The 143875-nt window shown below is 44.7% G+C and overlaps 2 protein-coding genes and 1 non-coding gene across 4 annotated transcripts; all 3 read left to right on the top strand.

The window, feature by feature from the left end:
* The first annotated feature begins 30663 nt into the window (after positions 1 to 30663).
* On the top strand, positions 30664 to 105061 carry Scube2 (signal peptide, CUB domain and EGF like domain containing 2). Of its 2 annotated transcripts, XM_029479122.2 has the most exons (23): positions 30664 to 30812; positions 32077 to 32199; positions 38781 to 38906; positions 43909 to 44043; positions 49617 to 49742; positions 51852 to 51968; positions 52578 to 52667; positions 57893 to 58009; positions 58962 to 59084; positions 63022 to 63138; positions 64383 to 64505; positions 64928 to 65044; positions 65292 to 65375; positions 67000 to 67104; positions 71284 to 71439; positions 71788 to 71994; positions 91535 to 91705; positions 93057 to 93224; positions 93733 to 93894; positions 95795 to 95992; positions 97277 to 97429; positions 101382 to 101461; positions 102598 to 105061. In XM_029479122.2, the coding sequence occupies exons 1-23, from the start codon at positions 30692 to 30694 to the stop codon at positions 102748 to 102750; spliced, it is 3072 nt and encodes a 1023-aa protein (XP_029334982.1). In that variant the 5' UTR covers positions 30664 to 30691; the 3' UTR covers positions 102751 to 105061. The 2 variants fall into 2 exon arrangements, with proteins under 2 accessions (XP_029334982.1, XP_021023298.1); XM_021167639.2 differs by lacking the exon at positions 91535 to 91705.
* Positions 105062 to 120179: 15118 nt separating this feature from the next.
* Nrip3 (nuclear receptor interacting protein 3) lies at positions 120180 to 143532 on the top strand. Its single transcript, XM_021168789.3, has 7 exons — positions 120180 to 120434; positions 136095 to 136256; positions 137532 to 137614; positions 139437 to 139576; positions 141188 to 141240; positions 141337 to 141431; positions 141930 to 143532. The coding sequence occupies exons 1-7, from the start codon at positions 120261 to 120263 to the stop codon at positions 141943 to 141945; spliced, it is 723 nt and encodes a 240-aa protein (XP_021024448.1). The 5' UTR covers positions 120180 to 120260; the 3' UTR covers positions 141946 to 143532.
* LOC115031687 (U6 spliceosomal RNA) lies at positions 126367 to 126473 on the top strand. The gene has a single exon (XR_003837346.1). It is a non-coding gene; the product is annotated as a U6 spliceosomal RNA (small nuclear RNA).
* Positions 143533 to 143875: the final 343 nt, after the last annotated feature.

The raw sequence follows: 143875 nt of genomic DNA on the forward strand, positions 1-143875 counted from the left end.
GAGCTTGAAGTAATTCACATCCACGGTAATGAGAATGAATGGATGAATGAATGAATGAATGAGTGAGTGAATTAGTGCATGCCAGTAGTGAGCTCACTCCTTTTCATTCAGTATAGGATCCAGCCCATGAGATGGAGCCATCTATATTCTGGGTGAGTCTTTAACCTCAACTCAAATAAGAAAACCCTTCACAGGTCAACCTCATTATATATCCCCTCACAGACTGTCTTCCCAGGTGATGCTAGGTTGTGTCAAGTTCACAGTTAAGACTAACCATCACAGTTCTGAGGAGCTAATAACCTGAGCCAGCTCTCGTCCTGTCTGTGGGATGACTGTGGGACAGGCTTAACTTCAGACAGCTGGCCACCGCTGTGGTTCTGCAAGACCAGATGTACAGCAGCCAGATGTCAGCTGTGCATTTTAGCGAGGGAGCTTGGGTCAGCCCCGACAGCGAGTGTTCCCGAGAAGGTGAGTGTGGACATGTTTCTTAAATTAGGGCTTTTCTGCTGCGAGTGTCCCTTTCTGTTGTGTTTTTAATCATCGTTGGAATGAGGAATGAAGTAAGAGAGCAGCCACATCCAGGAGCTCAAGATCTCAAGGACCCTGGAGTCAGCTGTGTCCTGCATGGGGCTCGCTCAGGCCTCCGTAGCAGCTCTGAGCAAGCTGGATCCTATTTTCCCAGCACACCATCCTGCCTGCCTTAGCATCTGCACCTGCTCTCATCCCATGCTTCCGACACCAAGATTTCTGGATAAGCAAGCAAGCAAGCAAGCAGATGAACTCAGTGAAGCACTAGAACGTGGGCACCTTGTAGTTAACACTCAGATCGAGACCTTTGCCAGCCCCAAGCACATGCTCCCTTCCCACTGCAGTCCAGTGGCCTCCCTGCCAACAGCTGCTGGATTTACTTTTTTTTCTTTTTTTTTTCAATTTAAAAATAATTAGGACTGGAGAGATGGCTTAGCAGTTAAAAGCACTTGTTCTGACAATGGACCCAGGTTCAGTTTTCAGCACCCACAGGGTGGTTTACAACCAATTCCATGGGGTCCTATGCCCTCTTCTGACCTCCATGGGCACCAGGCATGTACATGGTGCACATAATATAAATGCAGGTGAAATTCTCACTATAGGAAATAATTCTTAAAAAGTAATTTTGTTTATGTGTGAGGGCATGCATGCCACTTGTGTATGTGGAAGTCAGATGGTGGCAGCAGAGGCCTTTGGTATGCGGGACTCTGTACCGTTGGCCCCCCTCTTCCATCAGCAGTGGCATTCGTGTGCTCAGTGCATTTGCCCACAATGGCCAATCTACTCTGTTTTTTGGTTTTCCTTTGTGACAGTGCTTTCTGGTATGAAACAAAGGCCTTCATGTTCTGTGTACTCTAAGGTGTCCACCACTACCACACACCCCTTGTGCCTCTACCAGATCTTCTTGTCTAAAACCAGCCAAACCTTTTCTAGGTTCTGGAAGGTGATAGTCCTAGTTCAAAAGTCCTGGTCTAGGAGTGTGAAATAGTCTCCTGTGTGCCCCTCGCTCTGAGCAGGTGCATACCTGCAGCTCTGTACCTTGGGGAGAGGCTCTGGTCTTTCGAGATGACCCTTAAATTGTCTGTCATGTAGCCACTGTCCCATTTTAGTCCCTCTACCTGGTTCATCAGCAGACAAGCTGGGGTAACATTTCTACCTTGGCAGGTCATAACAGTTCTGGTGTCGGGTCACTTGATGATCAAGAATGTAATCAAAAGGAGGACCTAGTCATGTGACAGGAGTTATTTCTCAAAAGTCTCTGCTACAGATGGCCCAGCTTCACTCTAGAGCCCAGGGGCCTTGCCTATTGGCTCTCTGGTGTTTATAGAGAGAGGTCCATGCTGTATTTCTCACATTTGCTGGTAGTTCCAGCACATAGGGCTTACATCTTAAGAGCCCAGTGCCAGGCCATTACCCAGCCCTATCTGTGCTGCCTGGAGAGACCTTTTCCATTTGAGACTTCACTACAAGCTGGTGGCTTTCGATGTTACCAGAGAGAGCTCCTAGGATTGCAATGTGTCCTCCAGAATCCAAGGAGGGCTGCTTCCTTTCTAGAAGCAATTTGCTTCCTTTTTTTTTTTTTTTCTTCATTTATTTTGGTGCTGAGGATTGAACCCAGGGTCTAGAGCATGCTTAGTGCATGCTCTTCCACAGTTTCTCCTGTTGCTATGGCTTTTACTTTGAAGGAGATGTCCTGGCAGAGGGTGACCACTGGATGCCTAAAACTCTTTATGTTCTCATCTATTCCAATGAAAGAAGAGGTTTGGACACAGTTGGTTTAGCATTAGAGCTGTGCTGACTCTTCTTGGCCTCAGCTGTCATCCAGAGAGGTTCTGGCCATTTGGCCACATCATATTGACTACAATGATGTGATTGGGCAGGAAAGGCAAGCAGTAGCCACTACCCAGTTTTTCATAGCTGCAATCAAGATGTGTACTTAAGCACACACCTTTAGTCCCAGCACTTGGGAGGCAGAGGCAGGCAGATTTCTGAGTTCGAGGCCAGCCTGGTCTACAGAGTGAGTTCCAGGATAGCCAGGGCTACACAGAGAAACCCTGTCTCAAAAAACAAAACAAGAATGAGGACAGTAAACCCTGTGAAGATGGCGGGAGCCTGAGAAGTCACAGAGGGCTTCCTGGAGAAGAGTGATATGCTCAGGTTCACATTTCAAGGAAGGAAGCATCCTGAGTAGAGGTCAAAGTAGTCAAAGAGGATGTGCAGATGTCTTGGATGAGCTGGGTGGTGGGGTAGTGTAGGGAGAATGGCTTGGTTGGATTGGATGTAGAGTGAGCAAACGAGCCCCCTGCTGGTATATCATCCAGCTGTTTGGAAAGTTGGTTCTCATACTATCTATCAAGCAGATGGTTTGGGGCTGGCTGACTTTGGAGAAGTCCCAAGAACTGAGGTCATGTTCTTTCCTTTCACTGACCCTAAAAGTGAAGCTGGCAATTTCTGAAATTTCCTTCCGGTGGAGTAAGCAGGCCTTGAAAACTTCTCCCTGGTCCTCTGTGGTCCTGAAGATCTCAGCTTCCTGAAGGTTTATTATAGGGTCTGACCTTTAATTCAAGCCACACAGGCTGACAATTGCAGCAGCCTCGGAACTCCAGTATTAATTCCCCTGAGCCTGGCACAAAGCTCAAGCCAGATCCCTAGCTCCTGCTCCAGCAGTACAACCTGTCCCTTGACCAAACTTTCCACCTTGCTTCAGGCTTTTCTTCCTGATCCATCCTCTGTCCTCAGGAAGTGGTGCTATCTTCCCTACCCTTCAGGCCCCTCTGGCCAGGCAGCTTTTTGTACTTAGTGAGGATATCAAGTAGAACCTAAGCCCCAGGGACAGGCTTTCTAGTAAGCAGTTAGAGACTGGGGAAATGGCCTTTGGGTAAAGTGTTTGCTAACCAAGCATGAGGACCTGAGTTCAGATCACCAGCACCCACTTAAACTGGATGTGGTGATGTGCTTGTCTGTAATCCAGACGTCCCAATGCAGAGCCCCTAATGAGATGTAGGGTGGAAACAAGTGACTCCCTGGAAGTTTGTGGGCCAGCTAGCCTGGCATAGGCTGCGCTGAACAAGAGACGCTCTCAAACTGGTGGTTTGAATGAGAATGGTCTCCATAGGCTCCTAAGTTTAAATGCATGGCCCTGGGGGAAACTGTCTGGGAAAAATTAGGAAGTGCGGCCTATTATCAATGGAGGTGGGCTTTGAGGCTTCAGATGTAAGCTCTCAGCTACTGCTGCAGCACCATGCCTGCCTGCCTGCTGCCATGTTTTCCACCGTGGTGACTAGGAACTAACCCTCTAAAACTAAAGTAAGCCCCCAATAAAATGCTTCATTTTATAAGTTTTCTTGTACATGGTGTCTTTTCACAGCAATGGAACAGTAACTAAGCCACAAACCAAACAGAAGGTAGAGACCTACACTGGAGCTTGCCCTCTGGCCCCTGTACATACATACACTTGCTTGCACTCACATATGAATACATGCACATTAAAACAAACAAGAAAATGATTAAAAAAAAAAAAAGATCCAGATCCCTTGCAAGACTGAAAACCCCTCTTCTCTGGCCACACATGTGTGCCTCTTCATTGCATTTGAGAGTTTGGGGTCCCTCCCTCTGGTGAAACAGGATTGGGTGACCTGAGCTGCGGTTGAGACTCTGGTTACGCACCTTGCAAAGCTCAGCCTTAAAACATCCCAAAACTGTATGGGTTTCTACCACTTCACTAGCAAAGAGGCACCAGAAGGTTAAATGAAAACCTTGTTCCCAGACGACTGTCCTGGTTTGCTGTAAGTCTATCTTTGTGGTGTTTCTTATTGACTGATGTTGATGAACCCCAACATTAATCTGAGCCACTGAAGCCTTGGTCTTAGCCTATTGTGGAGCCTTCACCGCCAGCCTGGCCAGTCTCCATTTCCTTTTATGTTTGAAATAAGCACTTCAGGCCAAAGACAAAAGGAACTAGCCATTAAACGGTCATCACTTAGGGTCTCTATTGCTATGAGGAGTCATCGTGACCAAAGCGACTTGAGGAGGAAAGGGCTTGTTTTACTCCGACTTGAGGAGGAAAGGGCTTGTTTTACTCCGAGTTCCATATCACAGTTCATCACCAAAACAGTGAGGACAGGAACTGAAGCAGGGCAGGTACCAGGAGGCAGGAGCTGATGCAGAGGCCATGGGGGGAGGCTGCTTACTGGTTTGCTCCTCCTGGCTTGCTCAGCCTGCGTTCTTATAGCACCCAGGATAACCAACTGAGGGGTGGTCTCATCCACGCTGCCTGCCCACACTCACATCAATCACTAAGAAAATGCCCTGCAGGCTTGCCTGCAGCCAGATCTGATGGAGGCATTTTCTTGAGGTTTCCTCATCTCAGATGACTTCAGCTTATGTCAAGTTGACATAAAACTAGCTGTTGCCATTTCCAAATATAAGCATTGCATATATAAATTAGGAAAGAACATTAAATAAGGGACTGGAGCGATGACCCGAGTCGGTAGTGGAAAACTTGCCATTCTTCCAGAGGAGCCAGGTTGAATTCTTAACACTATGTGGCAATTCACAACCATCGGAAACTCCAGTTCTAGCTTCTTTTTCTGGCCTCTGCAGACACCAAGCACATACATGGGTCACAGATACAGACACAGACAAAAAAAAATATATATATTTGCATAAAGTTTTTTTTAAAAAGCCTTTCAAATTTAAGGAAGAGAAAAAAGGCACCTAAACAGGAAAGAATTAAGCATATCTATTTGCAGATCGTGTGATTTATTGTTGGTAGTTTTGGTTTTCTGAGATAGGATCCCATGGAACTTGGTCTGGACTCAAATGAACTGGGAATTCAGATGTGCACCACCAGCACAGCTGAAGAAACAGCTTAAAGGTTAAGAGCACTTAACTGCATTTCCAGAGGACCCTGGTTTGGTTCCCAGCACCCACACTGAACAGCTCAGAACCACTGGTAACTCTAGTTCTAAGAAATCAGACAGCCTCTTCCGGCCTCTGTGGGCACTGCATGCACATGGTATATGTGAACACATGGAAACACACAGGCGTAATAGCTCCAAACATGTGCATCGGTGCAGCCAGCTTTATGATGTGATCTTCTATGCAGAAAATTCCAAATGATCTTCTAAAATCATTAGAAATTAGTCTATTATTAGGACTAATAGAGCTAAGTAAAGCTTTAACATTAGTATACAAAACAAGTTATATTTTTCCACATATAGCAATAACACACTGTATATTAAGTTTCATTTACAACAACAGCAAAAAGAATAAAATGCTTAGGGAGTCTAGCAAAAACAAGTACATAATGTATACTCTGAAAAACCACAAAAGATCACGGAAACATAGAAGACCCTGGTAAATAGATAGCCCACATTCATGGATCAGAAGACAGTGTTGGTAAGATGGCAGTATTACCCAGTTATAGAGTCAAGGAAGTCTCTATTACAATCCCAGCTATGGGCCAGCAGATGGCTTAGTAGGTAAATGTATTATGACATGTGCAAGCCTGATGAGCTGAGTCTGATCTCCAAAACCCACATTAAAAACTGGATGTAGGGGGCTGGAGAGATGGCTCAGTGATTAAGAGCACTGACTGCTCTTCTGAAGGTTCTGAAGGTTCTGAGTTCAAATCCCAGCAAAAACATGGTGGCTCACAACCATCTGTAATGAGATCAGATACCCTCTATTGGTGTGTCTGAAAACAGTTGCAGTGTACTTACATATAATAAATAAATAAATAAATCTTTAAAAAATGGATGTGGAGGTGTGTGTCTGTAATCCCAGCACTCCTACAGTGAGATAGGAAGTGGAGAGAGGAGACTTACCCAGTGAGGCTGGAATATACAGCACAGTAGCAACAAGGTGGGAAGTCCTGAAAGGTGGCCTTTGATATTGAGATGCATGTCATGGCACCAGTGTAGGCAGCTCTCTCTCAAATACAATCCAATCTGACTTATTTGTACATAGAACAAGCCAATCTAGTAACTCATGTGGACATCAAGGGAATGTATGTGTCTTAGTTAGGGTTTACTGCTGTGAACAGACACCGTGACCAAGGCAACTCTTATAAGAACAACATTTAATTGGAGCTGGCTTACAGATTCCTTATCAAGGCAAGAACAAGGCAGCATCTAGACAGGCATAGTGCAGGAGGAGCTGAGAGTTCTACATCTTTATCTGAAGGCTGCTAGCAGAATACTGGCTTCCAGGCAGCTAGGACAAGGGTATTAAAGTCCATGGCCACTGTACACACCTACCCCAACAAGGCTATACCTCCTAATAGTACCACTCCCTGGGCCAAACATATACAAACCATCACAGTAGGTTAGCCAAGGCAAGCTTGTAAAAGGAGAAAGATGAGATATTCAAGTTCCTTCATTCTAAAACTTACAGTAATTAGGTTAGTCTCCTATTGGCATAAAGGTAGACACAGATCTGTGGAATAAAACTCAGTTCAATTTATTAATTGTCATATTAATGAGCAATCAATTTTTGGCAAGGTGCCAAGCATGTACAATGGAGGGAGGGGGGAGCAAAATAAGTCACTAATAATGGGTCCCAGGACAATTGATTGGCTATCAACATGCAAAAGAGTAAAGTTGGATCCTAGCTCACAGCACATATAAAAATCAACTCAAGATGGATTGAAGATCTACATGTAATAGCTAGGGCTATAAAACTCCAGAGAAAAAAGTCATAAAAATTTGTGACCTGCCGGGCGTGGTGGCGCACGCCTTTAATCCCAGCACTCGGGAGGCAGAGGCAGGCGGATTTCTGAGTTCGAGGCCAGCCTGGTCTACAGAGTGAGTTCCAGGACAGCCAAGGAAACAGAGAAACCCTGCCTCGAAAAACCAAAAAAAAAAAAAAAAAAAAAAAAAAAAAAAAATCTGTGACCTTAGATTAGGCAATAGTTTTTTTAGCTATGGTATCCAAAACACAAGCAAAAAAGAATTTTTTTTTTTTTTTTTTTTTTTTTTTTTGCCAGGCATGGTGGTGCACGCCTTTAATCCCAGCACTCGGGAGGCAGAGGCAGGCAGATTTCTGAGTTCGAGGCCAGCCTGGTCTACAAAGTGAGTTCCAGGACAGCCAGGGCTATACAGAGAAACTCTGTCTCAAAAAACAAACAAACAAACAAAAAATTATTTTCTTTTTCAAATTTTAAAGTTCATGCTTAAATGATCATTGTTAAGTAAAAGGACACTCACAAAAATATTTGTAAGTTGTATATCTGACATAGGACCAATATCCATAATATATAAAGAGCTACAACTTAGTAAGAAGACAACCCAGTTTAAAAATGGTTAAAGAAGGCCTGGAGAGATGGCTCATTGGTTAGAGTGCTTATTGCTTTTGCAGAAAACCTAGGTCCATTTCATACCTTCCACATGGCATTTCACACCCATCTGTAACTCTAATTCCAGAGGACCTGATGCCCTGTAGCCCCAACTACTGGGGAGGCTGAGGCAGGATTGCTTAGGTCTAGGAGTTTGAGGGCAGCTAATTGGGACTGTTGCTCAGTGGTAGAACAAGTACTTAGCACTCTCTCAAGGCCCTGGGTTTGATCCTTAGTGCCTCCCTCTCCCCCACCCCACCCCAAAGAAAAAGAAAACCGAAGCAACAAAGAAATAATAAGCCAGCGTTCTTTACAAAGTGTTGCATATAAGGATGCAGAGAAACAGAAGTCCTCAGTGTACATCAGCGCAGTCATCCACAGGTTACACATTAAGCATTAGTAAATGCCCAGAAATTCTATCCCCAGGTATCCATTCAGGAGAAATGAAAATGTATGTTAATGCAAAAGCTGGCTATGAAAGTTTATAGCAGATTGTTTCAAAGGTGGGAGCAGTCCACATATCTGCCGACTGAGAAACTGTTAATCGATAGCACACACAGCAGTCAGACACATCACACAGTGGATGGTACTTAGCTGTAGAAAGAGCATGTGTAGTATGACTGCATTAGTCTGAAATGTCCAAAATAGACACATCTGCAGGTTCAGAAAGTAAGAGCTCCGTAAGGCTGAGAATGAACAGAGAGTAACAATTGTGGGCACGAGTTTTCTTTGGGCGACAGTGAAAATGTTCTGAATGTTCTAAAGTCAATCTTGACAGTTGGCACAGCTCTGTAAACACACGAAGCCTGTTGAGATGTAGCCTAAGCTGGTGAATTCTACGGTGTGGAAATTGTATCTCAATAAAGCTGCTATTTATTGATTCTGTTCAAGTCAGGAGCTAGAGACACAGTTCAGGGGTGGAACACATGTTTAACACGTGTGGAGCCTGGCTCTTATCCTCAGCGCTGCAAAAATAACAAATGTCAACAGCTCCCAAACCCACTCCTACAGCCTGAGGCCCAGTTCATCCCCTTTAAGTAGGATGCCATTCTGAGAGGGGTCCTCAAGATACAGGACAGTCTGTACTGAACCCCACAAATTCTAGAACAAATTGTGATGAGCTGGATACCTTCTTCCAGGGGACATTTCTTTAGGATGGGCCCAGCATCGGCCTGACCCAAGGAAGGTGCAGGGATTGTCCTGTTCTCAGGCCTGCTCTGGGGAGACATGGAGAAGTGAAGACATTCTCCTTCTTCAGGCAGTAAAACAAGCCTGACAAGTAAAACAGAACAAGCCAGAAACAAAACCTCAGAGGGAATGTTCCATCAGGCTTCCAGTTGTCTCCACAGTTACATGGTCACACAACAATAACAACTAACGTCTCATGCAGAGAGGACTCACACTCACTAAATATATCCACGTACCTCCCCATAGATATTTTCCAGCATCCTCAAAGCTAGGCAGGGTCATGTGATAAGTCCTGGTCCTCCACAAATAGGCAGGGCTCTGCTGTGTTCTTGAAGGACCTCATTGGTCCTCCCCCTAACAGACTTCAGTGCAGCTTCCCGGCTACCAGCCCCTTTGATCGATCTGCAGGCTCCAGGACTGCCACCATGTAACAGGTGGCAGAGTGATCATGTATGGCCTGACTCTTATCCCAAAGCTCTGAGTTACTCCCAGTGGTTCTACAACCCTCTTATACTTTCATTGCCGCAGAGAGCAGCTGGAGAATTGGCTGTCCTCTGGTATAAGGTAATGTGACTCTTGCCAAGACCCAGAAGCTATGGCCTGAGAACTGCCACTCTCCAGGCTTCCAGCTATAATCGGGAGGGGATTGCCAAGGCCAGAGTAGCTGGAGGAATAAGAATCTATGTACTATCCCAGAAAAACCTGCAGGTGCCTTTCAGCCACAGCTTCTGGCAGAGTGTGAGATTCCCAGGTGGAATATATAGATATATAAATATATTTGGGTCTGAGTGCTTCCCTGTACTTTACAGGAACAAGATACTCCTCAGTGTGGTGTCTGCTGAGGGCACACTTCATGTTCAGAGATGAGTCATGTCCTTATATCATCAAGAAAGGAAGCAAGCTCTTTTGAGTCAAAAAGATGATTATCCCATGTATGAGGGTACTGTCTTCATGAATTCACTTAATATTGATGTCTTAGTTATTTTTCTATTGCTGTGAGAAGACACCAGGACCAGGCAAACTTATAGAAGAAAAAGTTTATTGGGGGCTTACAGTTTCAGAGGGCTGGAGTCCATGACCATTATAGCAGGGATCATGGCAGTAGGCGGGCAGGTAGGTAATAGGCAGGCAGGCAGGCAGGCAGGCAGGCAGGCAGGCAGGCATGGCACTGGAGCAGTAGCTGAGAGTTTACATCTTAATCTGCAACCTCAAAGACCACACCCCATGACACACCTCCTCCAACAAGGCCACACCTCCAAAGTCTTCCCAAACAGTTTCACCTACCGGGGACCAAGCATTCAAATGTATGAGCCTCTGGGGCTGTTCTCATTTAAACTACTACAGTTGGTTACTCCTAAAAGATATAATTTTGCTATTGTTATGAATCATAATGTAAATATCTGATATACAACCCTTGGGGAAGACCCACAGGTTGAGAACCACTGTCGTAGCAATGCCTGCTGAGCTTGATGACCTGAATTTAACCCCCAGACCCCACAGCAGAAGGAAAGAGCTAAGTCCCAGGTGACTGTCCTCTGTAGAGGGCCCAGGCATGCCCACATCCTCAAGACTGGCAGGTAATTCTCCTTTGTATCCACAATGGCCCAGGATCAGATGGGGGTTCCTTTATCTAGCTATCAGCTCAGAGAGACACTGAGCAAAAAAAGCCACCTCTCAGCCCCAGGGGTTCACTTGGGAGAGACTAGCTCTTATATCATTTGTGGCTCTTTAAAAATGTTTTTTTTTTTTTTTTTTTTTGTATGCTGGGGATCAAACTCAAGGTGTCCTTCATGTATACAGGCACTGGACGCTGAGGTGCACCCCAGTCCTCTCCCCTTTCCTTAATCCCCAGCCTGCCTTCTACTTCTCCTTCAGCCCGTTTACATTTCTATGAGGAGTAGGTGCAATTCTCAAAAGCTAGTTAGAAAGGACAACTGAAAGGAAGAAAACAAAAGAGTGTTGAAGAGCTGGCAGGGTATCAGGAAAGTTATGCTGTGCGCTTCCTTCCTTCCTCACCCCTCCACCCCCCTTTCAGATAGGTATTGAGCACAAGCACCTTGCTTGCAGTGTTGATAAGTGGAAATAATAATTGTGATGATGGTGATGATGATGGTGATGGTGATGATGATGATTGTGCTGGTGATTTTGTTGTTGATTTGATGCAAGCTCGGGTCATTTGGGAAAAGGGAACCTTAACTGAGGAAATGCCTCTGTCATAATGGCCTGTAAACAAGTCTATGGAACATTTTCTTAATGCCCTGGACCTGTGGTCCTGGGTTGTATAAGAAAGCAAATGGAGCTAGGCGTGAGAGCAGTCCACTAAACAGTGTTCTCCCATGGTCTCTGCTTTAGTTCATGCCTCCACGGGCCTATCTTGGCCTCCTGCTTTGACGTCCCTTTATGATAGGCAATAGCTATAACTTGAAATAAATCCTCTTCTACCCAGGTTGCTTTTGTTCATGCTCATCATAGCAAGCTAGGACAATGATGGAGCACCAAGCCATAAGCACTGATCCAAGTACTTTACACTAAGTACTCACTTGCGTCTTACAACTCCTATTTGTTTTGTAGGCAGGAAAACTAAGAGCTGGTGGGAAGTGAACAGACTCGTCACACTGCTGATGAATGACTACATTAGTGAGTGAAGGGCCTCTTAGGGAGGGAAGGCCTCCAGGGACTGTGAGTCCCAACTTCCATGACAGTGTGATGCCGCCATCCAGTGCATCCCTGAGCTTATTTCTTGGCACAGACAAAAACTGAACACCTCGGCAAGACAGAAGAAAGGACCTATTCTTTTTTTTTTGGTTTTTCGAGACAGGGTTTCTCTGTATAGCCCTGGCTGTCCTGGAACTCACTCTGTAGACCAGGCTGGCCTCGAACTCAGAAATCCTCCTGCCTCTGCCTCCCGAGTGCTGGGATTAAAGGCGTGTGCCACCACGCCCGGCTGAAAGGACCTATTCTTGTTCTGGGCCTGGTTAGTTGGGATATGGTCCTACCTTAATTGCCCTTTGGAGTTCTTTTCTTTACCTACCCAGGTTAGACACAGCAGCCTGTAGAATACTGGGCCTATGGCGGTCTGTTTACCCAGAGTGACCTCAGGGACGTTCCTCTTCCCTTGATGAAGCAGAGGCAGTTGTCAGATCCGTAGTGTTGGAGGACAGTTAAAGGGACGTATTCTAAGATTGTGGCTTCTGATTCATGGAAGACATTGTGAGGAGAGGTGGCTGGAAGGGGGAGGGGCAAGTATCTGAATAGGAACAATAGGAAAGGGGGGGGACAGGGGCCCTTATAAAGTATCCAAACAGCATCTGTTTGGTGGACCCCAAAAGGATAAAGAGGTTGGCTTCATCCTCTTTTCATGAGGCATGGTCTTTCCTATAATGTCCTGTTTTGCTTTGTTTTATCCTGGTGCTGGGAATGGAACTCAGGCCCTTTGTAAGACCAGTAGGAACTCTTTTTTGTTTGTTTTTCTTCCTTTTTTCTTTCTTTCTTTCTTTCTTTCTTTCTTTCTTTCTTTCTTTCTTTCTTTCTTTCTTTCTTTCTTTCTTTCTTTTTTTCTTTCTTTCTTTCTTTCTTTCTTTCTTTGTTCCTTCCTTCCTTCCTTCCTTCCTTCCTTCCTTCCTTCCTTCCTTCCTTCCTCTCTCTCTCTCTCTCTCTCTCTCTCTCTCTCTCTCTCTCTCTCTCTCTCTTTCTCTTCTTTTTTTTTCTCTTCTCCCCAGTGCTGAGCTTGTTGCTTAGTATCTGGAAGGAATGGACCAGTGTCTGTAAAATGTGTACCTGGCTGTCCAGGCAGGAGCAGAAAAGCCTTGGAACAGTCAGTATTGATAGACTGTTCTTTAGCCTCTGGCATTTTCAGCTAGATTTCACCACTGTTGGTAGCTTGGAGACTGTTAGCTCCCTTATTGTGAGTTCAGATCTCCTTGGCCCCTCCATGATGACTGGTGCTGCATGGTATTCCCCTTACCTTGAAAATGCTATGTGATGTTGTATGGCTGCAATTACCCTATACTCTAATGCTTTTTTTTCTTTAAAAATTAAAATATTTATTGTGCACGCGTGTGGGTGTGTAGATCAGAGGACATCTCTGTCTTTTTAACCATGTGGGTCTCAGGGTGGAACTCAGGTCTTCAGACTTGGCAATGGGCCCTTTTACTCACTGAGCCATCTCACCATCCTGTCTCCTATTTTCTTCCTCCCCTGCTCTTTGCAGGATGCTGGCTTCAACAGTCTTCCAACCTCTGCATACATGCCATTCTTTGTCTCTGTCTTGCTCTGTCTCACTTGGTGATCTCACTCACTCATGACTTCAGTTGCCTCTAAGCAGGTGACTCCCACCTCTGAAGCTCTGACCATTCTTCTGAGCCCCAGTTCTGCCTTTATTTCCATTCAGACCTTAGGAGTAGCTTGGAGAGAATAAAATCAGGCTTTATATCATGTGGTTAACTTCCTTTTTAGTTTTGCAAACCGTTGCTGCTGTTTTCCCTGGACATCTTAACATCTCCCCCAACATCCATCACCCAGAATAATCAGGGTTGACTCCACTGTTCTGCCCTTCCTGTCTCTTTGGTTTCTTCTCCTCTTCTGTATTTCAGTCATCATTCTCCTCCTAGCCTCCCACCACACTAACTAAACTTCCTAAAATTGGCCTAAGGATATAGCCCTTTATTTATTTTGTTCTAGCCTAACTTTCCAGCCCTGTTGCTACCTGATCATTTCTGGGCTCTCTTCTTCTCTTTTGTTTTATTTTGTGAGGTAGTGGTATGGCTGTCCTGGAACTCACTCTGTAGATCAGGCTGCATTCAAACTCACAGAAATCCACCTGCTTCTGCCTCCAGAGTGCTGGGATTAAAGACACGTGCCACAACTGCCTAGTGACCATTGAGAATGTTTAACTGCTGAGCCATCAAAGGTTTCTTGACAATCTTTTGGGGATTGTAAGATTTTTCCTGCTTGGAAAAGTAAATTCCAAAAGGGAGGTTAGGAAGAAAGGGAAAAACCATTTTAAAATGTGGTAGTTCAGTGGCAGGTGAAGATGCAGCAGTTGCAGGGAGGATCCTTGGGCTGAAGTCAGGGAGCTGAGAGGCAGGTTTGAAAAAGACTGTCCAGTGAGACTATTTCCAAACCAGCTGCTGCCAGGACGTGTACAGAGGTGATCCTGCTGACTCGATGCTGGCTACAGTGCTAAGCGGAGCTGTGGCCTCTCAGTAGCACCTCGGATAAGATTTTCTTTGGGGAGGGGATCAAGGAAAGGGGGCAGCATTCCATATTTGGGTTAAGTGAGGACAGAGAGAACAGCTGCAGAGAGTGGGAAGCCAGGGAGGCACAGGAAGAGGAAGGAGAAGCAATCTTGAGTGTGAACCAGGAAACTTACCGCAAGGCCGGGGGAGGGCCTTGGAATGTGCACAGTATACAGGATGAATACTTGCCAGAGAAAGGATGATCTGGAAGTCTGGGGGACGTGAGGATGCAAAGACTGCAGATAAATGAGCTGCAGGTGTGCAGGAAAGGAGACAGAAAACCCCCATGTCCATCCACCACGAAGGCAGCAACTCAAATAGCTCCAAACACTTTAGCACATATCTTCTGCATGGATTTTCCCCCTTTTCCTCGATCCACCTCATGACTTGAATTCTTGATTCTCCTGACTCCACCTCTCAAGTGCTAGGATTACAGGTGTACAGCAGTGTGCCCAGTTTATGTAGTGCTGGGATCAAACCCAGGACTGTGTGCAGGTGGGCAGCTTAGCCTCACCACATTCTCCTATGCAAACACAGACTTCCATATCTAACTTAAAATTTATTTACTACTACTACTACTACTATTATTATTATTATGGATGTGAGGGCTGAAGCATGGGGGTCAGAGTGAGTATTTTGGAAATCAGTTCTCTCTTTCCACCATGAGTTCTGGGGATGGAACACAGGTTATCAAGCTTGGGAAAAATTTTAAAAGTGTATGAGTTTATGTATGTGCACATGTGTGGGGATGCCCTTGGATGCCACAGGAAAGCATTAGATCCCCTAGAGCTGGATTTACAGTCAGTTGTGAGCTGCCTAATATATGCCGGGAACAGAACTCCTGTCCTCTGAAAGAACGTTAAGCACTTCTAACCACTGAGCCATCTTTCCAGCTCCCTGTACATTTGATTTTTGAAGTGAGATTTAACTTGAACATTTTCAGTCTGTCTCTTCTACTTTATATACTAGTCTGAGCACCTTTCCATTTCAATAAATGCTCATCTTTGGTCATATTTTCAAAGGGTGTGTAGCAAAAAAAATTGATATTTAAAAAATCAAAATGTAGCCAGGCATGGTGGCACATGCCTTTAATCCCAGCACTCGGGAGGCAGAGGCAGAAGGCAGAGGCAGAGGCAGATGGATTTCTGAGTTTGAGGTCAGCCTGGTCTACAGAGTGAGTTCCAGGACAGCCAGGGCTATATACAGAGAAACACTGTCTCTTAAAAAAAAATCAAAATGCAAGAAGACAGCTTTCCTGCCCACTGCATGGGAGGGGTGAGCAGAAGCCTGGGACTTCACAGGGTTGAGCTGTTCTTTCCAGGAGAAGGAGAATTGCTTCCCCACTCTCTCTGGGCCAAAAGTAACCGGCAACTTTAATTCAATACTACAGCCTGTGCCTGGAGCAATGATTCACCAGAGCAGTGCCTTCCCCAGATAATCCTGGTCTCTCACTGTCACTAGATCTTAGGGAACAAGTCTTAACTTTAGCTCAGCCCTGGCCCAAGATGATCTCTGGACTTTTAGTTCTCTGAATTTTTCAAGTATGCTCTTCCCATTTCTGATAACTTGGAAATTAATCTATATCTACATCTATATCTATATCTATATCTAATATATATCTATATATAGAGAGTATGTTGTGTGTATGTACACATATGTGAATGTGTGTGTACATGTGAGTGTTTATTTGCCTGTGCCTGGGTGTGAGTGCCTGAATGCACATGCTTATGTGTGAAGGTCAGAGGATAATTAATGGGAGTCTGGTGGGACTTAGGCCATCAGGTTTGCACAGCAAATGTTTTTACCTGCTGAGCTATCTCCATGGTCTGGGATTTCTTTTGTTGTGTTTTGCTTTGGTTTGTTTTTGATATAAGATCTCGCTGTGAAGCAGAAACTGGCCTGAAAATTTTCCATGTACAGGCTGGGCCTTAAACTCACAGGGATCCATCTGTTTCTGCCTCCCTCCCAAGTGCTGAGGTGTGCACTACCACACACCACTCTTTGGTTTTGTTTGTTTATTTGCTTCCTTTGACAGTCTCCTATGATATTGGAATGAACTTTTCTCTGTAGGTCCCTGGATTTCAACACCTGGTCCTGGTTGCTTGTGCTGTTTGGGGAGGTCTAAGAGGGCCAGCCTTGCTGGAGGTGGTTCATTACTGGGGATGGGTTTTGAGAAGCCTCACGCCTCCTGGACATGATCGCTCTGGACCCACATGCCCAAATGAACTTTATTTCTATAAGGTGCTGTGGCCATGTTTTTATTTTAAAGATGTATGTATGTATGTATGTATGTATGTATGTATGTATGTATTTAATGTATGTGATTACACTGTCTCTGTCTTCAGACACATCAGAAGAGGGCATCAGATCCCTTTACAGATGGTTCTAAACCTCCATGTGGTTGCTGGGAATTGAACTCAGGATCACTGAAAGAGCAGTCACTGCTCTTAACCATTGAGCCATCTCTCTAGCCCTGGCCCTGGTGTTTTATCACAGCGACAGAGCAGTAACTAATACAGTCTCACTCTGTAACCTAGGCTGGTGTTAAACTCACAGAAATCATCCTGCCCTGGACTTTTGAGCACTCCATGACAGGCTTGAGTTACCACACCTGGCTCTCCATGTGTGAGTGCTGTCTAGTGCATCTTCAGTGGTATGCAGGAGTTCAGGTATGGCCTGATCTAGTCTGATTCTATTCCCCTGAGATACTGAAGGCTTCTTCCTATAGAGACTTTGTCCTTAGGTTAGCTTCCTTCATGGTAGCAAGATGGAATCAGGGATCACATCCAACATTAGTGAGAGGGCTTTACACCAGCAGAACAGCTCATGACCCCGATGGTCCAAGGCTTCCAGGCTGTCATGGTTGGTACTCAGGTAAGTACAGGGGTGCATTTCTGCACTGCAGGGCTTGAGAAGCAAACCCAGCATCTCCAGGTTCCTTTGCACCCTGGTGTCTGGATGTGGCCTCCTCCCTCCTGGTGAAATGTGGAAGTGAAGCAAGCTTTGGCTGTTTGCCCTCAGAGCAGCGATGCTGAATGAGCTGCTAATGATGTAGAGATGGTGTTGCTGGGATGGCAGCTTTCAAAGCTTGAGCGGTTCAGGGATTTTTCTCTCTCCTTCCAATTTTTATTTTGTTTTGAGAGTCTATGTAGCCCTAGCTGACATGGAACTCTTTGTGCAGACCTGACTATCCTCTAACTTAGAGATCCACGGGCTTCTGCCTCCCTGCGCCTCTACATTTGGTCTAAAATGCCTGAGAGTACGCGGCTAGCAAGCACAAGCTGCAGCATAGCATTAGGCCGCCTAGGCTGCTGGATGAGTTCTTGTTGTTTTCCCACCAGCTGCAGATGCAGTAGTGGCTCCAATTCTGTATCTTTAGGAATTCTTCCTGAAAGGCCAGCCCAGAGCTCCTTCCTTCAGCTCTGCCCATCAGTATTCAACCCTCTCTGTCACTCCCTGTCTGCTTTAAATATCAAAAGCTTTTTTGGTTTCCTGTGCTGAAATCTCATGGTACCATAAGGGAGATGCCTTCTGGGATCTGGTCAAAGCTGGTTATCTCCCCAAGGCCAGGTTTCCTACTTACACTGTGCCTAGAGGATTAGTAAATCAGTCCTTCCCAACAAGCAGGGGCAAGTCAAGTGTCCATCGAAGATGGATGGACTGGGCTGGGCTTCTGTGGGTCCTGGTTCCACTGTAGTCAAAATTCCTCTTACTGCATGCTTTCTGTATGCCAAAGCCTGCACTCATCTCAGCCCCAACTCCCTACAACCTTGCAAAACAAGGAATCTCATCTTCAGTCTACATCTGGGGAAACTGAGTCTCAGAAAGGTTAAAGTAATCTACCCAAGATGTCCTGCCAAGATGTGCCCGATAATAAATGGCAGGATTGGGGTTAATGTCCAGGTCTGTCTGCATCCACAGCATTTGCATTTAAAATGTCTTCGCACTTTCACTATGAAGGCTATGCATATTCATTAGGGAAGTGTTGATATTAATTATAAAGGTGATGCATATTCATTAGGAGAGTGTTGATAACCCACCTTGTTGTCATGGAGGCAAGATGGAAGCAGAATTAACCGTTTTTTTTTCATTTCTCATTTGACTTTCACATGGAGTGGAGAAGGGAACCACCCATTACAGAACTGCACTAGTAAGCCAGGTGGTGGTAGCCATGCCTTTGATCACAATACTCAGGAATGTATGTGTGTGGAGGGCTGGGGGGTGGGGTGGGGGTGAGGTGGGGGGACAGACAGAGGCAGGCAGATCTCTGAGTTCAAGGCCAGCCTGATCTACAGAGAAAGTTCTAGGACAGCTACAGAGGAACTCTGTATTGGAAACCCCCCCTTCCCCACAAAAACCCCCAAACCAAACCAGAACAACAAAACAAGCAAAACTTCACTGGTCTGTGGATCTTTACAGGGAAGACATCAGTGACCACCACTGTGGAGACTGGGTCTCCTGAGATGATGGCAGGAAGCCATGAGGAACCACCCACGGAGGATTCATCTGCAGGCCTCTCACTCAGGCACCAAAGGAGCTCCTTAGGAGGGCAACACTGCGGCTCTGCAGAAGGCCTGGGATGCCACAGTCTAGGAGCTGGACAGCATTGCCATCAGAGAGACCAGTGACGTCAGTGTCCTGGTGTCAGTATCTCACGATGCTGTGCAGGACCTCTTGGCCTCACAGAAGTCTGGTACCAACTCTGCAAGTTCCTCAGTGCATAGAAACATCTCCAGCTCTTCTTCATGCCCTTCTGATAGGCCTGCTCAGAAACAGCTCTAGACACCTTGTGGTTCTTTTTCCCTCTGAAGCTGACTTTTTTTTTTTAATTTCAAAGATTAATTTACTTATTATAGGTGAGTACACTGTAGCTATCTTCAGACACTCCAGAAGAGGGAGTCAGATCTCATTACGGATGGTTGAGAGTCACATTATGGACGGTTATGAGCCACCATGTGGTTGCTGGGATTTGAACTCAGGACCTTTGAAGGAGCAGTCAGTGATGTTAACTGCTGAGCCATCTCTCCAGCCCCTGAAGCTGACTTTGTGTTTATCTACTTTCTACTCCTGCAGAAGGTCCTAGTTTCCCAGTCAGGTCTAAGTAGAGGGCTGGAGGGCTCTCCAGGCTCCTGTTTCCTATGCCTTCATTTAGTGCCTGGCTGTGTCTCAGACTTCAATCAGACGTTCTATGCCTCTATTTTGTCTCCTGGGCAGCCTCCTATTCTACAGGAACCAGCAGAATCTGGAATGTGGAAGGGATTTCTGGAAGCCCCAGAATCATGTGAAATCTACAGTATAAGGGGTCTCTCAAAATCTGTTGGTGCTGGGCAGTGGTGGTGAACACCTTTAATCCCAGTGCTTGGGAGACAGGTGGATTTCTGAGTTCGAGACCAGCCTGGTCTACAGAGTGAGTTCCAGGGCAGCCAGGGCTATACAGAAAAACCCTGTTTCGAAAAACCAAAAAAAAAAAAAAAAAAAAAAAAAGAAAAAAAAAAAAGAAAGTAATCTGTTGGCAGCATTAAAAAGATTTATTTTAAATGGTGTATGTGTGTGTGTGTGTGTGCTCGCGTGCACACTTGCACACACACATATAAGTGTGCTAGAAGGCCAGAAGGGGCTGTCTGATCACCTGGAGCTGGAGTTAAAAGTTGATTGTGAGCTTTCCAACTTGTGTGCTGGGAAGTAAACTCTGGGCTACAAAGAGCAGTAAGCATTCTCAATGAGCCCTTTAGCCACCTCTCCCACCCTTGAACCACTTAGTCTCCCACACCTTCCCACATTTTCTTTTTTCTTGGATATTTTCTTTATTTACATTTCAAATGTTATCCCCTTTCCTGGTTTCCCCTCCGGAAACCCCTATCCCATTCTCCCTCTCCCTGCTCCTAACCACCATTTTCTTTACCACCGGTTTCATATGGCTGTTGTTGAGGATGGCCCTGAACTTCCTGCCTTTGCCCCGAGTGGTGGGATGAGAGGTAAGCTCCACCACACTCCAGACCTGAAGTTCTGGGGATCAAATCCTGGGCTTCTTGCCTGCTCGACAAATACTCTCTCACCTGAACCATGTCCCCTTACATAGGGGCAACTTTCCCAACAAATGTCTGTATGTAATTGTGAAGAAGGACCCCAGCGCTCTCGCACACACGCTCGGTTTCTGAAAGAAGAAATGAGAACTCTGTTTTATCTTCCTTTGAACACTGACATAAATAATTGACAAAGGGGCTGTACATTCACCTATTAATAAATGAAGGCACTGCCAGCAACCTGTAATGAAATTGCAAAACAGACCGGCAGATAATTGCAAAGAATTGCAACTCACACCGATCCTTGTTATCTTATTAATTGGCTCCAGGCAGTAATTAAAAAAAGATTGCACCATTTCTGTTACTGGTAATCTTATGTGATGATTTTTATCACATAAAAAAATCTCACTGACCAGGAGGGAGGGAGGACAGAGGGAGAGGGAGAGGGAGAGGGAGAGAGAGGGAGAGGAGAGAGAGAGAGAGAGAGAGAGAGAGAGAGAGAGAGAGAGAGAGTTTTTAGTATTTTCCCACAGGCTGCAGGCAATATTTACAAATGTTTCCACAAGAGCTTAAAAGATATTATCCACTGGTTGTTCAGTATTAATTGGTCCAGGAGGATAATTCACCATGACTGTGTAGTGATTCTAAGGCTACAGGAGAAAGTCAGTGTGGTGCTCTGTGGCTGCTCACTGGGTAAGGCGATTGCCACCAAGCCATTTGACCTGAGTTCTCAGCAGGGGCCAGGAGCGGGGGTGTGTGGGGTGGGTGGGATGGGGGTGTGTGGGGTGGGGAGTGGGAGCTGGGGGATAGCGGGGGTGGGGAGAGGGGGAACGGGGGGGGCAGTTGACACTGTACTCCATTTGAAGTTCAGGGCTTATGGGATAAAACCCACCTCCAGTTCTGGCCACCCTGCCTACTCTTAGTCTTTATTTTATTTTACCTTTTGGTGAACCGATGAGTTTTCAGGCTTCCTTCAGGAACAGGGATATGGAGGTTACTTACAAACATATGAGTGACCCCAAAACTGCTGCATTGCCACATCACAGATAGTGACCAGTGGGACCCAGAGACTCCCGCTGTCAGTTACTTTCCCTGCTCAGGCAGATAGAGCCATATTGTCAAGAACTGAGTAGCATATGGAGATAAACATCGGGTCTCCTTCTATCCTTGACCCTCTACCCACTAGCCTCCCCACCCCCTGGTAGTTTCCTTCTTCACAGCTCACCTGTCTTCCTAGAGTCTTCATGCACGAATACAGGTCTTGGTCCACCTCCTGCTCTCTGTAAAAGGGAACAAAATGCACACAAGGTTCTGTCTTCTTTCCATGTATGGGCATGACAGCGCTCCATATCAGAACGTAGAAAGCTTCCTCTTCCTTTTGTACAGCTGTATAATGTTCTGTCTTCTTTTTTTTTTTTTTTCCCGAGACAGGGTTTCTCTGTGTAGCCCTGGCTGTCCTGGAACTCACTTTGTAGACCAGGCTGGCCTCGAACTCAGAAATCCGCCTGCCTCTGCCTCCCGAGTGCTGGGATTAAAGGCGTGCGCCACCACACCCAGCATGTTCTGTCTTCTTAATGTTTGTTATGCTTACTTATTTATTTGTTGGAGGATATATGTGTTTCAGTATATGCACAATAGTGCACATTTGGAGATCAGAGGACACCTGGGAGAGTTGGTTCTCTCTTTCCATTCTGATGTGTATCCCACGGGTGGAACTCAAGTCACCAGGCTTGGTGGCAGGTGCCCTTAGCAGCCGAGCCTTCTCACTGACCTAATGCTATATTTTATGGGGGCCATACCATTTTTATGTTCTGTTATCCAGAAAATTACTCAGTTTTTGTGGTCTAGAAAATGATGTACGGTAGCCATATTTTTTGGTTTTGGATGAGAGTTTTTTTTTTTTTTTTAAGCATATAGTAAGCCAGAGTAAAAGAATAAATAGCAAAAGATAGACAGGAAAACATAACCAAATTGGGTAATCAAAACATCCAGCAGGAATCAACTGAGGAAGTAATGATATCGCATCATCATCTGGTACTTAACATATCCAGCTAAACCCAGAGAGGTTGAGGCAGTCAGCTGGAGTCAGATTAAGATTCCCCCCCAAGGCTAAACTTACAATGGCTGGGCTTTTTTGCAGATGCCTTTATATCATGGGATAAACAACTGTAGCCTCTGCTGAAGGTGGCTCCCCTTCTCTTGCTCCCAAGGGCTGTTGACCTCTTCTCCTGCTCATCCCAAGATAAAGAGCCTTAGAGGACACTAGGACACTTCGGCTCGGGGGAGGGGAGACCCAGGAAGGGGGACAGGATGGATGGGATGACACAGGAGGACAGGGTGCCTAGGAAGAGGATAATGTCCCAGCTAGCTTCTTAGAGCTCAAACAGCTCATGACAATTACTAATGCAGTGTGCACATGGCAAGTTAAGAGCTAAAGCTAACTAGGACTGGTCAAGACCTGGTCAGTCTTTAGGATAAACAACAAATAAATACGTGAGGAATTAAGTCATGGAGGCCTGTCATCTTTGTGCTGTGGAGAAATTGTCTCTAAGAACATGTTCTATTTGGGTTGTGCTTTAGAAATCTGGTTCACACAGGTCTTGAACATTATCTGCAAGGTTTATTTCCAGGTATTGAATATTACTTCTTTCTATTATTATTATTATTACTATTAATCAATGGAGATGATTCTATAGTTTTCCCATGAAGACTACTTAGGCACATTTCTTTTTTTTTTAAATTTTTAATATTTTTATTACATATTTTCCTCAGTTACATTTCCAATGCTATCCCAAAAGTCCCCCATAGCGCCCCCCACTTCCCTACCCACCCATTCCCATTCTTTTGGCCCTGGCATTCCCCTATATTGGGGCATATAAAGATTGCAAGTCCAATGGGCCTCTCTTTCCATTGATGGCCGACTAGACCATCTTTTGATACATATGCAGCTAGAGACAAGAGCTCCGGGGTTCTGGTTAGTACATCATGTTGTTCCGACAATAGGGTTGCAGATCCCTTTAGCTCCTTGGGTACTTTCTCTAGCTTCTCCATTGGGAGCCCTGTGATACATCCAATAGCTGACTGTGAACATCCACTCCTGTGTTTGCTAGGCCCCGGCATCATCTCACAAGAGACAGCTATATTTGGGTCCTTTCAGCAAAATCTTGCTAGTGTATGCAATGGTGTCAGCGTTTAGAAGCTGCTTATGGGATGGATCCCTGGATACGGCAGTCTCTAAATGGTCCATCCTTTCATCACAGCTACGAACTTTGTCTCTGTAACTCCTTCCCTGGGTGTTTTGTTCCCAATTCTAAGAAGGGGCACAGTGTCCACACTTTGGTCTTCATTCTTCTTGAGTTTCATGCGTTTAGTAAATTGTATCTTATATCTTGGGTATCCTAAGTTTTGGGCTAATATCCACTTATCAGTGAATACATATTGTGTGAGTTCTTTTGTGATTGTGTTACTTCACTCAAGATGATGCCCTCCAGGTCTATCCATTTGGCTAGGAATTTCATAAATTCATTCTTTTTAATAGCTGAGTAGTACTCCATTGTGTAAATGTACCATAATTTCTGTATCCATTCCTCTGTTGAGGGACATCTGGGTTCTTTCCAGCTTCTGGCTATTATAAATAGGGCTGCTATGAACATAGTGGAGCATGTGTCCTTTTTACCGGTTGGGACATCTTCTGGATATATGCCCAGGAGAGGTATTGCTGGATCCTCCGGTAGTACTATGTCCAATTTTCTGAGGAACCGCCAGACTGATTTCCAGAGTGGTTGTACAAGCTTGCAATCCCACCAACAATGGAGGAGTGTTCCTCTTTCTCCACATCCTCGCCAGCATCTGCTGTCACCTGAATTTTTGATCTTAGCCATTCTGACTGGTGTGAGGTGGAATCTCAGGGTTGTTTTGATTTGCATTTCCCTGATGATTAAGGATGTTGAACATTTTTTCAGGTGCTTCTCTGCCATTCGGTATTCCTCAGGTGAGAATTCTTTGTTCAGTTCTGAGCCCCATTTTTTAATGGGGTTATTTGACTTTCTGGAGTCCACCTTCTTGAGTTCTATATATATATATATATATATATATATATATATATATTGAGTTATATATATATATATATATATTGAGTTATATATATATATATTGGATTTAGGATAGGTGAAGATCCTTTCCCAATCTGTTGGTGGTTTTTTTGTCTTATTGATGGTGTCTTTAGCCTTGCAGAAGCTTTGCAGTTTCATGAGGTCCCACTTGTCAATTCTCCATCTTACAGCACAAGCCATTACTGTTCTATTCAAGAATTTTTCCCCTGTGCCCATATCTTCAAGGCTTTTCCCCACTTTCTCCTCTATAAGTTTCAGTGTCTCTGGTTTTATGTGAAGTTCCTTGATCCACTTAGACTTGACCTTAGTACAAGGAGATAGGAATGGATCGATTCGCATTCTTCTACATGTTAACAACCAGTTGTGCCAGCACCATTTGTTGAAAATGCTGTCTTTCTTCCACTGGATGTTTTTAGCTCCCTTGTTGAAGATCAAGTGACCGTAGGTGTGTGGGTTCATTTCTGGGTCTTCAATTCTATTCCATTGGTCTATTTGTCTGTCACTATACCAGTACCATGCAGTTTTTATCACAATTGCTCTGTAGTAAAGCTTTAGGTCCGGCATGGTGATTCCACCAGAGGTTCTTTTATCCTTGAGAAGAGTTTTTGCTATCCTAGGTTTTTTGTTATTCCAGATGAATTTGCAGATTGCACTTTCTAATTCGTTGAAGAATTGAGTTGGAATTTTGATGGGGATTGCATTGAATCTGTAGATTGCTTTTGGCAAGATAGCCATTTTTACAATGTTGATCCTGCCAATCCATGAGCATGGGAGATCTTTCCATCTTCTGAGATCTTCTATAATTTCTTTCTTCAGAGACTTGAAGTTTTTATTATACAGATCTTTCACTTCCTTAGTTAGAGTCACGCCAAGATATTTTATATTATTTGTGACTATTGAGAAGGGTGTTGCTTCCCTAATTTCTAATTCTCTATGGAGATGATTCTATAGTTTTCCCATGAAGACTACTTAGGCACATTTCATAATATCAAACCATCCTTGCACTCTGAAATATACTACACTTAGTATGACATTGAATTCCGTTTTGTTTTGTTTTGTTTCTGAGACAAGGTTTCTCTGTGTGGCCTTGGCTGTCCTGGAATTCGCTCTGTAGACCAGGCTGGCCTCGAACTCACAGTAGTCTGCTTCTGCCTCCCGAATGTTGTTTTGGTTTTTGAAGCAGGATTTTATGTAGCCTAGCCTTCAAACTCATTATATAGCCAGAGAATTAGAGGCGTCCTTGAATTCCTGATTCTCCTGCCTCTTCCTACCAAGGACTGTGATTACAGGAGTATCGAAACATTTGGGTTGATGCTGGATTCTGGTTGTCTTTTCTCCCTTCCTTCCTTCCTTCCTTCCTTCCTTCCTTCCTTCCTTCCTTCCTTCCTTCCTTCCTTCCTTCCTCCCTCCCTCCCTCCCTCCCTCCCTCCCTCCCTTCCTTCCTTCCTCCCTCCCTCCCTCCTTCCCTTCCTCCCCCACTTCCCTTCCTCCCCCCTCTTCTGATAAGGTCTTACTTATTTATAGAGTTTATCTTAGAACTTGCTGTGTAGACTAGGCTGGCCTTGAATTCACAGAGATATGTCTACCTGGGATTAAAGGTAAGTGTCACCAAGCTAGTTTGCTTGCTTGCCTTCTCTTTCTTTCTTTCTTTCTTTCTTTCTTTCTTTCTTTCTTTCTTTCTTTCTTTCTTTCTTTCTTTCCTTCCTTTCTTCCTTCCTTCCTTCCTTCCTTCCTTCCTTCCTTCCTTCCTTCTTTAAAGATTTATTATTTTTATTTATGTGTGTGTATATGTAAGCTTGCAGGTGACAGAGGAAGCCAGAAGAAAGTGACAGATTCTCTAGAACTGGAGTGACAGATGGTTGTGGACTGCCTGGTGTGGGTGTTGGGAACTGAATCTGGGTTCTTTGCAAGAACATGAAGTGCTCTTAGCCACTGAGCCACCTCTCCAGCCCCTATTTGTGAATTTTTTTTATTAAGGACTTTTAACTAGTGGCCATCAGTGCCATTATTGGGATTGTGTTTTTGTGTATAGTATCACTGAATTTTGGTATACCACAGGAAGAAATTGGAGGCTCCCCCACCTCTGCTTGGATGTGCTGCCTCCCCACTGCAGCTCCAGTGGCTACCTTCCCAGTGGGTACTGGACCCATTTGAGCCTTCTTTATTTCTTCTGTATAGATCGGCTGTCATCACTCCTCTTGAGACCTCTTTTGTTATTTAGAAACCTTGGTTTTTTCTTCCTGTCTCATGATAACCTGTGGTTTTCTTCACTCCCTATTTGTATTGTATAGTATCTATGGCTTTCTTAATAAGAAGTCAATAAAAGTGCTTATATCTTACTACTTTTGGGAGGGGAACTGTATTTACTCTCTCAATAAACCTTTACTAAATGTCTGTCATGTCCCTGACCCAGCTGTGCTTGAGGAATACAGAATAAATCAGTTAACACCAGCCTTTATGGGTCTCAAAGCCAAGCTGGGAGGACAGCCAGAGGCCCTGACACTTATGCACTGTGTGCTGACTGCTGTGTGGGAGGCAGAGGTACCTAAACTAGCCAGGGAGGTGGTTTAAGGATGGCTCTAGAGTTGGGGGTGGTAGCTTATCCCTTTAAACCTCAGCACTCAGGCATTGGAAGCAAGAGGACCAGGCATTTAAGATCATTCTCCACTGCACAGGAGTTTGAGGCCAGTCTGGGCTACCTAAAGATACACACACACACATACACACACACACACACACACACACACACACACACAGTCAGGTTATAAAAGCTCCTGGGTGCTGTACTCAGGATGCACTGGTTTACGAATGCTTTCTGGGGAGTCAGACAGAAAGGTCCCACATTTGGTGTTATACCTTGTGACCATCTTGAAGCTGCTAATAATTTCGTTTTCGACAACTAAGGGTTTTGTTTTAAGTAGGGTTTCATTATGTAACCCAGGCTGGTTTCAAAACCATAATCTTCTGGCCTCATTTCCCCGAGCACTGGGATTCCAGGTGGGAACCTTGACATTTGGCTGGATGTGTGCTTTGTACGTGAGGTCTGGCGAATGATAGTGTGTGAAGCAGGCACTTGAGATACCTGGACCGCAGAGTTGTCACTTGTGGGCTCAAGAATGTTTGCCTGGTGCTTGCGCATGCCTTGATGAATGCACCCCCTTGTGGGGTTCTTGGGCCCATGCTGTCTGAGGAGGCTGTGGAAATAGCAGCTGTGCCACCGAAGAAAGAGAATCTGAATGGGGGCAGTGTGGAGCCTTCCCTGGGCTGTCTGCACCAAGATTAACTCTGGTCTGTGCACCGGAGACAGCAGCCATGGGCTCTCTGACAAGGAATGTTTCTAATAACTTATCACAAAGCAAAGCAAACTCATGGACCTTCAGGTAGAGCAAAATTCAGGGAATTAGAATTCCCTGCGAGTTTAGAATCGGTGGTGTATACAACTACCACAGCCTTGTAAAATAAACGCAAACACACTTAGAAACCAAGGATACATAAGGAGTGTTGCATTACTAACAAGTAGCTCGGAGAACTTCTTGAGGTTAGCAAGCAGAGGAAACAGGGAACGGAGTGAAGACAGCCTGTGGAGTGGAAGAAAACCTGTGCTCGCTGTACATCGGAGTGCAAAGAAAGTGAACCAAGAAATCAGATAACTCCATCAATAAACAGACAGACAGTCCTAAAGATGTGAAAGACAAGGCCCACCAAACAGCAAAGCACTACTGGAGCTGGGCAAATGAGTTCTCTAGACTATTTTGGATCAGAGGGAATTACAGGCAGTTGAGGAAGACAACAGGATGCTGCCTGCAGCTAACTTCAGCTTGGGGATTAATGTTATGGAATTAGGGAATAAGTGGACTTTCCAGAAACAGGAAGAAGATCCCAAGAAGACAGTAGGGGAGGACTTCTCAGCCAGGTGGGTGGGAGGCCAGCAGTCTGGTGTTTTGAAAGCCTGGGAGGCCTCATCCCCTCAAAGTCTGTTCTGTAGCAGGAACAGACAGACTCTGAAGCAGCCCAGTGATGCCAAGTCTAACCTAGTTATGGGACACTTATGCTGTCTCTCCAGAATGGCAAGAATCCTAGATATTGCCTGGGCCACCTGCCTCTTCAGGCCTGGTCATGGCTTACAGCCTGCAGGAGGGAAGGTGACAGGGAGAAGGCGCAGTTTAGACACAGTGCCTGTGAGGACCTCAGCTAGACAACAGAGAGCAGAAAGCAGCTAACCCCAGCCACTTCAGGCTCTGACAGTGGTGATATTTAACACCCCCTCTCCATCTTTCCTCTATGGAAATTTGAAGTAAAAAACCATATTGAGTTTAATTTCAAGTGTCAGAAAGGTTGTCCAGGAGTCTGGGAGCCGACAAACTCAAAACAGGTTTGTGTGGAAACCAGAACAAACAAAACAGGATTCACAACGATTTTTGACATCTGAACCAGTTGTGAATTTTCTCCAGGTACCATAACAACAACGACAGCAACAACAGCAGCAACAACAAAATGACCCTTTCAGGCAAAAAGCACTAGGCCTTATCAATGTGGATTTGTATTCCTGGTGATACATAAACTTGGAGTAATGGAGCAGGGGATGCAAACGACAACTGTCTTCTTTACCAGGCACGAGGGTGCTGGAAGAGGCTGCTTAGGGTTTAATGGGCAGCTTTATGTATTTATGTGCTTTGACTGGAGCCAAAGAGCGCTGTGCCACACAATGGGAAGTTTTGAGTTGGATTTTAGAAGAAATAACTTTGATCATTTCAAAAGCAATGAAGCCTGATGCGTGCAGGAGAAAAGAAGGAGGTAATTTATGGCGACCATTAAAGACACTCCGACAAAGGCTGGAGGGAACATTTCACTAAGTGAAGATTTACAAATGTGTTAAAACAAAACAAAACAAAACAAAAAAACCACCCTTCAAACTAGAAATAGCCAAGTGTCTCTCTCAGCAGCAAATACAAAAGGAGTGGGAGGGAGGAGCCAGAGACAGAGAAAGGGGTGGGACCTGACTGCCTTTACTGGAGAGGAAAGGTTAAAGGGAAAACACAGGAAAGTTCTTTTCTCAGAGTCTCCATCCACAGCAGAATACATAACACTCCCCAAAAGACAGGCTCAGCCTGGACCCTGAGCAGACACAGGCTGGGGTGGCAGACAGCTGCTCAGAGAGCTGAGGTGGGAAGCTGTAGTGGTAGCCAGACCCCCTAGAAGATGTGTGTTCTTGTACATGTGCTAGGTGGGGGTTTTGATGAGGTATTAATAACAATAATAATATCAAGGAGTTAGTGGGTGTGAATAGACACTTATATATGTGTGGTATATGTAGCCAGGAAGATGTATGTAAATATTCACAGGAGAAAATGAATAAGAACCATTCAGAGAAATCCAAATTCATATCTCTGTGTATGGCCTTCTGTTTCTTCCATCAAGGGGTCCCTAAAGCATTTGTTCCTATAATGATGCAGACTGTAGTGGCCCCAGTCACCGGAGCCTGGAAAAGATGGGAAGGCCTGGGCGTGGGGAATAGGTGCTGGCCATGGCTCTATTTGCAGCTCACCATATCTGATATTTATAAGTTCCTGTGGGTCATAGATACCCCAGGACAAAGTGTGTGTGTGTGTGTGTGAGAGGGGGGGGGGAGGGAAGGAGAGAGGGGAGTGGAGTGGAGAGAGAGAGAGAGAGAGAGAGAGAGAGAGAGAGAGAGAGAGAGAGAGAGAGAGATCGTTCTCACATCACAGCTTCAGGGTGACTTTGGAACTAAGGTATCAGCGAGGTCTGGCTAGGGCCAGGCTCAGGCAGTCAAATGTGTGATGGCCTGGGCAAAGCAGCTGGGGTCACTCAGATAGCCTTGTCCTGAGTCCTCTTGTATGTGGAACCCTAAGAAAATGTTGCTGGAAGGGTGCTGGGCCTGGGGTCCCATTGTGTGGGTACTAAGCGAGACACTCTCTGAGACATTCTCGGGGCACTTCTTCAGTTTGGAAGGACCGGGTCAAGTTGGAGGGCACTGGGCACAGGGGAGCCAAGACTCAGCGAGCGAGCGGGCGAGCGAGCGCAGGGCTCTGCCGACAGCGGCTCGGGCCACGGCGGCCGCGCCCCCTCCGCCCCGGGCCGGGGAGGGGCCAGGCGGGCGGGGCGGCACTGAAGACCGTGTGAAAATGAGGCCGGGGCTCCGGGGCGGGCGGGGCCGGGGGTGTCGCGGGCGCAGAGGCCGGGAGCCCGCACACGCCTCCCTGCGCCGCTGCCGCCGCAGGCTCTACGCGGCTCTGCGCTGCGGCTGCCATGGGGGTCGCGGGTTGCGGTCGGCCTCGGGAAGCCCGGGCGCTGTTGCTGCTGCTGCTGCCGCCGCTGCTGGCCACCGCCGTCCCTCCCGACCGGGGTCTCACCAACGGGCCGTCCGAGGGTGAGTGTGCAGCCGCGGGGCGCACCTGGCACGGCGCAGGACAGGGACTTCTGAGTCCCCTTGCCTATTCTCTCGATCCGGAGAGCCCACACCCTCTGTCCCTGCCATCGAAGGGCTGTTGACCTTTCCTGCCCTGGTACCTATGTTTTTTTGGTTTTTTTTGTTTTCTTTTCTGAAAAGGTTCTCTCAGAGTGCCTGTTGTCCAGTATCTCGCTGGCTGTTGCTGAATGGGACTGGGGCCTGGGTCCAGCTCCCCCTTGTGTGGATGGGGAAACAACTCGTGGTAATTTGGCCCCCCTTTTCCCTTTGGGGCTGATAAGTTCTGCTAGCTCCTGGATGAGCTGTGGAGACTTCTGTGGGCACGGAACTGTTACTGTGCCAAGACCAGGAGTGTCCCTAAACCTCCAAATTTGGAGCAGCTATGTAATAGAACTCTGCACAGTCTGCTTTGACTGAGCTTAAAATTCTTTCAAAACTCGTTCATTTTTATCTTCATACCCAGGAGTGATATCGAGTCTGGAGATGCTTTGGCTATGGTGGGTTTGCAGGTTGAGAGAACAGTCAGGGTTGGGGCTGGGGCCTCTGGGACACTATTCCTACCTTGCCCAGTCTGAGGGCTCAGGATGCTGTTTGCTTGAGACCAGGGAAACTTCCACCCCCACATCCCAGACTCAGAAAGCTGAGAGACAGCTGTCTTGGCGGTCTTCTGGAACTTTCTAGCCAACTCTGCTCTTTGTTCCTCTCCCTTAGCAGGCAGTCTACTATATTCTTATATGCCAGGCACGGTGCTGGCTTGGCATCAAAGAGCTAATTCAGTTGTCAGGTCACGGTCAGTTGTCAGGTCATGGTGGAGAGGCAGGTGAGGGTGGCCAGGGACAACCCTGCATACTGTGTGCTCGGAATGAGCTAAATACATGGGAGCCTGTGGTGGGAACATCTACCTGACATGAGGGGATCGTGGCTCACTTCCAAGCAGAGGTGCATCCACATCTGAACTGGGTCTTGGAGGCCAGTAAGGGCTGTCTCCTTACTTGGCTGATTCCACTTGGAAGAGTGCATCTGGAAATTGGCCTGGGCATGGTGTCCTTTATCCCAGGGTGTCGTAGCAGTATGGGGGTGGTTGGAGGAGTGGAGAGGGGTGGGCTTGTGGGAGGTGGAGAGAGAGAGAGTGAGAGAGTGAGAGAGAGAGAGAGAGAGAGAGAGAGAGAGAGAGATCACTCACAGCGTGGGTAGCATAAAAGGTGCTTGCTGTGTTCTTTTGCAGATGTGGATGAGTGTGCCCAAGGGCTGGATGACTGCCATGCTGATGCACTGTGTCAGAACACACCCACTTCCTACAAGTGCTCTTGCAAGCCTGGCTACCAAGGGGATGGCAGGCACTGTGAGGGTAAGTGACTTGGGCAGTGGGTAGGTGGGCAGCGGGGAAGCGGACACCTCCTTAGCTTTTGTAGCTCGGGTTGGCTAAATGACCCCTCCTATCTTGAATTCTGCCATCTGCTCTTTGAAATAATTTTCAGATCCTCAAAGGGCTGGGACGTTAGGTCCTTTTCCGAATGATTACAGTTTTCTCTGGCTCCAAAAGTCCTTTTGTGTGGCTCCTGGAAAAGGAAATGCAATGCTTTGCTGTCTTTTGATTCCACTCACCAGGAGAGCCAGACAGAGCTTCAAGGACCCTGCCTCCCTGGAGACTAAGGACTGGAGTTCTGCTTTCTGTTGTCTCTGGAGGATCCATCCTGTCTGTGGTTTTGGGCTGACTGATAGTGGGACCTGCTAGGCTTTAGAACTCTACCCAGGCACTGCCTTATTTGAGTGGCAGGTTGAGTCTGGAAAGATATATGCAGAGGGAGATTTTAGTTCTTCAGTGCTGCAGACCTGAGATCCTGAAGTCTGGACTCTGCCCACTAGGGATTAGTTCAGTGACTGAATTCAAGCTCAGTACTGAGTGGAAACTGCTCTCACAGGAGAAAGCAAAATGTTAGCCCTGACAGGGCTCTTCCGGGAACTTTGGGTCATTTCCATTGCTCGGTTTTATGGATGAGAACACTGAGGACAGGAGACTTGAGGCCATAAACACTTGATTAGTGTTTGGGTGAGGTCACATCCTCACCCCTGCCTGCCCCAGCTCCTGGTCCCTCATGCTCACTCAGCCTGCAGCTGCTTCTCTGGTTGCACAAGACATCCCTATAGACCTGAAGAGAGGTATTTGAGCTCAGCTCCGATGCTTCTTTCTGCCTCTGGGCCCAACCTTAGTGAGCATATTGGAGGCCTCTTTCACTCTGAGAGCTTTTAAACTCTTAAAAATTAAAGCCGGGCAGTGGTGGCGCAGGTCTTTAATCCCAGCACTTGGGAAGCAGAGGCAGGCAGATTTTTGAGTTTGAGGCCAGCCTGGTCTACAGAGTGAGTTCCAGGACAGCCAGGGCTACACAGAGAAACCCTGTCCTGAAAAAAAACCAAACCAAACCAAAACAAAATTGAGCTTATCTTCTGGTGGAAGTTGATCTGAACCTCTGCAAATACCAAACCTACAGTGTAAGGTAGGAAGTCTTGTCCAAGCCCTTGGAAAACCACACTAACTTCTGAGGCCGGAGGAAAATGTAATCCCTGTCTATTTGGGAGATGTTTGATGTCTTGATGTTTGATTCATGTCTTGATGTTTCAAATGACCCTGTCTCACCACATGGCCTCTGAGAAGTCCAGTTCTGGTGTATGTAACATCCAGAGGTACCTGGCGTGTGTGGTAGACACTCATTCTTGCATTTTGCTGTTGTTCTTGTTTTGATTTTGAATTATTTGTTTTTTGAGACAGGGTCTCATGTGGCCCAGCATGGCCTCAGACATACAAGCAAAGCTGATCCCCCTGCCTCTGTCTCCCAAGAGCTGGGCTTGTAGGTGCATACTGTGACACCCAGCTATATTTCCTTTGCATTTATTTATTTGTTTATATTTTAATTATGTGTTTGCATGTGCTTGTATGTAGATATGTGCATGTGAAGGCAGATATTCTTGAAGACCAGAGGTGTCAGCTCCCTCAGAGCTGGAGTCACCGGCAATTGTTAAACCTGTGAATGCTGGGAACTGAGTTCACATCTTTTCCAAGAGCAGTACATATTTTATCTGCTGAGCCACCTCTCTGGCCCCTATTTTTCTTTTACTTTTTAAATTTTCTTTTCTTTTTAAGGGAACTTTTTATTTAGAAATACTTTCAGGCCAGAAAGGTTGTAAAACAATGCAAAGCTCATAGCTATTTGCCACACATCTTACCCCAGTACTACCAGCTTACAAAAAAACAGTACAGTCACCCAAACCAGGAAAGTAACAATGGCACAACGCCATTTAAAAACAACTGTAAACATCGTTCGGATTTTTATCAGATTTCCCCTGTTGTTCTGTTTCTGCTTCATAGTTAATTCCAGGTCCTGACCCACATTGCCAGTACCTGTGTCTCTTGTGATTCCTCAGCCCTTAATCTGCCTTTGTCTGGAACATCAACTCATTTATTTATTTTTTTTTTTGAGACAGGGTCTGTTGTAGCTCCGGCTGGCTTCCAACTCCCTCTGTAGTTGAGGAATTGATGCCATCAAACTCCTGACCAGCCTGCCTCCACCCCTAAGTGCTACATTCCAGGCCTGTGACCCCTTATCTGCCTTAGGTGATACTGAAGACTCAACAGTGTTTCTCATGCTAGGCAGTTGTCAGCTGCCTGATGTGGTTGCAGGTTGCTGAGAACTGAACCTGAGTCCTTTGCAAGAGCAACAAGTGCGCTTAACTACCAAAGCCATCTCTTTGGTCACAGTACTGACACTTCTGATGAACACTGTGATTTCATTTGTTTCATAATAAGAGGCAAAGACTTGATAGAGCATGGTGTGGAGGCTGTGCTAGAAGGATTGCCAAGGCTAGAAGGATAACCTTGGCTATACACTGAGACTGTGTCTTCTCATGGTATGGTTTGCTGGCATTTCAATAAGACTGTCACAGAAACACCACAGTGACTTTCCCGGGAAGCCACATCAGTGATATATGATGTCACTATGTCCCATTGAGGTGATGCTAACCTTTTTTTAGCAACCAATTTAAGATGGTGTCTGTTGAACTGGGCAATGATGGCGGATGCCTTTAATCCCAGCACTCGGGAGGCAGAGGCAGGCGGATTTCTGAGTTCGAGGCCAGCTTGGTCTACAGAGTGAGTTCCAGGACAGTCAGGGCTACACAGAGAAACCCTGTCTCGAAAATAACCAAAAAAAACCACAAAAAAACCAAAAAAAACCAAAACCGACAAACAACAACAACAACAACAAAAAAACGGCTTGTGTCTGCTGGTTTCTCTACTGCCAAGTTCCGATGATTTCCTCCCCATATTGCTGTGGAAGCAGATGGGGGGGGACTGTTGACATTAAGTCTTTGCTCACTGATTTTGGTGTCCAACTATGGATCTTGCCTGCAACAGCTGTAACTCTAATATGCACCCCCCTTGAAACTCTGCACTTGTCCCCTCCCCTTATGCATCTCTATACTGTGTTTTTTTTTTTTAAAGGAAGATATGCCCCTTCTTGCTCATTCATCCGTTTCTTCATCTATTTCACTGTATACTTTTGCATATTGGTGTTATATCAGTATTTATTTTCAAATTGTTCTAGCTGCAGCAATTGGAAGCTCTTCCTCATGGTTAGCCTTTTGAAATCCTTTTTTTTTTTTTTTAAAGAATTTCCTAATACTTTATATTACAAGATCCTCCATAGCGTTCTTATGTTTTCTGCTTGCCCTGGAACCCACCACCCCTCACGATGGCTCTCGTTCCTTTGATGGAAAAGGACAAGGGTCTACAGAACCCAGGACCTGTGCGTGTGGTGTTCTCAGGGAAGCCTTGTTCCTAAGTCGCCTCAGTGCACAGAGCGGGGATGTCTTTGTGCGTGTGCTGTCTGCTCATTTTGTTTGCTTTTCTGAGACAGGGTCTCTCTTTTATGTAGCTCTGGCTATCCTGAAACTTGCTATGTAGACCAGGCTGGGCTCAATCTCAGAGATCCACCTGCCTGTCTCCCAAATTCTGGGATTACAGGTGTGCACCACCATGCCTAGCTTATTAATTCTTTGTTTTCTTCCCTCTGAATCTATATTTAAACTGTGGTCAGCACTGATAGTTTGACTTCTGTGCTAGAACCAAGTCACTCTGGCCTTGCAGGTTTTTCCTCGCACAGTAAGAGATCCAATTCTTACTGTTGTGCTGTGCTTACCTTTGTCCAGCCTTAGCAGCTACAGGACGTATTCACAGGATCACTGATGCCTGGCCCTGTGAGGACCCCAGTTCCGCTAACCACAGTATTTATTAACTAGAGTACAATACGCAGCAGTTCGTGCTTTTACAGCATCCAGTAAGTGGTCGCTTAGTTATCTAGGTTAGTGCTTTACGGATGTGTCTCGGCTATGTTTTAATTCATAATATTCTTAGTTTGTTTCTTTTTTTTTTATCTCACTTACTCATTCCCATCCCCTACACCTACTGGCTATTTGTTTGTATTATTCACATAAATAAAACCTCACTGCATTTCTTTGTACCAAGCTGGTATCCTCACACAGGTGGGGTGCTTTCCTGCCCCCCTCACCCCGCCCCATGGCTCCTCTTTCTGCCCCTTTCCCCTCATACCTGCAGTTTTCTGCTTATTCTTCCTTTATGTCTTTTATACAAATAAGCAAATAGGAGCCTGCTTTCTTTGTTAATGAATTTTCAGCTGCATCATGTAGATACCATAGATCTCACCACTTTTATATATAACAGCCCATAATTTGTAATAAATCGCCCGAGTCCTGCAGCCACACAGACAGAGTTTTCAAACATGTTACTTTCTCAGTAATATCCACCATGCACACTTCATTTCCAGCCCTTCCCCAGTCCCAGCTGCAGCTAACTAGCAATGCGTATCCTTCCTGGATGTGTCCTGTGGACAGACTCCTCTAATCCGGGTTCCTTGTATGTGGATTAATTCTCTCGGCATGCTGCTAGGGAAGTAGTGTCATGTGCAGTCTGTAGCCACACTGCCTCTTTATCAGTGAATAAGTAGTCTGTTGTACAGACATACCTCAGCCTTTGTTTGTTCTCGAGACAGTCTTGCTACATGAACCAGGTTGTCCTCAAACTCACCGTGCAGTCCAGGCTGGCTTCAAGCTTGTGACCTTCTCTCTTTTTCTCCTTTTTTTTTGAAAATGGAATTCTTTCTCACATAATCTATCCAGATTACAGTTTCCCCTCCCCCAACTCCTCTCAGTTCCTCTCTACCTCCCCTCTCATCTGGATCCTCTCCCTTTCTGTCTTTCATTAGAAAGCAAATAGGCTGCTCTTATTTTTAAACACAACTTATTTATTTTTATGTTCATTGGTGTGTTGCCTGCATGTATGTTTGTGTCAGGGTGTTTGTGTCAGGTTTATTTATTTTATAAATAAAAATAAAACAGAAAACAAAAACTAACACAAACACGAACAGGACAAAACAAACAGAAGAAAAAGAGACCAAGAGAAGCACAAGAAACAGATGTAGATGCAGAGACCCACTCGTTTACACTCAGAAATCTCATAAAACACCAAACTGGGAAGGAGGGCGGGAGGGCGGGAGGGAGGAAGAGACAGAGAGACTGAGACAGACAGAGACAGAGGGGATAAAGTTACCAAAAGGTGGGGGCGGGGAGAGGGAAGTCCTGACATGGCCTTATGAGACCAAGAACCTCCAAAGATGCTACGGAGTTTGTTCTCTGTTGGCCGTCTGCCGCCGGGCGGGCGGGCGGGTGGGCTGGGCGTGACGTCCATCCTTAAGAGTAGTAGTTTGTTTTCCAACTGAGACTCCCTTGGAGAAAAGTAAAAATTTCATTTGCAAGTGGTTATCAGTGGAAGATAGCTTTTGGGTTAAGATGTGGCTTGTGTCCACTTGCTTCAGCCCCAGAGCCCCATCTGATGCTGAGCTGTACACGCTGACCCAGTCTCTGTGAGTTCATGTGTGTGTTGGGCCTTACTCCGGTGTCCTCCAACCCTTCTGTCCCTTAACTCTCTTTACCTCCTCCTCTGCAGAGGTCCCTAATCCCTGGGGCAGGGGTTTGATAGAGATATAATGTTTAGGACTGAGTGTCCTAACCTCTCATCTTCCATGTCATCTTGGCTGTGGGTCTCTGTATTTGTTTCTGCGCTCGCTTCTGTCCCATCATCTTCTTAACCTTAGACTATTTTCTTGAATTTAAGATATTCTATGCTTTCTTTTGCATTTGGATTTTTTTCATTTAACAATATATCCTATTAATTATTCCAATTCATTTCATAGAGACTTTCTTTCTTTCTTTCTTTCTTTCTTTCTTTCTTTCTTTCTTTCTTTCTTTCTTAGAGCTGCATAGTACTCCATCAAGTGAATATATCATGTCTTACTTAGGGTTTCTATTGCTGTGATTGAACATCACGGCCAAAGCACCTTGGGGAGGAAAGGGTTTATTTCGCTCACAGGTTCATAGCACTGTTCATTATTAAAGAAAATCAGGACAGTGTACACACAAGGCAGGAACTTGGAGGAGTGCTCAATCCAGGCTCGCTCCCCATGGGTTGCTCAGCCTGCTTTCTTATAGAACCCAGAACCACCATACCAGGGACAGCACCACCCACAATAGATTGGGCCCTCCCTTGTCAATAACAAATTAAGAAAATGCCTTATGGCTGGATCATTTGGAGGCATTTTCTCAATTAAGTGTCCTGTGTTGAGATAACCCTAGTTTGTGTGTCAAGTTGACATAAGACCAGCCAGCCCATATCACATCCCTTAAACTACTCTCCTAAATGTGGACTTCTGGGTTCCTTCCTGTAATCTCAAACAATACAACAACGAAGACTGGTGCTTGCTTATTTTTCAGTTTGTGTGGATTCTAAGAAGTGGGTAAATGCATACATAGATCTCTCAAAGGAATAGCACCTGCTGAGCTTGCCTCTGCTTTTCTTCTCAGACATGGATGAATGTGACAACGCACTCAACGGAGGCTGTGTCCACGACTGTTTAAATATTCCAGGCAACTATCGCTGCACCTGTTTCGATGGCTTCATGTTGGCTCATGATGGTCATAATTGTCTTGGTAAGAAAACATTTTTCTCTCCCCACCTTCTACCAGCCTCTTTCTTTTTGAAACCTTACTCATGAAAGCAAAAATGGGGTGGAGGGACCTGGGGTCCATTTCAGTCAGTAGAGTGCTTGCCCAGCATGCACAGAGCCCCACATTCCATCCCCAGCAGGGCAAAACCACAGTGGTACATATCTGTAATCCCAGCGCCCAGGAGACAGAGGCAGGAGGATCAACAATTTAAGCTTATCCTTAGTTACAGAGCAAACTTGAGGCTAGTCTGGGCTACATGAGATCCTGTCTACATATATAAAAAATACAAAAAAGTGACCTAGGATCATGGAAATGTGGCTTTTGTCCCCTTAGACATTAGACTATGTGACAGAAAACTGGATAGATAAATTTAGTCCAAGGAGATGGGCAGACATTGCCACTACTGTTTATTGATTTCTGACACTGACTTTCTTGCCTTAGGTGTTCTGGTGAAAGGACCCTAACTGCCCTTTAAATGTTATGTCTTCATTCTTGCTTCAGATCTGTGTTGGGTCACAGCCAGGTAGATCCTACACTTTTTTTTTTTTTAAAGAAAGTCAAAAGCTTTCTGTAAGCATCCTCTAAGACTTCCACAAGGCAGACATATCAACTGGCATTGCAGTCCCTGACATGAGGAATGCAGACTCTTCCTACCAGTTCCTCATGTGAGCACTAGATCAGAACCTAGAAGCCCTCCTGCTAGATGGGGCTGAGGCTGCATAGTTTGGGAGGATGCTGCACACCGGGCAGGTGTTTTGTTTTGCTAGGCTCATGCTGTCAGCCCTACAGAAGGACAATATGTTGATGGGCCTTTCTCTGGCTGACCTCTTGGCCAACCACGGTCTGTCTCAGATTTTCCTTTAGAGTGTGGTAGGAACAGTCACCTGATCAACTGCCTTGATGTCAGCTTAAGAAGCCATACAAGTGCCAGGAAGATGGCACAATTGTTGAAGTGCCTGCTGTGCAAGTTTGAGGGCCTGCATTTGGATCCCCAGCATCCGTGGAAGAGCTGGGCATAGTGGTGCACACTTGCAACCCTGGCACTGGGGAGGTAGAGTCAGACAGATCCCTGGGGCTCATTGGCCAGATGACCTAGGGTTAACGAGAGACCTTGACTCAAAATATTAGTTGGAAAACAGCTGAGGAAGACACTTGGCATTGATCTCTGATCTCACACACAGGCAGACACCCACCTGAACACCCTCCTTCCAAGTCTAGGCTGGACTTGTATTCGAAAAGTCGTGCTCTGGAGTAGGAAAGGAGGAGGAAGGGGAGGAGGAGGAAGAGGAAGAAGAAGAAGAGGAAGAAGGAGAGGAGGAAGAAGAGGAAGAGGAGGAGGAGGAGGAAGAGGAGAATGTTCCCATTTGAGATTCAGTCCTGATAATTATATTTCAGTATTACCTATCTGGTGTGGACCTTTCCTGTCTGCGCCCCCATGAGAGAGGCCCAAGCCATGTGGGCTTCCAAGCCTGCAGCTGTCAGTCAGATGTCATGGGTGTCTAGGGGAGTATAAACTCCTCCTAAGCAGGTAGCACTTCAAAAGCATACATTTGAAGACAAGCCTGAGAGCAGAAATAAATCACAATGATTTTAAAAGTCAGACAAGACTTCAGTTTGTTGGACAGCATACATTCTAGTGTCGTGGTTATAGTTGACTTCCCTTTGGTTTGCCAAAAGCATCATTATGAGGGCTGATATCTGATGGCTGACCTGGTTCTTATTGTGGGATATGGGCTTCCTGAGAGCAGCAGGCTGGCCTAACAATGTCAGCCAAGGCCAAGTGGGACTTTCTGAACATAAGCATGACCATAAATTTCCAGGCCTAAGATGGCTCAGTAGAATGTCCTTGTCACCCACTTGAGGTTTCTTCATGGAGTCTGTCAAGCATATGCTGAGTGTGTATGCAAAGACTGAGGGCTCCTTTAAAAGAAGGCAGTAGAGAGGTAGAGATATAGTTCTGTTGGTAGAACATAGTTTTTTAAGTTTTTAAAAAATTTATGTGCAATGGTGTTTTGCCTGCATTTATGTCTGTGTAAGGGTGTCAGATCCCTGGAACTAGAGTTACAGACAGCTGTGAGCTGCCACATGGGTACAGGGAGCTGAATCCAGGTCCTCTGGAAGAGCAGCCAGTGCTCTCAACCTCTGAGCCATCTTTTCAGTCCATCAGTAGAATGTTTGGTTAGCCAGCACAAATCCCTGGTTTCAGTTTCTAGCACTCCATAAAGCAGGCATAGTGGCTTACACCTGTAATGTCAGTGTTCTGGAGGTAGAGGCAGGAGGATCAGGAGTTCAAGATTATCCCTAGAGAGTTTGAGGCCAGCCTGGGCTACATGAGACCCTGTGTTAAAGAGAAGAAGGAGGAGGAGGAGGAAGAAAGCTATGAAGGAATGCTGTTTATTTGGAAGAGTAGGACCAGCACACAGAGGGACTTCTACACCCTTTGTGATAAGACACTTTGTGGCAAGAAAGAGCTCTGAGCCTGAATTTCTCTGAAGTGGCAGTTTCCTGTATTCTCTGAGGTGACTCTTTCCCTGTGGTCAGCCCCTACTAAACACACATTAGCCACAAATACACAAGCCCGTGTGCTCTGACACTAAGTTCCCAGTCTGGGGAGCAAATACACGGAAGTGAATGCACCTCTTCCCCTCGGCCCGCCCACCTGAACTCAGTTCCCATTTATGGCGAGTTCTAGCTCAGCTGTTTGTCTTGGTAGCAGTGGCTCTTCTGAGATGTTTACCAGACACCACTGCACGAGTCTTACCCCAGTCCAGTTATATTGATGTCTCTGGAGGACGTAGCCAGGGTGTCTGGAGGTTGCCACAACGCAGAGTCTGAAGACAGCCACTAGCTCCTGACCCACACTTATCATGTGAACATACACTACATTCATTCCATCTCATTGTGTCACCCACTTTAATGATACATTGCTGATTGCTTGAAAGACGATGTAGTAAGTGATGGGTGGAATGGGGCTGTTGTGGCTTGGGAGAGCTTGCCTTCAGGCAGGCCAGGGAGAGAGAAGCCTCTCTGTTTGCAGTGAGCCCTCGCTGCAGAAGGCCAGGTGTCTCGGCCCAGGCTGGAATGCGCTTCCTTTGCCCTTTGGCATAGACAGGGCAAGTTTGTTAGGCTTCAGGGAATGGCTGGAGTCCCATCAGTTTAGGAGAACATTGCCTGGTAGTGTAGGAGGACCCTTGCCTGTAAGATCTGAAGCTTGAAACCAGATAACAGACATTTAAATGTGAGTTTTCTGGTTACAGATACACCCAGGAGTCAGTGATAGGCACATGAGATATTAAACTAGAGCCTTTTTTTTTTTTAAATCACCTTTCTTCTTATGCCTTTGTGATCTCTGAGGTTCTCTGGAAGTTTTCTCCTTGGCTCTGGTTGTCGACACTTGTTCCTTGTTGCTCATCAGTTGACCAGTTAGTGAACTGTCCAGTGCTCTGCCAACCACTATTTCATACTATTATATTATAAGACAGAAGTCTACATCTGCCAGGAGTGCGCAGTCTGATGGGGACCCACAGAGTATTGAGAAGTCAGGCCAGACAGTGGCCCAGGGCAGCTGTGCCAGGGTCTCAGGCTATTGTGGAAGGAAGGTTCCCTTAGGGGTGGGTTGCAGTAACAGGTCTGAGGAGCCTCACTTCCTGCCTTTCTGACTGTGCCTTCCCAGGTTCTGGGAGCTCCTGCTGACTTCTCTGCATCTTCCCTGCCCCGTCACGGACAGAATTCTCCCCTTGGCTTGCACCTTTCTGCTCCTGTTCTCCTCGTTCCCACATTCTTTGGCCCTCCTGTCTTCTGCAACCGGTGTTCAAAGCTGGGCTCATGCCACACCACAGTGTTCTCTATCCCTCTGCTCCCTCATGCCCGCTGGGTCCTGCTTTACACCTCAGTCTGTTAGGATATCTCTTTCTACACTGAGAGCAAAACGGAGTCTCCATTCCTGTTTCTGAGACCAGCATCAGTCTTCCTCAGGTTTCTTTCTAGAAAGCCTCCTTCCTGTCCTCTAAGGAGCCTTGGAACAGTGACATCCCTGGGGCATCTTGTCTACCCAGCAGTTTTCTATGCCTGCCTCTCCAGCTTCTCCCAAGGGTAGCCAATCTGCTTCTATCTCTGCCCACAGCTCTGGCTTGGCTGTTTTGGGTACAGACAGAGAGAAAGCCAGGTTTCAGGCTTTGCTTTTTTTTTTTTTTTTTTTTTTAATCTGCCCTACTGCTGTCTTAGATTCCTCCAAAGAAGGGGCCTTGACTTCTTCACCACAGTGAAACAGGAGCTACTTCGCTTCCTATTTAAGACCCAGAAGCACTGGGGCCTTAATCTATCTTCCTGAATGTATCTCCTGTGACTTCCCTCCACGTCTCCCAGGCTCTAGCCAAATGGGATGACTCACTGCTATCCAATACACTCCGAGTTTCCCCGCCTCTGTGCTAGGGGAGGGCTCTGGCCCTTTAGCCTGGAATCGCTCTTCTCCAGGTTTGTAACTGCAGGATCCCAAGGCCCATCTCTTATCAGCTTTCCCCATAGGGCACAGTGTTGATAGCACACAATCACATGCTACCTACCTTCTTTCTTCTGCCCCACCCTTCTCTTATCTTAGAATCCATTGTACATTGTCTTTGTCTCTCCTGAAGGCCTTCTCAGGAAGCTAAGCATTATCTCACCCATCTGGCTCTGTGCTTTAGAAATTGAAGGTGTTCATTGGCTTCTGTGTTTGTTCCCTGAGCTTGACTAGGTGAGCCCTAGACCCATGGACCTATGGGGGCTGGGTGAACCAACCACAGGCTCCTTTGGCTCTGGCTTGGAGAGTTTCTGTGATACAGGGACAAGAGGAACCTTGTCTCTGCTTAGCAGGAGCCACTGAGCCTCCTGGCTGGGTTGGGCTTTGGAAATAGTCATGAAAGACAATCTCTCTCTCTCTCTCTCTCTCTCTCTCTCTCTCTCTCTCTCTCTCTCTCTCTCTCTCTCTCTCTCTTTCTCTCTCCAGATATGGACGAATGCTTGGAGAACAATGGTGGCTGCCAGCACATCTGCACCAACGTTATGGGGAGCTATGAATGTCGCTGCAAAGAAGGTTTCTTTCTAAGTGACAATCAGCACACTTGCATTCACCGCTCAGAAGGTATCTTAGTCTGGCTGAGGGTGGTGGTGGTGGGGCGGAGTCTCATCAGAGTTCCCACCCCTTCACATATGAGAAGACTTTATCCTGGAAGCAGAGTGTCTAGAAAGTCTTAGAAGATGGAGACAAGTCCAGAATGTGCTGCTAGAGAGACTCGGCAAGCACTGTTACCTTTCATGGTTGTCACCTAGCAACGTGGCAGGCTGCAGGATCTCTGAGGTCCCTGCAAACTTTCACACCCTCTGATCCTAATCTCTAAATAGAGAACATTTCAAACCTCAGTACATGGCTCCAGAGAAATAAGGTGTGTGATTTGCCAAGTTTTTCAAAAAGATGCTGAAAACCGCAGTACCAGTGCAAGCATGCCCTTTGCCCTGGGCTGGGGATGCGGGCCGGGGAGGGAGCTGGATCCTCCCTCCCTATCGGACTAGCCTCCTTACAGTCTCAAGACACTTCTGGCCCTTCCCTGAGTTTTGCATTTCTTGGGCTCTATGCTTCTAGGGTTCTGTGGGGGTTGTGGGCAGGAGAAAACACCCTCTCTGGACTACCCCAACCCCCATGTTCTCTCCCACTTAGCCATTACCGCTCTTCTGAAGGCCTTCCTCTCATAATCTTTGCTTTGAGTTTGTCTCCTTTTTTTTGAGTTTATGTCTTTTATTTCTACTATTTTTATTTATTTATTTTGGTTTTACGAGACAGGGTTTCTCTGTATAGCCCTGGCTGTCCTGGAGCTCACTTTGTAGACCAGGCTGGCCTCGAACTCAGAAATCCGCCTGCCTCTGCCTCCCGAGTGCTGGGATTAAAGGCGTGCGCCACCACGCCCGGCTATTTCTACTATTTTTAAATCCCTACAGCTTTGTAGGAGTCTTTGGAGGGAGGGGCATCAAGCACAAGTGGCCAATCGGTTGGTTTTTTTACCGAATGTCATCTTCTTATTTCTTTGCTTTTTTTTTTTTTTTTAAAGCCAAATAGGCTTATCTTAGTGGCTGTATCTCCTTGGTGTTGCCTCCTCCTGTCTTTAGATTTAAGAGCCCAAATATTAGACAATTCACTCATCTTAGCATATGATGCGTATGATCCCCATATCTTAAGAGTGACGTCACTTTAAGTTCTTCCATTATCAATCACAGACTTATAAATTTATTATCTATTTACCATGACCTTAGTGGACATTTCAAGTGTTTCTTCTTGGAAGATGATTTGACTTTTATTTTCCAAGAATGGTGGATTCAGCTACATTTGACAGAATGCCTTGGTGTTGGGGAGCAGTGTATTTGATAGCTGCTGCTCCCATCTGTTCACTCTCAATGCTCACCGTGGGTCGGGGGAGTCACAAACACTGGTTCTGATTTCTTATCTCATGTTACGTGTGACCCTGGAATAGTAGTGGTGGCTTTTTCTTCCTGCTGGGGTCTCAAGATTCTGGTGGCATTGGATGAAGTTTCACATGATAGACCTGGAGAAGGGACTCATTAAGGAGTCAGGCAGAGAGTGACCTGACTCAGGGCTCTCTCCTGTCAGTCTGCTTCCAGGGACGTCACTCTGACTTTCTCCTCTGGTGGCTGTTGGGGGGAGGAAGGACCTACTGGTAAAGCCATTGCCTCTGCACCCCCACGTAGGCTCTGCCCACCAGCAGCAGCCTGGGCTTCTGGTCTCTTACTTAGCCTGTGTTCCAGAGCCCTGGCTCAGCTCTCCTCTCCCCTCCTACAGGTTTCTTAGAGCAGAGGTAAATACGAGTTCTTTCTGTGAGCTGTATTAGAATGCTAACTCTTCCACAATTCAGACATTCTTGGATCCCCTGATGGGTACTTAACGTGAATATAAATGTCTGGAACTAAAACCCAAATCCAAGAATTGTTATTGTGGTCTGGAAGTGCTGTGATTTTCTGTTGCATTTCAGTTTGACGACTAGGCAAATTCCTGCCAGTGTGAACCAGCAGGTTACAGCAGTTTGCAATGGCGACCCACTTCCACCATAGGACTTGAATTCTTCAACCAAATGACTTCTACATTCCTAAGGACTTCTTCCTTCATGTGTACAGTAGCCTCTTGGAGATTGTATTCAAAGACTCTAAAATCCACCATGGAAAATGTGTGTGTGTGTGGGGGGGGGAGAGCTGATGTCACAGGCTAGTATTTTCTATTGCTACTGTTTTGTTTTAATAATTATTTACTAAGTATTTTTCAACAAGGAGACCTAGCAGCTGAGTTGGATGGAACTCAAGCTACTGAATTTTTTGTTAAAAACAGTTAGAAAGCCTAGAGCTGTGATGAAAAGAATGTGTGTTTTCACCCGTGTAATGGAGGGGAAACCTCACCCTCCATCTGCCTTTGTTCCCATTCAGGGGTGTTCAGGCTGTCAGAACGAGCCTTTCTCTTTTGTCTTGTCTGCTCTGGGGTATTTAGACAGTGTACTGCTGCCCTGGCTGAGCTGCAGGCGACATCGGGTGACAAGGAGGACTGGGCTTGTAGCAGTGCTCATCTCCTGTCTTGTACAATATTTCCCATCCTTACTTTAAGTTTCCAGAGATATCCTAAAGTGGAAGCCTGGCAAGGGAGCAAAAGTGTGGGGGCATCTCCGGGGTTTCTGTGCATCTTCCTTTGGGTGAACCGTTAGCTTTGGACATGGCTACCAGACCAGGTCCTAGAGAAATTGGGCTCTAGCTGTCCTTCCTGGTCTGGACCAGACCCATCTGCCTCCTCTAGCTATGACCTTGTTTTGAATTAGGGTACTCTGAAGGGCTTTGGGGGTCACATCTTGAAAAGCCATCTGCATTTTCAGAGTCGTCTCTGTCCTCATCACCTCTTGGCAACTTCAGATCCAGTTTGCTATGAGGGGACATCAGGGGCAGCTTCTCTGATGACTTTTGGTTTTCTTATAAAATATTTCTTGTGTAAATGAACTGCTCAGGGCCAGCAAAAGTCACTTTGCAAATGCCTTAGGCACATAATCAGAAGGTGAATGGGAACTGTTTGGCAGGGGGAGGTAGACTTTTTATGAGTTCCTACACTGTATCTCAAGCACTGTAACAATTACCTGTTAGTACCATCCTGTCTCAATTACTTCAAATGCTCCACAGACCCAAAGGCAAACACAGGACTTGCTGGGTCTTTTGCAGCTCTCACCTCTTGTGCCTTTTCAGTATTGGGGTGTGAATGACATCTTCATAAAGGATCAGCCAGAGCAGAGAGAGCTTTGCGGCAACCCAGTGCAAGCTTCTTTCTGTGCTACTTGACAGCAGCCCTCGGCAGGGGCTGACGAATCCCAGCAGCACGCAGCAGATTGTATGGGGGGGCGGCACAGCTCGAAACTGTCAGATGAAAAACAAGGTGGTCTTTGACAGACCCGAGAGTTAGAGGATGTTTTAACTGCTGTACCGTCTTTTGAAATAGAACTATCTTGTGAAGTAACTGTTCCCAGGACACACAGGCATTGAGAGGAGGGTCATCTTTTCATTGAAGTCTATTAGCTGTGGCTTTAGGGGTAGAATACAGAATGGTGTTCAGCCCTAGGAAAGCTGAATAAACCCTTCCAGTACTGGAGTTTAAAATAGTCCTAATTCTAGAGTTAGAAAGTCTCATAGGCCCTCTAACCATTGAGAACCAAAGCTCCACTCTCAAGGATGTCTCAGAGTCACCTTACACAGATGCCAAGACACAATATGTGCACACCTCCTCACTAATGCATCCCTGACTGAGAAGACATCTTCAGTATATGCTTGGGTTGGATACCCAGGCTGCAAGGTTCCAACGAACTGGTTTCTTGATGAGGCAGGCTGCAAGGTTCCAACGAACTGGTTTCTTGATGAGGCAGGCTGCAAGGTTCCAACGAACTGGCTTCTTGATGAGGCAGGCTGCTGGCAGCCTACACAGGCGCTGCTTCTGCCCTTGCACTAGTGCTTAGATCCCTGCTTCTCAACTCTTGGGTCGTGACCCCTTCGACAAACCTCTATATCCAAAAATATTTACCTTGCTATTCATAACAGTAGCAACATTACGGTTATGAAGTAGCAACAAAAGTAATTTTATGGTTGAGGTCACCACACCATGAGGAATTGTACTGAAGGGTCACATGAGGAAGGTTGAGAACCATCGATTTAGATGCTTGCTTAAGCCAGCAAGTATCACAGCTACCTGATGTATCCCTCTTTCCCATCACCATTGTTAGGACTGATCGGGCCTAACAGACTCTTACGGAACAGCTAACATCATTTCACGGTAGCTACAGGAACCCACATGCAGGAAAGCTTCCCCTCTTTCCTTTTATCCTTCTTGTGTTGTTGTATGATGCTGTCCGTGAGAGGCGTGATGCCCTGAGCATGCTCAGGGCCGGTCACTTGAGAGAAGCCTCAAGGCAGGTGCCTGTGGTTCTTCATGGCTGAATGTAAATGCATGGCAGACATAAAGGCTCAGGTTCTGCTCCCTGGGGTGGAGGCACTGCTTTGTTGAGAGGGCTTCTTTATTTTTTAAAGATTATTTTATGTGTATGAGTGTTTTGCATGCATGTATGTCTGTATATCATGTGTTTGCCTGGTGCCCACAGAGGCCAGAAGATGATTCTGGATCCTCTGGAAATGAGGTTTATAGATGGTTGTGAGCCATCGTGTGGAAGCTGGAATCAAACCCAGGTCCTCTGGAAGAACAGCCAGTGCTCTTAACTGTTGAGCCACCTCTTTAGCTCCAACTCCTCTTCTTTAAAAAAATTCAAGGGATCCCATCTCTTAGGCAACAAAAGAAATCTTTTATATCTCCGTTAATTGCCCCAGCCTGGTTATTTAATATTTTATTTATTTATTAGGTTTTTCAAGACAGGGTTTCTCTGTTAGCCATGGCTATCTTGGAACTCACTCTGCAGACCAGCCTGGCCTCGAACTCAGAGATCTACCTACCTGTGCCTCCCGAGTGCTGGGATTAAAAGTATGTGTCACTACCACCCATCTTTTTATTTTTTATTTTCATTTTTTTGAGCCCCAGCCTGATTTTAATGCACATTTTTAAAATTTGTTTATTGTGCATGTACACAGAAGAGGGCAACCTAGAGGAATTGTTTCTCTCCTACCATGAAGGTTTTGGTCATAAAACTCAATTGGTGAGGCTTGGCTTCCTTTACCCCCTGTGCCATTTTACCAGCCAGATGTAGTCTTCAAAAATGTGCAGCTGAAGCAGGGTGGTGGTGGCGCATGCCTTTAATCCCAGCACTTGGGAGGCAGAGGCAGGCAGATCTCTATAAGTTCAAGGCCAGCCCAGTCTACAGAGTGAGTTCCAGTACAGCCAAGGCTACACAGACAAACCCTGACTTGAAAAGCCAAAAATGAAAAAAAAAAAATGTAGCTGGGGCCATAAGGGTGATGCATGCCTGTAATCCCAGCACACCTGTGAAGTGGAGGCAGGAGCATGACGAATTCTAGGTAAGTCTGAACTACAAAGGGAGTTGAAGGCCAGCCTGAGCTACAAAGCAAGACCCTGTCTCATAAAACAAAAATAAACTATGGGGCCAATAGAGCCTATGGCCTTCCCCACTGTCCATCCTGTAGCTTTCCCCAGTCTGTCACCTGCTACACACTACTGTCTTGCAGAAGGCCTGAGCTGTATGAACAAGGATCATGGCTGTGGTCACATCTGCAAGGAGGCCCCGAGAGGCAGCGTTGCCTGTGAATGCAGGCCTGGTTTTGAACTGTCCAAAAACCAGAAAGACTGCATCTGTAAGTATGAACTGTCAATAAGTGAGGTGGGTACAGCCTATACAGAGGTCAGAAAAACAACCACGGGGACAGCCACAGGTATAGATAGCCACAGGCACAGCTACAGGCACATGCACAGGCACAGGCAGAGTCAAAGCCACAGGCAGAGGCACAGCCACAGCCACAGGCACAGACACAACCACTGCCACAACTACAGCCACAGGCACAGTCACAGCCAGAGCCACGGTCACAGCCACAGTGATAGGCACAGCCACAGGCACAGGAACAGGCATAGGCACAGGCACAGGCACAGGCACAGGCACAGCCACAGGCACAGCCACAGCCACAGCCACAGCCACAGCCACAGCCACAGCCACAGCCACAGCCACAGCCACAGAGACAGGCACAGCCAAAGTCAGAGGCTCAGGCTCAGGCTCAGGCACAGCCACAGCCACAGCCACAGGCACAGGCATAGGCACAGACACAGACACAGACACAGACACAGGCACAGGCACAGGCACAGGCACAGGCACAGGCACAGACACAGACACAGGCACAGGCACAGGCACAGGCACAGGCACAGGCACAGGCACAGGCTCAGGCACAGCCACAGCCACAGCCACAGGCACAGGCATAGGCACAGGCACAGGCACAGACACAGACACAGGCACAGGCACAGGCATAGGCACAGGCACAGGCACAGGCACAAGAATAGACAAAGACAAAGACACAGTCACAGGCACAGCCTCAGCCACAGCCACTGGCACATCAACAACCACAGCTACAGCCACAGCCACAGCCACAGGTATAGGCACAGGCACAGACACAGACATAGCCATCGGCACAGGAACAGACACAGGCACAACCACAATCATAGGTACAGCCACAGGTACAGGCACAGATACAGCCGCAGTCACAGCCATAGCCACATTTATAGCCACAGCCACTGGCACATCTACAGCCATAGGCACAGGCAGTGGAACAGGCACAGGCACAGGCACAGGCACAGGCACAGGCACAGGCACAGGCACAGGCACAGGCACAGGCACAGGCACAGGCACAGGCACAGACACAGACAGAGGCATAGGCAGAAGCACAGGCACAGCTTAGGAACACAAGAGCAGCTTGTGGGAATCATTCTTTCCTTCTATTCTATGTGTCCCAGGGATTTAACTCAGTTATAGATGTCTTTACCCTGTTCTATCTTACCCGACCAACCAATAAACCTTTTTTTTTTTTTTTTTTTTTTGTTTCACTAAATGTTTTTTAGATGTCACTGCTTAAATGCTTTTTTGTTAGAACATTCGCATTCCTGTGATCTCAGCACTTAGGAGGCAAAGGGAGGAGGATTGGGAATTCAAGGTCATCTTTGGATACTTGTCTCTAGAGTCAGTTGGAGGCCAACCTGGGCTACATGAGACCTTATCTCCAAAGAAGCCCCCCACTCCCCCCCAAAAATCAAACCAACCAACCAACCCCTCAAATACCTAAAAGGGGGGAATGGGGAACATATCCCAGAATCACACGATCTAGCCAGTTCACCTTTTCCATATTCCTATTTTGTCATCTTACAAATTAAATAATGTCAGTTTGTTCCAAACATGAAGTGCTAGAGAATTTCTAGAGGCCCCATGTACAGCTGGGCTAAGAGGCAGACTTCACCAGAGAGAGGAAGGTACAGTCAAGAATCACTTGGTATAGTCTCCCTACATAGTGAGATGCTACTCTACCCCAGGCTTCTGAGCTCCATCTTTCTGTACCACTCCGTTCAAGTCGTGCTATGGTTCTATGTGGTTTATACTGTGACACACTATACACTGCACAAACAAAGAACATTTTAGAGGGAAGTCTTTTATCTCAAGAGTCAGGCATGCACTAGATGCTCAGATACCTGCAGAGAAAAAGAATCAGCACTCGGGGGGACGTGTGGTGATGGACACCTTTAATCTCAGCAGAGTAGAAGCAGGCAGATCCTTGTGAGTTCAAGGTCAGCTAGGACTACATAGTGAGTTACACAGGCCAGTTACATAGTGAGACCTTGTCTTTAAAAAAAAAAAATTCTTGGGAAACAAACCCAGCCCTGGTTGTGGAAACCTCAGCGCTTTAAGTATTGATTCCTTTTGACCTCAGTGACTTGTAACCATGGAAATGGTGGGTGTCAGCACTCCTGTGAAGATTCCGCAGAAGGCCCTGAGTGTAGTTGCCATCCACGGTATAGGTTGCATTCTGATGGGAGAAGCTGCCTAGGTAAGTAATTTCTTCCTCAGCCTGCCCACTCTTACCCCAAACCCTCTTCTTAACCTTAACCCTTGATAAGAGGTATGGCTGATATCCCTTCGAATGTTACTGTGCAAATGGCCTACTTTTGGGTGGAAGTCCCTCTCTTTAGAAAGCTCTTCCTCTCTCCATGGACTGGGATGTTCTGAAAGATGGTATTCTAGAGATCTGGACAATATATTCCAAAGGAGGAGGGTGACAGAGCCTAGAGCTGTCTCTGTGTGGCAGAATAGCAACAGGTAGAGTCAAACTCCACCTATGTCTTATGGCATAACCCTTGCTGGCTCTCTCTTGGAGTTCTTATCATTAACCGAGGCTTCTGCAAGCTACCATCTTCCAGAGTCTCTGACCAGTACATTATAGGCCAAAACCCTCTCCATCCTTAATGCTTATAAGGCTCTTTAGTCATTGAATATGCTGTTTCCCACAGAGCCATAATGGCTGTTCTTATGGAGCGGACAGTTGCTCACCTGCCATTGGTCACACAGTTCACGTCTGAGATTTCAACAGAAACAGATACTCAGGGAATGAGTAGCTGGACCATTCAGGCTGACAGCTGTGGCTTTGCTTCTCTTGTAGAGCAAGAGAGCACTGTCTTGGAGGGGACAGAGAGCAATACCACATCAGTGATGGATGGAGATAAACGGGTGAAGCGTCGGCTGCTCATGGGTATGTAATCCTCTCTCTTCCTTGGCTCTGTCATCATGCCCTTCCTCTCCAGCCTGTTGCATCAGGCCTAAGCCCATGTGTCCCCAAGGCCAACTGGACTGGGATGAGAAGCTTCTCTGAAGCCAGGATAGTTTTTTTTTCTTTACCCCAAACTGTCCCTTTGTCTCAGTCCAAGATCCCTGTACTGTGCCAAGTCATTAGAATAATAATCAGGTTAATGTCCTAGCACTGCCCAACTACGTGTGAGACTTGGCAAACCACTCTCCCTATCTGTAGGTCTCTCTTTAACATAGATGTAAAGGCTGGGGTGGAGCTCCATCAATAGAGTACTTGCCTAGCATGTATAGAGCCCCTGGATTTGATCCCTAGCACAGCGTAAACTAGGCTTGATGACACATGACTATAATTCTAGTACTCAGGAGGTGAGGCAGGAGGGTAGGAAGTTCAAAGTCATCTTGCTTACATAGTCAATTAGAGGCCAGCCTAGGATATGTGAAACCTTGTAACAAAATAAGTAAATGTAAGGTAGATATAGTGGTATGCCTGAAATCCCAGCACTTGGGAGGCAGAGGCAGGCAGATGTTTGTGAGACAGAGGCCATCCTGGTCTACGTAGTAAGTTCCAGCTAGTTAGGGCTACAGAGTGAGAGCTTGTCTCAACAATAAATACATAAAAGTAAAGAGGATGTATGTATTAAAAGCTATCTTTTATGGTTATCAGCAAATTCAGCTACAGTAAGATGGGGCGCAGGCACTTGCCTTCAAACCTGATGACATGAGTTTGATCCTGGGAACTACATGGTGGAAGGAGAGAATGGACCACTCTCACAAGCTGTCCTTTCTCCTCCATATATGTGCTGGGGCACATGCACATATGCACGCACGCGCACACACACACACACACACACACACACACACACACACACAGAGCATAATACATTTGAAAAAGATAATGATATGCAGAAGTGCCCAGAGCCCAGTGTGTGGGATGCAGTGGGCGGCCATTGCCCGCCAATTCTCTTCCTCTGATTAGCGGTAATGACAGAGTGTTCTGGGCAGCGTCCAGCTTAGCATGGCCGTCTGTCTGGTTCTGTGCCCATCAGCCTTCCATCTCCACCTCAGCCAACATTGGTGCTAGAGGAGCTGAATGGAGAAGAGTGGCACTTGGCTGGGGGACATGAGACAGTTGGCACACAGCCCTGACAGTCAAGCTAGAGACGAGAGAGAAGAGGCAATAGCTGTGGGGGTGGGGCCAGAGAAGCCTTTGACTTGTTACTGTGGAGAGTTTTGTTTGACTTAAAACTGTTCATCTGACAGCTCCTGGGTTTACTGGTCAGGTAGGATTTTGACTCACCACTGCTTACCACGTAGGGACCATTCTGACACCTCTCCGTACATACATGCACTTGCTTGCACACCACTCACCCATACACATAAGCACAGAGGCTAGACATATATGTTGGGTGTTTTCCTTTAGTGCTGTCCTCTTTATATTTTGAGACAGGGTCCCTCACTGAACCCCAAGCTCACCAACATTTGACTAGACTAGATGACTACTGAGTTCCTTGGAGCTACCTGTCTCCCCTCATCCCCCAAATAAAGGATGCTAGGGAATTCAAACTTAGGTACACACACACACACACACACACACACACACACACACACACACACACTCCTTCCAAGCCCTTAATATGGTTTATCAAAATTTAAGTCAATATTAAGTGTTTCCATTACTGTGAGCATCTCCACACCGCTCGTCCAAGTCCTGTAATGCCCTGCTATTAAATGATTTCTTTGGTTGCAAATCGGAGAGCTGTTTTCTAAGACTCGCCTATCCGTTCCCTTGTGAGCCTCTGGCAGAGCTTTCTAAAGCCCTTCCCAGTGTGTTCAGAGGCAGCAGGGCTCTTCTCAGCTCCTTCTCTCCTCTGACCATCTCCTCTTCCGAGGCTTCCTGCTGCTGGGGAGGGTCTGACTCCTGGCCTGCAGCTCTGTCAGCTGCGCCTTTCCCATGGGCCTAGGAACCCGCTTCGCTGCTCTCCTGTTTTGGCAGAGCCCAAGTCTTGATGTTTGTCACTTTATATTGTGGATGAGATAGAAGTTTCTAAAAACCTCGTGTCTCTCAAAGTGCCTTTGTATGCATTCTCCCTTCATTGAGGATTTGGCTCATTATAGAATCCTGTGTTGGAAAGAAAATTCTGTCATCAGAATTTTGACACCAGTGCTCCATTGTTCTGTGCTATCCCCCCCCCAGACCCCCTCATACACACACACACACACACACACACACACACACACACACACACACACACACACATCTCATGTAGTCCAGACTAGCCTCAAACTTACTAGAGCTAAGGATGACCTTGAAATTGGGGTCCCTAACCTCCACCCCCAGGTACTGGGATTACAGGCATGGGCCACTCTGCTCAGTTGATGCATGGCTGGGAGTGGGGCCAGGGCTTCATCTACACTAAGTAAACAGTCACCCACCTGAGCTTCATCCCCAGCGCTCTCTCTCTGTCTCTCTCTCTCTGTCTCTCTGTCTCTCTCACTCTCTCTCTCTTGGCCCAGTGTGTCTCTCTCACTCTCTCTCTCTTGGCCCAGTGTGTGACACCTGTAGAAGCTTTACTCTAGACGTTTTCAGGGTCCTGGTGACCTGAGATCTCAAGGCGATGGCCAGTTTAACGAGCTCCTGCTGTGTGCTCCCTAGGGCTTTGAGATGGGGTTTGAGTTCTCTGCCTCTGCTTGTGTGTGAGAACTGCTTGTACGTTGCTTCACTCGGACCCTTCATTCCTTCCCTGCTGACAGCAGTAATCCCAGAGACCCTCTAATTCTCATTCTAGAATTTTCTGGAAATTTCCACAGAATTTCTTGTTTTTTCCCACCTTCTAATCTTCCTGTAAGAGTCTTTTTGCATGTTCCTTTTTCCTGTGCATACCCTTTAGTCTTTGATATAGGGAACAGTCCATGGGCTTCTCTTACCACCCTGAAGAAATTGCACTTCATTTTCTCTTTTTTTTTCCTGTATTGTCTTTTTAAAATGGATTAAAAAAAAGATTTATTTATTTATTATATGTAAGTATACTGTAGCTGCCTTCAGACACTCCAGAAGAGGGCGTCAGTTTTTTGTTACAGATGGTTGTGAGCCACCATGTGGTTGCTGGGATTTGAACTCAGGACCTTCGGCAGAGCAGTCAGTGCTCTTAACTGCTGAGCCATCTCATCAGCCGGATGTTGTTATTTTTAATTGTGTGTTTGCAGTGCCTGCAGAGGCTGGAGGTCAGTGTTAGAGGGACTGGAACTCAGGTCCTCTCCAGGAGTTTGATGCACTCTTGACCACTGAGCCATCACTGCAAGCCCCTTCTCTGTTACCTTTGCTTTCTCTGTGCTTCTTTTTTCTTGTTTGATTTGGTAATACACAAAATCCTAAATACCTAGCAATTCTTGACTGCCTTTTTACATTTGATAGTGAAAAACTAAGAAGCCAGTTGGATCTTATATTGATTGATGGGTTTTGTATTGGTGTGACTTCACATCTGGCCTTCATTTTGAAGTCTTTTCATCTGGGCAAGTTGATTTAGCTTATGAGGAATCCTTGCGTTCCCTGCAACCCTTATGAGGGGATAGAGACATTCCTGGAACTGAGTCTGGGGGATATGGGTTTAAAATCTGTCTTTCCAGGCTTTCATTTGTGATCCCCTTTTCCTCCTCTATGTCCTGATGCATTGGTCTGCCTTCCCCAGAGTGTAAACTGTACTGTAGCTGGGACCTGGTCCCTGGCTATCAGGAAATAAAAGTTTGGGGTTGGAGTGGGATGTTGTTATACAGGAAACGTGGGTTTAGGGGCTAGGGCTAGTGCGTTGGGGTAGGTGTGGGTATTGTTTTTCAGGAAACCTGTTAATTTGTTTATTTATTTATTTATAAACCATCTCCACCTCTGCTCCTAGACGAGCTTCCCATCTCTAACTCCTGGGCCTCCCTGGGTTCTGTGGTTCTCATGGCTTTGCCCCTCTGTGGACTCGAGGGATTAACTCTCTTCCCCATTGACACGCCACTTCCTAAGAGTTGACAACTTTCTTGTTTTCTCTCCCATTTTCTTTGTCCCCAAAGAGTTACACATTTAAACACTTGATGTCAGTGCAGTGAAGTTTTGAGAGGAAGCACAGATAAGCACACATGTCCTACGTAGCTATCGTTATTAATAAGTGCTAAGCCTGTTCCCAGGCTTTCAAATGAGGTAGCTAGGGAAGCTCTGGCCGTGCTAACATAGAGTGAATGCTGACTAGTACTTGCCTATCATCGAGAATGACCATGTGAAGGAGAAACTCCCAGGGAGGGAGGGAGGGAGGAGGAGGCAGACAGACAGACAGACAGAGACAGACAGAGACAGAGATAGACATGTGAGTAAATTGGCATTGTAAGGACAAAATCTTTAGTCTGTAGCAAGGGAATGGTCAGGATGGGCCATCACTCAGATAAAAAAAAAGCTTCTGGAATAAGAAAGGAATTTCCGGGGTCTAGCAAACACAGAAGTGGATGATCACAGTCAGCTATTGGATGGATCACACGGCCCCCAATGGAGGAGCTAGAGAAATTACCCAAGGAGCTAAAGGGAACTGCAACCCTATAGGTGGAACAGCAATATGAACTAACCAGTACCCCGGAGCTCTTGTCTCTAGCTGCATATGTATCAAAAGATGGCCTAGTTGGCCATCACTGCAAAGAGAGGCCCATTGGACTTGCAAACTTTATATGCCCCAGTACAGGGGAACCCCAGGGCCAAAAGGGGGAGTGGGTGGGTAGGGGATTGGGGGGGTGGGTATGGGGGACTTTTGGGATAGCATTGAAAATGTAAACGAGGAAAATACCTAATAAAAAAATAAATTAAAAAAAAAAGAAAGGAATTTCCCCTTCTGCCTTGTTCTACACTCAGTCCAGCCTGCCAGAGGGAGAGATCATACTTCGCAGGCCATTGGCATGGGTCACCAGGAGCCTTTAGTGGGGAGAGATTTCTCTATTGGGCCATCTCTCCCCTCTGGTCACCAGTTTCCTGATGAAGCACAAGAGCAGGAGGTGCAGCAGCCTCTCTCCCCTGTCTCACGTGTGGGTGGCAGAGACTTGGGGTGTGACCATGAGCAACCCCTCTGTGCTTTCAGGGTTGTCAGACAGTAATATCTGTAGCAGAACTCCTTTAGGAAGCTAACTGCCCTTCCCACCTCTCGTCAGAAACGTGTGCCGTCAACAATGGAGGCTGCGACCGCACCTGTAAGGACACGTCCACAGGTGTCCACTGCAGCTGCCCCACTGGATTCACTCTCCAGGTGGATGGGAAGACATGTAAAGGTAGCTCGCGCTTGTCCTGGCGCGGGGGGCTTGTGTGTAGGGGGGATGGGGGCCTGGGTGGAGGGGGTCCTGCACTGCTGATGTGTGGGGTAGACGCAGTTCTGACCTTCTACAGCCTTTGAGCACTTCCAGATTTGCTTATGATTCATATTGATGAGAGCTTTTCTTCCCTGGGCTAGTGGACGGTTATAATTGAGTAAGCTTAATTAGAAGTGACTTAATTACACTAACTGCTGAGAAGGTCAGCCACTGCAAGCATCAGATAATCCACTTCAGGCAAGTGGTTTTATTAGCAAAGGGCGGTTCATGGGACATTCATCGGCAGCAGATAATAGCAACCAATCATAAATAATAGCCTGGAGATTACATGTAAATAATAGCCAAGATGATTATCCAGAGCACTTAACGAATAACTGTACCATTAACTTTTAGTAATGAAGACAGACCCTAACGACTTGCTGGTCTTTCATGGGCAAGACTACAAAGGGTTTGTTAGTTCTTTAGCATGATTAAAAAAAAAATAAACTGGTTATAAGATGAAACCAGGCAAAGATAAGATTAAGAATCAGGAATCATTAAAAAAACATTGAGATCATTTGGTCATTGTGCAATTTGCTCCTGTCCCTTATAGCTTTAGTCATTAAGCTAGAATAGAACGTGCACTGAGGGGGGTTGTCTTAACTTTGGAGGGCATTAGAAGAAGAGAATAAAATAAAACATGATCTCACCGCTTCTTTCCAGGGTTTGTGCCCTCAGTGCTTTTCAGTGCATGGGAAGTCAGAACTGTTAGCTGGGTGAGGTTCTCTTCCAGCCAGACGAGATGCTTGTAAGATTGAAACCATCAGTGAGCATTCTTAAGTGCTCTTGTGGGTGTTTTCCTCTCTGAGGATGGGGACTCGGGGGAAGCCAGGCAGCGGCTGCTCCCTGCTTCCTTAGTGCTTGCCCGTTACAGATATCGATGAGTGCCAGACCCGGAATGGAGGTTGTAACCATTTCTGCAAAAACACCGTGGGCAGTTTTGACTGCAGTTGCAAAAAAGGATTTAAATTACTAACAGACGAGAAGTCTTGCCAAGGTATGTGCTGAAACGGAAGCTGAGGTGTGCAGGGCGCACCTGGCTGGGACAGAGAAGGTGTGAGTGAGCCCTGGCTTGGTAGAGACTGGCTCACCCTGCTCCTGACAGCCACGTGGGTTTCAGGCCCCAACCTGGATTTTACTTGCTTCATCTTAGGTTGAATGAAGACACAGTGTAGCTCACATATATTTTTTGAGACTAGGCTGTTAACATTTGGGGACACCTTAGAAATCCCATCAGGTGTGATTACAGCAGAATCCACTGCTAGAAATGGAAGAGAAATGTGAAGCAAGCAAGGTTATGGTTGGATTTTTTTTTTTTTTAATGGTTGAATCCTGATAATAGAGATACTTTTTTTTTTCTTTTCTTTTCTAGGACTCATTTTACTGCAATTGGATGTTTGATAAAAGTTGGTGGGGAAAATTTGTAGATTTGGATAACACCCAGACCTAGCAAAAAGTTGAGGTCAATTCAGGCACCAGAACCAGTTGGTCTCCCCCTCCAGCCCTCGCTGTGGATAGCTAGTCTTTGGCACTTTGAGGTGGATGGGAAGAAACACTGGTTGTAGGAAGATTAGAGAACACACTTTTTTTCTTTTACTTAAAGACCTTTAAAAAATAAATTTTAAATATGTGTATGTGCATGTCTGTGTGTCTGTGTGTAGGCGAACGCCTGCAAGTGCAGGTGCCCACAGAGACCGGCGGCATCAGATTCCCTGAAGCTGGACTTATGTGGGGGTTCTGAGCCACCTGATGTGGGTGTTTCTGGAGGGTATACTCCAGCCAGTCAGCTGTAAGAGTGGTCCATGCTCTTAACTACTGATCCATCTTTCTATCCCCTACAGACTCCTTTTCAACTGAATCCTTCCCACATATGGTTAACAGCAGTTGTCAGTGTTAGCAACTGACTTAGGGCAAACATCATTTCTATTTTTAGATAAATAGTTTTCATGCCCTATCAATGTATATGTGAAAGAGTACCAGGAAAGATGCACTGTCATTTATCTTGTTCCATTTCTGGGACGAAGGACTGCCTTACTTATTTCGTTAGACATCTTAGCATGGGGACTTATGGAGGGGTGAAGTTATAGCTGCTCAGTTGGTAGTGCTTGCCCAGCATGCACAAAGACCCAGATTGGACCTCCAGCGCTGCATGAACCGTACGTGGTGGCTCACACCCGTACTCACAGCACCAGGGAGGTAGAAGCAGAGGACTAGACCTTCAGAGATATCTTTGCGTCCTTATGAAGTTGGAGACCAGCCTGGCTAGAGATCCAGGCACCACAAAAACCTCACACCAGAGAACAAAGCAAAGCTCAACACTGTATAGAAATCAGAAAATGCGGTACAACACTTTGAGCAGGGGAGATGGCTCAGTGGGCAAAGTGCTTACCGCATAGCATGTGTTTGGATTGCTAGCACCCACATACAAGGCTGAGTGTGGTGGTGTGTGTTCCAGTCCTGCCAGGCAGACACAGGAAAATCCTTAGAGTTCAACCGCCAGCCAGTTTGGCAGAATTAGCAAGTTTCAGATTCAGTGGGAGTCCATGGCTCAAAAAATAGGATGGGGAGCAATTCTGGAAGACACTGATGCTGACCTCTGACCATTGTAAACATGTACACACACACATACACAAGACAAAAGATGCAGCATCTTTTAAAATAGGCACTTTACAGAGTAGACTAAGCTCTTCTTCCCACTCTGTTCTTGATACATAACTTGCCAGGCAGTTCAAATATATTCTTCTTTAAATTCAGGGAGTTAATTCTAGATAATTATTTTGTGGTTTTCTTCAGTTTGACTTGGAAAGCAAATTTGCTGTTCCACACAATGTTTCATAATGTATAGGGCAAGAAATATGTTTAAGCTGTGTAAACACATTAAAAAGGAATTAGGAAAATGATCTCATTATTTTTGGCAAAGCAAACGTCCACAGTGAGCAACCAAAGTCAGCTACTGAACGAAGGCACTTTGTCGGCAACTGGCTGATGTTCGTAACAGATCTCACGGAACGGCGTCAAGTACAAGGAAAGAAACTGACTTTTTCTCATTTTCCACCCATTGCTCTTGGTAGAACAAATATTTGCACAGAGTGAATTTTCTGAGAAGACAGTCAGAATTTCTGGAAAAAGCCAGGGAAGAAGGACTTTGCAAGAATTTGCTCTTTATATTTTATACTTTCATTTTTCTTGATCCATCCATGCCTTCCCCTCTCCCTCTCTTCACTTCCCCCCTCCCACTCCTGCCTCTCTCTCTCTCTCTCTCTCTCTCTCTCTCTCTCTCTCTCTGTGTGTGTGTGTGTGTGTGTGTGTGCGCGCGCGCATGTTTGTTGTTAGTTTGAGTCTAATCAGGTCCTGATTGGCCTGGAAATTGCTTAAGCTATGCTGATCCTGAACTCATGGTGATTCTGCTGCTGTTGCCTCCCAAGTGCTGGAATTACAGGCGTGTGCTACCACATCTGGCTAACATGTTTGCCTTTTACTAACATAGCTTTTCATGGCACGTTGGGTATAGAAAAGTGGTCCAGCCCAATGGTGTGGTTGTCATCCACTAAGCATGATCCAGGCTTATCTATTTGGAGACACCAATTAGAACCATCCCAACAGTTCTGGGAATAAGACATAGAAAAAACACAGTCATACCCACAGATGCAGCTGGCAGAGGCTGGTTTGCATGGCCCTACTAGATGCTAGGTGTACAGTCCCCTGTGCCACGGACATAGATGGTACAGGGAGGAGTAACAAAGACAAGAGGTTTTCCAAATACATCTAATTTAGGCCTTAGCCAATCCAGTTTTAGCATCTTTCATAGACAGACACTGAAGGTATTAGTGTGAGTGCATTCTTTTAATGCAGAGGGCAGTAAGACACAGGATTAAGTGGCCTGTTGGGGCAGGAAGAGTAATTTTGCAAAGATGAGAAAGAGAGAAACCAGAATCGTATCTAATCAAATTGTTTTCTCTCTCTCTTTTTTTTTTCTGAGACAGGGTTTCTCTGTATAGCCCTGGCTGTCCTGGAGCTCACTTTATAGACCAGGCTGGTCTCGAACTCAGAAATCTGCCTGCCTCTGCCTTCCAAGTGGTGCGCCACCACCACCCGGCTCATTTTCTCCTTTTGTTTCACCATTTACTATCAAAAATAGAACAATGATAACGAATAGCTTGGATTACTATTATAATAATGTACCCTTTAGGGTATGGACCTATTTTTAGGTACCTCATTTCGTCTTCATTTATATGTTAGTTTGCTTTTTATTGCTGTGACAAAACACCATGAACAAAAGCAACTTGGAGAGTAAAGGGTTTATTTGGCTTACATGTCTGATCACAGTCCCTCACTTTGGGAAGTCAGACAGGAACTCAAGCAGGGCAGGAACCTGGAGGCGGGAACTGAAGCAGAAGCCTTGGAGAAACACTACTTACTGGCTTGCTCTCCATGGCTTGCTCAGCTAGCTTTCTTATACCACTCAGGATAACCTGCCCAGGGATGGTATCATTCCCAACAGTGGCCTGGATCCTCCTACCTTAGTTATTAATCAATAAAATGCTCCTACTGGCCAGAAATGGAGGCATTTTCTCAATTGTGAATCCTTCTTCTCAGATGATCTTATCTTGTATCAAGTTGACAAAAACTAAAAAAACACAATTTATATACTTAAATTACTCAGCCTTGCCAATAAGTGTGGGGGAGAGAGATTATATGAACTTCAAAGTTAGTAAAGTTTGCAATGAAATTTACAACCAAGGAACCTGGGAATGACTGTAGTTCCTAGTCAGCTCCTTAACAGTTCTTTGATACAAAGGAGCAGAGAGGAGGAGTTGACCAGTTTTCCTAACATGTGTTGTTTGGCTATTGGTCAGCAACTTGTGATCAGTGTGAACACCTCTACTTACATGGCAGAGGTGGTATCAGCTCCCCCCTCTCTTTGATAATTACAGATGTGGATGAATGTTCGTTGGAAAGGACCTGTGACCACAGTTGCATCAACCACCCTGGCACATTTATTTGTGCCTGCAACAGAGGGTACACTCTCTATAGCTTCACCCACTGTGGAGGTGAGTGGGTGGCCCCTCTATGGTGAGGCCAAAGCCTGGGAGCAAGCCACCCTTGAGGGTCATCTCCCTGTTTTGTGACAAAGGGTATATTCTTGGACAGTGGCAACAAGAAGAACATTTGTTGAAAGGAATATGTTCATATTTACCCTGCTAGCACACCAGGTATTCAATGGAGTACAAAAGAACTGAGCTCTGTCAGCTATGGATTCATCAGTGATTTGATTTGAGTTTATATTTGGAGAGTCTTACAGGAGCTGAGACAATATCCCATTGGCCTTCCCAGCAGAAGATAATGTGGTTATCTTCAGAGAGGTTTGGCAGGGCACCCAGCAAAATCGTAGTTCTGTTCTGCAAAGCCTTGGATCAAGCCTTTCAGTTAGGGCTTGGGTCCAGAAGGGGAAATTGACTCTCTCTTTGTTGTGTGACTGTTTAACAGTATATGTTTATGCCTCATACCCTTATGGTCAAGTAGGCTGTGGTATATATAAGTCAGTGCCAACTGATTCTTGCTCTACTTTCCTGGCAATCAGCCATCATTGAGACCAGATCTAGACTCCAGAAGAACTTGTCTAAGGTCTCCATGGTGATCCTAAATATCTGTGGGTTTTGGGGACGACTGGCTGGAGCACTTCTTGCCAATTCTCATGCCCTGTGTTTGAGACAGACAGATAATGGTGCTTTGCTGTAGATGGCTGTGCCTCCCTTCTCTCTCTCTCTCTCTCTCTCTCTCTCTCTCTCTCTCCACGTTCTTGGCACAACTAAAAGCATACCTTCTACCCTACCCTATCTATCATGAGACCCCAGTGGGACACATAGATGTCAACCTGGTTGGGAGCCTCCTTCCAGTTTGGGTTCAGTCCCAAGTTGATGGGAATGTAGGTTCTCATTACTTTTCTTCTCTCTTAACTGTGGGAACAGTCAAATAGGGAGTTTTAATTCTGTCTGTCTCCCTTGGTATGTAGTTCAGAGGGTGGTGGAGTTTCAAGTTCAAAGCCCATATGGGGTCTGAGTCTGGACACCTGCAAGTAGTGCTCTCCCTTTCTGAGTGTTCCTGTCAATGGTTAAAACCTCTCAACCAAGGCACATGCCAGCGGGGAGTGTGCAGTGTGCAGCCAGCAGGTGTCAAGTGCATGTCCCTCAAAATGACTGTCAGCCATGTGACTCATCTACTGCTTCCTTCTCAATGGGAGAGGCAGTCAGCCTATGATGTACTGTTGCAACAGGGGACCATTTTTGTTCCACAGATACCAATGAGTGCAGTGTCAACAATGGAGGCTGCCAGCAAGTTTGCATCAACACAGTGGGTAGCTACGAGTGCCAGTGTCACCCAGGGTTCAAGCTCCACTGGAATAAAAAAGACTGTGTGGGTAAGAGGCTCCATCCTTCCCCATAGGTCCCATGTGGCCACAGGGTCACCCCAAGTCTGGAGGTTTGAGACTGCGTGCTTGCATACTCCACTGGGCCTAAAGTGCACCTTCCTCTGAAGCAGCAGCAGCTGGTCTTTAACAAGTCCAAAAACAGGAGGTACTTCTCAGGCTCCTTGACATTTAGCTCTGTGCTTCTGTGTAGACTGGAGTGTCCTTCTGTCTTATGGTTGCTTCTCTGCATGAGCACACAGTAGACTTGTGCCTCTCTAACCTTCATAGGAGGCAAGGCTTGTGTCAGTCAGGAGGCTGGGGAGGGAGTTCAGCTCTGGCATCTTTTCTTGGGGCCTTTGGTGAGCTCCAGTCTCATCACACTTAGGTGCATGCTTCTTTTTCCTCAAGCGCCTGTGTTTTGTCCTGTCTAGAAGTGAAGGGCTTCCTGTCCACTAGCATGACACCGCGTGTGTCCCTGCACTGTGGTAAAAGTGGTGGAGGAGACAGGTGCTTCCTCAGGTGCCGCTCTGGCATTCACCTCTCGTCAGGTGAGTGGCACACATCCCTGGGAAGGTTCCCATGGTAGGGTCTGTAGATGTTGGACATGCTCAAAGGGCTTTCTGGCTATGAACCAGATACTTCTTGACAACCAGAGGCTCGTGCTTTGAGAGCCCATGCCCTGGGCATTTTTCTAGTGGCCTGTGTGGAGTGTGTGGGGGGGGTGACTTTAGTTGCTACCAGGATAGCCTGTTATCTTGCTTATGTATCCTGACAATTCCACGTTCTGTCTGTCAGGACTGCAAGAGGCTTACTCTGTCACCTGTGGCTCTTCCTCTCTCAGAAGCAAACAGCAAAAATCAAATGACTCTGCCTTTGGGGGTAATTACCAAACTGTATTCTTGCAGGGGTCACTGTGTGTAGCGGGCTTCTTTCATGCGGTGCTGTTCATGGGGGTGGTTTTGTTTGCTTTTTTCTTATCTGGATGCTGTGAGAATATTATGAGGTGTTCTTGCCCACGGCTGTGGCATCTGATACCTAACTTACTTGTGGAAATCATACTTACCGAGTGTCCCCTGTGTACTTGGGAGTCCTGTTTAGCCTAAGTGGGTCACCGTATTGACAAGAGGTCCACAAAGCTCTGGAGAGAACAGTTTCATGGATCTCCAAATTCCCTCTATCCTAGAGCACTTTAAAGGCCCAATAGGGACCGTGCCTGGGACGCATGACATTGGGGGAGGTGGCATGGACAGAATAGGGCAAGTGGGATTCTATCTCAAGAAAGAGACCTGAACCTATTCTTATATCTAGTCCTAGTCAAGGGACTAATATAAGTCCAGTGTTTTCTGAAGGCCTCATCTTCCCAGATAAGGACACATTTGCCAATTTATCATGAGTCTGTCCAAATCAATAGTCACATTATATCTTGATGTCTATATTATAAAGATGTCCAAAGTTTAAATCCTAAGCAAGATGGCAATTTAGAAGTTAAAATGCTCCAGCCACTATACACTGTATTCCATAGAATAGGTTATTTAATACACTTGAAACTCCATGCATTTAATTTTAAATATATATTTTAAAAATTATGTTTATAAGTTGGAGGCAGGTCTTACTTTGTAATGTAACCCCTGGGATGGATTATGTTGTTCAGGATGGCTTTGAATTCATAATTCTTCCTGCCTCAGCTAAGTTTTAGGATTATAGGAGTGAGTTTACCATATTTGACTGCATCAATTTATTATTATTATTTTATTATTATTATTAACCAAAGAAACCAAGGCTCAGAGGAAAAAAAGAGCTTACTCAAAGTAACTCAGATAAGCAATAAGAGGGACTAGGATTCCAACTCAAGCAGTCTGAGTCTTAGGCACTGTCCTTTGCTGTCCTTTCTTATGGATGTTAGGACCATTATCTCATTTAAGCCTTACAGCATCCTGGCAACACAGGTGCTTAACTATGTGCATTTAACAGATGAGGAAGGTTAAGGGACATGCTGATGTTTTCACAAATCGGAGGGCTTTCAATGAGAGGCAAGCGCTCCAGCATCTGGTGGGAGACTAGAATTCTGCACTCACTCCATCCCAGATCCCAGAAGTGATAGCCTCATCTGAACTGGCTCAGCCCCCTCAGCTCTGTCCTCTCTGAGAAGCCACACATAGAAGAGACCTCCCTCAACAATCTGAAGGTTACTCTTGTCTTCCTTCTCAGAAAGGACAGAAGTGACCTTATCTTTCTTCTGCCTCTGTAGACTGTTTTGGAATCCTTCTCTGTTATATTTGAACACTGAGTCCATCTCTCTTGAGATAAGGGAGGTTCTAAGTGAACTTGTGCAAGGTAATGGGCACTTCATGATCCAAACTGTTCTCGGATCATTTCACAGGTTAGAGGGGTTCATTATCTACAGCCCGTGTAGAGACCCAGCCAGTGGGAGCGTACCGTCATCCACTGGGTGTTCTCTTCCTTTGCTATGAGGATAATTTCTCTCACTTATTTCTTTCTGAAGATGTCGTCACCGTCAGGACAAGTGTAACCTTTAAGCTAAATGAAGGCAAGTGTAGTTTGCAAAAGGCCAAGCTGTCTCCCGAGGGCCTACGACCAGCACTACCAGGTATGGAATCAAATGGCTGGTGCAGGGAGTGTCCCTGCATGTTGGGTAAGGGACCTGTGACCAGCTGAGTGCAAGCACATGTTAGATGGCCCTGAGGTATTCAGAATCTGCAGGGAGGGACTTTCTTCTCTAGGGGAGGGAGCAGAGCCTGCCCTAACCCTTGTGTAGTTCTGGAGTTATACTTCAGGAGATTTTTTGTGAGGTCATTGTTGAAGCTCGGGATAAACCTTGGAGTTCATGTGAGTCAGTGGGGCTTAAGATGGCTTGTGACTGCATTGAGTTGAAGTTTTTAATCTTAGAGTTGAGTTGAAGCGTACACTATGGAAAAAATGTGGTTGACTCAGAAATGAGGGCCTTGATGAACAATAATGGAACATCCAGTGTTCTTGCTGTAATTTTTTCTATATTTTTCATATTCTTTTTCCATTTTCATACTTTTCTGTAACTTCTATTAGACATGTTCTTTTAAAATTTCATACATGTCTACAGCGCATTCTGATTACTAACACCCGTGCACTCTTTGACCTCCCTCCCATCCCTGTCTCCTCTCCCCTTTCCTCCAAGTGATTTCCAGTGTTTGGGAATTGTGGTCCCAATGGCTGTAGCAGAACAAATGCTATCCAGGAATAACTGTGCTTACCAAAACAAGCAAAATCTTTTGCAAATCTTCCCTAGCTTTCCTGTCCATCAAAACCTCAGAGAACACTTCTGGACCTTAAAAGAAATTGAGACATTCATAGATGAGGAAGTTCCTCCCCAACCCCCCACCCCAGTCTACCCTCAAACAAATTAACTTAAAGCTCATGCTGACTAGTTTGACTGTCTCTGGGTGGTTGAGCAAGGTGCATTTCAGTGCCTTCAGTGATAGAACACGTGTGCCTATTATATGCATTTAAAGAATGTGAATGACGTAGGAAGATGTCTTCTTGTGTGGCTGAGATAGTAGCTGGGTGGTAGTAATGGCACCCCATTAGCCCCAGTACTTGGGAGGCAGAGGCAGGCAGATCTCTGAGTTTGAAGCCAGCCTATGTATAGATTTCCAGGACAATCAGGGCTACACAGAGAAACCCTATCTCCAAAAACAAAAACAAACAAACAAACAAGAGATGGAAAGGAGGACAGTAGAATTCTATACATCTACCTAATCAAAACTGTATATAAAAAATACCCCTAAGGTCGAAGGAGAAGGCTCCAGAAAGCTGACTATATCATTAATAGTCATTGCATCTGGGTAGGAGAATGCTGGGTGATTTTGATTTTTTTTAATCTGTATTTTTCATATTCTCTTTCCATATTCATACTTTTCTGTAACTTCTATTAAACATGTTCTTTTAAAATTTCATACATGTATATAGCACATTCTGATTACTGACACCTACGCACTCTTCTACCTCCCTCCCATCCCTGTTCCCTCTCCCCTTTCCTCCAAGTGATTTCCCACATCCATGTCTTTTTGTTTTGCTTTGTGACCAACTGAGTTTAATCAGGGCCATTTGTATGCCCATGCTAACCACTGGAAGCTGTTGGGTTCATCAGTGGGCACACAGCTGTAGAGAATGGCTGTCCCTTTCTCAGAATCATCCATCTCAGCGTACAGTTCAGTAGGGAGGGATAGCACCCCAAGAGCCTCTCTGATCCATGGTTGACAGTTGGCCGGCCCAGTGCAGGTAACTGCAGCTACTGTGTGATCGAAATTGCACTGGCTGTGTCGTGGCTGGAAGACAGTGTTTCACAGGCCCTCTCCTTGTCTTCCTTCTCTTAGATTCATTATATCCCCTCTTCCAAGATGTCCTCTGGGCCTTAACCAGTGACAGAAGTGTGCTGTTTAGGGCTGAGTCAATTTTTTGTACCTTTAAATTAGGAAAGTATTTTTAATTTTATTTTATGTGTATGGGTGTTTTGACTTCATGTGTATCTGTGTTCAAGTAGGACAGAAGAAAAAGTGTCTGATGTCTTGGAACTGGAGTTACGAACAGTTCTGAGCCATCCTGTGGGTATTGGGAATCAAACCTAGGTCCCCCTATGAGAATAGCCAGTGCTCTAAGCACTGAGTTCTCTCTCCGGTGTCACTTCGTTTTAAAGATCTATTTTTATTTTCAATGCTGTGGACACTTGTGGGTATGTATATATGTATGTACATGGGAAGTCTGGTGCCTGTGGAGCCCATGGGTGTCGGCTCTCTCGGGAGCCACCCAGTGTGGGTGCTGACGATCAAACTCTGGGCCTCTGCAGGGATGGTGTGGGCTCTTAACCACCAAGCTGTCTCTCCAGCCCAGGGAAGTATTACTTAAAAATCGATTTGGTCTAGAGTGTACTTAATAGATTGGACAAGCCCTGAAATCAGATGGTAACAGCAGGGTGGACTGAGTGCAGGGTGTGCAAGAAGTCTGTGCTTTTCTGTAAATCTCAACTTACTTCAAAACACAAAGTTTTAAGCTAAATACAGTGACTCACACCTGTGATTCCAGCACTTGCGAGCTGAGGCAGGAGATTGTGTGAGTTCAAGGTCAGTCCTGAGTGCATAGTGAATTCCAGGCCCGCCTGGAGCATGGAGCAAACTTTGTATAAAAACAAAATAAATAGATAAAAATAGTTTTAAGGCCAGTGAAATGCCTCAGCTGGTCACGGTGGCTGCTGCCAAGCCTGGTAGCCTGAGTTTGATCTCCCAAGACCCACACATGTGGTAGAAGGAGAAAACTGACTCCTGCAAGTTGTTCTCTGGCTTCACATGTGCTCTCCTCACATGACACATGTGAACCGTGGTGTGTGTACAACTACTCACATAAACGTACACACAATGTAAATCATGCACAAATAGCTTTAATGTAGGCATTGGAAAAGAAAGGAAAACAAGAGAAGCTTTAACATCCACTTATGCTTTGAGTTTAGCTCTTCAAAAATTATAAAATAGGACTGAAAAGATGACTCAGAGGAAGGCACTGGGTACTTTTCTAAAGGACCCAGCTTCAGTTCCCAGCATCCACACTGGGCAGCTCTCAACTGCCTGTAACTCTAGCTCCAGGGCATCCCATGCCCTCTTTTGGCCTCCTTAAGACCTGCACATATGTTGCATATACACATATGTTCTATATACACATATAAAAAAGTAAAAATATGTTTTAAAACTATAAAATATATGTTTGGGGGGAAAATATAAGTAGAAAATGAATCTGTCTCTTCCTCTGGTCCTGATAGTCTGTTGTCTTGTAATTAAAGTCTATGGCACAGATAACCTTTAGTTCAATAAAGTAAGTTTTAAAAAGACATGGAAATAGCTTGGTGGTGGTGGCACATGCCTTAATCCCAGCACTCAGGAGGCAGAGGCAGGCGTATCTCTGTGGGTTCGAGGCCAGCCTGGTGCACAGAGCAAGTTCCTGGACAGCCAGAGATGCACAGAGAAACTCTGTCTTTGAAAAACAAAACAAAACAAAAACCAACCAAACAAACAAACACCCCAAGACATGCAAATAGATTTTGTGGAAACATGTCCTGCTTTGCAGTTTGGTTCGGTTTAGTTTTGTCTGTTGAGAGTCAAAAGATTCAGCAGAAGTGCTGGACTGAGAACAGGCAAAGGCTGACTTAGAGCAAGCATTCCACTGATGCCCTAGATGGTTTCAGAGACTGTTCAGTTCTGTTGAATCTTTGTGCCATTTACTGTTTGTGGCTGTAACATGAGACACACCGTTGCTGGCTGCTTTCTCTCCACTTGGGATGGAGTTGCACCAAGGTCAGCTGGATGAAAACAGTAGTGGCTTTCTGTCCCTCCATTTGATGCTTCAGCGTCTGCTCGGGCCATCCCAGTCAGCTGTGAGAAAAACCACCATGAGAATGCCCCCACCTTATCCAACTGTCAAACAAAACAAAACAGAAAACAAAACAAAAACAAACAAACAAACAAAACCCGGCTCGCTCCCCCTGGTTCTCATCCTCCTCTGTGGCTGGCCACTGGGAGACATTCAGCCTTTACCGTGAAACAATGTTCAAGAGCTCAGCAGTAAAGTTACATAGGAATGAAAATGTCCCGGCTTCAGGCTAGGGACTGGCAATGGCTCGCTCTGCATGTGGAGTGAATCACCCACTCCCTAGACTTTGTAATGAAATGTTTACTGAGCTCTAGCAAATGCTCAGCTCCGTGCTCTGCCAGGACTTGGCTTCCGATCATTTTGTTTCTCCATACAGAGAGGCACAGCTCAGTAAAAGAGAGCTTCCAGTACGCAAACCTCACATGCAGCCCTGGCAAGCAAGTCCCGGGAGCCCTTGGCCGACTGAACGCCCCTAAGGAAATGTTTATCACGGCTGAGTTTGAACGGGAAACTTACAAAAAGGAGGTGACAGGTTGGTCTGAAAGCCATCTGTGATGCCAGGCTTCTCACAGCTTGTCCCTTCTCTCCTTGCCTTTCATTTCCCATCATTCCTGGGGGTGGGGGCAGAAACTAGTGCAAGCACTCAAGTATTTCCTGTTTGATTTTTCACCCCACAAATTACACTAAATTGGTTTCAAACCTGATAAAACTTCTTAAAACCCAAAACTACCATTTGGGTCCCACAAATTGTGTTTGAATTGAATGCAGCCCAGGTTACCAGGTTCCCAGTTCTGGAGAACTTGGGGTGTTGGTGGGTCACTGGAAATCCTCAGTGCAGCCTGAGGACCCTTCCCCATGCTGCTGTCCTCTGTATCTGCAGCTTCCTGCAATCTGAGCTGCGTGGTAAAGCGGACAGAGAAGAGACTGCGGAAAGCTCTCCGCACACTCAAGAGAGCTGCCCACAGGGAGCAGTTCCACCTGCAGCTCTCAGGCGTGGACCTCGATATGGCTAAAACGTCCCCCGGAGTGTCAGGACAGCATGAAGAGACCTGTGGAGTGGGACAGGGTCATGAAGAAAGCCAGTGTGGTGAGTAGCCAAGGGGTGATGACTGACAGACCTGCCTGGAGTGCCAGACAGGTGGACAAGGGAGCCAGTGACAGGCCCGGGCCATCCTTCCTTCTCTGGGCTCACCTCGCACTTCCTAACTGCTGAGGTGTAAGTTACCCATCTTTTCCTCATAACTGGCAGGTTTGTGGCCTGTGGTAGGCAATATTTGTAGAACTGCAGAACAGAAAGGCAAATGCAGCGCTGCCTGGTTAGGACAGGATGCAGGCACCACTGAGCCTTTCTACGCTCTATGGTCACAGTTTCTGTCATTACTACTTTTTGGCTTATTACTCATTCCTGTGCATAGGTTTGTGCAAAGGCAAAACTAGAGGCTGCATAGGTGCTCTGGAGATACCTGGGCCCCAGGCCAAGGCTCCAAGCAGTGTCAGTTCCATGGTGTGCTGTTGCTTTGTGTATGTGTGCGTTTTAGAGCAAATATGGTTTCTAAATTCATCAAGGGGCTCCAGGACAAGAGACCCAGGATGGTCGGATATGACATTTTCTCTGTGCAGTTACAAGAGAGACTGGCTGAAGAGCCTCACAGGAGGAGGTTCGAGTCTTCCTTTAGAGTGATGAGTGTGGTTGATTTGGTTCTTATCTGTTAGGAATGTGACATTGCCTTCGAACCTTAAATCTAGTGTTAGTCTTCCCGGGCAGGGACCAGCATCTCCTACAGGCAACAAAAGCATGCAGAGGTCTATATTCAGTTGCTTAAAATCTCCGTGGGAGGAGAGACCTCGGGGAGGTAAAGCACAGGCCATGCAAACAGAAGGACCTGAATTTGACCTCTGGCACTCACATAAAAGGCCTGCCTTTGGTGGTACACACTTGGAATCCCACTACTGGAGAGGCAGAGACAGATGATCACTGGAGCTTGCTGGCCGGCCAGCCTTGCCTAATTGGTTCTAGTGAGAGATCCTGTCTCAAAAAATGTCTGGATGTTATCTGGGGAACAACAGCCTAGGTTGCCTTCTGACCTCTACATGTATGCACATGCATGTGCATGCACATATATACCCCACACATAGCCTGCGCATGCATCCAAATAGTAGTGGTAGTAGTAGTAGTTTTTTGTTTTAAGATTGAATTAACAGCCTAATTCCAAAGTCTGTTTCGCTCCTGTGTAAGGTGAAGTTCAGTAACCAGATTCTCCGAGAAGGAGTGGCTGTCTGTTCTTAAGGATCAGTAGACTCAGGCTCGAGCAGTGGAGCTTAGGAAAGGGGTAGGAAGTTAACTGGTGTTTCTGCATGCACATGGCTGAAGCTAGCTTTGTCCCGGAGAACTTACAGCAAGGGCCACCTATCCAGTCTGTTGCTTCGCCAAAGCTTAGAAACGATCGGGCGTAACTGTCCACAAGGGGCCAGTTCCCAGATAGACTTGACTCTCATTCCAGCGATTTTCTTGAAAAGAAAAGAGGGCAATAAACCCAGCTGGTTGGCTTCTCATTTGGAATCCTCAGAGTTCCAGTCTCCATACCAAATTAGTGACAAGAGCTGGCGCTTGCTGCCCTGCTTTCTAGGGTGAGTGGAATGAACTCTTGGACAAGAAGGCAGGCAGGAGGCCCTCTTTCTAGTCTCAGGGAGCTGAATTACAGCCCCTCTCTTTCCAGACCTGTGGGAGTAAGAGCTCATGGATTTATAAAGGAAACTTTGTGGACAGTCAAGAATTCAGCAAAACTAGTGTCAAGGTCTGTGGACCCTGAGAGATCATGATAGCAAAAGCCCAAGAAGAGGAGCAGGCCTTACTAAATGACTTAGGCTGCTTGGCCACAAACCTATGGTGGAAACACCCAATAGAGTTAGGTATACGAATGTGTCATGTGTCGCTGACATGCCAATCAGCTAAATTTGGTTGGGTTTGTTTCTTAAAGAGGCAGTATGTTTCCCAAGAGCTTTCACTAACTCTAGATGAGTCTGGTACCCAACATGGGACCAGGTCAGGCAATGATGTGGAAGACTTTCCTGGGGGAGGAACACAGCATAGGAATTGTTAGTGAGGGAGGATTAGATATAAAGAAGGGTCTGGTATACTGATTAGAAAGGACTTGAGAGGCCAAGAGAAGGCTCAGCAGGTAAAGGCGCTTATAGCCAAGGCTGGCCACTGAGTTCAATGCCTGGGATGCTCAGGGTGGGAGGAGAGAACAACTGAAGGTTGTTCAGGCCTACTGATATTTTTGAATATCAGTGAACGCTATTTGGTATACAATGGAGATAAGCCTAGGATAGTCCTTGGTTCATTTTAGACAATATTTTCAGCTTCTGTTTATTAGTATTCTTGTTACTATAGTGAAACACTGGAGGTTGGGTACCTTTACAAAGAAAGAGGTCTATTTTGGCTTATGATTCTGTGTGTCAGTTGTAAAAGGGCCGTATCGCATGATGGCCATTTTTTGGTCATAGTTTTGAGGAGGCCATGGCCTCAGATGGTGAAGATGAGGGCTCACATGTGGCTCTTGATTTTTTTCCCCTCTTTTTTTCCTTTTCTTTCCTGTTTTGTTCTCTTAGTGTCTTATCGTGTCGTCCTGGCTCCTTGATTTAACTGATCTTCCTGCCTCAGCCTTCTTGAGCACCTGAAGCCATTCTCCCTATTGTTTGTTTGTTTTTCTTTTTGAGACAGGTTTTCTCTGTGTAGCTGTCCTTGAGCTTACTCTGTAGATCAGGCCAGCCTTGAATTCAAGAGATCCTCCTGCCTCTGCCTCCCAAGTGCTAGGATTAAAGGTGTGCAGCAACACACAGCCTGGCTCTCTTCCTCCTCCTCCTCCTTCTTCTTAAGATTTTATTTGTTTGTTTGTTTGCTTGCTTGCTTGTTTATTATTCTATGTATATGAGTATGCTGTAGCTGTACAGATGGTTGCGAGCCTTCATGTGGCCGTTGGGAATTGAATTTTTAGAACCTCTGCTTGCTTCAGTCAACCTCGGTCTCTGCGCCGCCCCCCACCCTCACCCCCACTGTATTTAGACACACCAGAAGAGGGTGTCAGATCTCATTACAGGTGGTTGTGAGCCACCATGTGGTTGCTGGAAATTGAACTCAGGACCTTCGGAAGAGCAGTCGGTGCTCTTAACAGCTGAGCCATCTCTCCAGCCCTCCTTATTCTTCTTAAGCCACAGTATTTGGTCACATGGTCCCCATTCTTATAAATTTATATAATTCCAATCATTTCTTCCCCAAACCAACCTCTAGGTTTTTTTTTTAATCTTGTCAATACTTAATATCTAATGAGGATCAAATTTCAACACATGTATCTTTCAAACCATAGCAGAGCCTCACGAAGGTGTTTTGAATGACCTGGAAGGAGACTGGAAAGCACTGTGATTCTTTTTAATTATAGATGTGGTATAATATATTTCAAATGGTACAGTAATGCTGAACAGTCTCCCCACAACTCCCTAATCCCACTTCTCAACACTGTTAACATGTGCTGTTTTTATATGCTTTTATGCATACATAAAAGTAAAATGTTATTTATTCATCAATAAGTATTTATTAAGCTCCTGCTGTGTACTAGGTACCATTGTAGATGCTGAGACTCCAGTAGAGGAGATAGACTAGCAAAAGTCTTTGTCCTCTTGAAGTTTATGATTTTAAAAGGAAGAAGCAGGTAGCTACTCTCCCTAAGCAAGGGACAGATTATTCATCAAATGCTGACAAGGATATGGAGAACAAATCACATGGGAAGTGAAATAGAAAGACCCCAGGCAAGGTGAAGAGCAGGGAGGGATCATGGTCTCCATGATGTAGATGAGGTCAGAGAAGGCCCCAATGCAAAATGTGATGGTACAGACACACAAAGGAAAGAGAGTGAACTTGGGGTACTTGGATGAAGAACGTTTCACGCAAAGGAAGTAGAGCCAGCCCCATAGGTATTAGAAGGAAGCACAGGATGATGGGGCTGGGGTGGAGAGTGACCTCAGTGTGATGGGGCTGGGCGGAGAGTGACCTCAGTGTGTTTTCCTTCCGGTGGTTCTGGAGCTCAACCCAGGGCCTCCCTCCCACACTCCGCACTGCCAGCCTGCATCTAAGATACCAGCATCTGTCAGCCTGGCCCCTGGGCGTAGACATTGATGTGATTCCTAATTCTCCTTTTACAAACAGAGCAACTGTGGATAGGCTTCTTTGTGCACACACCAATATTCTTGAAGGCTAGATTTCTGGAAGTATAACTGCCAAATCAAGAACATGCACATATAAACATTGGTAGATATTGCCAGCTTACTCTTCCAAATCCCCCCTCAAAGCATATGCCTCCAGCACCACGTGGGTCTTTAATGTCCCACATCCTCAAGCTCTTGAAATAGTTATCATTAATCCTTTAATCTTTGCAAAACCCAGTAAGGAGAAAAAAAATCACTAACTTTTTTGATCATTAAGAACACACAAATATACTGTCTTAAAGTATTTATATTTCTTCCTTTAAGAGCATTTATAGGTTTTGTCATTTAATTGTTGTTGCGGCCCGCCCGCGGTCCACAACACGAACGGTTCACTGAGAATGGCAGTTCCCTGCAAAGAGAGGTAACTAGACGGGGCGGAAGAAACAATGGAGTCAAGACAAAACTCTGATCAAGACTCAATTTAATATTTCCAGACACTCAGTTTATAAAGGAGGGGGGAGGGAACCCAATTTCCCGCCAAGTAACTCAGGGTCCAGTAGCAGGACGAACACGTGTGTGCCTCCAGGCAGCAGAGTCAGGTTCCAGCAGTGGGCGTGGCAGGACGAATGAGCCGATAGCTCCACCCTAGAGCAGGCAGGCTCCAGGCTGGGGGAAGGGAGGCCACATTTCCCCCCATTAGATAACAAAAATAAAAATAAAAAAGGGGTGGCCTGTGGCAGAAAGATTATCTATGTTCAATAGTTCTGCCTAAGTTCCTAGGGCTAAAGAAAAAACCTATTTCCGTGGGATTCCTTAACTATTCTAATGGTAAACTGTATCTGGCTAAGACTGTCTTAAAAGCACTGACTGTAGGCTCTGACTTTATAATGCTAATTAGTGCTGAATAGGTAGCTACCTGTTTGCCTTTTAAGTAGGGCGTTGGAACCCTGGCTGAGTTTAGCTAAACAATTTTAGAATAACACTGAACTGATAATTATCCACAATTTTGGGTGACAGGCAGGGGAAACAGTGAGAAGCGAATAAGACTGGCTGGCTTAGCCTAGTACAAGGCCAATTGGCTTTTTTATTTTTTGGGTGGGAGGCAGTGAAGGGCCTGCTCTTACGACAGCAAGGTCTCCAATCTCTCTCCCCCCTGTTAATTAAGTTTAAATAGGCAATGCTTAACAGAGGTGATCAAAAGATTTTCTCATCCGTAGATGAGTGGGCCTTAACCTTGACTTGGGTGGACATTAACCTGATCCTCCCGTGAGTATTGTGACAACTCACATCTGTGGCTCTTGGTATCTTTTGGGGAGGGGAGGCAGAGCCGTAAGTATTTTGGTTTTTATCTGGAGTCAGATACCAACCTCTTTTTAAATCAGGTGTGTCGCACAGGGAACTCAGAAACGGTCAAATTGGACCTTCCCTCCGCAGTGATCTCCTGCGCCAAGCGGTACCCATACCGTATTCATATGATTATGAATCAGTATCGCAATTCTGAGTTATTGCGAGGCCTCTATGTGAGACTTGTCAACCTCAGATTTAGCAAGGCCTAGACAAGAATTATGTCAGTATTAACACCGTTAATTTTGGTTAAAATAGGAGCTAAAAGTCTTTTCTCTTCATCTCTGTTATTCCCAGTAGCCTGAGGAACTAAGGACACCTTGCAGTAACAGCAAGGGTGAAAAGCCAGAGGCCAGTTAAGGGACTAAGCCTATATCTATCAAAATAAGAACTAATCTTTGTAAATATATATGAAATTTCTACTTCCCTAGCTCTCCTGGTAAATCTAAATCCTATCTTAGACTGAAAGGCCACATGCTGAGATTAGCAGAACCACCTGTTTGCTCTTAGGGGCGGGGCGGAGAATGTAGATTGACCTGCTTGAGAGAAGGAAGAATACTAAACAGTTAGAGTGTAGTAATGTAAATTTTCTGTTTGGAAAAGTCAAGGTACTTTATTTAGATGCAAATTGTAAAGCTAAAGTTTATCTCCGGCCTTTTGTAGGGGAATTGGCTCAGAGGAAACAGTGTTTTTTGAGAGCTTCCACTCCCAGCTCAAGAGGAAATTTTAGTCCTCAAGGTGAATACTTACGAGGAGAGACAGAATCTGTGTTTACCTGACGAATTAATCTCTCTGGTAGCCACCGTGCTTCATCTTCATCTCGTGAAAAAACACAAACCGACCCTCTTCCCCAAATTAGGACTGGATCTGGACCCTTCCATTTATTAGTCAAGGGGTCCTTCCATTTTGCCAATGCATAAGAATTAGAAGTAACTGGGTGCCAGTGACGTTCCGCTGCAGACTGACCTTTAATGTCAGTTTGTAAAAAGTTTAGGACAAATAAGGTGAAGGCAAGATGAGCCTTTGGTGACCTTGGGGCAAATGCTCTGAATTAACTTTGCTAGGTAATTTAGAATATAGGAATCTCTAATAATTGAACTGAATATTAGACCAGTCTAAGATTGAGTTAGAATGGCTGGTCACACTGAAGAAGAGTGAAAAATCATTATGACTCTATTAAATGACTAATTTTACTAAGTCTGAATATACAGTCTCTGATGTACTATTGCCATAAAGTTAAAAGGCTAGAAGCTAGTCTAAACTGGAAAAATGACAAGCAAGGATGGATCTAAAACATGAATTTAATCTTTTAGTCCTTATAATCAGGACACTGAGTTAACTTACCTGTCAGCTCAGCACACGAATTACCAATATGCTTCTGTAGAGTTCTGTGGAGAGAACCTGTTTTTCCCTTTCCTAATAAGGTAGCTGTTTTAGGATCAATCTATAAGCCAATAAGTAGATCCTTTTAAGATACTAAAAGGCATTTATTAAATTTGACATTTTAATTTCAAATTTTGAAAATAAAGGTATGTTTTAAATAGTGTGCATGGAAATGCACTAAATAGTATATATGGGGATACAATTTCTCTTTTTTGTCTTTTAAGAGGTTAAAGTTTAAAATTTTACAATATCTAACCTTTTGAATTAATAACTTTTTGGACAAAACATTTTAAATATTTGGCTGTAAAGGGGCAGTGACTAATTGCACTTTCAATTATTTTTCTTAAGGAACGGTTGTAACTAGAAGGCTAGAAAAGTTATTAAGAGTCACACGTGCATAATTTATTTATTAACTAGAAATATGTATAAGCAATTGTAAATTTGAGAATTAGTAGTATCTGAGGGACGAACAATTTTAAGTAATTATGAGCTCAGAGATATAGCATTGACTATCAATATATAAATTAAGGTTTGATTGTTCAGCATTTTAAAACACCATCTACAGCACACAACTAGATTATTTGTGCTGGAATAGGGGCAACTGTGTGTCTTAAGACTCCGCTCCACAGCAGCTAGTTGGGCCCACGTGGGCCAAACGATTGGCTGGGAGGATGAGAAAAATGACTTTACAATAATGTTTTTTCTGGCCAAAGAATTGTCTTGGGCACAAACTAATTTTTAATTACCAATTAACAACAATTATAAAAGCTTTCTTTATTTCCTGCAAAACCCCTTGCAGCAAACCAAAACACCAAATAACAAAAGGATACTGTCTCTGAATCTTTTGGGTGAGAGCAAGGATTTAAGGTAAACTTTCCTTGAGAAGCATTAGTTAATAAAATACTTTCCACTTAGGAAACAATATATACTGAAAGATTAAAACTTTTGGCTTCTTGTAAAGAAGCAGAAACAATAAACATTTTTCTTACATAATGTAAAGCTATATTAGCCATACATAGAGGCAAAATTTTCTAGTGATTACCAGTTTACTAGAAGCAAAAATCTTTGAATTTAAGCATTATTTTAAACATCTGAATAGATCTGTAACACTGTTAAAAAGAAATTTTCTTGAACACAGGGAAAAACTTTAGGCATTGTTTGCAAAACAAAAGAAAGGGCCACAAGCCGCTCTGGGACTGCTCAGAGCCCTGTATTGACTCAAAGGTAAAATACTTTTTAATTTGAGCATTAATCTTAAATTTGCAATCAAACTGCAAGCTGCAGTCAATGGAACAATGGCAGTTTTAACCATAATTTTTAAGTTTTTGTGCAAGGTTAGGATAATACCTACAACTTTGGGAAAGCAAAACCTATGTTTAAAACAATTTATCACTGTTAAAATCAATATTAGAAGCATTACTATCATATTACGAAGTTTGGATATCAATTAATACCTATGAATACCTATTAAAGCAAGCTTTAACGCTTTAATAAAGAGGCATTGCTTTATATCTTATCTTAAATTTTACTATTTAGGATAGGAACCACATTAATTATTATCTAAACTAGAAATATCTTAAGAGACTCAGCCTCTAGGGCTGCCTTAGGCCACGTGTCGGAAGGACTCTAAACTTGAGTTATCAAATTTAACATTAACCATCTGTAGCAATGTAACAATTATTAATTTTAACCAACAACTTATGAGCTGAATGCGAAAACATGCAGAGCACATTTTTAATAAAGAACCAAATGAAGCAGTTAATTTTAGACCAATCAGAGAGTATTAATCTTTGTAGCTACAATCATAGAATAAAAAAGCACTTTACCATTGTCAAACACATTAATTATGAACCATTTATCAGATTTGAAACTAAGAGGCTGTGTACTCGCTGCTTTTTCTTAAAATGAACATTTTTTCCATCAGGGGCCCTCCTGCCACGTGTCTGGTTTTTGGCTGAAACACGTGGCAGCTCTCGGCCTTGCAGATAAAGTTTTTTATACCATTTTTATTATCCAACATAAAACATAGAACATTCATTCATACAGACTGGACACGAACATACATGAATTGAACACGAGAACAGATTGGTGCACCAGACATAAACAAGACACAAAATGGGGCAGAGTACTCCTGCTATTTGGGACAATTTCCTCCCTCATGATGCAGTTTTTATAACTGGGGCAATCCGCCTGTATTAATTTCCTTTTAATAAACCCTTTCCTTTCTCACACCTAACAATGTAGCTTTTTTTTCTAGCCACGGCCTACCGCCTGTGCCTAGCTCCTCTTAAGCTTCACTGCTGAACCTAAGTGAACCAGCGCTCGGGCTTAACGCTGTCTCAGCTTAGCCCATACCTTCTCCGGTATGAATTTCCTTTATCCTTAAGCAACTCCTGAAAACTAAACACAACGGCCTAATCATGATTTTGAACCCTTCTTTCCTCCACCTAAGCAGTTTTTTCTAAAAAAAAACTGCGGCACACCGCCTGTCTCCGTATCTAGTTCCGATTTACGAACTGCTGACCCAAGTAGAAACAGTGTTGGGTTAGCACTGCTTCAAACTTGCTTCGTATCCTACTGCATCCCCGCAACACTTTCCAAACTGAAATTTTTTTGGGCTAGCGCTAGCATGTGTACCTGTCCGTTGCTCCGATGCTCCTCCTCCGATACGAAGATTCTTTCCTTTCTTGTGGAGCTCCACACAGCAATCGTTTCTCTTAGCATCTCTCTGCCATTCTTCAGGTCCCAGTTCTGGCGCCAACTGTTGCGGCCCGCCCGCGGTCCACAACACGAACGGTTCACTGAGAATGGCAGTTCCCTGCAAAGAGAGGTAACTAGACGGGGCGGAAGAAACAATGGAGTCAAGACAAAACTCTGATCAAGACTCAATTTAATATTTCCAGACACTCAGTTTATAAAGGAGGGGGGAGGGAACCCAATTTCCCGCCAAGTAACTCAGGGTCCAGTAGCAGGACGAACACGTGTGTGCCTCCAGGCAGCAGAGTCAGGTTCCAGCAGTGGGCGTGGCAGGACGAATGAGCCGATAGCTCCACCCTAGAGCAGGCAGGCTCCAGGCTGGGGGAAGGGAGGCCACAAATTGTAATTTAATTTAATAAAATATTTACAAAATTTAAAAAATATTATATATTTTACAATATTTAAATATTTTATTAAAAATTTAAATTATTGAATATAGAAGTCTATGTTCAGTTGCTTAAAATCTCACTGGTGGGAGATACTTCAGGTCAGAAAAAAAAAATTAGCCAGGCATAGTGGTGCACACCTTTAATCCCAGCACTTGAGAGGCAGAGGCAGGCTGATTTCTGTGAGTTGAGGCCAGCCTGGTTTCCATACGTAGTTCCAGAACAGCCAGGGGTACATAGTGATAACCTATCTTGAAACAAAACAATAAATAAAAAGTAAAATAAAACTTAGGCCAGACTAGATGATTCCATGGGTGAGGGGACTTGTCACTAAACCCGATGATCTGAGTTCAATTTCCAAGTTCCACATGGTGGACATTCAGAACCAGCTCCCACAAGTACTCCTGACCCCACCCATGCTATTGCATGCCTAAGTGCACACGTGCTCTTGTGCACACACATAAAATAATTTAAATTAAAAAAAAATGTAGCCAGGCAGTGGTGGTGCACGCCTTTAATCCTAGCACTTGGGAGGCAGAGGCTGGATTTCTGAGTTTGAGGCCAGCCTGGTCTACAGAGTGAGTTCCAGGACAGCCAGGGTAATACAGAGAAACCCTGTCTTGAAAAACCTAAAATAAAATAGAATAAATAAATAAAATAAATAAAATAAAATAAAATGTAAAGTCCCAAGTTACACCAAAGACACATTTGATCAAATTGGAACCCTTTCTTATTGTCATTTGTACATAGCAAAGTTTATGAATTTGGCATTAGGGGCCGTCTGTTCTTCAAGCAACCTTTGTGCCATCTGTGATGAACTTTTGCAAGATGTCAGAAAAGAAAAGCAATTCCGGGGCTGGGGACATGGCTCAGTCTGTAAAGCGCTGGCTGTACGAGGCACCCACATAGGAAGCCAGGCATGGTGACATGTGCCTGTATCTCTGCCGGGGAAACAGAATCAGGCAGGCCACGGGAGCTCACGGGCTGGCCAGTTGATTTTAATTGGTATGCTCCAGGTCTCAAGGTAATCCTTTCTCGAGAAGGAAGGTAGAGAGCAATTGAAAGAGATTGCCAACATACGTGTCTGACATCTCCCTGCAATTACACATACAGGTACACACATGAACAAGTACACAAACACACACAGATATAAACACAAATAAATAAATAGGAAGGCAACTTCATTTTGCAAGGATTTTTTTAATTGTTTTTGTTTTGCTTGTTTGTTTGTTGTTTTTTGTGTGTTGTGAGGTATTTTTTGGTTTTTTTTTTGTTTTTTTTTGTTTTTGCTGAGCATAAGTGAAGCACTGGGGCTGATCTTGAGCGGCTGGGGTTGATGGAGAGGTGGCTCAGCAGTTAAGAGCACTGACTGATCTCCCAGAAAACTTGGATTTGATTCCAGCACCCACATGGCAATTCATGACTGTCTGTAACCCCAGTCCCAGGGCATCTAAGGCTACTAGTCATATGCATGGTTCACAGACACATATGCAGTCAAAACAGCTGTACACATTAGATAAAGAGTAAAATAGATAAATGAATAAATATTTTAAAAAAGAAATACATTTGGTAAACTAGACAGATGATGATACATGCCTAAAACTCCAGAATTCAGGAGGCTAAAACAGGAAGATTAAAAGGTTTTAGCCAATCAGATCAACACAGTAAGACTTTGTCTCAACAATAGCAAGAATATCATTTAGTAAACTGTTGACATTTACCAACTACTTACAATGTGTTCAGCATTACTATGCTGAGTGCTTCGAGTATACTTTCTCAGCTAATCCCTACAAGTCTGTATTATATTGTGCCCTTTCTATAGATAAGAATAGAAGACATAGAAAAATAACCCTCACCTCTGCTAATTTCAACCAGCAAATGGATGTCAGAGGCAGGACTTAAATCCAAGTCTGAATCAAGAGCCCATGTTTCTGACTCTCTTAATGTGAGGACGGTCCTGAGCAGGGCTTGAGCCCTGAGGTCATCCCTTCATACTATACTTGGAGACAAAGCCAAGTGTCCACTCAGTGGTGGGTAGTGAGGAGTTCCAGATAAAATAAGATGTCATCTTGTGTGTTGCACTGGGCAGGGTCAGATAGAGAAGTCTTCCCCAAAGAGTGATGCCTGAGCCAAGTTTGGAAGGAGGTGCTGTTGATGATGGTTGAGAAAGAACATTCAGACCGTGGCACAGCCTAATCAGGAAAGAGCAAGCCATGCAGAGTCTGGCCTACACATCAGTGTGAGGAACCTGGAGATCTAGGTAGTGTAATTAGCCTCAAGGGCAGGCATGGCCAATCACAGAAGACCTGAAATATACTGTAAGGAGCTTCAGTTTCACCTTTCGATGACATGGTGTTTGTCTTAGTTAAGGCTTCTATTGTTGTAATAAATACCATGACCAAAAGCAACTCGGGGGGGGGGGGTTATTTCTGCTTATATGTCTCAATTATGGTTCATCAGGAAGGGAAGTCAGGACAAGAACTCAGGCAGGAACTGAAGAGACCACAGAGGAACACTGCCTTACTGGCTTCCTCAGTTTGCTTTCCTGGTGTTTGGGTTATTAGGCTAACCTTTAATGGCTGAACCATCTCTCCAGCCCTCAGTTTGCTTTCTTTATACACTTTTGAGCCACCTGCCTAAGCATGGCACCATCCATAGAGGCCTGGGCTCTTCCACATCAATCACTAATCAAGAAGATGCCAGAATTGCCTACCAGCTAGTCTAACGAAGGCACTTTTCCAACTGACATTCCCCCTGCCCAGGTCCATGTTTGTGTTGAGTTGACAAAAAACCAAGCAGGACAATTATGAGATTTAATCAAAATGTGTCTGGGTCATATGTACTTGAGAACAATCTTCCTGCCTGTATTGGAGGAGGTGGGGTTACAGGCAAAAAGACTGGCTGAGAAGTTTTCAGTATATCACATAAGAGGTTCTGATATTCCAGAGGCACTGGATGGAGAGGAGAGCACAGCAGCTCAGAGGCAGGAGGAAGGGGTGACATTTGTTAAGAGCATGGGTCAGAATCTGCAAAGAAAAAGTGCTAGGGTACATTCAGCCATTTCTGATTCTGCCACTCACCTCCCAATGCCCCTCACCTCTTTCAGTTAAACATCTCAGGAAGCAATCTCACAGACATAGTCAAAGGTTTGTCTCCTAGGTGATTCCAAATTCTGTCAAGTTGACAGTTGAGATTAACTGTGGCAGGTGTCCACAGACAGCTGGGCATGCATGAAATTGTCATATCTTCCCGTTCAAACCCTCATGTCATACTCTGTAATCATCTACTCCACCTTGCTTCCTGTTTTAATGGATGCCCTGCTGGGGCATAGGCAGATGCGCCTAGCTGAGGCCAGTTTTTTCTTTTCAGTAGGTGGAGCCTAGGCCCTCCATTCCTTACCTATGTGGCAGTAGATGGAGCCCAGACCCTCCATTCCTTACCTATGGTTGTGCCCTACTTCCCAGAGTTCTTTCTTTGTGAGACCATTGCTGACCTCACATGAACTATGACCTTCCTCATGAAACAAACTACCCCTCCATTGACTTCTCCTTGCTTGTCCCATCATGCTCACAATAGATAGACAGACAGATGATGGTTGAATGGATAGATAGATAGATAGATAGATAGATAGATAGATAGATAGATAGAGGATAATTGATGGATGATAGAGGATTATGGATAGACAATGGATGGGTAGATAAACAAATGATGGATGGAGGATGGATAGATAGATGATTAGATAGATAGATAGATAGAGGATTATGGATAGATAGATAGATAGATAGATAGATAGATAGATAGATAGATAATGGATAAATAGAAAGTGGATAGACAAATGATGGATGGATGAATTGATGGGTGGACAGATAGAGAATAGATGATAGATGATGATGGATAGACAGACAGATAGATTATAGATAGAAGATGAGGGGTGGATAGATAGATAGATAGATAGATAGATAGATAGATAGACAAATGATGGGTAGATAGATGATGGATGGATGGACAAATAGATAGATGATAGAAGATAATGGATAGATAGATGAATGGATGGGTAGATAGACAAATGATGGATGGATAGATAGAGGTTGGGTAGATGATGGATGGACAAATAGAGGATGATGAATAGATAGATTGATTGATAGATAATGGATGGATGGGTAGATAGAGGGCGGATAAGTGAATAGATTGATAGATAATAGATGGAAGATAGGTGGATGGATAAATAGATAGATAGATAGATATCTTCTATCTCTGTGGTGTATGTAACTTTCTCTGTCTCCTTTATATTCGAATTTATGTCTGTTTTCTGGTACTACTAGCTAATATAAGCAATAAATAATAAAAGATAGAGTAGGTATAAATAAACATAATTTTAACTGGTTTCCTCTTCAGATGTACTCAGTCCAAGTTGGCAAGATTCATTGTTGTTCGCACTGATGTAAATCCATTTCTAAATCAGACTTTTCATTTGTTGCTAATGCTTTGTGTGTGAGCTCCTGTCAGATCTGGTTGAATCATGACCGTTTGATGCATGATATGGCTTGATCAAGAGCTAGTGATAGTGGTAGGAGACATATTTACCACAGCACGCTCCTGTCTTGCTCCAGTCCTTGTACCGTTGGTAAACCTTCAGTGCAGGTGGCCTCTCAAGAGTCTCCACAGCCTTTCTGTGATTTTATGATGGTTAATCACTTTGTTTGAAACTAGATATTATAATCAATTCTGATTATTTGTGTGGACTCGCACTCAGAGCTCCACCTGCTTCTACCTGCAGAGTGCTGTAATTAAAGGCATGGGCCACTACCACCTGGCTAATTCTCTTTTCTTAAAGACTTTTCATCCCCATAACTGTCTGATGACTCTTGGACATGTGGGTCGTCTAAGAGATCAGTCTTACATTACATTGTAACCACTGGAGGCTTATTTCTTATTTAGTAGAGAGAAATGAATATATAGAGATCTGAGAATGTTTCTTTTTCTTACATCTAGTAAACCCTCAAAGTGCAGTATCTGTCTCAGATCGCACAGGGAGCTTAGGTAGTGCCCCTCAAGATCAGCACTTGGATGGATGGATGGATGGATGGATGGATGCCAGACTCACTGTTTCCTCCTTCCCAACCAAACCTGCCCTTCCTCCCCCTCAGCATTTAGCCCTTCTCTTTACACAGTGGCTCAAGCCAAAACTCTGGTGTCTTTCTGGCATCTCCTCTGCTGTACTTCTCACCCCTCCATGGGTGGATCTTGTCAGCCTGCCTGCAGGTAGGCTCCTCCATTGTTATTGTTGGGTTCCAAGCCACCCTCCTTTCCCCTGTTTGTCCTTGTAGACTGAGCCTTCTTCTTCCCCTTCCTGCCCTCAATCTGTTCTCACACAGCAGCTGAAAGATGGCTTAGAGACAGAGATTCTGTCTGCTGCCTGCCTGTCCAGGCCCCTACACATTGTAAAGCCTTTCCTTGCCATGGCCTACAGGACCCAACATGACCTGTCTTGCTTGTTATGTATTGCTTGGGTTTTGTTGTTGTTTATTTGTTTGTTTATTGCTTGCTTTTCAGTGTTTCACTATGTAGCACAGGCTGGCCTGGAACCTACAATGCTCCTGCTTCAGCCTCTTAAAATACATCTCCAGTCACCCTGCCCCCTTCCCTCTATTCCTGTGACACAGTCTTCTGCAGCTAGATGGTCTCAGTGGAAAACGGTTCCCCTCCTTCCATTTTAGTCCCTGCCCAGAGCCATCTTTCCTAGCCACCTTACTGAAACGCATACGTGCAGACACTGTTCCACTTAAAATGCTAAATGAAGAAGCAAATGAGTCTTCCTGGGAACCACTGAAGGATGGGGCTGGCAAGGTGACTCAGTGGGTAAAGGGGACTGCCACCAAGCCTAGCGATCTGAGTCTAATCCCTGGGACCCAGAGGTGAGAATTCCCACTAGTAGTCTTCTGACCTCCCCCAACACAAAATAAATAAAACGTAAAAAAGTTAAAATAAGAAGAAAGAAAGAAATCCCAAGGACAGGTGACAATATACAAAGAGGGCAAAGTGCGGCTTTTGTGTGTGGGGGGATTTAAATTGAGGGCCAAAAAGTCACCCTGAAGGCAGTGAAATTTTGGCCCCACTTCACCAGGCATGAAGAGAACAGAGCACACAGCTGGGTCCCCAGCAAGGGGGGTATCCAGCTGGGCTCATTTCTGGCCCTCAACCATGAGGATGTTTTCAGACAGCAACCCTGAGTGCACCCCCAAATCCTGCAAAGATGATGAAGAAGCAATCCCTCAGTCTGTGGAGCCGCTGTGCCCTGTTATCCTGGGGCACTCCTTTAAAGGGAGCTCAAACCTGGATCCTGAGACCACTGTGCTGTCCTGGGACTCTCTGGACTTGCCTCTGAGCTGGGACAAAGCAGCCACCCCAGGATACCTTGGGAATCCACATGGGCTGCCTGTGGCTCTCCTTCAGAAGTCAAGGCTCAATCCTGAAGACAACTGAGACTTGAGAGTGGGCCCTTTTATTAGGTTCACTCTCTTAGCAGCAGAGAGCCCATAGTGTTTGCCCACAGCCTGAAATACTCAAAGGCTAGGGCACTGAAAGGAGGGCAAGCCTTTAGGCCTCTTTGTCACCATTAATCCTGGTCCCTGCTGGTTTCTACCCCTTTGCATCAGAAAGGCTTTCTTGTATTTTCTTTCTTTCTTTCTTTTTCTCTTTTTTGAAGAGGAGGAGAAACAGCTGTGCGGGATTTGAGAATGGGGTTTTAATGGTCACTGACAGTACACAAAAGCTCTACTGTGGCAGTGAAGTGTTCTAGGGGCAATTGCCTCCTTTGTCTGAAGGCAGTGACACAAGCAGGCCACTCAAGGGGAAGAGAGAAGCAAGTGGGACATGTGATTGAGGTATCCCCCAGCACATGTGCACTCCGCTGTAACAGCAGTGTTCCCAGGCATCCATCATGACAGGCAGGGGCTCGCTCAGGTTTGCCTTGTAAAAGAAGCAAGTGTCTCTGGAAGGTGCGCGGCATAAATGATTTCCTTAGGTCTTTCTGAAAAATTTAACTGGCAAAGTGCAGTTGTTTCTGTGAAGCAGGCAGGGTCTTCTTGGCCACAAGGCAGCCGATGTAGTTAAGAAATCCCAACCGATAAGGAATAATGTGAGGCCTCTCCGAGTGGAACCTCGACAAGGATTGGGAGTTGGGTAAATGGCTCCAAAGTGGAGCCACACCTGGACAATACTATGTCCATCCCATTCAGTGAGATGTAGGTCTAGACCTCAACATGGGCACCGCGTTTTCTTCCAGAGGAGCCAGTGGTGTCAACCATGTTGATCTGTCTCTATGTAAGGATTGACTCTGCTGCTGGGACTATGGTTTTAGCCTGGGCCTCTGCCAACAGCTATTTCTTCAACAGGAATGGCCCAGGCCAGAGGCCTTCTGGACAGTCTAGCATTGATTTGCTTTCTGCTAGTCTCCATGACAGCTTGGCTGAAGAAATCCATAAAAGAATTGTTCTTTTATTTACCAGCCCACTATAGATACGGAGATGGACTGCTGAGACAGCATGACACGTGACTGCTTTGTCTATAACTCAGTCCAGCTTTCCATGAGACATGGGCTAGAAGCAAAGTGGTGGTGGTAAATATATTGTAATGAGGTTGTCTAGAGAGTAAGTTTGAAATATAGACTCTGCCACGGGCAGATGTATCCTGCGAGTGCCAAGGAAGCAAGCTGGCTTCACATTTAAGATTTCAGTTAAAACAAAATCACAAACTTTTGGGGGGCTGGAAAGGTGGCTCAGTGGTTAAAAGCACTGGCTGCTCTTTCAGAGGACCCAGGTTTGATTTATATCACCCACATGATTATAACAACCAATTGTAACTCCAGTTTCAGGGGATCTGACACTTTCTTTTGAACTTTGCAAGTACCAGGTGCACATACGGTGCATATACAGAGAGGCAAAACACCCATACATATAACATAAAAATAAATCTTTTTTTTTAAATCACAAACTCATATAAAAACAACCCACAAATATTATAAGAGAAAATAGGAACAAATACAAAAAAGTGTTATGATTTAAATATAAATGTAAATTTTATTGAGTAAATCTATAACTGTAGAAATAATACCTAAAATAGTCCACAGCCTCATTCTGATCCAAAAGCCCCATGTTAAATCCTATTCTCCTTATGGATGCTTGAGAGGCATAGTAGCTGACTTTGTCCTGTGGTTTCTTTATTCTATTTCCTGGAAGATTTATGTTTAAAAGAGAATGTGTTTGTTCTAGTCAGCCTCTTAGCTGCTTAACAACATCCTGAATTGAGCTTCTGTCTCTACCTTTTCCTCTCCTAAATTCAGAGTTCAGGGTGCTAACCATTACACAAGGGAAAGCCCTTTCATAAATGTAAAGCTGTAAACCTCTCCAAAGATCTATGCCACACATTGCCTGTAAGGCTTGGACCACGAGATTTAGCTCCCTGTTCCTAGGCTCTCTTTTGTAAACTGGAGCCAGTGATGTCACCTGCTCTCCAGGGTTATGCTACATAGAAAGGCTAGAAGGGGCTAGAAGGATGACATTTGACAGTTGAAATAGGAAGCCAAATTGGTCATATTTACTTCAGTTATGTGCTATAGAATAGGCATAAATCTTTATTTAACTAGTACCATCAGCAACTTTACTTAACCAGCAATCAGAAGCACAGTCATGAATTTTCTTATTGCTTATTCTTTCTGAATATTTACAAGGATTTATGCATTTTATGGCATATCTTAAGTATGTTGTTTTATAAGAACCTCAAGTCCATACCAACCTTAGAGGCCAAGGGGGGAGCTTCAGAAAACATGACTTCTGATGGGATTCCTCCTTCCCGTGGCTTTTACCCCCCTGAAGGATGAAAGTCCAATGCCTGGGATTCAGGAACTCCTTTGACCTGTGCATCTCCCCTCTCTTCCTTTTGTTCCAATGTAAGAACCCCTGTAAGAACCCAATGTAAGACTTGCCCCATTTCTACTGGGGAAGTCCTATCCAACCTTCAAGGCCTAACTCAAATATGGCTTTCTCTAGGAAGCCCTGCATGATGCTGCCAGGAAGAATTCAGAACATTTCTCTCAGGGCTGCAACTGTAGGTAGCTCCGTGGTCGACAGGCATGGGTGAGGTCCTAGACCCAATCTATAATTCTTCTAGGTGAAATGCATGTGCGCATGCACACACACACACACACACACACACACACACACAGAGAATGAGCAACTTTCACCTTTATATTCCTTTGATAGACCTGTAAACTAGGATAATCCATAAGTTAAAAAAAAAAAATCACCATCAAGTGCTTCTGCTACAAACTGAGTAAGGGAGCTATGGTTCCTGCTGGTCGAGGGAGATACAGACTTATTAGTCAGGGGCAATAGGAGTAGGGAACCCAGAGACAGTGCACACTCTGTCTTTAAGGGATTTGCGTGGGGAGTGTTTCCATGTGTCCATCTTCATCATAACACCTTCATCTCTAACACTCATCTCCTCCTCCCTCAACCTCAGTCTCCACACTGACCAGATTGTTCCCCCTTTGGCTAGTCAGTTGCAGGGCTGGGATGTATTATGATGGATCACAAGAGCGCTGCATTTTATGTCCAAACGGAACCTTCCAAAATGAGGAAGGACAAGTCACTTGTGAACCATGCCCAAGACCAGAAAATCTTGGGTCCCTAAAAATCTCAGAAGCCTGGAATGTATCTGACTGTGGAGGTAAGGATTCTGTCTGTCCCTTCTTACTCCTCCAGTCCCCAGTGTCGTTGTTTAGACTCAGGCAGGGGCGGCTCCCCTTAGACACCGGATGATGCACACTGGACCTTGGTCTTCCCTCAAGCAGGAACCATGTTGGGTTCATTATTAGTTCTTCAGTGCTTGGTTGGCACTGGACACACTGGACTGATGCCTATATGAACAAATGAAGGAAGATGGCGGCACAGCTCAGTTGGTAGAGTTTGCACTCCAGTACCACATTAACTGTTGTGATAGCAGACTTGGGAGGCAGAGGCAGGAAGATCAGGAGTTCAAGGTCATCTTTGACTACATAGTGAGCTTGGACTCAACTTGGGCTACATAAGACCTTGTCTCAAAATTAAAGACAAAAGGATAGAAGTGAGTATAAACATTACACTTACATGATTTCTTTACCCTGTAAATATGCACACCAGAGACCTCAGCCATCTCTCCATCCAAAGAGCCTGGTTAAACAAACCAAACCAAACCAAACCAAAACAAAACAAATCCAAACAAAACCCAAATTCACGACTCTGAAAGAGGGACCAGTAGTGATGACAGGGTATTAATAGGGGTGGAATGGGGAGAAAAGTGGATCAAAAGAAAGTAATTAGAATGCATTGGATACATGCTGATACAAAATTAATCAATAAAAATGAATCAAAAAAAATACAAAAATTCACAAATAAACAACAAGAGATGAGAATTGGGCAGGGTTTTAAGAGACACAGACTCTGTAGAGCATCTTGTTACTGGCAGGCTGTGTCATACAAGAACAGGAGCTTATAGGGGTCTTTCATTGATGTCTGATTCCTTACCTGATCTTGAGAGGGACTCTTTGACAACATGGGATAAGTTAGTCGGGTTTGGTAGACTGATTAGGGTATGCCAGGGCACAGCTCAGTGCAAGGAGATGTAACTGAAGAAATGATGAAATGGGAGACTCTTCAAGTCCGTTGATGCTGTTACTAGGCAAGGTTGACCTTCTGTGTCTAATCATCAGATTGACTCCATAGCTGAAATTGTTCCATTCCCCTCACTCCAGCCCCACCCTGATCTCATCCCTATCACAAGGGATCCCCCAGTAGGGTACAAGTCAAAGCTCCACACTAGGCTTTTCTCTTTGGAAGCAGAGGCCCATCTGTGCACTGGGCTCTGTAGGCCTGTGTGCAAACCTGAGGATCCAGGTGGGAATGGCTGCGTGCTTCTCACTGATGTGTAAGCTGAAGTCAGCATAGGGTTATCAGGCCTCACAGAGGCCTAGCTCTTGTGCAGAAGATTGGGGAATGGCCATCTGTGGAGCCTCACTCACCCAGGGCCATACTCCCTACAGGCCTTTGTCAGCCAGGTGAATATTCAGCAAATGGATTTGCCCCTTGCCAGCTCTGTGCCCTGGGCACCTTTCAGCCTGACGTGGGCCGTACATCTTGCTTCTCATGCGGAGGAGGTCTTCCCACCAAACATCTGGGAGCCACTTCCTTCCAGGATTGTGAAACCCGAGGTGAGTACTTACATGCACTTTTTTGGAACGCCATTCTCTAATGAGTTCCATTGGGTCTGGTGCAGATGTGTTCCTCCAGTCCAGGCTGCCCCTGTGGCAGGCCTTTAGCTCTCTCCAGACACCAAGGCCACTCACACAGGAGTGATGGCTGGGCAGCAATGAGTAGACCCCTGGGCGCCCTCCTCTCTCCTCTTCCTCTATCTCAGTGGCCTACCTAACTCCACCAGCTCCCTCCAGAGTCACATTTCCCTGCCTCTCCCTAGGGAGGGCCAAATCAGCCTCAGTCGGTGCCCTAAATGTTCCCATCCTGAAGATGTCACTGCTGACTGGTCATGTGTGTTCATGTTCCTTATTTTGAGTGTTATGAGTACCTCTCACTCTGGCTATTGAGGGAATCAAGTGTTGATTAGTATTGGCTTACCAGGAAAGCAGTATTTCGTTTAGGCATAATAATTTATACTTCATAAACCTTGGAGCATTTGATTAAAAATAGTCTTTTTCCTCACAGTTCAATGCTCGCCTGGGCATTTCTACAACACCACCACACACCGATGTATCCGATGCCCACTAGGGACATACCAGCCTGAATTTGGAAAAAATAATTGTGTTTCCTGCCCGGGCAATACTACCACCGACTTTGATGGCTCCACCAACATAACACAGTGTAAAAGTAGGTTTTTCTTTAAGGTGTTTTCTAGGCTGGATTAGAGGGTGCCTGGGTTAGATTTGGGCAGGGAAGTGTGAGAAGGTAGCCAGGATTCCAGGTCCATTCAGTCATGTGCATGAGGCCAATCCTATTCATAGCTAAGTGGACCCATGCAGGGAGCAGCTGCAGGATTCTTGGCTTTAAAGCAGGAGCTATAGCTGTGACCTAGAAATACTCACCTTTTTTATATGTGTGGTGCAGGGGATTGAACCAAATGCTTAAAACATAGTCATCCTCTGCCCCTGAACCCCACTCCAGCTCTCCGTACTTACAGCTGTACTTTTCCCTGGAGGATAATTTTAGTTCAGCCTAGCTCAACACACATTGTCTGAGGGCCTGCCCTGTGCCCAGCAATCCTGCAAAGTCAGCCTGGCCAAGCGACCAGGAGTCAAGCTGTAGAGCTACAGGAGGAGCAAGTGACCGTTCTGTAGAGGAAAGGTCTTTGGAGAACACGGAAGGAGGATGGATCAGGTAGGAGAGGGCTTCATGTTACAGACAGCCCCATGGGAAGCCAAGGCTTAGACACGTGAAGGCCTTCTGGCAGTAGACTTCTGATTCTGGGCAGGAAAAGGAGGCCTCAGACAGATGTGGGGTTGGCTAAGGGTTGTGATTTGTGGTTTCAACACTGAGGAATTGAATCATTTCAGGCTAGTGAGGAGGCCTCCCCTCTAGAGGAGGAGCTTGGGGTTGGGAGGAGTAGCCAATCAGTGAGCGTTATCTAAAAGATTATCCAGCTTTCTCTCCTGCGTTGTTTTATTGTCGTTTGTTATGTTTTGTTCTGTTTTCAACTCAGGAGTAGAGATTGAACCTAGGGTTGCACACATCTGATGGAAGGGCTTCCCCGTTGAGCTGCAGCCCACTGCTGCCCTCACTATCTTAGTGAAGGGAAGCCGCAGGCACAGGTCTCCAATGCCTGCTCTGATGGCAGTTCCCCTAGCATCCATGAGACCCTGTGTTGGTAGATTAGACTTTGGGAAGGCTCACAGTGTTAGGGAGTTCTTCCATATACCAAGGAGACCCTAGTCCTAGTCTTGCCACTCCCTGGTCCTTGGCTGGACATCAGGAGCCCCGATGCATAGTTCCTTAGACAACCCTCAATTCCATGGCTCTCCCTTCTCCTTTTCTTCCCAGAAGAAAAACCTAGTTATTATTATTGTTCTCTCTCTCTCTCTCTCTCTCTCTCTCTCTCTCTCTCTCTGTCTTTACTACTGCTAACTCCCAGTTAGAGAAGAAAAACCCCCTCCCCCATGTCTCTTGTGCAGGTCTCCTTAACAGTATTAAACAGTAAGTCCCTCAAGGAACTCCTGACTATTTCTGTCTTAGTTCTGAGCCCCAGATTTTTGAGAGACACTTGGGGAAGTCAGGAGCTGACAAGAGAGCTGGTGTAGTGAACATGTACCCTTGAGTGTTTTTCCTTTGATGCAGACATAAGCATACATGTGTGACATGTATGTGTACATGTGTGAGTACATCTAAGAGTTAATTGAAACTCCCTTCTCCGTTAAAAATAAAATGTGGCTTTAAACAGAAAGAAAAGTAAAAAAATGTTTGTTTTAGCTTCGTCAAAAGTCTTGGCCACATATTTCTCTCCTGAGATATAAGCTGTGTTCTGGGTTCAGTGTTATATTCCTCTGATGTATGGGGTTGTAAACAAAATAGCAAAGACTAAATGTGTTGAGAAGGTGGGCTACTTTGGGGAGTCCATGTTGCTTGGCTTCCACAGAGGCTATGAGCATTACAGGATGCACATTCTCTGGGTGGTGCCATTTCCTTGCAACAGTGTCTGGTTCTCAGCCATGCTTGGGGTGTCTAGAATAGCAGTGACAGTGTTCTGTCCTCCTAACTCATGGCACTTCCTTTCCAGACAGAAAGTGTGGCGGGGAGCTAGGGGATTTCACAGGGTATATTGAATCCCCAAACTACCCTGGGAACTACCCAGCCAACTCGGAGTGCACCTGGACCATCAACCCACCCCCCAAACGCCGGATCCTGATTGTGGTCCCTGAGATCTTCCTGCCCATAGAGGATGACTGCGGTGACTACCTGGTGATGCGGAAAACCTGTGCGTCTCTCCCTGGGCTTCCCTCCCTTCCCAAGGCAGCCTGGGAAACCTGATGACCTGCCCCCAGCTTTAAATGTGAGGAGCAGATCTAGTAGATTGTTTCCTTGTGGTAGAACAGAGATGGGACATGGGTTTATAGCTAACTGGGACTGGCTTGGCTTTGTTCACCCTAGGTAGCAACACATAGATTAGGGACTGCCTGAGGCCAAAGGTGTGATCTAATCAGGAAGGAAGACCCCTCCTGTTATCCCGACTCAGCCTCTAGTGTCTGTTGTCTATGAAGAAGCATTCTCAACCTGACCCCTTTGACAAACCTCTAACCCTCAAAATATTTACATTATGGTTAATAACAGTAGCAATGAAAATAATTTTATAGTTAGGGATTAGCAGAACATGAAGAACTGTATTAAAGAGTCACAGTATTAGGAAGGTTGAGAACCACTGCATAAAGGGATGTTAATATCAATGCGGCTTGATGACAGAGCTGAGAGTGGAATCGATCCCAGATTCACCTCCTACTGAGTCTGTGATCTTGGGTGAGCATTCTGAACACTGTAGTCTTCTGGGGGAGGGGAGAAATGACAGTCGCTGCCTGGTAGGTTGTTAGGACTAAGAGTTCAGGTAGAATGCTTGAAAGGAACCATGTGTCTGTCTGTCTGTCTGCTATTTTTAAATTTACTGCTAAACACTACTTGTATAAAATCATGGACCTCATTACTTCATTTTCATACACATATATGATATATTCTGATCATATTTTCCTCCATGATTGTCTTGTGTCTCCTTCCAAGTAACCCCTTCTCCTTCCCAACCAGTCTCTCCTATGTTTGTCTTTGGGAGGGAGTTGTTTGTTTTTTGTTTGGTTTTGGGACCTACAAACATGTGTGAGAAGTTATTTACAGGAACAATGGGCACCTTCCCAGCATCTACAGAACTGGAGAAAATGCCTGTGTTCGGTGCAGCCATTAGTGGTGTAGATCATGGTGTGGCAGTAGGGGGCGATCATGAGCTCCTCTCTCTCCATAATGTTGATAAACCCAGTCTTGTATGACCACTATGTTGGCTACAAAGCAAAACAGCACCACCCATAAAACATAGGTTCTGGACATCGTTTCAGGTCCTTACATTTGCAAAGCAAGCATTTGACCAAGGGAACTGTCTTCCCAGCCCGAGAATTCCTGAGTTTAACTTCTTGTGTGGATTAAGTGTTTTCGAAGATGAGCATTCCCTGACTGTGGCACCATAACACCTCTTGAACCACAGGCTCTATTTTTTTCTTGGCAGCTTCATCAAATTCTGTGACCACATATGAAACCTGCCAGACTTATGAACGCCCCATCGCCTTCACCTCCAGGTCAAAGAAACTGTGGATTCAGTTCAAGTCCAATGAAGGGAACAGTGCTCGGGGGTTCCAGGCTCCCTATGTGACTTACGATGGTAAGCAGGCGCTGTGGTGCTCCTGTCAGGCTGTGCCATGACAGGGCTGGGCTGGCTGTGCCCTGAGCTGAAGGATCTGGCTTCTGAGCCAGCTGGCAGATGCTGGCAAGCACTCCCACTCAGCCAGCCAGGCGGGGAGAGGCAAAAGGACATGGCTGACTCATTGGGGCCACATTCTAAACAGACATTTGGGGACACTGATTATGGAGATGAAAAGGAATGGTTTAGAAAATACAGGGAATACGAGTAGAGTCAGGTGTGGTTGAGCTGGCTGTTGAGGTCAGGCAGCTGGCTGTCCCTTCCAGGACTTGTGTCGGTGACTTACTATCTCTAAGTCTTAGTTTCTTTATTTCCAGGGGTGAGGAACCTAGAGCTTCCAGCTCTGAGCTGCACCTCTAGTCAAGCATTATTTTCTTAGTGAGTGATGGCGAAAGTCATTTGAATGAACATTAAGAGTTTAACATAGGATAGTTACTGGCAGATAGTAATTGCTCACAGATATTTAAACTTGTTAAGGTTGTGACTTTTATTAAATAGACTTTTGAGATGGGGTAAAGGCTCAACTTCAGGTCTTGGCCCTGCTTTGGACTCTGTGATCTTGAGCAAGTCAGATGATGTTTCTGGATCCTTCCGATCCCTGGAGATCTACTGAGACTCTGAGGCTTGCTCTACAAGTATTTACTGTGACCAGAACACAACAGTGTGTCTTTTGTCATAGATACTTTTATAGGGTACATATAAGGCAGTGGGAGCACACACAGAGAGAAGGCAGCAATTATTCTGAATAGGCTTGGAAAGAACAGAGCAGTTTCAAGAGGTTTGGGTCTGGAAAGAACATGTAGATTGAAGTGGGATATAAATAGAAAGATCTTCGGGAAGAGCCCAAATGATAAAGCTCCTGGCACAGTTGGCCAGTGGGGAGCACAGAGAGGAGAGCAAATGAGGCTGGGGCTAGGCAGTGAGGATCCTTCAGCCAAGCTCAGGAGAACAGAATTAGTTTTATAGGGAGCCACTAAAGAGTTTTAGGCAAAGAGACATCCTTGGCTTTCCTAAACTCACTTTACATAGTTTATTTCTAACAAGTGATACAAGACCCTTCGTCAGCCCTGCAGTCTCAAATGATGCGTAATGCCCAGGAAAAGGGTTCTTGGAATCTGACTTCTGGGACTCTGCTGAAGGAGACATTGAGTCTAGTTTCTTCCTGGAAGCAGGTAGCCAGCACTGGAAGCAGGTAGCCAGCAAGCTCTCCTGTCTGGAGTCATGAAGGAAATCAGACTCTGAGGCTTAAGCAAATGCTATCAAGACATTAAGACATTTCACATGTCACACTTTAGGATGCTGTTGTTAGTCTGCCTTTGTGACATATTAAATGTTCCTTTTTTAATTAAAAAAAATGAAAACAAGGGATGGAGGTGTAGCTTGGCTGGTAGACTGTCTGTGTAATGTGTATGAAGCCAATGCCCAACCTCCCAGCATTGTCTCAGCCAGGTATGCTGGCACTTGAAATAGGACAGCACAAGCTGGTGGGACTGGGTGGGGTGGGGACTACAGATGAGTCCCATGCTGGAGAAGGGCAAAAGTCATGTGACAGGCATGGGTCATTCCTGGGCACCAGGAATGCATCAAGGTGCCTTTTATGGGCCACATTCCTCATGGTCACCCCATGAAGCAGACTGGGCCGCTTTCTGATGTTACAGAAGAGGCCACTCAGGCTTAGAGATTTAAATAACTGAGCGGAGGGCATGATATAACAAAGCTGCAGAACTGGGATGACCCAAGTCTAGAGACTTCAGAGCCTGAGTTCTTACCTATAAACTGCTCTGTTTTGAAAGGCAGAAGGAAGGCAGGAGGCACAGGAGCTCTTAGAAACAGAGATGTATATTTTTAAAAGACAGCATCCTGGAAACATATGGTATAATGGCAAAGCATGGTAGAGTTTTCTGTGACAATAGTTTGCACAACAACCTGCGGTCCTAATAGTGACTCCCGTGATGGAAAGAAGCCAGTTCTCTGAGGTTCAGACACTGAGCAAGGGTGCAACCCTAAAACTAACATAAGCAGGGCACAGTGGCATACACTTGTAATCCAGCACTTACGGGGTAGAGGTAGGAGGATCAGGCATTCAAGGCCAGCTTCGGTTACATAGCAGCTTTAAGTCCAGCCTGGACTATATCAAACCCTGTTTTAAAGAAGAAAGAAAAGGGGCTGAAGAGATGGTTCAATGGTTAAGAGCACTGGCTTCTCTTCCAGAGATCCTGAACTCAATTCCCAGCAACTACATGGTAGCTCACAATCATCTGTAATGAGATCCAATGCCCTCTTCTGGTGTGTCTGAAGACAGCTACAGTGTAATCACATACATAAAATAAATTAATAACCATAAATTAATAGTTAGAGAGAAAGAAAGAAAGGAAGAAAAAAGGAAAGAAGGAAGAAGAAAGAGAAAGAAAAAAGAAAGAAAACTCCCCATTTTATTTTGGTTTTTTGGGCTTTGTTGTTGTTGAGATTGTTTATTTTGGGACAAGGTCCTATAGCTCACAAAGTCACCATGTAGCCCAAGCTGGCCTTGACTGTGTACACTTACATTATATATTAATTAATTAATTAATCTCATTAAAATAAGAGAGTGAAGACAAAGGTGCCATGTCAGTAGTCACAATGTTAGTGTGCGTGTATCAAACACTCACTGTGCAGTGACATTCCATCATTGTCTCTGGACTGAAGAAATGTCTTGGGAACACTTCCAATTGGTTCCACGAATGCTCTCAGAACTCACATGGCTCCTCAGCACATGGGATGCATGTAGAAAGACAGTTTCTAATGTGTCTGGGCTTCAGAGAGGACTGTGTTCTGCATATGCTTGTTTGAGTTATGACTATGGGAAGTAGGCTAGACTTCAAAGTGGAGTGAGATTACATTTGGAAAAGGAATACTGCATGCACTGCACATAATGTGTGTGCCAGGACCACAGAAATGATCAATGTGAAAAAGTACATTCCTCTTTCTCAGACAGCTGAGTTCTCCATCCCTATCCCAAGTCCAACTAACGAGAGAAGAGCCTTTCTTGGTGCTAAGCTTGGTCACCTTATCCACTACAAGGACAGAGAGACGTGGAGGCATGGAAGGTGTTGGTAGAGAGGGAAAGAAAAGCCTGGGTGAGCTCCCAGGGGAGGGAGCATAGGTAAGAGCAGATGACCAGGCGTGAAGCCCCCAACGCCTTACTGTAGGAAAAGGCCAGGGGCAGGAGGAAGGCAAGGACCTCAGGGAGCAGTCAGTGAGAGTGGGAACACCAAAGCGTAGAGTGTTCTGGAAGATCAGAGAGGAACTGGATAGAGAAGGAGGAGGAGGGGGGTCAAATGCTACTAATGCATGAAGGGAAGCAAGGACCAGCAATTGACACCAGGACACATGACATGAAGGCCATTGCTGATCACAACTGGCAGTTTTGGAGGACAAAACGGACAGCAGGTGGTTTAGAAGAAAAGTCTAGCTGGAGGCAGTGAGTATGGGACCGGAAGAGAACTGGAAGACATTTGCTACAAAAGGCAAGAGAGACATGAGATGGAAACTGGAGAGAAAGATGAAGTTAGACAAGGCATCCTTAAGAGCTGCTTGTCTTCATGCTGGTGGGAATCAATAGGAAGATTTCTGTGTAGGAAAAAGTACAGAATTACTGGCATAAGTGTCCTTGATTTGGGGAAGGAAGATGCATCTGGTGTGGGAGGCAGAGGACAGGTCTTGACTGGAAGCACAGAAGGCTCCTCTGAGGGGGCGGGGCAGGCGGGGCAGATGCCAGCTGAGTGGAGGTGCTGACTGTCTTCTCTGTGTCAGAATGGAAAGCTCTCTGAGAGCAGCCACCAAAGGGTGACTTCTCAGAGCTTATAAAAGACAGAAGCTCGAGCGTGGAAATATTTAAACAGTGAGAAGCAAAATATGTCCTTTATTTCAACAGAAGACTACCAGGAGCTCATTGAAGACATAGTTCGAGATGGCAGGCTCTATGCCTCTGAGAACCATCAGGAAATACTGAAGGTGAGTTCCTGCCTCAGCACACAGGAAGTTAGCATGACCTCCCACATACGGCTTCCAGACACTGACTTTATGGGGAGCAAGGTCAGCTCCATCATTCCCCATGATTTAATTTTGTTAAATATCAAATTTCTGTCTTTAGTGTTTTATATATATAAACTTTAGTTATATATATAATTTTGAACTTTTCTACCATCTCTCCTAACTCCTGCCAGACCCTGCACAAAGTATTCCCTTTCCATCTTCATGACCTCTTTCTTTTTCTAAATAACCCACTGAGTTTAATAAGTTCGATCGTAGTATATATGATTAGTGTATGCACATAGTTGTAGGGTCAGTCACAGGAGCATGGGCCATGTCCCTGAAGAAAACTAACCCTCTCTCTTCCAGCAGCCATCAGCTGCTCATAGCTTCTCAGTTAAGGGTAGTGCACTGTGAGCTCTTTACCCATCCATCCTGGAACTCTGCCTTGATCTTGTACTGGTCTTCTGCAGGCAAACACAGCTGCCGGAGTTCGTGAGTGCATGTGTGGAGGGTGAGTGCTTAGAGATCCAAGCCAGGAGGCTGGAGTGATGGTTCAGCAGTTAGGAGGATCCAGGTTCAAAACCCCAGCACCCACGTGGCAGTTCACAACTGTCTGTAATTCCAGTTCTAGGAGATGTGACCCCTTCACACAGATACACATGTAAATTTAAAAAGAAAAAAGAAAAAAGAAATCCAAGCCAGGGGCATATAGTGTTTTTATGTTCAACTTTAATAGTGAAAAGACCTTTGGCTCCTAGATCGTGCTTCAGGCTCAAAGCTCCCCACATTTAGATACTTGTAAGTGACCAATAGTAAATACTTACCATATCACTTAACCCTAAACTATTTTCCAAACCTCTATGTTGTATCTCATCTGGGTAAGAAAAAGCAGTTTTCATATATCAAATCTTCTTTCATAACATAATGCATACTTATTATTAGCAATTAAGAAAAATTAAAACTGGAAAGACGATAACAATCAGAGGAAACCGTTTTTACCAAGCGACTTCTAGCTAGTGAACCTCCCATCGATTGCGAGTCATTATGATTCCACTGGCAAAATGTCAAAAGATTTGAGTGTTTTGGCCCCATAACAAAAATTCTGTTCTCTTCAGGATAAGAAACTGATCAAGGCTCTGTTTGATGTCCTGGCTCATCCCCAGAACTATTTCAAGTACACAGCCCAGGAGTCCCGAGAGATGTTTCCAAGATCTTTCATCCGATTGCTACGTTCCAAAGTGTCAAGGTTTCTGAGGCCTTACAAATGACTCTTCCCACACGCCACTGTGGACAGGGTCCTACTGTGGGCTCAGTGGGCTGCAGCCAGTTTCCCTCCACATGCCACTTGCCATCGGATTATTACCACCAGTACCAGTGACTCGTCAGAGTTCAGTTTTTATAGACAATACAGATATCTTGATAAACTGAACTTGGGTTTTCTTTCCCAACATTTCAGATGTGGACTGCGTACGCTTTGAGTAGCACTGTGTGGGCACATGTCCTGGATGTTGTGAGGGCTGGCTGAACTGGCCTCCTTTTGGGTTCTCACTCCTCCGACTGTCTGCATTGGAAAGAAGGCCACAGAAAGGCTACTCTGGCTTCATCACCATATCCTCCAGGCCAGTCCTCTCCCAGGAAACATCTGTACTCATCAGAGGTGGCCAGGCAACAGGCAAGCAGGAGGGAAGGACAAGCCACTCAGGTCTTTTGAGTCATGGGAAGACTCAGGTCCTCCCAGCCTTCCGCAGCCTCTGCAATGCCAGTTTAATCCTAACTGTGTGAGTTCTAAACAGTGGTGATTAAAAAGAAAAAAAAAAAAGACTAGAAAGAATTAGAAACAAAAAGGCAAGTATAGCCCTCTGGAGGCATGAATAGCATACACACACACACACACACACACACACACACACACACACACACACCCCAAATGCAGAGGGCTGCTTGCCACACATTGTCTCTGCCTTTAGTCACTGGAGCGCTGTTCTAGGGCTTGGTGAGTTCTTGAATGTGATCTTGATGGATGACAGCTATCCACCATCATGGAAGAGAAACTCCACCAGTTCAGGCAGGGTCAGCACAGGGAGGGCTCCCCACAAGTGCTGGTAGTGACTGGCACAAGTACCTTCCTTTTCCATTTTCTCAGAGTGAAACTGAATCTAAGATGAAGTGGCATCATGAAGGGCATTGCTGTCATTCTGACTGTGCGGTCACACACCGGCTCACAAGCCACATAGAGGAATCACTTTGGTCTGTACAGTGGATCCACACCTTGGCCCCCTCCCCCATGGACTCTACTTTTCAACATTATTGAGCTTTTACATTTAACAACCCCCTCCCAGGCAAAAAAATCTCATTACAGTGGATGAAGAAAATATTCTAGTAGGCCAGAGGTGTATGTAGCTCAGTGGTAGAGCACTGGCTAAGGATGTGCAAGGCGGTGGGCGTGGCCCTCCATGCCACTTCCCCCAAAGAATCCTGTCAATCAAGCTGCCCTCTCTGTAAAGGCTTCACTGACTGCACATAGCCATGGGGTTTTGTTCTTTCTGTGGCAATTATAGCACAGAATTCTGGGTACCAAAGTACTAAAAAAAGTTTAACAAGCATTTTTAAAAGAAAAAAGAATATTTCCTTATTATTAGACTTGCTTTTCCACCTCAATTTATTTTTTTTACTTTAATTTTTTTTTTTGTTTTTGTTTTTTACAGGGTTTCTCTGTATAGCCCTGGCTGTCCTGGAACTCAATTTCATTTTTAATCTATTATGACATTGACTTTTATATCTTTTTTTTTTTTAATAGATAGAGTCTATGTATCTCTGGCTAGCCTCAGTCTGACCTACCTTTGCCTCCCAAGTACTGGGATTAAAGGTGTGTGCCACCAACCATGTCTAAAGATGCTGACAGTTTTTAAAGCCCTAATGAACATTTCATTTTTATTTGGATAAAATTTCTCTTTAAGAATGTGAATGTCTTGTTAGGCACAGTGACATTAAGATCAAGAATTTGAGGTCATGTTCAGCTGCATATGGAGTTTGAGTCTGAGCTATGGGAGACCTTATTTCAAAAGTATTTTTTTAAACCATATTCAGTTAAAAAAAAAGGCATTAAGATCCAGGTGTGGTGGCACATGCTTTTAATCCTAGCATTCGGAAGTCAGAGGCAGGTGGATCTCTGTGAGTTTGAGGCCAGCCTAGTCTACATAGAAAGTTCCAGGACAGCCAGGACTATTATACAGAGAAACCCTATCTTGAAAACAAAACAACAAAGCAAAACTCATGAAGAGACTGGAGAGGTGGTTTATCAGTTATAAGCACTTAGTGCTCTTGCAGAGGACCCAGGTTCAGTTCCTAGCGCCCACATCAGGTAACTTCCTGGTGATCTATCACCCTTTTCTGGCTTCTTTGGGCACTGCAAGTATGTGGTACACATGTATATACACACACACACACACACACACACACCTACCTATGCAATTTAAAAATAATAAATCTTTGTTTTTAATGTTTAAGAATTTATTTTATGTGTTTTGATTGTATGTATGTCTGTGCATCACATACACCCCTGGCCCAAAGAAGAGGGTGTTGGAGTCACTGGGACTGGAGTTAAGCTAATATGTGGGTCCTGGGAATCAAACCTAGGTCCTCTGGAAGAGCAGTCTGTGCTTTTAACTGTTCACCAGCTCTCCAGCCTCTAATCTTTTTTTTTTTTTTTTTTTTTTTTTTTTGAGGCAGGGTCTCATTATGTATCCCTGGCTGCTTTGAACTGCCTATATAGATCAGGTTGACCTTGAACTCACTCACCTGCTCCCGCCTCCTGAGTGCTGAGATTAAAAGTATGCACCACCATAGCTGGCTACAAATAAATATTTTATAAAATCATTAAGATGAACACTTGGAATTTGATATGCTACAATTCGACCTACATTCCTGAGTTTGACCATAAAGTGGAAATGCAGATTTTTACCAGTTAGTGACTGATAAAGAGGATAGGAGGGCTGGGCCAGGTAACTGTGCATTGTCTTCTCAGAAGGTTTGGGGTGGGCATACTTGGGGCTGGGGGTTGTCAGGAGGCTGAATAGAACCAGTGGCTTTGAAGTATCACCAGGAGCAAATCACACAGCAGAGCTGTGCTTCTGGTATAAGCAGGAACTCCTGAAGTCTCCAAGCTTCGGCTTGAGGCAGATCAGCTGTCCCGAGAGGTTCTGTGCCCTGCTAGGGGCTACCTAGATAGTCAGGCAGCTGGCTACCTGCTAAGTCAACTTGCAGTGCATATCCAGTCTGTGCCAGGTACTATTTTGTCCCTAGAGATTAACCAAAGACCCCAGTAATAAGATAGGTTCCTAGCTATCATGGAGCTCATAGACAGAAGGAAGTGAGCTTGGATTGGCTCGTGCAAAGTGCTATGTTATAAACTAAAATTGAATAATGTAACCACGGCTCTGTGGCTACTTTTGGTTTGGGGGCTGTAGAGCCTATTTGAGCACGTGACCTCTCAATTGAAAACTATGTGATAAGGAGCCAGCTTGTGGGAGTAGGGCGAGGGGAGAATATTCCAGAGGGAGGCACCCCAAGGGCAGAGACATAGGCACAGACATGCCTGTGAGCATGGAAGTCTAGTCAGAAGGCAAATGGCATCTGACCAGGCCAGAGAACCATAGACAGGCCAGATTCCATCGGTTGTGGAATTCAGGAGAGGTTTGGGTTTAATTCCAAATATGCTTCAAAGTCTGTGATGGACTTAAGCAGAGGAATGGAGTGGGCTTTGTGCATGTGTGGCTGTGTGGATGTACTTGTATGTGTGTGTGCCTCTGTGTGTGTGCCTGTGCGTGTGTGTGCCTGTGTGCTGGTGTACCTGCCTGCCTGCCTCCCTGCCTGTCTGCCTGCCTCCCTGCCTGCCTGCCTTCATGCAAGAGTTCCACTCACATACATGTTTTAGGTCAGAGGACAACCTGACCACCTTGTTTGTTATGACCAGGGCTCTCGCCAGCTTGAAGCTCACTGAGTGTGGTAGGGTGGCCAGGGAGCCAAAAATCTCCCTCTGTCTGCCTGCCTGCCAAGCACACTTCACCCCACCCAGCTTGACTTTTTTAAAGGAGGGTTCTGGAGCTGGAACTCAGGTCCTCATGCTCATGCGGCAAGTGCTTTATCCACCTTCCCAGCCCTCGCCTCCATCCCTACCCTGATTCTGTTTTAAGGGTATCGAGGATGCCTTTGAGGAGGCAGGCATGGGAAACTGTACAAGGAGGCTGCGGCCACTCATCTGGGTGGGAGGGGGAGGGTTCCAAAGCTGAGTGTCCACCTTCCTGCCATTAGAGCTGGTTCTGTGGGTGAGTTCTGAGCAGGCATGGGAGTCTGTGAGTCCCACCTTCCAGCTGTGGATATTGTTCTGTAACCACATACTGTAGCGCTGCATCTGATCCAACAACATCCCCCCCACCCTACTTGCAATGGTAATGAAAGCCTGCCTTTTCACACTAACAGATGATTACCATCCCTTGGGGAAATTGCTTCCTCTGAATCATCCTCTGAGCTGTTAAGTGCAATGCCTATAGGCGTTTGCTGGATTTAAGTTTGCAGATGATTCTCACATGGCATGTGGGAACTTGAGAAAAGCGAAGGATGAGTGCAAGAAGTAAGGATGCACTTGCCCTTGGGTAGAACTTTGCAGGAAGATGGACCAGGACTGTGGCCTGCTGCAGACTGCTTTAGCTGGTCCCCAGGTATCCCCATCAGGCCTAGCTACAATATCAACCTAGGAGAGATGCCACTGTGTAGGACTGTTTGCATCTGTTTCCTGTCCCAGAGCTCCCGAGAGCTTTACAAACCATGTCTCTTCACTTCTCAGGAGCATATGAGAGGCAAATGGACCAACTGAAGGTAAATGGCTTCTCATTAAGTAGAGGGAGCCTTCTTACCTATGATTACCTGATAGGCAGCCATGAGCCGTCCCCAGGGCAGTTCCTGGAAGAGGCCAGAGGGACTCATCCTTAGAAATTAGAAGCCACTAATAGTCCTCCTTTCTGTGACCATCTCCTATTCTAGGGGTATGTGAGCTCCTAGTATTCCATCTCCGTTCTCTAGGTACTCTGTGGGAGACTGGCTGGTGGCCCAGCAAGGATTAAAGGCAATGAATATAGCCACAGAGACACAAGTAAGCTAGATATGGGAGCTCACACATGTAATCCCAGCACTCAGGAAGTAAAGGCAGCAGTGTGACTGTCATCTCGATGGCCAGCCCAGCCAAGGCTACAGAGGAAGACTCTGAAGATAATTGTAGTGGCTATTCCTGGTTGTCAACTTGACTATATCTGGAATGAACTACAATCCAGAATTGGAAGGCTCACCTGTGATCCTAATCTGGAGATCTGGGAGATAGAAGTTTCTGATCTGGATCTTGGTATGGAGATCTTGAGGCATAGTGGCTATGGATTCCAGAAGATTAAGACTGGGAGATCTCAGAGTTCAAGGTCATCTGGAATTAAAGGCGTGGTAGCACACACCTTTAATCTGGGCTGCACCTTCTGCTGGAGACCTACATAAGGACATTGGAAGAAGGAAGATTTACTCTCTTCTTCACCTGCTTGCCATGTGGGACTGAGCAACTGCTAGATCCTTGGACTTCCATTCTCAGCTGCTACTGACCATTGTTGGGAGTTGGACTACAGACTGTTAGTCATCAACAAATTCCTTTACTATATAGAGGCTATCCATAAGTCCTGTGACTGTAGAGAACCCTGACTAATACAATAATAAAAGACACAGTATCTATCAAGGATCTCCCCAAATAGCATAGTAGGAGCAAAATAGATTTAGAAAATGAAACCACCTCAATTTCCAGAAAAGTTGTTCTAGTTGAATTAAAACAAAATAAGCCCATTTACCACAATGACAGCAGCCCAGTAGCTGCTTGGTTTTCAGTTTACCAGGGAACTGCAAGCACAGTCCTTAGTTACCAGTACTTCTTGGCTGCATGTTTATTTATTCATGAATTTATGCACTGTATATTTACTGAGGGCCTACTAAACAAGATAAATTTCTGTCCTTGGTGGACTGAGAGTCCAGTGGCGAGAGGCAAAAAAACAAAAGTGTGTGGATAGGCAAGTGGTGATCAGTGTTAGGATGGGCAGTGCGCTTGCAGAGGCTATTTTCATTATTAGCTATTTCATAAGCTAATCACTGGAGTCTTGAATACAGGCCCATCAAGGGCACTGGATCCGAACACCAAACCTGGCAGCACTGGCCCTGGCAAGCTAGCTCCTTTATTCATCCAGCAAGACCTTAGCATTGTGTGGACACACCAGTCTAACCGCACCTGGTGAACAAGCAAGTCTCAGAACTGGTGCCACCTAGTGGTTGGAAAACAGAGTTCACCTGTGTTTCAGTTGCCCATGCTATTTGCCTGAAATTCAAAATAAAGTGCTAACCAAATAGGACTCTGAAGGTCAAGGTTGATCTTGATAAATGATAGGCCACATGCTGGATTGCATATAGACTACAGAGCATGTTGGTTTAGAACCTTACTCTGCCTGGCTTAAGTTTAGGTGATTTCAAGCTATCAACAATACTGTCGACCCTGCACCTACCTGCAGACACTATCACTACTCATTTCCTTTTATGGTGCAGGCATTAGGATATATATTCCTAAGTTAGTGGGAAAGAGGAGTTGAAAGAGGAGGCTACAAAGACAGCTCTATGGTTAAGAATACTTCTTGCTCTTGCATAGGATCAGAATTAAATTCTCAACTCCCTCATGTGGCTACTCCACCCAAAGGCTCTGATAATTCATCTCCAGCTTCCAGAGGCACCCGAACACCAGTGCACAGACCCACACAGAGACACGGATGCATTATTTAAAAAATTTAAATCATTGGGTTGGAGAGATGGCTCAGAGGTTAAGAGCACTGGCTTCTCTTCCAGAGGTCCTGAGTTCAATTCCTAGCAACCACATAGTGTCTCACAACCATCTGTAATGGGATCTGATGCTATCTTCTGGTGTGTCTGAAGACAGCTACAGTGCACTCATGTGCATTAAATAAATAAGTACATAAATAAATAAATCTTTAAAACATTTTTAAATCATTATTAAAAATTGAAAGAACAAGGAAGAAATCACCCCCAATTTTTAACCCCCAATTTGTAATCCTGTCTAATGCTTCAGCCTTTGTGGCTCTAGGAGCTATGACATCCCCAACTTGGATTGTTATCTTATCCCAAAATATTTTCTAGGACTGAAGGGAAATTCTGAGTACAATCTGGTGTTTCCATCTCTTCCCTATGCTATGGTTCAAATCTGATACATCCTCCCAAGTCCAGGTACTGAGTACTTGTTCTCCAGCTACTGCAGTGTTTTGGGAGATGCAACTTTGCAGGAAGTGGGCCCTTGAAGGTTTCTCCAAGCCTTTACCTGATTGTTGACTCCTGTCTGCCTTCCTCTTCTTCCTCCCCCTCCTCCTCCCACCCCCATCACACGACACTCTGCTTCACAGTGGATCCAGAGACCTCCCTCCTTCGAGTTGCTGTGATGACTGTTCCTGGTTGTCAACTTGACCACATCTGGAATTAACTAAAACCCAAATGGCTGGGCACATCTATGAGTGAGGGATTTCTTCTTAATTAAATCATTCGAAGTGGGAAGACCCACTTTCATCTGGATTTTTTTTTTTATATGGGATGATCCACCTTTAATCTGGAGCACACCTTCTGCTAGCAGCCTATATAAAGGTCTTAGAAGAAGGATAAAAAATCTTTTTTCCTGCTCACTCTTGCTAGCAAGACCATTCCTTCACTGGCATTAGAGACCACTTCTTCAGGACTCAGGTGTGTACTGAAGACCAGCAGAGACAACCACTACTTGATTCTTGGACCCTCTATTGGTAGACAGACAGCCATTGTCAGACTGACTGAACCACCCATAAGCCATTCTAATAAATCTGCAGAGAGAGAGAGAGAGAGAGAGAGAGAGAGAGAGAGAGAGAGAGAGAGAGAGAGAGAGAGAGAGAGAGAGAGAGAGGGAGTCACTTTGTAAGTTCTGTTTCTCTAGAGAATGCTGTCTAACACAATTGCCTTCCTGGGAAGTTGGTTCCAGCGATTAAAAGTCTGACAAATACTCCCTACAGGATTCCTGAAACAGAAATACAAACCCACCTCAAATCTGAGCTTTAATGTTGACTTTGCCTTGTAACCTGATTAGGAGTTGAAACATGAATGGCTGCTGAGCAGAAACTGGAACCGATGCCACATGCCAGTCCCATGGACATAACCACCTGAGGCAGAAGGAGTATAGTGGTAATGAGAGGAGCTTTGGTGACCCTGGCCATACCTGCTGTCTCCATGGTTACCTGTGATGACCAGCTGGTGTGTTTGATGCCTGACAGGATACAAAACTGAGGGTGATATAGTAAGATGGTGGTGGTGGCAAAGAACCAACTAGGATGTTTGTGACTTAAGGTGCAGGAAGGCATCTTGGAGCAGCTGCATCTCACACATCAACTGGAGTTGTGACTGACGTGGGTACCTCCCACTGAGGAACTAGGACGACTCAAGAAGAATCACTGGCCTGACAGCAGCCCCCCTTTATTCCCAGTGTGCTTTTTGAGAATCTGTCCTTTCTGCTGGTCAGTGAGAAATGTCTTTCTCCAAGGCTTAACTTTTGCCATGTTTACTCTTTCAAGATTCCCGTTACATCCTCTGACATTCCTAGATTGCTAGCCCAGTTTTACTTATCAGCTGTGACCTTATGCAAGTTACTTAGGTCAGCAAGATGGGGGCTTGAGTTTGGATCCCCAACCCCCATATAAAAAGCTAGGCATGGGAGCTGGGAGCCTAAGCTTGTAATTCCACAGCTGGGAGGTAGAGATAGGAGGATTCCAGGGGCTTGTTGGCCAGCTACTGTAGCGAATCAGTGAGCCCCAGGTCCAATGACAGAAAGGTAAAAGAAGACACCTAGTATCAACTTCTGCAACTACACACAAAATGTAGAAAGGACTCATATGTTCTTCAGTAACAAATAGGGAAACAAAATGAGCTATGTCCACATGATGAGATATAATTTGGTCACAAACAAGCACTGGTATGTTATAAAACAAATGAACTATGGAAACATTGTACTAATTAAAAGAGGCCAGTCACAAAACACCAACCATTGTATACAAAATGTCCAGAATAGGTAAATCTAGGAAGACAGAGAGTAGATTATAGGTTGTGTATGGTTGGAGAATTTGGGAGAAAGAGAATTTGGGAGAACATGGAATGATCAGTAGTGAGTATGTTGGGGGTTGTTGTGGAGAGCCCTGGGGCTAATTATATTTGATGTCAATTCTGTTCTCCTTTGAGGGGTTGTGAACAAGGAATGAGTCAGTACTCAGGTGATTTCCTGTAAACCTTCTTCCCACCTTAATTTGTAAAATAAAGGAGAGCTGATGATTGGGCAGAGAGAGGCAAGGTGGAACGGAAAGAAAGAAAAGAAGGAGGTTTGAGACAGAGAGAAGGCAGAGGAGGAGGAAGAAGAAAAGCGGAGCAGAAGCACACGGCCTGGAGAAACTGCAAGTTCTAAGGGTCTCATAGATGTGGAAGATGATAGTGTAGTGGTAGATCTGCCCAATCTAGGCACACAACATGTATTCGTATTAATTGTGTTGTGTTTTCATTGCCGGAGCATAATTGGGTTGGAGAGATTTACCGCGACAGGGGGTAATAGTGGTACAGCTCTGTTAGTCTATTGGACACATCTTTGTGTGTGTCTGTGAGGGTGTTCCAGACAGGCTTAACGGAGGAGTTAAACACCTACCCTGGCTGTGGACAGCACCACCCCACAGACTGGGGTCCTGGCCTGAATAAAAAGGGACAAATGAGAAAGGGAGCTGAGCCCTAGCGTTCATCCCTCTGCATCTTGGCCTTCCAGGACGTGAAGAGGCCGCACTGTATGCTCCTGCTGTGGCAAATCTGCCCTGGTTCCCCTTCCTCCATGAACCGCACCCTCATAAGCTGTGAGCTAGAATAACCCTTTCTTCCTGAGGAGCCTCTCACTGGGAATTTAGTCACATAGCAAAAAGCAGTGAACACAGGGGGATTGCCTTCTGTGTCAGTGGCATGAAGGTCAGAGAAAGCTGTGGAAACATTCCAGATTAAAGAGGCTGAAGAGATTTGACTCTGGGTGGATCCTGTGCTACAGGGGAAGGTTATAATAAAGAACTTTGTTACGTCAATTGACAAAACTAGAACATGAATAATTTAGGTAAAAATATTCTAGCAATGTAAATTCATGAAGTTTATATCTATACTGTGGTTAGGAGAGAGAAAAATTCCCTCTTCCCTCTTTTCTGGTTTTAGAGATGCAACTTCGCTGCCCTTGAACCTTCTGTGTAGCCCCCCCACACACACACAGTGTCTCTCTCTACTTTTCTCTGTCTCTCTGTCTCTGTCCCCATTTTTCTCTAAGGGGCCTCCTTACTATATAGCTCTACCTGGCCTGGAACTCTGTGTAAACCAGCCTGGCCTTCAATTCACAGAGATCTGCCTGCCTTTGCCTCTTGAGTGCTGGGATTAAAGGTGTGTGTCACCATGCCTCAGCTAGCCTCGGACTCTCAATTCACCTTTTTAGCCTTCCAAGCAGGAGGTGGATTACATACCACCATACTTGTATTTAATACATACTGTCGAATTAGTGGTAAAAGGTCATATTTTATGTAATCTGTCCTTAAATGTTTCAAGGAAAAAAAGTGTATGCATGTAATAAAGTTTTAGTAACAGAGAGGGTATACAGGCATGTGTAGTATTTTATGCTTGCAACTTGAAATTTTGGAATTGTTTATAAATAAAATATTATAAACTTAAAAATAAATTTTAAAAAATTGAATAGTCAGGAATAGGTCTGGCAATGTAGCATTGTGCTTACTTTCTTAGCATTCTCAAGGCCTGGGATCAGAGAGGGACAAAGGTCAGATGTTCTCTCTGGGCAATGTAGAACTGAGCATGAAAGTAAGTTCGAGAGAATTCTCTCTCTCTCTCTCTCTTTCAGTGTGTGTGTGTGTGTGTGTGTGTGTGTGTGTGTGTGTAAATGTGTATATATTTACATTGCTGGGAGTCTACTTGTGATGTACTGAGTACTTCATCTTCCTGCTATCTGCCCCACCCCTACCCCAGCCCCTGCAGCCTGTCACCATCATTTACTGACAGCATGCTCAAAGGAAGGAGGTGGAACCCAAGGACCCAAGGTGCTCTGTAGGTAAGTAGTGATCACAAGTGAGCTGCCCACCCTGGCTGTCCACCAGTGAGTAGGCAGTCGTACCTATTATCCACTGCATTCTGAGAGATCTATAGTTTTCACAGGTCTTGTCCCTCAGTGTAGCATTTACCCTGCCTCAGGAGGGTCACTCATTTTTTTGGTCTGGGTTTTGCGTGTTGGAGATGGGGAGAAAATGCAATGGGACTTACATTTATTGAGGCCAGGCCTCCGTGCTCTACAAAACTACACAGACCTCTACAAAATGGGTCAACTGTGGATCAAAAACTTCTGCAACATAGCCAGGGTTCCACAGCAAGTGCATGGGGGTGAGGTAGTGGGGTGGGGGGCAGAACGGAACTTAAAGCCGAGTCTAGATTCTTTCCTTCTTGGCTCTCGAGATGGACCATTGCTTCTGATGCTGAGGCTAATATCTTCTCTCTCTCCCTCCCTCCCTCCCTCCCTCCCTCCCTCCCTCCCTCCCTCCCTCCCTCCCTCCCTCCCTCCCTCCCTCTCTCTCTCTCTCTCTCTCTCTTTCTTTCTTTCTTTCTTTCTTTCTTTCTTTCTTTCTTTCTTTCTTTCTTTCTTTCTTTCTTTCTCTCTTTCTCCTCTTGCTATCTATTGGATTTGATATCAGAATCTGGCTATGAAACAAAATCATTGCTGACAGGAAGAGATCCAAAAAAGCTCCACCATCTTTGGAAAGCAGCTGCAGGGCTGCCCTCTGCTGTGTGTTTTGAGTCTGTGGTGATGCCCAGAATGTCTCTCAAGTGTGTATGGTGGTCACGGGTGGTGGTGGTGGTGAGGAACCTCATTTCTGCTTTAACCTATTGAAGTAAAAAAGGTTTCCAATGGGGCTGGAGAGATGGCTCAGTGGTTAAGAGCGCCGACTGCTCTTCCAAAGGTCCTGAGTTCAAATCCCAGCAACCACATGGTGGCTCGCAACTATCCATAACAAAAAAATCTGATGCCCTCTTCTGGAGTGTCTGAAAACAGCTACAATGTGCTTACATATAATAAATAAATTAAAAAAAAAAGGTTTCCAAGACTAGAGGTGAGACTTGGGTGCTGTGTAGACAGACATCCAAGCACACACCTGGTACTTGCAGAGGACAAATGTTTGAGGAATCCCCCCTGTCACTCCCTGTCACAGGGAGTGACAGGCACAGGAGAGTGACAGGCACAGGAGAGTGACAGGAGACAAGGGAAGAAGATTGCTCATTCATAGCTATAAAGATGGGTCTAGTGAGATAAGAGTACCCCAGAGGAATGGCTGCTCTAAATTTGGAGTACCACAGGGTATGGTATAAAGGAGAAAGCTGAGTATTTCTTCACTGTTTCCTCCTAACTCTTGCTCTTATCTACTTTCCTGGGCTCCCACCTCAGTTCTCACCCTGGATTCCATCCTCAAAGGCCCCTCTGTTGGCTGACAATGCAGAAAGGGTTTCTGGAAGAAGAGATTGTAAGCCAGGACTGCTGACAACTAGGCCAGGAAGCACCTGAATCGTCAGTCGTGAGCTCAGGAAAAGGCAGAGCTGCAATAGGTAATACCTTGTATTACTCTAGATCCAGCCATGCCCAAAGTCCCTCATCTTTTGATGAAAGGAACAAAAATAATCTGAGCTTTTGCTTAAGAAAGTTACAACTGGTTATTTTTCCACTAATAAAAATAACAAAAAAGGGGAGCTGGAGGGATGGTTCAGCAGTTAAGAGCACTGGCTGCTCTTCTGAGGACCTGGATCCAATTCTCAGCACCCACACAACAGCTGACAAGCATCCGTAATTCCAGTTCCAGGAGATCTGATGACCTTTTCTGGTCTCCTCAGGCATTTTATGCATGTGGTACACAGAGATACATGCAGATCAACACCCAAACACATAAAATAAAAATAAATCTTTTTAAAGAGAAAGAACACGAAAAACATCTTGATTGAAACAGTACTAGGTATCTGCTATGACTTCTAAGTAGCCACAGCCAAGGTAGGGTGTAGAGAGCTTTAGATGAAAGCTACCTAATATAGTGTCTTAGTTAGGGTTACTATTATTACAATGAAACACCATGACCAAAAGCAAGGTGAGGTGGAAAGGGTTGATTTGGCTTACACTTCCACATCATAGTTCATTTTGGAAGGAAGTCAGGACAGGAAGAAACTGATATGGAGGCCATAGCGGATGCTGCTTACTGGTTTGCTCCCTGTGGCTTGCTCAGCCTGCTTCGTTATAGAACCCAGAATCACCAGCAGCCCTAGGATGGAATGGTCCTTTCCCCATCAATCACTAATTAAGAAAATACCTTATAGCTTCATTATGGAGAAAAGTGCCTTATGGAGCTGTATTTTCTTCATTGGGGTTCCCTCCTTTCCAGTGACTCCGGCTTGTGTCAAGTTGACATAAACCCAGCCAGCACACATGGGAAATCTAGACTCTGGAGACATTGGGAAAAGAAGCAAACTGGCCAGTCCCTACCTCAGGAGGCGTCAGCCCTGAAGATCAAGGAAGATTTTCAGGTCTGATTTGTGTGCCTGGAGTTTTACAAGGTGCATTAGTCAGACCCACTCATAGCATAACAGCCTATGGGTTTTCCTGAAGTTGTCCCAACTGATACTAATAGTTCCCTTCTGCTGAGCTCTGGGTACAAGCCAACAAGTTATGTGGATAATCTCATTTAATCCTCACAGCAGCCATAGACATAGTACTAACATCATTTTCCAGAAACTATCCATAAAATTCAGAGAACAGTCTGGTTTTGAACGAGCGAGTTCATTAAGTATAGAGCAAGCCAAAATAAGAGAAGAAATAGCAAATAACAGACAGACAGGTAAGTAGACAGACAGAAAAGTATCAACAACTCTTGTACTCAAAACATTCTGCAGAAATGGACTTCGGGGGAAGAGAGGCCCCTTGGTCTTACAAACTTTATATGCCCCAGTACGGGGGAGCACCAGGGCCAAGAAGTGGGAATGGGTGGGTAGGGGAGCAGGGAGGGGACGGGGGAGGGTACAGGGGACTTTCGGGATAGCATTTGAAATGTAAATGAAGAAAATATCTAATAAAAAATTGAAAAGAAAAAGAAAGAAAAGAAATGAACTTCGGAAGAGTGTTGAGGCAGTCATCTGGTGATCCTGACAGAGTGCAGCATGAATCCATTTGTGTGTGAGGCTCCCAAGAAAAACAACAACAACAACAACAACAACAACAACAACAACAACAATAACAACAACAACATCCCAGCAGGAAGACAGCAGCAAACTGAGGACTCATAGCATCTCGCAGAAACTGACTGGAGACTTGAGGCAGTCAGCTGGAGTTCCCAACTGAGCTTTCTGTCAAGGAACAAGCCTTCTGTGGGTGAGCCTTCTCTCTTCCACTCATATACCACGGGATAAACATGAGGAGCTCCTGCAGGAAATCACTTACCTTCAGGCTTTTCTCAAGGACACAGCACTTTTGTTCCTTCTCTGCTCTTTTCCCTTTTTGCCACAGAGTTGGGGATGGGCAGATCATTTCCAGACAAGAGGCCTTGAAGGACACTTTGAGTCAGACATACTTGGTCTGAAAGACTGGTGTGTGTGTGTGTGAGGGGGCACCCTGATTTCAGAGCCAGCTTTTTGGTGGGCTCAAACACATGACAACTACCAATACATTGAAGGAATCAAAGTCTCACGAAGTGAGATAGCTCAGTGACAGAGTAAAGCTTTACGCTTTATCATACTCCAAAACATGTGATTTTAACCACTGTAAGTCATCCATGGTCTAGTGCTGCAGAGGGCTTCGGCTAGATGAAGAATTAATATTAACCTTTCCTGTTGGTTCAGTCCTCAGAGTTTACAGTGCAAAACTGAATATGCAATATTACTGCATAATTTTGGTACACATGGAAACAGACTCAGAAGTAGAAAATGACTTGTTCAATTGTTTAGGAATTGGATACACCACAGAGAGGTGAGCCTTTTCAACATGAAGGACCAGGCTGTACTTTGCAGAAACTGTGTGTGTGTGCTGAGGCAGGGGGAACAAGCCTCCTCACATCAACCATGCATAAAAACAGTGATGGAGTCAGTCTGGCAAGAAAAGTCTTTAAGAGGTAAAGGGGACCAGTGGGTACTATGGCCACAGATCCAATTGCAGAACACAAACCCACTACAGCAATAAGCCCTGAATTTACACAAAGGTTCCCAGCTCCAGCCACGACCCATTGATTTTTCAGCCACACTTGATATGGTCAAATTCCAGTTTAACCAGACAGATTCTGCTTCCTGGTGTTCCCAGGGGGAATCTAGCTATGACAAGAGCCCCTTTCTTCTGTCACAACATCCTCAGCAACAACAGGCTGCAAGACTGAGCTGAACTGTCTCAAGAATTCCCACTCCTTCCCCAGAGCATCTAGCTGCCTGGTTTCTTTCCTGAGGAAAGATGTTGTCCCAAGCCAGGCCATATGGACCCTCTGTGCTGGGCTGTTCTGACACCCTGCCAAGAACGGAAGCACGGGTCGGTCGGTCCTAGACAGACAAGGCAGGGCTGTCTTTCACAGTTCCCTAGGTGAACAACCAGGCAGGGACCCAGGCAACAGGACAGAAAGGAACCAGGGCAACTGCTAGTAAAGTGTGCCAGAGGACTGGAAAGTGAGCAGTCTGCGTGTGGAAAAGCCCCCTGCCCTGGGGCTTCCTTGAAGCTAGGTAAGCAGCTTTCTTTACTTGTTTTCTTACAAGCAGTCTGTGTGCTCTAAAAACTGGGGCAGACATTGAAGGGAGGGCAGGGGGATTAAGCAGGTCCATGAGTTGAGGCCAGCTATTCCAGGTCCGGGAAGGCCAGCACAGGTTCTGAAGAGAGGTCCTGCTCTGCTTCTTGTTTTCCTGAGACACAACCTTAACTTGTTGTCATGCCTGTACTAGTGCTTATTGATAGCCTTCTAGGTATTGGGGGGTTTGAGGCTAAGCAATCAGGAGGAAGCACAACTTATGTCAGAGATGTCCTGGGAAAGTAGCAAAGATTGAGCCGAGGTGTGGAAGAAGCACAGATCGCTGAAGAGGGTGAGAGGGGACATCACACACAGAGGGCACTCCAAAGGCAAGCCACTTGGCAACAGGGAGAAAGACTCCTCCCTGGTACTGGAAGAAAACTCAAGATGCTGAAGTGCAGAATGAAGTCACAGAAGAGGGTCAGAGGTCCATCAAGAGCAGACACCTTTTGGGGTGCTCTTAACAGGACTGTGGTGGTACTTGGAGAATACTTTAAGAGCACAGTGAGCAATGGAAAGGAAAAGGTTAGAGACATTTGGAGGCAGACTGGCTGGTTTGAGTATCTGCCTGCATAAAGAGGATAGTGGCGAATGCTATCTCATAGCTGTTGCCCTTCACTAAGATACTGCACTGCATGCTGTCCTTCCCTGAGAGACTGCACTGCACGTGTTCATTCTAGTATCCAGCTCACAACCAGAAAAGCTCAGTAAGTGTCATTATTGAGATGTATGGTGCCTTCAGGGTGCAGATCTTTTCTGATTCATGCCTGCTTCTTTGAGGTGGAGAGTGGAGTGGTGATTCCCACATGTAGAAATGTGACTTGTACTAAGTCATATGTCAAGACTCCAACCCAGAAGGAGCAGACCATTCCTTTTAGAATGGCTAAAAAGTATGAATGAGTCTCAAAGAAAAATGGCTTTCAATTTATATTCCACCTCCACCCCTCAGTGTAAAATCTAGTGTTCACAGTGAAAACAAACAAACACCACACACACACAGACACACACAGACACACACAGACACACACAGACACACACACACACACACAGAGTTGCTTTTCTTGGTGTTCTGACGAGCAGGTGTGCTCCCAGAGAAGTGAAGGGTGAAGGCTCCAGACCAGACCTGCCTCCCCAACCTCTGGTGCTGGGCTCAGACAGAGGGTGCCAAGAGGAGGAGGGGTCCCCGGAAGGCCCCGCTCCAGCCCATCCTCCTGGCCCCCTCCGCAGTCACGTGGCCCAGTGGGTGGGGACCGACCTGAAGTTGGAGGAATCCGGAGCTCTCCCAACTTCGGAGCACAGAGGTACAACTCTGAGAAGCCGAGCATGGCTCAGCTGTCAGTCATCCCGGGATCGGCCGCGGCGTGGACAGGTGAGCTGAGAGCCCGAAGGAGCCGACTAGGGTGGAAGAGGCTAGGCTGCCGGAGCACAGGGCCCCACAGCCCATTCTATGCAGTGCATGCAGGGCAGGGCAACCCACGCGGGAGAGGGGACAGTTGGGCGAAGCGGCTCCGCTAGACCCTCAGCGCCCCGGGGTTAGTCTGTCGGCCGTAGGCTGCTCCGAGCTAGCTTTTTCCCCAGGATGGGTGATGGAGTAAAGGTGGGTGGTTGAGGCTGATAGACCCCACCCTCGTTCCTGAACCTGCGCCAGAGGGGCGGGACGCTTTGCTGGCCACGCCTTCTCCCGCGCGCACTGGCTGCTCCCCATGACGTCACGCTCGGATATAAAAGGCGCGGGAGCCGGCTCCCGCGGCGCTGTCCAGGAGCTCGAGGTTGAAGGTGCTTGGCAGGGGACACCCGGCCGCCCGGCCGCGGGCGTTTCAGCGATGTTTTACTCAGGACTCCTCACCGAGGGCGGCCGCAAGGAGACAGACATGCGGGAAGCGGCGTCCCTGCGGCAGCAGCGCCGGATGAAGCAGGCGGTGCAGTTCATCCACAAGGACTCAGCCGACCTGCTGCCCCTGGACGGCCTCAAAAAGCTGGGCTCGTCCAAGGACACGGTGAGTTCCCCACATCGGCCACACCCGTCACGGGCCTCTGGGCCACCACTGACGCCCAGGCCCTTACTGTCACTTTCACTGAGTCACCGGCCAGGCTTGTCGCTATCCGCTCGGGCAAAACCCCTCCCTATCTCACAACCCAAGGTGCTTTCCTTGCCTTTTCTCCCTTGGCGCAGTCTCCTCTCGCCCGACTCTCCCCTCCATGTGTAAGGAAGAAAGAGACCCTACCTTATTACCCTCAAATCTCCTCTCCACTGGCTTATCCGGAATCTAAAATTTGGCTCCTGGAGCTGGAGCCTCATAACAAGTCCTGCCTCCCACTGCCTCCTCACAGGCTGCGTGCGTGGCCAGTTGTGTCCCAGACTAAGGTGATTGAGAAACAGTGAAAAGCGAGGTTTCTTCACAGTTGCTGAATATATATATATATATATATATATATATATATATATATATGCTTTGGTTAATTCTATTGTGCCCCTTCCCCGCCGCCCCAAATATACTTAGTTTAGTCTTAATCTACCTTTGATTTTCTACCCTGGGTGGGGGAGTGGGGTGAGACAGGGGAATAGGGGTCAAGCACAAATCTTTCCAGAGCCTAAACATCTCTTCACCACTCTCAGCTCTCCCTCTTCCCTCTAAAGACTGGGAAGATGGAGGAAGCCCTGACTGCTTCATCTCACAGACCAGATAATGCATGTAGATAGTTGGAGCTGGGGCTGTTGCAGTCTTTTTATTTCTGGCAGTATTATTCTTGGTATTAAGTAGAAGTTCAGGATGTGGGCCAGAATCCAAAACCATATTGTCCTCCATCCATTGAATAAGGGTGAATGGCTGAGGGATGTGACCTATATTTAATTCTCTTCTCCTGCTCACAAATTTTATATGTAACTTTGTAGCTTCATTTGGAGTTGTTGTTATTTTGGAAAAAGATTTTTTAATGAGACATCAGAATCTTGATCTATATAATCTAGGCTGGCTTGAATCTCATCACATAGCCCATGTTGGCTTCTAATTTTTAATTCTCCTGTCTCAGCCTCATGATTGCTGAGATTATAATGTGTATATCATCACTCCTAGCTTTGTGGGGTTTTTTTTTATTTATAGTTTCCTTATTATCTGTGGAAAAATTTGTGAAACATCAATTAAATGTCTTTTGCAATAGAAATAAATGCTCTGGATAATCTTCCTAGTATTTTTATATTTTGAGCTTCTGAAATGCTTAATTGTGGTTGTTGGTCTTGGTTCACTGAAATTGCTATTTCTGGCCCCAGTATGGCAACAGAGACAAGAGCTCCTTCCCCCATCAATAGTTCTAACAATTCATCAATACCAAAGATTTTCCCTGCCTGCCATTAGATACACTTGTGAAAGGAAAATTACTCCAGTTATCTTACTCTGTTTTTAAAAGCTGTTTTTCTGTTGTGCCTGGGTATAGGTGATCTAGTCATGTTAACTGAGAGTGATCTCATTAAAGTTTATTCCTACCAAAGAGATAGCTCTTTCTTCCTTCTTTCACTTTAAAGCATTCATGATTCATTTAGCAAATTCAGTCCGAATCTTCTCACCTTCAGAACAAACTAATCCTATTCAATAAAGTGGAGGGTATTATTAGAAGAATCAAATGTGGACTTTTAGAATGTTGGATCTAAGGCACTAATGTTTGGTTTGAGTGGCTGAGATGTTCCCTAATAAGAATTACCACAACTCCCTTCTTCCTAAGATTCCATATATTGCTTTGAACTATGGAAGAATAATTCTCTTCTGACTCCTTGTCATGGTTGAGCTACAGGGAGCTGACAGCATAGAACATAGCCGAAGGCTATAAGGAGGATGCTTTCAGAGTACAGCCATGGGTATGACACACAGCAGTTCACTGTGAAACCCTGAGCCAGAGTTCACACTTTCCGTACCCCATTTTCATAGAGTTAATTTCCTTCTCTCACTGTTCTCACACCTTTAACGTGCAAGCGATTGCAGAGAGAATCAGAACACATCCCAGAAACCAAGGCTGACTGAGGGAGGGTGGGGAGAGCTGCAAGGGTGGGTGAAACAGCATGCTTGAAGCTCTCTTGGAACTGAGGTTGCAGCCTCAGTACAATCTTAGAAGGATTTTAGAAACACATCAACTCATTTTACAGGCAAGACCAATCATGCCAACTCCATTTTCTTCCACAATGTAAAATTTGGAGGCTATTAAAACTAGCAGTAGTTTTTACTTGAAGTAGTTTATCAAAAAACCCAATAGAAAGGGAATATAAAAAGGAAGTAGGAAAAGAGGATGCAGTTTCAACTCTTATTGATGCTGGGGTTTGAGCAATGTTAAGAGTGTGGATTATTTTCATCACGTAAGTATCCCATGTTTTAATTATGCCGCTGGCATTTCTGAATCATCTATCTTGTACCATGCTATCTCTGAAATGTTTATGGTTCGATAGCAAATGCTGTTGGTTTAGCAGATGGCATCTGTAAGGCCATCAAAGATGGCCCTATTCTCTTGGTCCCAGGGTACTGTCTTTGCACAGTTCCTTTGTGTGTGGAGTTGGCTGCTACAAAATCTGGTGTGGAAATGAATTGTATAGCTTATGTCTGGCTCCCTTATTTTATCATCCCATTGTATTGTGTTTTTTGTATTAAATTAAGAACTAAAACCAAATTTATGAACCATATTATATTTGACTTTAAAAAACTAATAGAGCTAGACAAAAGTATCTTTATTCTTAGAGTTTTGCCTACTGTAATTTTCTTGTTTTGGTTAATAAAAGTTCTTGTTGTACTAAAGACTTTACTCTTTGAAAGCAGTATTCCATGTGATATGCTGTGTTTCTTGCATGATGTTATTACCAGCCTGTCTGGCTCTATCCCCCCTTGCCTTGTAGCAGAGAGAAATTTTCTTTCCTTCCTCTGTTTGAATCTGCAGATAGCCAAAAAGCTCTAGCCAAACTAAGTAGAATTCAGGCCAGGGGGAGATGGAACACAGTGATGGGAACTGACTATCAAATATCTGATGAGAAGCTCAGGCTGGTGCCCTATAGATTACCTACCTATAATGCTGTAGGTCTATCACTAGAGAACTTTGTAGCCGTAGAAGGAGCTTTAAAAGACCAAATAATTATAGCCTCTAGAAGGGTACCTATGATGGGATGCAGAGAGTAGGAATGGAAGTTGGGGGGTGGATATGGTCAAGATGCATTGTATACTTGTATACAGTTGTCAATAAATAAAATACTGTCTAAAAAGATTACCTTTATGGAAATATTGAAGGAAATGAGGGAGTAAAATATGTCAGGGAAGAATGGATGTTCTGGGCAAAGATACAGCAGATATGCCAGGAGGTAGTGGTGTACTTTAATCCCAGCACTCCAGAGGCAGAGGTAGGCGTATCTCTGAGGTTGAGGCCATCCTCTTCTACACAGTAAGTTCTAGGACAGCCAGGGATACATAGAGAAAATGTGTCTCAAAAAAACCAAACCAAACCAAAAGACACAGCAGATATAATGTTCTGGCCATCAGGATGCTTCATAGAATTAGAGAATTGAGAGAGGACCAGTGTAGCTAGTGTGGAATGAGCAAGGAGTGTGGTGACAGGAGATAGTAACACAATGATGGACATTGAACCAGAGCTTTGTGTGTTCTAGGTAAGTCTCTACCAATAAACTAAATTCCCAGCCTCTGACATTCATTTAAAAACAAACAAACGCCAAACTTAACTGTGGTCACTATGCCAAGAATGAACCGAAACATAAAAATCAGGAGATAAATTAGGAAACGGTCGCACTATAGATAGAAAATGATGGTAGCTTGGTTAGATTGAAGGATGTAAATATGAGGGAAAGGATACTGACTGTAGATGTTGTTGAGAGGAGGGAACAACAGCACTTGGGAGGGGAGGATAGGAAAAGGATCAAGAATGTGTATGATGCCAGAGAGATGGCTTGGTGCCAAAGAACATTCACAGCTGACTGGGGTTCAATTCCCAGCACTCTCATGGTGGCTCATAACCTTCTGTAACTACAGTTCCAGGGGATCCACCTCCTCCTCTCTTTTGTCATTTCTGGGGTACACAGACATCCATGTAGGCACAACACCCATACACATAAAATAAAATTACAAGAAAAAGAATGTGTATGAGTTGGGTACACTGTCTATAGTTGCAAGCTACTTAAGACTAGCCTGGACAACATAGTGAAACCCATTTCAAAACTTTTTTTAAAAAATATTTATTTATTTATATGTATGAGTACATCATAGTTGTCTTCAGACACACCAGAAGAGGGCATCAAATCTCATTACAGATGGTTGTGAGCCACCATGTGGCTGCTGGGAATTGAACTCAGGACCTTTGGAAGAGCAGTCAGTGCTCTTAACCGCTGAGCCACTTCTCCAGCCCCCATCTCAAAACTTAATCAAACCAAACCAAGTAAATGACAGAGTCATTTGCTAAGGATGGCAGGAAGAAGTTCCTGACCAAACATGGAGCCCAAACATCCTTTATTACTGTTAAAAAAAAAAAAAAAAAAAAAAAAGAAAAGCAAGAAAAGCAAGGCTTAGTGAGATTAGCGATTCGCTCAAGGTAATATACGACAAGTGGGAATTTGCTAAAAGTAGAAAGCCTTCACGCTGCAATAATTAAATAGATGAGGCTGGGAAGGAGGATAAGTGGTAGTTAGTAGATCTTGAATGTTAAATTGAGAGAATTTTTGTTTGTTCCATCTGGCAAGAGAAATTGTAAGGGGAAGAATCCATGAAGGTAATGTTTTAGGATTACAGATGCTCAGATGTAGCAGTAGCAGCAGACATATAGAGTAATATATGAGAAGAATTTCATTCGCCAAAATAGAGGGCAGAGAAGAAAAACAACCTTTATGGGAAATATGGGTAGGATAGGTTGAGTCTGAAGTGCCTGTGGAGTGTCCAGGTAGAAGAGGGTAGTTAGGTCTATGGGTCTGAAACTCAAAAGTGAGCTGTCCTTGAGCTAGAATCCTTATAAAGGTTGTATTTCATTATGCAATGAAAACAGATAAAATCATCCATGGCAAATATGTAAAATGAGAAAAAGACCAAATATAGAGCATGAAGAATGTTGACATTTTAAAAAGGGGCAGAGGTAGACAAGACAAACAGCAAGATGGCTTTAGAGGCTAGTTGGAAGAGATGCTTAAGAAAATACAATGTAGCCGGTCTTGATGGCGCACGCCTTTAATCCCAGCACTTGGGAGGCAGAGGCAGGCGAATTTCTGAGTTCAAGGCCAGCCTGGTCTACAAAGTGAGCTACAAAGTGAGCTCCAGGACAGCCAGGACTATACAGAGAAACCCTGTCTCGAAAAACCAAAAAAAAAAAAAAGAAAATACAATGTTAGTTTTTTGCAGCATTTCTGATGACAAACATGTAACTAGTAATTAATAAGTTAAATTGATATATGTTTATACAATAATCTCAAGTATCTATAGATGATAGCACCAAGTATGGGCTGGGGAGATGGCTCAGGGTTTTTAAACATACACTGCCCTCCCAGTGGACCTGAGGATACTGGTGGTTACCTATGCTTGGTGGTTGTAACAGGATCCAGTGCTCCCTCTGTTCTCTGAGGGCATTTACACTCTTGTATATACACTTCCCACCCCAAAACATAATGGCAAATAGTCCAATAAAATACATTTAATGCACTGAGTAGGCCAGCTGTGAGGAAAGGGTGTTAAGCAGCTGTACTGGGTATTTTTCTTGTTACTGTCACAAAATTGCTGACAAAAGGAACTTTAGGAAACAATGATTTATTTGGACCTATGGAATAAAGGTGCAGTCCTTCATGGTGATAAGGCATAGTAATAAGAACTGGAGGTGCTTGGCCCATTGTGTTGCAGACAAGAAGCACACACACACACACACACAAATGAATGCACATATAACTACATGTACTTAAAAATTAGGTAATCAGTGCTTGCTTCGGCAGCACATATGCTAAAATTGGAATGATACAGAGAAGATTAGCATGGCCCCTGCGCAAGGATGACACGCAAATTCGTGAAACATTCCATATTTTTTTTTACCATGACATACAGTCAGGGCCGACTCTAGGGATGCCAGATTCTGCTGCCATGCTGGAAAGGTGTCTGTTGGAAAAGTGGCAGTTGTTCACTGTCAGGGAAGAGTATATTGCAGGCCCTTGCTAGGGGACAGTGACACAATAGAATCAGGAAAAAATGGGATTTCCTCCTAGCTATCAAGCAATAAGAGCTTTAGGCTGGCTGAGACACCAGGTCAGGTTCCTGTGTCTGCATAACTAATGAGCAAAGAAAAAAATTAAATAATCAATTACAGTGTATGTGTGTGTTGTATATGAATACAAACATATACTTTAGTTTTTGCATGTTCTTGTAGATGCTTTAGTTCTCTAATTGGTCCATTTTCAGTCCTTTTCTATTTGACTGTGTATAGAAATTCGATAAGCTAAATTATTTTCCAAGGTCTATTGAAGTGAGGATTGGCAGTTGAATTTCACCAGTAAGATATAGGGGAAAAAACTGCTAATGGAACTTATAGAAAAACATTAGCTTTCCTGACAAAGGGATAGATGGCATTAGGATGGCTCCCTTCCTCTTCCCTCTTCTTTTGAATATGGATGGATGCAATGCCTGGATGTAAGTCACCTGGCTTATGACCGTGGGGAGCTGTGTAAGAGAAATTGTTAATCTGCTGAGTTAACGTAGGCAGTATCCACCTCCAGATTTCTTATTTCTTTAGAACTGCATTTACACCTCTGTAAGCTGGCCTTCCTTGTGGCTGCTCTCTTTCCTATGATACAGGATCACCATGTTTCTAAATAAATGGTGATATATCAATGTTCTTTTTCTCCAGAAAATGTCTCACTATATTGTCTAGGCTTATCTTGAACTTGTGATCCTCTGGCCCAGGCTTCTGATGCACTACCATGCCCATTTCTGATTTATTGATTTTTACCAGCATGTATTTATTTTTTTGGTATTGGTCGTCTTAAAATGGATTCAGATGGAACAGAAGGATGGGTGTTTTAGGTCAAAGCACTTGCACCTGAGTCTGACAACCTGAGTTCTGGCCTTGGTATTCACATAGTGGAAAGAGACAATACACTCCTGACATTTGTCTTTTGGTCCCCATATATATGGTGCAGTACATGGGAACACACATGCACTAAACTTTAAAAATTTTTGAATGGGTAAAAAACTCCATTCTCATACCTTCTGTCTTAGTTAGGGTTGCTATGAGGAGACACTACAACTCCACACCTACTCCAACAAGGCCACACCTCCTAACAGTGTCACTCCCTATGGGGCAAGCATTCAAATACATGAGTCTGGGGAGCCAGACCACCACACCTCATAATATCCTCTCTCCTGATATACTAGTTATGTTGAATTATTTTGTTTTGAATCAGCATTTACTGTTATAGTGTGACCATATTTGTATTGCTTACAGCTGAGACAAATGTACTGTGATATTTTTCTGTTATGTATTTTTCTAAAATTAATTCCTTGAAGTTTTTCCTTTACTTAATTTTCAATGAAAAATTGCTTTAAAACTATAAATGATTACAAGTTCATTTTTTAAAAATTTAAACTAAAGCATAATTGTATCATTTCTCCCTTCCCTTTCTTCCTCTTATATTATTTTTGAAACAGGGTTTCTTTCTGTGTATAGCCCTTGGTGTTTTGGAAATTGCTCTGTAGACCAGGCTGGCTTCAAACTCACAGTGATCTGCCTGCCTCTGCCTCTGGAATTCTGGGATTACAGGCGTGCACTACCATTGCTTGGCCCTTTTCTTTCTTTACCTCCCTCTCAATCTCATATTTTCTTTTCTTTTTTTTTTTAATAAGTATGTAAGTACAACCCTATCAGTCTGTATGTTACATATATATATATATATATATATATATATGACTTGGGGGTTCATTACTTGGTATTAGATGACTAATTACTGGGGAGGGAAGGGGCTCTTCCCAGGGAAGACCACCTCTCTTATGCACAGCTTTCCTGAGTTGCCTCTAGTTCTCTGTCTAAGGTTAGGGCCCCATGAGCTCTCTCCCTTCCATGTTAACATGTCTATTGGTGGTGATGGTGTTCGGGTCTTGTTTAGGCAGTCATGTGGAGATTTCATGGTTGTAGCTTCTCTGACACTTGTAGAAGATGCAATCTCACAGCAGATGTCCTGTCCCTCTGGTTCTTAGGTTCTTTCCACTTCCTCTTCCTTGGTGTTTCTTGAGCTTCAGGGGCAGGAGCTGTGTTGTAGATGTATCCGTTGTTGCTGAGCACCACATGATCATTTGGTCTTTATATCTTCATGGGTGTGTTTTTCTATAATACTCTCTGTCTATTGCAAAGAGAAGGTTCTTTGACAAGGTGTGAGGTATCTGGCTAGAGTCTGGCACAGGATGTATGACTCCTTTGTTTTGAGACAGTCTCATGCATCATGCAGCCCAGGATCATCCGGTACTCACTGTGTAGTTAAGGCTGGCTTTGAACACTTGATCTTCCTGCCTCCACCTCTCAAGTGTTGGTTGGGATTAGAGCACCTCCACAAATTAGTCATCCAATACCGCGTAGTAAACCCCAAAACCATATACATATGAGTAACATTATACAGACTAAGAAGAATATCAGGCTTGGTCCATTTTTTTTCCTCTTCAAGACATTCTTCCTGGAATCCGTTTTCTCATGTCATTTTGATCTGGCTGCTATTGATCTTAATAGGCAAACTTTTAATCCAATACTGCGTTCAGAATTCCCTTTCCTGTCCTTCTCTACTGAATCCTTTTTAAAATTTAAAAAATTTTATTTACATGAGTGTTTTCCCTACACATATGTCTGTGTACCATATGCATGCCTGGTGCCAGCTAAGGCCAGAAGCTAGCATTAGATTCTCTGAATCTTGAGTTACAAAAGGTTGTGGGCCATCATGTGGGTATTTAGGAATCAAACCCAGGTCTTCTGGAAGAGCAGCCAATGCTCTTAACCACTAAGCCATCTCTCCAGCACCACTAGAGTTTTGGAGGTATTATTCCATTGGCGTTGTTGACTGTTGAGAAATCATCATGATTCCGGTTCCTAATCCTTTGTATTTGTGTCATAGTTTTCTCTTTGGAAGCTTTTGGGATTGGTGTCACAATAGTTCACAGTGATGTGATATCTTTTTGTCTGTTCCCCTTCACACAACGATATGATATCTTGAAGTAGACTTTCTTTTTCTTTCACTGTACTAGGCTTTGCCATTTCAATCTTTAAATCCACATCCTTCAGTTCTTCCTTAGTGTGGAACCTAACACTCCAATAGCTGTTATACCATCTGAAAGGCAAACTATTGACCAGTTAGTCTTTTAAATTACAGAGTAAACTTTTAGCATTCTTCCCAATTGTTTGGGTCAAGTGAGAGTCATGTGCAGGCTTTAAACTTTTCAGTTTCCATTCCTACTCACACCCCTGATGGTAGATGTTCCAGTACCTCTATCTGCTCAGCTTTGCCAGTGTATTGGAATGATTGGAAAACTGCTTTTGATATAGATACTACTATACATGTGATAGCTCAAACATAATTCTCTTAAGTTATCAGTACAAATAGTTTCTGATGTTTGTGGGTTCTGTACCCACAGATCCACCCAACTATAAGATGAAAATTTTAAAAAAATCTGTTTATAGGAACTGAAGAAATAGCACAGCAGTTATGAGCATTTGCTCTTCCAAAGGGTTCAAGTGAGGTTCCCAGAACCTACCTTGGTCAGCTCACACATTTCCTCATTTCCTTCATCCGAGCTTCTCCCTCTTCTTCCCCAAGGATACTAGTTTATAACCTGCTTTGCCAAGAATCAGTTTTGGGAATCTGTTTCTTCTCAGTGGAGTTATGGTGAGTCACAGCTCTGACTCCCTTCTTCCTTTGCAGTCGGTAAGGTAGCTTATAACAAAGACTTTTCCTCTGCTAGCCCCTTCCCCAAGAAACTTCTAGGCTCTGGACTTCTAAAAGTAAGATCTTACCCTTTAAATCAGAGGAAGAATGTGGTTGGTTGAATCTTGGGACTAATTGTTATCCTTTGAGAGTTTTGAAATGTTATTGTAAAGTGGGCATAAGATATATGTGTATAGAAAATTTCTCAGATCAAATGACTTAACCTAAAAAAGAGAGAGAGAGAGAAAGAGAGAGAGAGAGAGAGAGAGAAAGAAAGAAAGAAAGAAAGAAAGAAAGAAAGAAAGAAAGAAAGAAAGAAAGAAAGAAAGAAAGAAAGAAAGAGATGTTCTGAATGGTCTAGAGGCCACTTTGAGTAAGAACAGAGGAATGTGAATATATATGATACAGAAACTCTACTAAGCTCTACTGAAACTCAAACTTGAATGTACACCGGTCATTCTGTTTCCTGATATTATCTTTCTGACATGTATATAAGGTCTGTTAAGTTTCTTCTTGGTCAGTGTTTGTTTTAGGTCCTCACTTTCTTGTTCATTAAAAAGTGGGAGAATCTGGGGATATAGCTTAGTGGTAGAGTGTTTGGCTGTGTGAAAGTACTAGCATACCCGAGGTTAAATCCTCAATGCTGTAGGAGGATGTTGAGGAATGGAAGAGAATAAAGAGGAGAAAGAGGATAAGGAGGGAGAAGAGGAAAGTAGATAAGTGAATAACAAGATAAACCAAGGGATACAAATGTTTTGAAGTCTAGAGGCTATCAGTGAGGATGATTCCTGTGGGACTTGCCTGGTTCCAAAATATGTCCGTTATGAGGTCTACTCAGCCATGACTGTCTTCCTATTCTATCATCCCTGTTGGTAACTCCACCATCAGAAGATCCAGGCCTATAAGGCACCTGCAAAGTAGGTGTGAAAAGTAAGACTATAAGACTATAAGGAATGACATTTAATATAGCAATAAGCAGAGCTTCTGAGTACCCATGACAATGAGCTGCCCTGTCTATAAGGTACTGACTTACCAGTTGTCTAGGAAAACACAGAGATCACTTATTCTAGAATAAAGCTTCTTTCTCCTGAGGAAGGCAGAAAGAAGTCCCCATCACCAGGGTCCTTTGGTTCTCCTAAGCCACAGTTGGTCCTATATCTATGCATTAGTTACTTCTCTATTACTGTGATAAAACACCATGACCAAGGCAATTTATTGAAGGAAGGTTTATTTGGGCTTAGGGTTCCAGAGGGATAAGAGTCCACCACAACTGTGGTGGGAAATGGTAACAGACAGGCATGGTGATTGGAGCTGCAAGTGGAGGGCTCTTATCTTGAACTAAAAAAATAGAGCAAAGAGGGCACAGTGGGGATATCACAGGGCTTTGAAAACCTCAAAGTCTGCCCCAGTAACATATTTCCTCCTGCAAGACCATTTCCCCTGTCTTAGTCACTGTTCTATTGCTGTGAAGAGACATCACAACCAAAACAAGTCTTATAAATGAAAACATGTAACTGGGAGCTTGCTCAAACGTTTCAGAACGTTAGTACAGTATCATCATGGTAGGGAACATGCCAACACTCGTGGTGCTGAAGCGGTAGTGAGAGTTACATCCTGATCGGCAAGGGGTTGTGCTGGTAGAGGGAGTGGGGTATGGGGGGGTATGGGCTTTCTTAAACTTCAAAGCCTACCCCCAGTGACACACTTCCTTCAAGGAGACCACATCTTCTAATCCTTCTAATCCTATCAAAGAGTTCCAGTCCTTGGTGACTAACCATTCAAATATATAAGTCTATGGGGGCCATTTTTACTCATACCTCCTAAGCCTCACAAAATGGTACTAGCAAGTAGGGATCAAGTATTCAAAGATTTATTTATTTTATGTATATGAGTACATTGTAGCTAGCTGTCTTCAGACACACCAGAAGAGGGCATCAGATCCCATTACAAATGGTTGTGAGCCACCATGTAGTTGCTGGGAATTGAACTCAGGACCTCTAGAAGAACAGTCAGTGCTCTTAACTGCTGAGCCATCTCTCTAGCCTGTGGGACCAAGTATTCAAATGCCCAAGAATATGGGGACACCTCATTCAAACCACTACATTCTATTTCCTGCCTCCCATATCATTATGCAAAGTGCATGTAGTCCAATTTCAAAAGTGTCCATACTCTTCCTTTCACAGATCCAACACTGTTTTAAAGTACAAAGTCTCTTTTGAGACTCAAGCCAGTCTCTTAACTGTAAACCCTGTAAAATCAAAAGGCAGATTACATGCTTCTATCCATCAGGGCAAACTCTAAATCCTGTAATTCCATGCCTGTTGTCAAGGACTTAGATGGTTTTGCCCCTCCAGCTTTGCTTTCTGCAAGCTACGCCTTTCTCTCAGGCGGGTTCCACTCCCTGTTTGCAGGTCTCGTTGGCAGACATTTCTCACTTCCAGCATCACCAACATCTTAGTGTCTCAAACACAATCCAGGCTTCATTTCACTCCAAGGTCTCTCGGGACTCCCCTGACACATGCCTGGCCTTAGAGACTTTCTGACACCACAGAGGAAGATTCCGTGACTCCTTTACTTATGTGTCCTACCTGGTTCTACAGCTAGCAGCCATGTGGACGACGACGCTGTTGCGCTCTGCTGCCAGGTTGGGATGCAGTCTGCCCTGAATAGCATTTGCAGAAGCCTTTGGTGGTTGTTTCTTTCTAGAAGCAGAAAATCCTTTAGGCTTTTTCATTTCACACGTTGGAAGCTTAGCTGGGTGTGGCCTGGCACCCTCCCCTTTCCCAGTGCAGAGCTAGGCTTTCCTTCATTCCTTCATCTCCTTATCTCTTTCAACACAAACCCTGATTCAACATAAGTTTCTTGGTGCTCTTTTATATGTGTGGCTGCACATTTTATATTTTCCTGCCTCACTTGGTCTTCATTGGAGATCTACATAAGAATGACTACTAATAACAATGTGATAGAACCAATATTAGGCTGTCTTGGAATTTCCTCTGCCAAAGAAATTTGTCCATAACTTTGTAATTTAGTCTTAGAAAAATGCTTAGTGTATGCAATGGTGTCAGCGTTTGGAAGCTGATTATGGGATGGATCCCTGGATATGGCAGTCTTTAGATGGTCCATCCTTTCTTCACAGCTCCAAACTTTATCTCTGTAACTCTTTCCATGGGTGTTTTGTTCCCAATTCCAAGAAGGGGCACAGTGTCCACACTTTGGTCTTCGTTCTTCTTGAGTTTCATGCGTTTAACAAATTGTATCTTATATTTTGGGTATCCTAAGTTTTTGGGCTAATATCCACTTATCAGTGAGTACATATTGTGTGAGTTCCTTTGTGAATATGTTACCTCACTCAGGATGATGCCCTCCAGATCCATCCATTTGCCTAGGAATTTCATAAATTCATTCCTTTTAATAGCTGAGTAGTACTCCATTGTGTAAATGTACCACATTTTCTGTATCCATTCCTCTGTTGAGGGGCATCTGGGTTCTTTCCAGTTTCTGGCTATTATAAATAAGGCTGCTATGAACATAGTGGAGCATGTGTCCTTCTTACCGGTTGGAACATCTTCTGGATATATGCCCAGGAGAGGTATTGCTGGTAGTATTATGTCCAATTTTCTGAGGAACCACCAAACTGATTTCCAGAGTGGTTGTACCAGCTTGCAATCCCACCAACAATGAAGGAGTGTTCCTCTTTCTCCACATCCTCGCCAGCATCTGCTGTCACCTGAATTTTTGATCTTAGCCATTCTGACTGGTGTGAGGTGGAATCTCAGGGTTGTTTTGAGTTGCATTTCCCTGATGATTAAGGATGTTAAACATTTTTTCAGGTGCTTCTCTGCCATTCGGTATTCCTCAGGTGAGAATTCTTTGTTCAGTTCTGAACCCCATTTTTAACCCCATTTTTCTGGAGTCCACCTTCTTGAGTTCTTTATATATATTGGATATTAGTCCCCTATCTGATTTAGGATAGGTAAAGATCCTTTCCCAATCTGTTGGTGGTCTTTTTGTCTTATTGATGGTGTCTTTTGCCTTGCAGAAGCTTTGCAACTTTATGAGGTCCCATTTATCAATTCTCGATCTTACAGCACAAGCCTTTGCTGTTCTATTCAGGAATTTTTCCCCTGTACCCATATCTTCGAGGCTTTTCCCTACTTTCTCCTCTATAAGTTTCAGTGTCTCTGGTTTTATGTGGAGTTCCTTAATCCACTTAGATTTGACTTTAGTACAAGGAGATAGGAATGGATCAATTCTCATTCTTCTACATGATAACCGCCAGTTGTGCCAGCACCATTTGTTGAAAATGCTGTCTTTTTTCCACTGGATGGTTTTTGCTCCCTTGTCAAAGATCAAGTGACCATAGGTATGTGGGTTGATCTCAGGGTCTTCAATTCTGTTCCATACACTAGCAAGATTTTGCTGAAAGGACCCAGATATAGCTGTCTCTTGTGAGACAATGCCGGGGCCTAGCAAACACAGAAGTGGATGCTCACAGTCAGCTATTGGATGGATCACAGGGCCCCCAATGGAGGAGTTAGAGAAAGTACCCAAGGAGCTAAAGGGAACTGCAACCCCATAGGTGGATCATTATTATGAACTAACCAGTACCCCAGAGCTCTTGACTCTAGCTGCATTTGTATCAAAAGATGGCCTAGTCGGCCATCACTGGAAAGAGAGGCCCATTGGACTTGCCAACTTTATATGCCCCAGTACAGGGGAATGCCAGGGCCAAAAAGTGGGACTGGGTGGGTAGGGAAGTGGGGGGGGTGTATTGGGGACTTTTTGGATAGCATTGGAAATGTAATTGAGGAAAATACCTAATAAAAAAAATTAAAAAAAAAAAAAGAAAAAGAAAAATGCTTAGTACAAGGGCAGAAAACAGCCACATTCTTTGCCAACGTACAAAACAGAAAAAACAGCATCAAGCCCAACTGCTAATAATGTTCCCCTCTGAAACCTCTTATACTGGGCATCTACAGTCTATGTTGCTCTGACATGTCTATCTTCCAAGCTATTCTAGTATGGCTTCTTAAAACCCACCAGAGTCTCCTTATTCTTTCACAGTCACACTTCTTAGTCCAAAGTTCCAAAGTCTTCCACATTCCTCCAGAAAATAGCATGGTCAGACCTGTTACAGCAGTAGCCCATTCTTTGGTACCAAACTGCTGTCTTCATTAGGTTTCTATTGCTATAATAAAGCATCATGGACCAAAAAATCTTGAATTTATTTTAGCCTACAGATCTCAGTCCAATCATCACTGAAGAAAGTTAGAGCAGGAATCTAGAGGCAGGAACTGAAGCACAGGACTTGGTGAGCTCTGTTTAATGGCTTACTCCTCATGACTTGCTCAGCCTGCTTTCTTATACACCCCAGGATCACCTTCCCAGCACTACCCCAAATGGAATGGGCCCTTCCATATCAATTGTCAATCAAGAAAATGTGCCAGAGGCTTGCCAACCCGATGGGGACATTTTCTCAACTAGGGCCTATTTTCTTAGATGACCTGAGCTTGTGTCAAGCTGACAAAGATGAAGCAGCATACACCAGAGTTGGCTGTGACATGTTGGTTTATAGTACCTGCCCTGACAATACCAAAGCTTTCCTCGCTTTCCTCACCTGAGGGAAGACTGAGAAGCCAAGTTGGAGCTGCTCTGTGAAGTCCTTTGTTATTTCTGTGGAGTCCTGGGTGGGGCTGGGAGAGCAGGGAGAGCCCTGGCAGTAAGAAGCCTCTGCTTTCTATCCCTCAAGCAACCTCATAACATTCTGCAGAGGCGCCTCATGGAAACCAACCTGTCTAAGCTCCGGAGCACTCGTGTCCCTTGGGCCTCGAAGACCAACAAATTCAATCAGGCTAAGTCTGAAGGGCTGAAAAAGTGTGAAGATGAAGACATGATTTTAGTGTCTTGCCAGGTAAGAGAACATTTTTTTCTAGAGTTTTCTTTTCTTTTTTTTTTTTTTTTTTTTTTTTTTTTTTGGTTTTTCGAGACAGGGTTTCTCTGTATAGCCCTGGCTGTCCTGGAACTCACTTTGTAGACCAGGCTGGCCTCGAACTCAGAAATCCTCCTGCCTCTGCCTCCCAAGTGCTGGGATTAAAGGCGTGCGCCACCACCACCCGGCTAGAGTTTTCTTAAAAGTAGGTTTTGAGGGCCCTTTATGATCCCAATAGTAGGCCCTCTCCTCAAAACTTTATAGATAGTGGTTGTTAACATGGAATTAATAAGTCGGGTTTAAAGTTCTTTATACTAGAAGTGAATATAATATTTTATGTGTGCACATTTGAATGGGAAGAAATACCAAAGCTTTTATCAGATTTACAAAGGATGTGTGATTTTTTTTTTAATTTTAAAAAATATTTATTTACTTTATATATATGAGTACACTGTAGCTGTACAGATGGTTGTGAGCCATCATGTGGTTGCTGGGAATTGAATTTAGGGCCTATGCTTGTTCCAACCCCATTCACTCCGGCCCAAAGATTTATTATTATATCGAAGTACACTGTAGCTGTCCTCAGACACATCAGTAGAGGGCGTCAGATCTCATTACAGATGGTTGTGAGCCACCATGTGGTTGTTGGGATTTGAACTCAGGACCTTTGGAAGAGCAGTCAGTGCTCTTAACCGCTGAACCATCTCTCCAGCCCATGTGTGATCTTTTTAAAGAGCTGGCATGTAGTTCAGTGGTAAAACAAAATGAAACAAAACAAACCTCATCTAGCATGCTCAAAGCCCTGAATTTGCCTCCAGAATGATTTTTTTTAAAAGATTATGTATATAATATTTAGCATAGAGTGAAACCCATAAAGGATTTTATGGGTATTCTATCAGCCTTAGATTTAGTTAGCAGGAAAAAGAGCCAGTCAAAGACAGAGTTAGCCGTGGGGGAAGTGGGACAGCACCAATGACCAGTTAGAAGGCTGCTCTCAAACCATGCCTTTCTTTTTTTTTTTTTTTTTTTTTTTTTTGTTTTTGTTTTTCGAGACAGGGTTTCTCTGTGTAGCCTTGGCTGTCCTGGAGCTCACTTTGTAGACCAGGCTGGCCTCGAACTCAGAAATCCACCTGCCTCTGCCTCCCAAGTGCTGGGATTAACAAACCATGCCTTTCATTTGACATCTGCTGCTGCTCTCTGTCTCATTCCTCTTTTGCTTCTCTAGATCCTATTAAAGAGTCTGTTTCCTTCCCACAGTGTGCTGGGAAGGACGTGAAAGCTTTGGTTGACACCGGCTGTCAATATAATCTCATCTCCTCAGCCTGTGTGGAAAGACTGGGGTAAGTAGCCATTTGTCCTGGGTAGAAGTCAGATGTAATTATTTTTCTTGCTTGCATCTGTTTAAGGTTATAATGCTTGAAGGTATCCACAGAAGCAAGAGAAACATGCAAAGCTTTTCCTCGCCTCCAGAACCAGTTTCCTTAATAGAGAGGAATGCTGCAATTTGTCAGACAGTGGGAGAAATGCAGGAAACCTTGGGCCTTCTGTTCATTTCCACTTTCTAAATTCTGAGCAGGTTTTAGAGTATGGAATGAGAAAGTGTAAGACTCTCGCTCAGTACATACCCTGCCTTGATTCTCTAGACAGCAAGTTGTCCTGTTGTTACTCCAGAAGTGTAGAAGCAAGGATGGCTTTCTCTACCTAACTGCTATTTCACTCAACCTTTCCTGTTACTCCTTCCTTCTTCTTACTCTTTCTTCCAAAGTACCAGATGTTCTCTGAGGTTTCTTGCTTAGAATCAACCTAATATTATTTCCCCTAGTTTTCTGTAGACCCAGTGATTCTCAACTTTCCTAATGTGTGATGCTTTAATACACACGTTGTAGTGACCCTCAGCTATAAAATTATTTTTGTAGCTACTTCATAGTTGTAGTTTTGTTGCTGTTATGAATTGTAATGTAAGTATCTGCAATGTAAACTCCAGTGGTCTTAGGCAGTCCCCGTGAAAGAGTCATCCACCCCCCAAAGGGGTCAGGAGCCACAGGTTGAGAACCAACCGCTGCTGTAGACGGCAAATTATTCCTCAGGCCAAATCTCTGTAGCTAATGAGACAGACCAAGTGGCCTGTTTAGAGCTTCCTCCAAAACATGCAGATTCTCAACTGAGCTTACCCAGGGCTTCACTGCAGTTCTGCATTACATCATCTGTTTCTCCCGTATCTGCCTACTTCTCACTTCCTACCCACTGTTGGGACTCTCTGAAGTTTGTTCTGTGAATTATTTTATACATCACTATCTAGGATTGGGGAAAAGTAGATCCCAGGACTCAAGTGGGAAGAATCTTAAGTTTTTGTCTTTTTTTTTTTTTAAATGTAGTGAAGAGATGAGGTATGTACAATATGATGGTTCCAGAAAGACTAATGATGTCCTGGTGCATAATTAGGCAGCAGACTGCCATGGTTCCGGAGGAATTAATAACCATCTGTAAAACTGCAATTAGTTTTCTTTTGGATGGGCTGTAATACCAAAAGAGAGGAAATGGAGGAAAACAGAAGTATTGGCACAGAAAATCCCTAATTAAGTATTTATCCACCAGCCCATAATAGCTCGGGTGCTAGCTATTCCAATCAGCTTATGTAATTGTGTGAAACCTTGATGCTGTTCTTTCCTTCCATCCCAGCAAAGGCAAGTCAAATTAGGGAGGACTTTCCCCACAATATGCTTTGCTGCTAACCAGTATCAATATTCTTACCAAACAAGTGCCTGTCTCCATTAGCCTTATAGACTAAGACAATTTTATGACAAGAAATTGAAATAGAAAGGAGAAAAATGGACCTTGAATGAAGTCTTTTCTAAGTTAGGATTAATTTGCCCTCTGATATCTGTTATCCGCAGATGGATAAAGACACATTAATAGGGATATTAGGATGCAGAACAGAATTCTCTAAACATGTCAACTCCTCTCTGCACAAATGCAGGTAGTAATTTAAGTTTCTGAAAGACAGGACACAAGCCCCCTGTTTTCTTTTGTATTCCCCTGGCATGGTTAGAAAGAAAGGGTTGAAGCAAGTATAGCCTGCCTAGCTCAGGAAGTCCCTAGAGAACCCGATTCTGGACAGAAAACTTTGACAATGGGATTATAATAGCTTTCTCTCTGTTTCAGACTAAAGGACCATGTCAAATCTCACAAGCATGAAGGAGAAAAGCTTTCTCTACCACGGCATCTCAAAGTAGTCGGCCAGATTGAGCACCTACTGATCACAGTGGGTTCTCTCCGTCTGGATTGCCAAGCAGCTGTGGTTGGTGAGTTAAATTGGGGGATAGATGGGTCTAACATAAACTCTCATGCCTATAATACTGACTTCTTCAAAATCCAAGATTTCCATTTCCGTATACTCTACACCTTTGTGATAATTTTACCCTTCCAAGCGCTGGGATTAAAGGTACGTGCCACCATACCATGCACATTTGTTGATATTGTTTTGAGACAGGGTCTCTCTAAATAGTTCTGTATGTCCTGGATCTCACTATACAGGCCAGGCTGTCCTTGTACTCACAGAGATTCTCCTGTCCCTCCCCCCTAGTGCTGAAATCAAAGGCGTGTACCACCATGGACAGCTCAGCACATTAGTTTTTTTTTTAATTAATTAGTTAATTTACCAGGGGCTAGATGGCATAGTGGTTTAGAGTATTTCCTGCCCTTTCAAAAGACTCAGATTAGGTTCCCAACATCTATATAGGATGGCTCACAACCACCTGTGACTCCAGTGCCAAGGGATCTGACACCTTCTTCTGACATCCTCAGGCTTTTGTACATATGTGATGTACATACATACTTAGGCACACACAGAAACATTAAATCTTTAAAAATAGAATGGAGCCAGTGGAATTGCTCAGTGGATTAAGATGGTTGGAATCAAACTGATAGCCTGAGTTTGATCTCAGATTTCCACATGTGTTCCATGGCACAGGTATGCCCCCATAAATAAACACATGTAATTACAATTTTTAATAATCTTGATGACATAAGGCTATTTTCATACAAGTATGTAAATGCACTTTCTCACTCTTCACTGGCCAGTCAGCTCCCACTGTTGCCCCCAACAGCTTCACTACTTGATGTCATCTGTTTCTCTGACTGTATGTGCCCTTATGAAAGAAGACACACAAATGAGAGAGAACATCAAGTCTTTGTCTTTCTGAAACTGATTTAATTTACTCACTGTGATGATCTCCAGTTGCATCCATTTTCCTGCAAATGGCATAGCTTCATTCTTTATGGATAAAAGGAATTCCATTATGCATATAAGCCACAGGAAACAGACTTTCCCTACATTTACTAATTTATTTGTTTGGGGGGGGGTGTGCTCATGTGACATGACATTTTTATGGAGGTCAGAGGTTAGGTTTTTCCCTCCTCTGTGGATTCCAAGGAGTGAACTCAGGTCATCAGATATGACAGCAATCACTTTGCCCACTGAGCCATCTTACCTACCTAAAGACAGATTTTTTTTTTTTTAATGTGTGAGCTAAAATGTCCCAAAAGGCACTTTTCATGAGCTTGTAACTGGTGAAGACAAGGTCCTTGTACTCCTGCCATAAATGCCTGATCGCCTACTCTCCTTCTGTGCTTCTCATATGTTCTGTTAGACTACACTAAGTACTTGCCTCTATTTTACTGAAGGCCTTTGTCCTCTAGAGCAGAAAAGACTTTGGGTTGAATTTTGGCTTTTACCTTCTTTTAGCTATAATGATCGGAGAAAGTACAGGTTCAACAGCTATTTATTGGGTAGTTAGCTGGCTGGTTTGCTGGGTGGGTGAATGGATAGATGGTACAAATGCATTGAATGGTGTTTACGCTGACATCCAAGCCAGCATGGAAATGTCTGACTCTTACTGTTTGTTTTTTATTAGATGATAATGAAAAAAGCTTATCACTTGGTCTCCAGACTCTTAGATCCCTGAAGGTAGGACTGACTCTACTTTTCCTTTGATATTTCGTCTCAGAGGCAGGGAACTGAGAGTAGCATCGCTGAGTGACCAGTGATCCTTCTTTGTTTTAGTGTATCATAAACTTGGACAAGCACCGGCTGATTGTGGGGAAGACAGACAAAGAAGAAATCCCTTTTGTGGAGACAGTTTCTATGAATGACGACAAGTAAGTACATGAGTCAGGGGATTCTCAGACAGTGTACAGGCTTATAGCCCACCTCTAGCTTTCAGTCATAGCAGAAGTCAGCCCTTCCCCAGGCTAGAGTTTACTGTCCCACAGAACTCTGTAGCCTACATGTTATAATAAACAAGGATAGCACATAGAATAGTGGAAAAAACTAACAGTCTTTTAAGGTGGTGGTGGTGGTGGTGGTGGTGGTGGTGGTGGTGTGTGTGTGTGTGTGTGTGTGTGTGTGTGTGTGTGTGTGTAACAAGGTTTCAGTGTGCAGCTCAGGCATGGAATGGGGTGAGTTGGGAATAAGGCATTGAGATGAGGTTTTAGCATGTAGCCCAGGCTGGCTTTAAATTCATGACCTTCCTGCCTCAGCTCCCTAAGTGCTAGGATTATAGATGTATACATGAGACTTTTTAAACCCAAGTTAATTTGCCTTCAGATTAACTCCTTTGAATTTGCTATCAATTATTTGTTTCTTTCTCATTTCAGCACTTCAGAAGCATAATTGCAGCCTGAAGCGTGTGCGCATGTGCACACACACCAGGTTGACAGACTGAGAAAACTGGGTTTGAACTAAATACAATAGCAACTTGCCATGGACCAAGTCCTTCCCTCCAGTACATCCTGCAGGGGCTTCTTCCCGCTCAGACCTTTTTAGACTATAGTCTGTGCTTAGAGATCTTGTCTGGTTAATGGCTTAATGGTTAAACAGACATTGTTTTTTACTTCTTTGAATATTTAATTTATAGACCTTTTTTGACACTGCCAGGTCTTATTTGTGGCCTATTTCTCTGCTTCTTCCAAGAATTTGCTTTTTATTAATCAATCCAGTGTAGGGGCTGCCAGGTTCTACTTCTCCATAGATAACACTTGCTTTTTGAAAATATTAAAATATACAGTAAATAGAAACTTTCTTGCAGCTGTTTCAAAGAGGTGAGGAAACATGTCCTGATTTTAGAATCTCTTCTGAAGTGATTGATTTTTCAGGGAGATCATCTGGTCCAGACATTTAATTTAAACACACAGATAGGTAAATGAATTATCTAAATTCACATATTAAGTCATGGCAGAAGACAAGCAGAATCCTGGCCTGATATCCAAACCAAGGCTCTTATGCTGCTTCCTTTGTTTTCCAGCCTTAAGAAGAAGGCAGGAAGGTTAAAGTGCAAGAAAGGAGGGGTAATGGATGTGGCTTAGTGGTGGCCTGCTTGTCTAATGTGCACAAGGTCCTGGGCTCCATCACAGCACTAGAGATAGAGAGATGGCTTGTTGATTAAGAGTGCTTGCTGCATAAGCATGAAGACTGCCATTTGGATCCTAGTACCCAAACAAAAGCTGGGCATTGTCCCACACACACCTGAGACCCCAATGGAACTTTCTAGCTTCCAGTCTAACCAAAAGAGAGAGAGGAAGAGACAGGAAGAGGGGGAGAATGGAGGGGGAGTGTCTCCAGAGTCCTTGCCCCAAAGGAACCAAGTGAAGTGTGGTAGAGGAATAGACGACACCCACATGTTCCTCTGGCCTCTGTGAGTGTGCACAGGTGCATAGCTCCATGCACTCATACAAATTCCTACACACACTCACAGACACACATGGACACACACCACAGGGAAGATGAGAGGGTGCAAAAACAGGCTACAAAGATGAAAGAGTCTCTCAGTGAACAAGAGAAGAAAGAAACCACAGATAGGAAGGCATATTATTAGTTCCTGAGACACCACTGACAATGTAGTTGTCACTGGGGGATATTGATTACCCCTAAGGACCAGTCAGAATGTCTGTCTGTCTTGTTACATGTCACAAAGATTCAAGTAGCTGGAAGTAGAGATAGGGAAAGGAAAAATAAAAACCACAGTAGTCCAGAATAGAAGGAAGAGGCAGAGTATGCTGAGTGGGGAAGCCTACCTGGGAGACTTTCCTGAGACTGAAATGGGGAGTGAACCGTCCAGGCAGGGAAGTAAAGGCTGGCAAGCCCTCGGTACAGGGAAGGGAGAAAGGTAGCCGGCAGCATTAAGAACCATTAACAGCTGGGTGTAGCATATGCCTTTAACACCAGCACCCAGAAGGCAGAGGCAGGGACAGGCAGATATGAGTATGAGACCAGCCTGGTCTACATAGTGAGTTCCAGGCCAGTCAGGGAGATAGTCTCAAAAGTCAAAAAATAAAATAAAAATAAAAAACAAACAAACAAACCAGAATAACCTTTAAAACTGCCCAGTATTTCCTGATCTGACCCATCTCAGTGGACTGGGGAGTCACAGGGTTGCTTTTTAAGCTTCTTTAAAAATTAAAAAAAAAATTATTTTGCTATTGTATCTTCTCAGGCATAGAGGTGCCTGTAGTGGAATCTTCCCTTCAGTTATAGAAATATTTGACAATTCAGAAAAAAAAGCTAACTGTAAGTAATCCTTCAAGATATTCCTAAGTCTACCCTT

The sequence above is a fragment of the Mus caroli genome, unplaced genomic scaffold (genome assembly GCF_978045245.1).
Source record: "Mus caroli unplaced genomic scaffold, Mus_caroli_1 scaffold_8, whole genome shotgun sequence".
In the NCBI taxonomy this organism is placed as follows: Eukaryota; Metazoa; Chordata; class Mammalia; order Rodentia; family Muridae; genus Mus; species Mus caroli.

Coding starts and splice junctions, on each gene's coding strand:
- Nrip3 (XM_021168789.3), top strand. CDS start 120,261: ATGTTTTACTCAGGACTCCTCACCGAGGGCGGCCGCAAGGAGACAGAC. Junction 120,435..136,094: donor TGGGCTCGTCCAAGGACACG/GTGAGTTCCCCA, acceptor CTATCCCTCAAG/CAACCTCATAACATTCTGCA. Junction 136,257..137,531: donor TGATTTTAGTGTCTTGCCAG/GTAAGAGAACAT, acceptor TCCTTCCCACAG/TGTGCTGGGAAGGACGTGAA.
- Scube2 (XM_029479122.2), top strand. CDS start 30,692: ATGGGGGTCGCGGGTTGCGGTCGGCCTCGGGAAGCCCGGGCGCTGTTG. Junction 38,907..43,908: donor TGATGGTCATAATTGTCTTG/GTAAGAAAACAT, acceptor TTCTCTCTCCAG/ATATGGACGAATGCTTGGAG. Junction 52,668..57,892: donor GAAGCGTCGGCTGCTCATGG/GTATGTAATCCT, acceptor ACCTCTCGTCAG/AAACGTGTGCCGTCAACAAT.